The sequence below is a fragment of the Paramormyrops kingsleyae genome, chromosome 11 (genome assembly GCF_048594095.1).
Source record: "Paramormyrops kingsleyae isolate MSU_618 chromosome 11, PKINGS_0.4, whole genome shotgun sequence".
NCBI lineage: Eukaryota > Metazoa > Chordata > Actinopteri > Osteoglossiformes > Mormyridae > Paramormyrops > Paramormyrops kingsleyae.
This window is the reverse complement of record NC_132807.1, coordinates 11,944,846-12,051,406: the sequence shown is the minus strand read 5'-3', so window position 1 is coordinate 12,051,406 and position 106,561 is coordinate 11,944,846. Positions and strand designations below refer to the sequence as shown.

At 42.6% G+C, this 106,561-nt stretch overlaps 3 protein-coding genes across 8 annotated transcripts; 1 reads left to right on the top strand and 2 right to left on the bottom strand.

The window, feature by feature from the left end:
* Positions 1-8,085: 8,085 nt before the first annotated feature.
* On the bottom strand, positions 8,086-46,103 carry LOC111841061 (dual specificity protein phosphatase 8-like). 4 transcript variants are annotated; one of them, XM_023806553.2, is made up of 7 exons: positions 46,078-46,103; positions 39,746-40,055; positions 33,775-33,913; positions 12,376-12,542; positions 11,666-11,825; positions 11,342-11,465; positions 8,086-11,106 (listed from the first exon to the last, which is right to left on the bottom strand). In XM_023806553.2, the coding sequence occupies exons 1-7, from the start codon at positions 46,086-46,088 to the stop codon at positions 10,017-10,019; spliced, it is 2,001 nt and encodes a 666-aa protein (XP_023662321.2). In that variant the 5' UTR covers positions 46,089-46,103; the 3' UTR covers positions 8,086-10,016. The 4 variants fall into 4 exon arrangements, with proteins under 4 accessions (XP_023662321.2, XP_023662329.2, XP_023662338.2 ...); XM_023806561.2 differs by lacking the exon at positions 46,078-46,103 and adding an exon at positions 45,736-46,046; XM_023806570.2 differs by lacking the exon at positions 46,078-46,103 and adding an exon at positions 45,268-45,360.
* A 3,003-nt stretch (positions 46,104-49,106) lies between these two features.
* On the bottom strand, positions 49,107-71,357 carry ptpn5 (protein tyrosine phosphatase non-receptor type 5). 3 transcript variants are annotated; one of them, XR_002837312.2, is made up of 15 exons: positions 70,678-71,073; positions 66,902-67,004; positions 58,983-59,195; positions 58,529-58,648; positions 58,312-58,398; positions 57,943-58,181; positions 57,659-57,845; positions 56,987-57,071; positions 56,714-56,793; positions 56,359-56,496; positions 54,228-54,338; positions 53,695-53,855; positions 52,806-52,919; positions 52,193-52,691; positions 49,107-52,088 (listed from the first exon to the last, which is right to left on the bottom strand). XR_002837312.2 is itself a non-coding variant. In XM_023804682.2 (15 exons), the coding sequence occupies exons 4-15, from the start codon at positions 59,151-59,153 to the stop codon at positions 52,598-52,600; spliced, it is 1,587 nt and encodes a 528-aa protein (XP_023660450.2). In that variant the 5' UTR covers positions 59,154-59,195; positions 66,902-67,004; positions 70,678-71,006; positions 71,308-71,357; the 3' UTR covers positions 49,107-52,597. The 3 variants fall into 3 exon arrangements, 2 of the variants coding, with proteins under 2 accessions (XP_023660450.2, XP_023660440.2); XM_023804682.2 differs by adding an exon at positions 71,308-71,357 and having other exon boundaries at positions 49,107-52,691; positions 70,678-71,006; XM_023804672.2 differs by having other exon boundaries at positions 49,107-52,691.
* Positions 71,358-74,410: 3,053 nt separating this feature from the next.
* Positions 74,411-105,858, top strand: ptprja (protein tyrosine phosphatase receptor type Ja). The gene is given in 30 exon segments (XM_072718051.1): positions 74,411-74,757; positions 85,882-85,900; positions 87,737-87,832; positions 88,442-88,699; positions 89,857-90,117; positions 90,286-90,558; positions 93,228-93,491; positions 93,576-93,651; positions 93,653-93,819; positions 93,911-94,165; positions 94,685-94,939; positions 95,106-95,366; positions 95,496-95,762; positions 95,968-96,231; positions 97,216-97,485; positions 98,169-98,432; positions 98,850-99,119; positions 99,315-99,461; positions 99,552-99,759; positions 99,881-99,999; positions 100,109-100,193; positions 100,277-100,345; positions 101,129-101,216; positions 101,337-101,427; positions 101,558-101,631; positions 101,771-101,905; positions 101,983-102,099; positions 102,214-102,374; positions 102,720-102,855; positions 102,999-105,858. Coding segments are annotated over 30 exon segments (5,175 nt in total). The 5' UTR covers positions 74,411-74,688; the 3' UTR covers positions 103,155-105,858.
* The last annotated feature ends 703 nt before the right edge of the window (positions 105,859-106,561 follow it).

Genomic DNA, 106,561 nt, shown 5'->3' with positions numbered 1-106,561 from the left:
ACTAATGCCTTTGACATGAATAAGTATCAGTTTGCTAAAGAGAAATAGCCAGTGACAATGAGAAAGTGAGAAATGAGTATCATTCAGAATTGTGGCAATCAGGAGCATACTCTTGATAATGTTAAGTATCTTTCATGAAATATGCCAAAAGCAATCGAGAAAAAAATGTAATGCTGTATGGTACCATTTCTCAGTTGTTTTGGAGCATTTCTGAAATTAACATTTTCAAAACAACAAGCATTATCTCCACATCATAATGTCACTTCTGCACAGCAGAATGTCATGTATCATTGATGATTGTGCCACACTTGTTGTTTTGCAAATGTTAATTGTTAATTGTCATTTAAGAAATCCAGCAAAGCAATCAAAAAATTGTAATCCATTCCCAAATTATGTTGTTTGCATAAATACATTACCCAGTTGCTTACAAATATTTTCCTTTAAAAGCAGATAGATAGATAGATAGATAGATAGATAGATGCATTCTGTAAATACAAATATATCAGACTTAAACAGCAGAAGTTTCTAATGAGCCATGGCTGATATCATCATATGACATTTGAACTGCAGATATATTATTCAGCTCCAAAACACAGAGCTGGGAATGCTCACGGGTATTTCAGCATAATTGCAAGCCGCACTTTCAGTTCAGAGACGTCCTGTACTCAGATTTTGAGACAAGTGTTACACTCATTGTTTCATTTGAATGTTCTTTGTTGTCCTAATGAAATTCTTGCATTAATGTCTAACATTCACAGATTGCATCAGGCTAATTGTAAGAGGCACATTTTGTAGAATAATTAAATGGCTAGGGTTAAAACTTTTGTAAGGTGCATGAACTGATAACTGATATTTGTGTCCATGTGTCTCATGGAGAGCAAGATGGGAAGATAAAGAGAAGCATACCAGTGTAGCTGTACTCATACTTGTGCAAGTGGGAAATACAGGATCATTTAATTTCAATCAATACTTAACTGCATCTTTTCTAACGCACCAAGGGTTGTACTTCAAACGCGCATGCTCAGATTTCAATTAAAAACATGTAAAACCATTGATCGACACTAGGCGGAGCTGTGAATACACAAACCAAACAGTTATGGGGCCTCATTTATGAAACTGAGTAAATTTCAGAATGGAAGTATGCATATGCAGTATAAATACACAAAAAATGGTGTAAGCAAAAAAGTTTTTTTTGAACTTCTCAAATTTGGCATATGCACATTTGAAGCTGCTTTTTTCCGTAGGCCTACGCAACCTCCAGGCAAAAAGACATTACCTGCTGAGATGCTGTACGGATCTTTTTCCTACATTAAGTGTTCCTCATTAAGCAGAAAATGTACATTATGAACAATAATGTATTGTTTAAACATGGAGATCATTTTGAATAATAGTTTGTTAAGATGAATAATGTTTAGTGTTTGTATTTGAGGCAGTTTTCCTTGTAGGGGCCAGCAGGAAGTTGGGACCTGTCCTGTGACTGGAGAACATTCAGCCTAAGTGCAGAGCATTTAACCAGGATGAACACGTACATTTCCTGAGCCCCATCTTGGCACTAACAGACAACCCAAAATCAGTATAAACACATGTGTTCCAAGATGGAATGCCGGACCCAGCTCAGCCTATTCTGAGAGATGACCTCATTGCCAAAGTACTCAGTTTCACCCATTCACAGACCCTGTCTCCTTTTTCCGTTGCTTCCTGTCATTTTCTTGAAACTTCTATGTGGCAAGAAAGGGAGAAGCAATTGTGTTTAGTTTCAAGCTAAGTTAAAATGTTTCGCTGAGCAACGTTAAATAACTCCTGCTCTTCAGCAGCTTCATTGGTTTCCTGTCAGATATCATATTAATTTCAAGATTTTGCTATTAACCTGTAAAGTCCTTCATATTATGGCTCCTGCCTCCTGTCTTTGGGACTCACTCCCTCTTGATATTTGAAGTACTGACTGTTTCTCTACATTCAAATATCAGCTCACAACTCATCTTTTTAAACTTGCTTTTTCACTTTAATTTTTTAAACTTTATTTAGATAGCCTTTAATTTAATTGATTATGATGAATTTGAATGTATTAATACACATACAGAAGTTTGCATATTGTGTGGATTGTCTTTTTTTGTAAGGTATTTGAGGTAAATGTATTATTATTATGATTTATTTTGATAGATAGATAGATAGATAGATAGATGATAGATAGAGAGATATTTTATTAATCCAGAAGGAAATCTTAAAATAATGTTTTAGAAATTCTCAAACCTTTCTTGACATGACATAGAAATAATTCAATAAAACCAATCTAACAGTGTAAATTTCCTCAGGGGGATCCTGGCCACAGCATGATGACTAATTAGCCAGAGCAGCATTAAGGGCAGCACTAAGGGCAGCACTAAGGGCAGCATTAAGGGCAGCATTAAGGGCAGCACTAAGGGCAGCACTAAGGGCAGCATTAAGGGCAGCATTAAGGGCAGCACTAAGGGCAGCACTAAGGGCAGCACTAAGGGCAGCATTAAGGGCAGCACTAAGGGCAGCATTGAGGGCAGCACTGAGGGCAGCACTGAGGGCAGCACTGAGGGCAGCACTAAGGGCAGCATTAAGGGCAGCACTAAGTGCAGCACTAAGGGCAGCATTAAGGGCAGCACTAAGGGCAGCACTAAGGGCAGCATTAAGGGCAGCACTAAGGGCAGCACTAAGGGCAGCACTAAGGGCAGCACTAAGGGCAGCATTAAGGGCAGCACTAAGGGCAGCACTAAGGGCAGCATTAAGGGCAGCACTGAGGGCAGCATTAAGGGCAGCATTAAGGGCAGCACTAAGGGCAGCACTAAGGGCAGCATTAAGGGCAGCACTGAGGGCAGCACTAAGGGCAGCATTAAGGGCAGCACTGAGGGCAGCACTAAGGGCAGCATTAAGGGCAGCACTAAGGGCAGCACTAAGGGCAGCATTAAGGGCAGCACTGAGGGCAGCACTAAGGGCAGCACTAAGGGGTGCTAAGGATGCCCGCATAGGTATGTCAGATACTCTTCTAGGTTTCCAGCTTCTGAGATACCCCGACTTCACTTGCGCGCTGACGGTACCTTCCGAGAAAAAGGGAAATTGGCCGGCAGAGCCCCTAGAAGTACCCGCATCCTCTGCACAGAACGGCTGCCCAATTTGCGTGCTGGCTTCTGAGGTGGCGCTGACTTGCCAGTCAGTTTCACTCTGTCTCAGACTGGAGTACCTAACTTTCGTGACGTGGGGGGAGGAGAACGGTGTCGAGGGCGCTCTTAGGTTAGCATGATGTGACCAAAAAAGAAAAACTGTACGTGAATTTTCAAGAGAAGAAGACCAAAATTTCAAAGTAAAGGCTTTTTTTTCAATTATGATTAATTATATATACAAGCGTGCTGTACTTTGAAGAACCCATTTCATAAGATGTTTTTTCTTCTTCTTCTTCTTCCTCTATAGATATATACATATACATAGTTATTATTATTATTGCAGGTTCCCTCTGTGTCCTCGTGTGGTTTGCTCCCTGTACTCCAGTACACAGTCCAAAAACATGTTAATATTAATTGGTGTTGCCGCTGTGCGTGTGATTGGTGTGTGCGCCTGCGATGGCTTGGCACCCCGTCCTGGGTCATTCCCTGCCTTGTGCCTGTAGCTTCTGGGATGGGCCCCAGACCCCTGTGACACTGCATAGGATAAGCGGGTGTAGAAGATGGATACCGTGTAAACGTGGTGTGTGCGCCTGCGATGGCTTGGCACCCCGTCCTGGGTCATTCCCTGCCTTGTGCCTGTAGCTTCTGGGATGGGCCCCAGACCCCTGTGACACTGCATAGGATAAGCGGGTGTAGAAGATGGATGGACGGCTGAATGGATGGACAAAAAAGACGAATTCCTCACAAAAAACACAACATGCCAAATTACATTAAGAAACAACAAAGCTGGGTATGACCTTGGTGTACTTCCCATCCCCTTTCCTCAGCAGCAAATGCAGTCCTGCAGACACTGTGTTATTGGATATGCATCTGTCTGCAGGAGATGCCATCACCTTGGCAGAAATAGACAAGGCTATCGAACAGCAGGGCCCCACAATCGCTAATAATCTGCCCTCTGCTCTCTGTCTGTCTGACTCAATGGCTACAGTGTAAAATTTCATATGTACAGTGCTACAATACAAATATTTAAATTGTATAAATGAAACTGATTTACTGTTTATATGGTTAAAATGGTTATTGATGTATGTAATATACAGTACATAACATATCCCAGTTAGGCATAGGTAAGAGCTGCCGTTCAATCTTTAAAACAAAAAAACAAAAAGAGTATGGCATTAAAGAAAAAATGAGTGGCTTCCGTGAGATAGGAATGACTTGAATTTCTCAACGTGGGTGTTCATTCTAATTGTTGACGAGCAATTTCAGAATCTAACAGTAGGTGGCAGCATTAAACCCCTCAGTTTAGAGTCCTGCCATTCATAAAAGCCTGCGGGAAAATCATTCTAGCAGAATTTCCGTCTTAACGTGCAGGATTAGTCATGCTTATAATTTACCATCATAATCATCAAAGTCCGGTTTCCTGAGCATATACAGACATCCTGCCAGCCCTGGAGCTACCACTCCATGGATACAGCATCAGCACAGACCAGCTGATCATCAAAAGCAGTCCCAACAGAACATTTAAAAGAAGACTATGATTCCACTCTGAAGATCACCTCTGGTGACACCCAAATGCATAATGCTGGATTATATAATTAGGTATACTGAAGTGTGACCTGCAGCCCTGCAGACAAAAATTACTCTATAAAAGTAACTGATGTTAAGTTGCTATAAATGTGTATCGTGTTATCTGTATTGGGAAGGGTACCATATAGAATTGAACTGAACTGAAATGAAATAATTATGAATAATTCTTCACGTTGCTCCAAATAAACAGTTTGCCTACATTAATAAATTATGCTTCTTACTTCCTCTGCCTTGCTTGCTATGCTGGTGAAGGTAACTTTACAAATGAAAGTAAGATTGAAATATGTGCCATCTGCAGCACTACATAAACTTGCCCAGCATGCCCAGCGGTTTAGTTCCAGAGGGATTACCTGCTTTTGGCTGGCACCTTTTCTGGCAGTGCCGCACCCTCACGTCCATATTTATAGCTCCTCTGATTTCCCTTTTTGCCATCAAACGCAAAGCAGGCTGGGCCCATTGGCAGGGCTCAGGTTATGCGAGTTCAGGAGGATGAAATGGAGGGAAAAAAAAGAGACAGAGAGAAAAACTGTTTAATTTTAAAGCAGCATTAGTCACTCACTTCAAGCAAGTGGAAAAGTGAGGAACGCAGCATTGACGTAACAATCCTAACAGTTTCCATTTATAAGCTTCGCGCAGAGCAGCCAGGTGGACACACGGCCTGCGCACGTCTGCTAGCAATCAGCTACTCTGCCGCTGCGTCTCCTTGGGCCAGATACTTCAGCTCTTCCTCTCTCTCACTGTCTCTCTTTCTCCACACACACACACAAACACACATGTTGGCATACCTATTTAACAGGGGACCTTCCATTCATTTCCACGGGATAACCCTAAGCCCAACAATGACAACCATAACCCCTACTCAGCCCTATCCTTAATCATAAGTAAAAAAAACGAAGTCTTCTGGCATTTTTGGCTTTTTGATTGCAGTCACAGATTTTTATTAAATTGAATTACCTCTTCTGGGGACTGAAAAAATTGGGACCGGAAAAATGGTCCCCACAAAGTCAAAATAACTGGTTTTTATCACAATGCCAGGACATTTGGTCCCCACAATGTAATATATACATGACCCACGACCCCTCCCCCCACACACACTTATAGTCAAATTTAGCTTATTCAAAATATGCACTATACAGCTAAATCAATTCTGTAGTGCTTTAGAGATGAATTTAGACTGAGGTACTTTTCAGGTAAAGGACATTCATTCCTGTAACATCATCTTAGCTATCAGATTCTTGTTTTTTCCAGGAGTCTTATGACTTGCATCATCGCTCAGTCTGCAGTCATTGAGCTAGCCAGAATGGCATTGAGTTATGTCTTTTTCCTTTTAATCCTATTACTGCACGGTGTCCTCTTACGCTGAAAACGCAGACACTTTTGAAGGGTGTGCTTTTCCAGTCTCTTAGTAGAAAACATAGCTTGTGCATTTAGCTTGACAGTGCTGTCCTTGTAAGAGATGACAAGGACTGTGATCAGTTTTAAAGAAACTTCAAAGTTAAGTCTAGAATAACATTATCTTCCACTGATGTGAACTTCTTCAAACATTCTGAAAATAACCATTAAACACAACTGTTATGCTAATTATTGTCAGAGTTCTGGGAATAGTTTGGTAGTCATTGAACTCATAAAGCCTCGTAAAGCAGCATGAGTACTAATTTAGATAAAATACCAAGAAAAGTTTTCTTCCAGGTCCTTTCATCCCACCACTTATGGTCAGAAATGAATCATAATCACTGTCAGCTACTCAGACTTTACAGCATATTGAGTAGGAGGAGGGTCCTAATCATCGTGATCTGGGTACACAGGAAACCCCACAATGATCCACAATACTTTGTGTAACATTACTCACCTCTGAGACAACCTAATAATAGTTCATGTGCACATAAACACATCTACCATCTACTTACACATAATGTTCTGTGATAGGGGATCCTGGTGCTTAATCACTTCTGGAGAGTTGTGAGCATCTCTCATTGATGTGCATGACAGGCTGATTATGACGGTGAATTTCATATAGGAAGCAATGGGTCTTTAGTAGGTTCGGTAGTTTAATGGTCATATTTAATACTTTATCACATAAGCACACATTTTCATGTGTACTTCTTATTAAGTACTACTGGTACTTTCAACCTAGAAAGAACACTCTAAAATTGGAATGATTTTTTTCTGAACTTCTTGAATGCAATAAAATACATCCAGAAATTCTGCCCTAAGAACATAAGAAATTTACAAACGAGACGAGGCCATTCGGCCCATCAAGCTCATTTGGAGAGAACTTAACTAATAGCTCAGAGTTGTTAAAATCTTATATAGCTCTGGAACGAGCTCTGTATAGTGACCAAAAGAATAAACGTGCAGACACAAATGGCAGAAATTAGTTTTCTCTGCAAGTCTCAGCCTTAGAGATAGGGTGAGGAGCTTGGACATTCGGAAGGAGTCAAAGTAGAGCCGCTGCACCTCCACATAGGAGGAACCAGCTGAGGTGGTTTGGGCATCTATGTAGGATGCCTCCTAGACGGCTCCCTGGGGAGGTGCTTCAGGCATGTCTAACCAGGAGGAGGCCCCTGAGCAGACCAAGGAGAGATTATATCTCTTGGCTGGCATGGGAACGCCTTGGTATTCCCCCAGAGAAGCTGGCTTGTGAGAGGATAGTTTGGGCATCCTTGCTTAGACTGCAGCCCCCGTGACTCAACCCTGGATAAGCGATGGAGAATGAAAGAATGATAAAAAGGACTTTGATTGCACCAACAAAAGAGTCTCGAAAAACTTGCGTGCGAGATCACCACGGATCTACAATTAAGCCAGGAAAAAAGAATAAGGGTGATTTAAAAAAACAGTCATAGAGCAGTTGAGTTGGCTTAAACAGCATGCAGCCATTCATGCATGAAATTCTGACCAGGATGAGTGGATGAAAAACTGGATTTGGTCTTTACAGGGCAGGAGTTCCCTTGATCCAGAAGGAGACGTCACTTTTGTCTGAGCGCTGCAATCGTCAAAGCCACATGGACTCACCCCATGCCATTTGCTATTACTAGTTTTCTTATATTTGGAATTCAGCAACATACAGGTTTTTTTTATGACCCAGTCTGGGATCAAATGGACGTAATTTAACTATATTTCCTATATACAAATTTGACTACATATGTTTTCTACACAACATATGTGATCACCATTATTAAAGTTTAGAAGGGCTCTCAAGATCTCAATGTTGAATAATGAGTGACAATGTGAATTGTTTTCATATAACTCAAATGCAGAATGTTCATTGGTAAATCATCACGCTAAACTCATTATAACGAAGATCATCCACCCGACATTCATCCATCCATAGGGACCTGCAAATTATCCACATAAAAAAGAGACAAGAGGCTTTTTGCTTGAGTTTTTGTTTCATTTTCACAAAACAGGTACAAGGGAAGGAAAAGCCTTTCAGTTTAACCTGAGGTATTTTGCATCAAGCAGCCAAAGGTATCAGAATTTTCTTTTAAAATTACATTGCAATTTACAACAAGATAAAAATCAATAATGACAATTTATTATAATCAAGACAATCTGCATCATTTCATTACATAGGTTATAAATAATAATTATAATAATGGTAACAACAATGTTTTTCAAAATACTTAGAAAAGAAAAGAAAAAAGAAAAAGGAAAAATGACACACAGTCAATCAAAGTCTGAATTTTCAGCAGCACAAACAGAAGGTCAAAGGTCGTCATTTGAAAATGCAACCAGGATCAAAAATAAATTTATATACACTGCAACTTGAGTAACTGCATTCACTTTAGTAATGATAAAATCCTTTCCTCGTGCATTTTCATAAAGAAAGAATAATGAAAGGGATAATAAGGCCAAAATGGGGGCTGATTTTATTCTGTATCAAAATACTCTATCTACGGCAGAGCTGAACACGAGTGAGTAACGTAGCATCGCTTGCTGGAAGCCGCTCTGTGGAGCAGGGATCCAAGGTGTTCTATAGCATCGTATTGCACCGACAACAGGGCTAAAAGACACCACAGCATGTTCTGATTAAAATGTGCTGTCAGGGTCCATTCAAGATTTCAGGTTCATTTTAAAGATGCATGGGAAAGTTACACAGATCAGAACCAGAGCATCGCTGCTTTAGGGGCGTTTTAGTTCCCCTAAAACATCCTTTAGCCCCCAGAATAAATGTGCACTAATTAGCTTAAATAATGTGCTCTAATTCATTTTCATTAAAATCCATAAATCTCTCATAACGCTCTAAGGTCACATGTATAAGGTTTGTCATTCATCCTTAATCTGAATCTCCCAGAAGAAAATGCATGCTTTGAAGATTAGGTGAGAAGGGGTACGTGTATCAGTTATTTCCATTGGGATTTTTGTTTTAGGGATATTGCTAGAAGTTATCTAAATCCCTAAAGTCCATCTTGGTTACACAGAGAAAAAGGAATCAAAAAAATAATTAAAAGTATTGCTTGAGTTGAGTTTGTATATTTCTGGTTTCAAAAACACCCGAAATAAACCGTCATGATTTCACCATATTTATATAGTTTTTCTCGCTGACTGAACAAATAAAGTAAATTAAAATGAATTATCAAGAAAGGCGCATTAACAGCGCTGTGACACACACGCACACATGCACTCTCTCACTACACGCGTGTGACCTCACCACCTACAAGGTCACAGGGTTATTTCCCAGCATGCTCAGCGCTCACAAGCACATCACAGGTGCCCTCCAAGCCACCGGTGGCATTGTCAGTTCTGCGGCGCGGCCGCCCACCGGGCATTGCTGGAAGAATCCGTCGCGTTCGCATTTATTAAATGCATATGCGCTCTATGTGTGTTTTGCCACATGCTCGCTGCCATTTAGCTAGCTTGCGGCCTGCCCAGCACAGAGTCCTTCATTTACGTTCTGTCCCCAGCCAGGCTCACCCGTGTCAACGTGACATGTGTCACTGCCTGACACAACCAGTTACACAATGAAAGCCAGATCAAAGCTTCCTTCACGGTCCTGCAGAAGGGGGTCCCCCTTTGCTCTGAGGGAAGCATGCGGATTTCCCTGCAGAAGGCGAGCGATCTGTAGGGGGTGCGATTTACAGTATGCATCAGTGACAGCCAGTGTCATTGTCATTTTAGGCTTCTGCACACTTGTGCTAAGAGACAAAGCAGGAACGCCGCTCTTTCAGATTCCTTCGAGCCAAAAATGCTAACAAAACTAACAAAAAATAGAACTATGTTATAAATAAACCCATTTGCTCCTCTCCCTCCCCACCCCATCCCCCTCCACAAGAAGACAGTTCTTGTCCATAGGCTGGTATGTCAGGACACCTCGATGATCTCCATACTGCCCGAGAAGCTGGACTGCTTGCTGATCTTGGCGAGCTCCTCGCAGGTGCCGGCCTCAGCCATGCCGTCCTCAAACTCCATCTGGCAGCTGCGACGTTTGAACTGTTTGTCGGAGGCGCCGCCGGGGGTGTCCTCGTGCCAGCTGGCCCGGGAATCCCGCCGCTGGCCCGGCTTCTCGCGCAGGCACACTGGCTCGCGGCCGCCGGGGAGTCCGCTGCAGCTAAAGGCTACGTAGGCCGAGCTGCTCCCGAAACGCACGCTGCTCCCCCCAGCCGGTGAGTCAGTGCCCAGATACCACGGGCCGTCTCCCGTGGGCGTGTCTGGGGTGGTGGCTTGTGCCGGGTCCCTGTGCTTGGTCCACATTTGGCCGGAGCCCAAGCCGGGGAGGCTGAGGAGCAGTGAGGCCTTCAGGTTCCTGCCCAGGCCAGGGCTCTTCTGGGGGGCCTCGCCTCGGCCGACGCTCAGGCTCAGCGTCTGTGTCGACGAGCTGCCCATGCTGCCCTCGCTTTCGCCTTTCCATTTCTGCCGCGTCCAGGATTCCCCGCTGCTTGTCGATTCCAGCAGGGCTGGACTGTCCGTCACTGGGGAGAATGGACAGGTGCCGTTGAGGCTGCCCGGACTGTCCAGCTTGCAGAGCTTGGGCACATTCTTTGCATCCACGAGCTCGCTGTCCACGCTGGAGGCATCTCTGGGCCCGGGGCTCGGGTTATAGGCAGAGTGGATGTTCAGGGAGAAAGAGCGCTTCAGGAGGCTGGTGTCCAGGATGTGCTCTGACGACAAGTGCAGGCCATTGAGGCCCTGCTGGAGCGAGGCAGGGCTAGAAGCTTTGGGCTCCATCTCCTGGACCCTAGGCTCCGCGTCATGGAGTCTGCTCTCCAGAAGAGTGCTCCTGCCACTGCCTTCCTGGGGCTTACGCTCACGGTCCTCCTCGAGCTGATCGATCAAGTTCTTCCCGGGGACTGAGGACAAGGCCTTCAAGAGCTTCAGGCCCTTCTCAAACTCCAGCAGCTGACCCAGAAAGTTGAAGTTTGGTGATATTGAGGGCCTCCTGTCCTTCACAAACCTTCAAGATAGAGAATCAGAGAGTAGAATTAAGATTTTGATTCAAAATCACAGCACTTGGGCACACAATCAAACTAGCTGCTACAAGCACATTTAATAGTTTTAACACTGCAATTCGCAAATCAATTAAAAATATTACATTACTTGAAAAGGTTATATACAATACATAAATCGTTTATAAGAAGCAAAAGCTCTAAAACAAGGAATTTTGGCTAAGCAATCATGGAAGAAGTTACCTGTAAGCATCATCTGATGACAGGCCCATTGTTTTCATAATATAAGCAATGGCGATTGTAGCCGACCGGGAAATTCCCGCCAGACAATGGACAATGACTCGACCGTTGGACACTTTGGCTTTGTCTACAAAGACAAAGAGACAAAAATGATCAAAAAAAGAGAAAGCAGACAAGAGAATGCCCTAATGGGAACTAATTTTTAGTAGCATGAGTCAAACCATTTAAAAACAGCAGTTTATAAGCGAGCTGGATACCGGACACAGAAAGCAGAAGAAGCAGTGAGCAGGTTTCCACAGACACGGAGGCGATGGAGATTCTCCTTACCGATGAAGTCGTTGGTCTTCTCCAGCCAGGGCAGGAGCTTCTCACAGTAGCTGTCGTTGACGGGGACCCGCAGGAAGTGGCTCTCACAGATGAAGTCGGGCTTTGGGCAGGTGTTACTGGCATTCAGCACATAGGTGATACCGTTCTGAGCCATCAGGTCCTGGAAGCAGGGACACCTCTGTTACGATTCTCACCCTTTAAATGAGGCATAAACCCTCCTAACCTCAAAGCTTCTTCTCCAGCGTACTCGTACTGGACGGCAAGCAAAAGCGGTAAAAACAGTCAAATAAAGAGACAGTCAATAGGCCTGAACTCAGTCATTCATTATGCAATATGATAGGATTTTTAGTCAATTTAAGGATTTTAAAAGGCAAAAGGCTCAATTTTCTTTTGTTCATTCTACGAAATGAAGCATTGTTTTTCCATGCAAGGCAACTAATTATAATTTTTGTAAAAGGCACTTTTTCCTCATTCCACTGATGTGAAATCACACAGCAACTGTACACCCAAAGGTGTGTAGCAAGGCACAGTCATACACTGACAAAACTCCTTGAAATAAACCTCTTCTTCATTGCTACTAATTGCATGTGTCCGAACAACAGACTGCAGAGTAAAACCAGCTGTAAATGATTAATCACACATGGGATATTTTGACTGGGCAAACAGGCAAGACACAGCGCCCATAAACCCTTGCCTAGGTCCCCCCTCACCTTGTTGAGGACGTCTTTTTGTGAGCCCAGGTAGAGGTGGGGCAGGATGCGCGTGGGACCCACGTTGGCTACCGGAAGGCAGGGCTGAGAAAGGCTCATGGGAAGGATGGTAGTGGGTTTGCCCTCGCAGAGGCCGGGGAAGCAGGAGGAGAAGGCCGCAAAACCCCCTGCAGAGCAGGTGCAGAAAAGCAGCGTTAATCCCAGAGGACATGGGAAACTAGAGATAGCATTCATATGCAAACATTGCTAGTAAAACTATCAAGTGTCTGTTTCTTCTTAGAATAATCTATCAATAACTGATGACAGGAAAAAAAAGCCCGGCTTGCAAAAGTTTAAATTCCATTGCAGGTCGGGGCACATAGCTGGGGCTCCAGTTGACAGATGTAAATGTCATATCACCAAAAGTCCCCCAGGGAAATCCTGATCGGGCTTAAGCCACGTAATGGTACAGAAATACACTGGAAGCAATGAGGTGAGGGAGCGGCAGTCATTTAAGGGTTATTGTCAGGTTAGGTAATTTTACAAACGAGTCATCGGGTGACTCACTGGTGCTATTTGCATGCAGCTGAATTCTGGGAACGTGAGCGCGATTTCAACCAGAAAGGCAAACACTGCGCTGACACGAAAGGGCTTCCTCAAGCAAAGTCCTCAGCACCTCTAAGCAGATAAGATCCATTTCTGTGAAATGTGCCCTGTGCTATAAAAAATTAATTTGTGCACAATCACTATTCCAGATCTTATTCAATGATGTAAGCGAATAAAGTCATAGATAAAAGCAAGCACGTTTTACAAAAAAACACTAAAGTCACTTCTAAGAATTTAACGGCAGGTGTGACATCTTTGGGAGAAACGACAAAACGGGGAAATCCACAGAGACTTGGACTGATGGGTCACACAGAATTTCATTTGAGGCCCTTGGCCTGGGGTCCGGGGCCCCACTTCCTGAGAGCCACTCCCACGGGGGCCTGCAAATGCTCAGAAGACAGCTGCTGCAGGCATTACGGAAGCCAGCTCTCTGGCTGACATTCGATATAAACAGTGGTTTTAATAATTACTTACCTCAGTGTTTTGAATTACTCAGGTTTGTTTGCCTTGGTTACAAGCTTTTTTTTAACCCCAATTAAGCTTAAAGACATTTTAAGACCTAGTCTTCTACTTTGTTAAGCCCTCTAAACAACAATGGCTATGTGTAAGAGTAAACAGGTATTTGAAAACACTACCTCATCAGTGGCTATTTAGTAAGGCAGGTGCACAAACAGAGAGGCTGTGATACCCATGAGGTCATACCTACTAGCCCTGTGGCTGAGTAAGTCTGTTTGCATAATGAATACCACTGACAACGACAACCAGTCAATGATGCAAATCATGTTATTTTTACATAAAACAGAAAGATATTCAGAATAAGCCCAAACCTACAGCTCAGTGGGATGTGCTGAGAAATGTACAGTACAATTGTTAATATTTTTTTTACAGAACTCTGACATTTGCTTTTCACTACCCAGCCTTTTAAGACTTCAATAAACATGAATAAACATACTCGACTAAGATGGTAAAACCGGTTTTTAGGTAGAGTTACAGCACTGTCCTACGGGCTCCTAGTGCTATTCCGGTGACTGGCCCTTTAAGAGCAGTAAACCTTGCCCATTCCCAGCTATTAATGGCAGCTGCCATAGGGCATGACATCATCTCTCAACATTACTGGTCGACAGGCAGGATCTTGCCTTGTCGGTTTTGGACGAGGGCGATCGTGTCCCCACGCACATGCTGACATACAGGTTCTTTGGCTGCACCCTCCCCTGGACCTGCCCTGAGCCAGGGCCTCGCTTCCCACACCACTCCGATCCATTTCAGCACTGCACTTCAAACTGTCTTTTTTTAGACACAGTCAATGGCGGTTTACAGGGATTTAAGTCGATTACATCCACAACGGGCTTCTATCCCTACTGTGATGATTACTTGACGGTGATGTCACACAATTCAAGAAAAGCTCCGGGGGAAGCTGGGAAAGCCGTGAGCTCTTAAGGTTCAGTGAGACCCAGGAGCCCCACAGTAACCGTATAGAGAGGAGAGCAAATGCAGAAACATACAGGATGATCTGCCCGTCATCTCGCTCCTAAATACTGCTCCTGTATGATACCAGAACCCCAACAGGGTGACATAAAGCCAGTCTCCTGTGTGCACGTGTGTGTGTGTGTGTGAGTTTGCATGTTCTCATGTGTCATGCGAGTGTCTGGGTAGTCTGGTTTTCCTGTGCAGACCAAAGACATGCAATTAGGCTAAATTGCATCTCTAAATTCCCCAGAGTGTATAAAATTGTGTGTGGTGCCTGAGATGCAGTGGCATCCCATTCCGGTTATATCCCATGCTGGGATGCGGATAATAACTGTGTGATTTAAAAAAAACAAACAAAAACAAAATCGCAAAAAACTGAAATGGAACTTACATGAGCTTATGCATGGAGTAATTAAGTCATCGAGTGGAAATATTCCACAAAGCTGTAGCCAGGACTGTACAGTGGCTAAATAAAGAACAACCTATGTTGTGGGTAGGGGGGAAGGGGGAGGGGGAATGGGCAAACAAACATCGACACACATCACGCAGCTAGTCTAAACCGGGAAGATATCTGGCTGAACTATCACAGTGTTAATCCTTTACAAATGCAATTTATCTTCATGCAACAGCATACAAATGCTATTAGTCATTATGGAAGAGAATCGTAAGCCTTAATAACAAGATGAGGTTTACTTTACAAGAGTCCTGGAAGTCTGTTTAGGAATCCAAAAATAGTGCCTAGTTTACTGCAAGACATTTGGGCAAATATAGAAGTTCATCATCCTGTCTGGCTGAAAAGAACCCAAATTCTACAAATTCATACAATATTTTGTCAACACTCAGCCTTAATTGGTAACGCTGCACGTCCACCTCTTTCCCCTGGGCTGGGTACTCTCTCAGTGCCAGAACAGTACTTCTGTCATAGCCGCACAATGGAGCCTCAGTCATTGGACTTGGAGCTGTACATCACATGACCTCCATATGAATAGTCACCATGGAAACAAGAGGCATGGCTGTCACTTCTACCAGTGGCAGAATGTGGCATCCCACCCAAGAAAAGCAGTGTAAAGGACCGCTCCAGCAGAAGTAAGAGTTCTGCACGGTGGAAACAAGGGACATAAGCCAAGGCTTGAGCCCCATGCTTCCCCACAATGCACACGACCACCTCCCTGCAGACAGACATACGTCACTGCAAAGTCCCCCCTGTCTTGCACGCCACGTGTGGTCTGCAGCGAGCGTCTGCATGGTCACACTGAATGACACTTCTACACAATGACGTTTATAAAACCAGCAGCCGGCAGTTAAGACGGCCTCACAAAGCTGCCATGAGGAACAGAAAAGGTCCGATTCAGTTCCTGCCCTGATTCTAACCTCAAGTGTGACTGTGCTTATTTTGAGGGCAGCAAAGGGGTGAAAGCCAAGGGAAAGGAGGTCACTGTGCCGCGGAAGCGGACTTCCTGTTTCCAGCACTTATGAAAGAGCTCTGTAGGCTGCGGCCCCTGGGGCAGAGCCACTCCCTTTAACTCCCTCCCCAGCGCTGCCAAGGAAAACAGTCCTGGACAATGAATGAAAGACTTCAGGGACAGTCTGTGAGAGGCCCATTAATGCTTTAGATCACTCCGGCACACATTTAGGTCATCTCAAAACAGCCAATCAAAATGCAGCCTGCTTCTTCAATAAACAATGCACCGGAACCATCACCAGTAGGATCCTATAGCGCCCAGGCACGCCCCACAACTCCACTCTTTACTGCTCTGTATGAGCTCCTCAGTGGAAAGAGGCACATGTCATAATAGCATTTTCATCTGTTGTTGCCAAATAAATACCATTTTAAATGCTAAATGTGTCATCATTAAAGGAAGTTAATTCCACCTAAATGAAGAAAAACAACTGCACAGTGAGATTTTAATTTTCACTGCATTCACCCATTTTGACAATGATCCTAGATACTAGATAAACTGTGCAAACCTTACAGTGCTTCAACAATGAGCACCTTTCTAATAATGTGCCACCTCACACTCTCACTGCTGACAATGCTCTGAATGCATGGAAATACATTTCACACCAACACACATCACAAACAAATTTATCCACATATCAGTATAAATGTATTGAAATACTAGTTTCAATTATTATTTAAATTATTCAGTGATTATATTTTCCCTAAAGACACTGACTGTAATGCAGTATGTCATTGTCTCTTCAAGAGAAAACACTTAATGTTACTTAAAATGGGTGTTCTTAACCCTGCAGGGGGCGCTATTGTAAAAAAGAAAGACTCCGCAGATCAATTTCTCCATAACAATGACAGATGAGGATCGCTAATATTTTTCATGAAAAGCAAAGCACAACGAGCTGCTGTTTGTAGAACAAGCTGGACCCCAGTAAGGCTCTTTGCCTCCTCCCCTATTCCACTGCAAAAGGACATTTCTGTGCTGCACTTATCCTCCAGTCAGCCACTGCATGATTATAATATGATAATTATAATAAAATACTTTTTATCCCTGGAAATTGACACAACAGCCATAACCAACAGAGGGGCCACGACGAGAGTCAAACGTAACGCAGGTGCAAATGCTTAAACTCTCAGACTCCCTCCAAATACTGCACTGCTCTCCTAGGGAGCTTTATTAGGAGGTAGGAGACCAATCTCCCCCCCCCCGACCAACACGGTTTCTGATCTCTCAGCCCGGTTGGTGTGATTTTCTCAGGGATGCGGCTGATTGCTCGCTGGGTGCTCCTCAGAGCCATCAGGACCAAACGCAGAGGAGCTGTGCAGGTCAGCTGGGGGTGACTGGTGACACGGGAGAGGGCGGCATGGCATCAGTGCCCGTGGCAGGGCACGGTTACAGGCATCTCCATCGAAACGGCTGCCACTGTTTCCTCACGCACTGCTGCTCATGCGGGCTGCAGTGCCCATCACAGATCGACAAATGACAATAAATGGGAGACTCAACACCCCCCCCCCCCCCCCCGCCTGCCACACGAACCTCGCAGCTCCCGACCCTCCTTCATCCTCCGCACCCGGATCTTGAGCTTCATCTCGCTCTCGTGCATCTCCTGCCAGAAGCGTCCCTCGCCGGTGGGGGCGATGACCATGTCCACCGGCATCCACACACAGTGCACCCCCCACTCACAAAAAGACAAAAAAAAAACCCTCCAAAAAAAGGGGGGAAAAGACCTTCCACTTCGTGAAAGATGCAACAAAAAAAGGACCTCTGCAATGTGCCCCCCCCCCCCCGCAGCGGTGAGGCGATTCGGGCCGGAGCTGCACTGCCTCGGCGTCTCCCTCGCACTCCGGCTACGGTGGCTCCCTATTGTCTCCCAGCTCCTCTCTCTCTCACACACCTCCTGGCCCCTCCCTCTGTGCTGTGCACTCAGAGCTGTGCTCCCTTTCAGCGCTCAGCGAGTGAATGAGCTCATTTGCCGTGAGCAGCCCCTGTCTCTCTCTCTCTCTCTCTCGCTCTCGCTCACTCTCAGTCCTAGCTAATGCGTCAGGCATGTAACCGCATTCCTTACTCACCACACAAATATGTGGCCACCTTCGGGGCCTGCCTGCAGGCTGACAGACTGGCAGATGAGGCTCCTACGCTAACCCAGTGAAGGAGGCCCAGCGAGGAATCGACACAGAGCACAGTGTTCCTGTTCACGCTGGGTTATCGTCTTCTAGCCGGTTAGCAGCCTCTTTTCTCCAGTTCTCTGATGCAGCCTGCAGTTCTGTGACACTGGCCATCCCTGCTGCTCTCTGTTACACCGCAACATATATGGTTTGAGTCCCACTCAGAAGCCTAATGACACTGCAAGCCAGACTGCAATAATGTCTCTCAGCCTCTGGGGGCAGTGCTCCTTCCCCATGATGCCACTGCATCTTCTGTGCCTGTCGGATCACTTTCGGTCAGGCAGCGCGATCTTATTCACACTTGAATTCCCCTTCGACTTCCTAATAACAGCTTCCTGGATCTCCAGAAAAGTCCAAGTGCCCCGAAGCAGCCTGTGCCACACAGTTGTGACCCCCTGTGGCTGCACAGTGCCTGGGCTGAAGGCTGTGCAGGTTGGAGCTGCAGGGGATGAAGATGTCATGTCTCACTGCAGCCAGGGGAAGAGGATCTTTCCAGATGCAGGTGCCCTGAGATGCTGGGGAGCAGGAAGCCATACTGGGGGCATGCAAGTCACCGGGGAGCACTATGGTAAGGAACAGCGGCACTGTTCGGGTCGCCGCATGCCATGCACACAGACCCACGACCTCCAAGAGCCACTGAAGGTTTACGGTGCTTCAGGAAAGTTTAGAAAAAAATTTCCTGTCGTAGCAGGAATTCCTGTGGCTTTATGTCAGGTAATCAGCAAAACAATGCATTTAACACTCCCCGGAGCCGGAGGAAGTCAGAGGCAGATTTTTCGGTGGTGAGGTACATGGGTTACAAGATCAACAGGATCTGACTCTTCAATGCAGAGCTGCCCAGGAGGAGTCAAACCTCAGCAGCGCCAAGAAGCATCCCCTGTTCCCTGCACCTCACAGCATTATTTGGACGCTCCGCAGTAACCGAAAGTAGGAAATGACATGGAGGCAGCTGCAGGAACGCCGCTGCACCCCCCCCCCCCACCCCCGCCATTTCACAGCCCAGCCAGACTGTGATACACGGAGGCAGAGGAGTGAGATCAGATAATCACAGGCAAAGCGTAACCTTGGCCTCACACGTAACCTTGGCCTCACACATAACCTTTACAAGGATCTTTAATGGCTGTTAAGCTCAACTTTCGCATAATTAGTTCTGCTGCAAACGTAGGAACTTTTATTAATGCTGACCTGGGCAAAAGCCAGCCTGCGGCCGGTGTGATCATTAAAAAGAAAAGAAAAAAAACGTGTAAAGTTTTATGTTCAAACTTCCAAATGCAACTGCTACTTCCAAAAATATTGCAAAGCTCAGATTTGGACCTCCACAGCAAAGAACAGCACATTTAATTACATTTATTGATGTCGGATGGGTGTAGATCACAAAGCTAATCTTTAATTGCAATACTTATGAACTGTGGTCAAGGAAGGTAACCAATATTCAGTCAGTCCGCTATTATTCATCTGTTCCACAGAGGGCCCCCATAGAGCAGCTAGACCAAGGGCATACTGACAGATTACAGTGTGATAATGCATCTGAATAATAAGCGGGATTCATTTTAATTTCCTGCTGGCTCTTCTGAATGGACTTTATTACTACAATAATTACAATTACGAGGCCAATCAGAAATGTCACCGGCAGCATTAGCACATCCTGCTGGCCACACTGCTGCACTGCACCGTTTTCTGGCCGCCTCCCCACAGCCCTTTTCAAGGTTGTTCCTGGGAGGCCCCCCGAGACTCGGTGTAATCCGATAGACAGACTCTGAGATCCTGGGCGAAGCAGCATGAGCTAGAATTCCAGCTCTAATTAGAGGCTGTGAGGTGTGGGGGGGGGGGGGGGGCGTCTCACATCATTTAAATTATCTGGCGCGGCCATGTGTCAGCGGGAGCCGTAAATAGGTACAAGCGTCACTGCGCCTTCTGCTTCTATTTCTACACGGGCAGCCGCTGGGCCGCCTCGCCGTGTATACAAACAAAACCACAACCAGCCGGCAGTCACCAGCAACTTAGCGTGGCTCAACGGGGCTGGTGAGCGCCGGCCAGAACGCTGAGCTGCCGCGGAGGAGTGCACCAAGCACAGGTTGATCCTCCCGGGCAGAGATGAGGTGCTGCTGATGCAGGCAGACAAAAAGACCAAAATACGTATGAACATCAGGTGTTGTCCAGTTCCAGATCTCCAGGCCTATAGGATAACCCCAGAGCACGAAGCTAAGGTGTATCGCTTCAAGTTACCCATCCAAGTAGCCTTATATGTACTGCCACATCCCTAATGAGCCGCCCTGTTTTGGACAGGAGTACATTTCAGTCGTGAACTGGAATCCATTACAACATGGTTTATTTGTGGGGGGCCGGGGGGGTCAGTGAGGCTAGAGACCAAAGAGGAGGTCCCGGATTTCAAATTCTGTCAGCTCACATGTAAAATGAACTGAAGATTGCAGCACATCACCTGCAAAGCTCTGAAGGAGACCCTGAGGTTCCTCAGCATGCACCAATATGAAAGGGCTTTAATGGGGATGGACATGCATTAAGACCAGCTGTTCTGACCTCTGAATGGTGGCGTTTGGGACTGCTACTCTGAGAGGGGGGTGAAAACAAAGGCAGTAAACCAGACTAGGATGCATCCTGGGTCTGTTACTACCCAAGACACCGGTGTGCAGTCCCATGAGAAAACAGACAGAGCGGTGCAAACAGTATCTAGAAAATACTGGGAAAAGTTGGAGCAGTTAGTCTTCTACTTGTTAGTAAAAAAACAAAAACAGCACCAACAACAAACAGACGAAAGCATGCAAACCAATTCCTGAGGAGGCGGGTCTACGGCTGCCTCTGGGTGCTAATGGCTCATTGCTGGGCGTTCCGAGACTCTAACACTCCCTTTAGGACAGTAAGCGGTGGCACAACCAAAATATGTCAAGTAGAAGCCTATGTGACACAAATAATACAAACATTTCTTTGGCACAGGCAGTTATAACAAGAAATAAAATGACCCAAAGTTCCTTCAGTGTGCTGAATAACCTCAATAACGATAATCTAATGTATGAATCACAGCCTAATGTCTCCTTCAGAATCCACAGTTCCATCCTGGACCTTAAAATCTGACTTTGAAGTACCTGTACCTACTACTGAAATCTACATAACAGCAATAACTGTATCACAACAGTAGTAAAAGTGAAAAAAATGCCAATGCCTTGTGGGAAGGGTATACAGTATACTACAAAAATGTTGACAATATGGTGACAAAAGCATTGACAGAAATTCTATTTATCTCCAATAGCCAAACTCAATGAGTTTGCTTCATATTCACCCAGCTGTAGATGGGCCAGCAGCGACATCCCCGGAAAGCTTTGCGGAGACGCCGTTGTTGTACAGTAGAGCGTCACGCCCCTGCTGCTACAGCCGGCCTGCTTCACTGAGCCTACTGAGGCATGGGGCCTCTTTCACACGCTATGTCCAATAGAGCCTCCTAATCTGGGTGTCAAATGATTCCAAGAGCTATCCGTTGGATCATTTGGGTCTGTGTAGTACATCTGTCAAGGTTGAATTAATGGAGTATAGAGGCTGGGGGGGGGGGTCAGTGGGGGTAGCTGATTGAACCCTTGTGTTCTGGCACTGGGGTCAGAGGTAGTGAACAGGTGGTTCTGGGATTCATTCCCCACATGGTGAGATGTGGAGCAGTAAGAAGCCGGGGGGAATGGACCTAGCCCTGAATGGACATGGTACTTGACACCGTTGTCATGGCATCAAAGCAAGAAATGCTACTGCCCCATCGGGAGCTGCAGGGGGTGGGAGAGGGCATGGCAAGAAAAGGAGAGGGGGCTGGTGGAGGTTAAGAACAAGCTTGGGGGGGGGGGTGATTTACAGCCGGCTAAAACTGGACTGAGAAGTGTCATATCTCTCTTGTTACTGTTGTTGTCAAGGCGTTGGTAACAAGCAACTAATATGTACTTACATCAGTGATGTAATGCAGGCGCCATGCACAGCTGACATACCTTGGGCATGATGTCATTGCTCTGGATCCCTGTGCAAACAGGTATCATGTGACACCCACTGAGTGCCGTCCCTGTGCGCTGTCATACGGATAGCAGGACTACATGGTTGTTGTGTACAGTACAGGCCTACGATTCAAGCCCTGTAGTTCTGATCTATATGCGTGTGGCTCTGTGCTTGTGGTTAGAAGGTTGCCGGTTCAAATCTCGTGGCTGTCAGAGTGATGTCACTTATAGGCCCTTGAATAAGACCCATGACCCCAATTATTCCACGGACACTGGCTGCTCTTCGATCCTCACTTGTATGTCACTATGGACAAAATCTCCTACTATATAAATGTAAATTCTAACCGGGAAACACTTACTGTTTCTTTGATATCTTTTAATAACCACGTGTTAAGGTGTTAATTGACTATATAAATCCCTGACATTCACTGGCCACAGTGCATGCGAGGGTCACTGCACCTCCTCAGCTGACGGTTCCATGTTTATGTCCAGGAGCCTTGCTGCAGTCATCAAAGCCCATTGAAAGGACTCAACTGTCACAGCCCTAACGAACTCGCATGCGCTCACAAAGCGCAGGATTGTGCTGCTCCAGGACGCGATCGGTGGAGAATGAGCTCATGGCCTCAAAGCTATATGACTCACTGATCACACAGCAGACAAGTCACCCGAAATTCCCCACACTGGGGCCCCGCCTTCCTGTCGCAGCCCAGAGCACAGCAGAGCAGAACAGGTGTGGTCCATGCAAACCGTTTTCCCCTCCGCACCTAAATAAAGATGAAAATCTCACAGCTACAGGCTCACAGAGAGCTAAAACGCCGCTATCAGAAGCTTACTGCTCTGCAAAGGCTTTGGATCTTCTCCCCTTTACTTACGCATCATTCAAATCAAAATGAACCAGGCAGTGGCAGTGACAACCCAAATAATTATGACCATGAAAACTATTACAAAATCTTTTACGACACATTTTTAAAAGGAGAACCCTGTTAGTCGGTCCTTTAAACTCAAGTTTGAGATAAGCAGATCACCGTCTCAAGGTCCGTGCCCAGAGCAGCACTTTGTACCTATGGTAGAACTAATTTTCAAGTACAAAATAGACTCATTTTGTTTTCCAAGCACTTCATGACGCAGAAACGATACAACAGTCAAGAAACAACTGCCCATTCACCAGATGTTTCCATGAGTCTTTCAGGTGCTCTTGGAGCATTTAACTTGTGCCTGGATCCTTATGGTAAAGTGTGCTACCCGGCATAGCGATTAGGCTGGAGGCAGAGACCCCAAGATCAGGGCACCTGTGAAAACAGGTTTGGGATGTACAAGCACAAGACAGCTACTAAATAAAGAGAATGATGTCAAACAGTGAGCAAAGAGAGAACGTGTGATAGATAAAAGGGGGTTTTCAGCCAGCCTGGACACTTAGCGCCACCGCTGACCATTACACAGCCTGCCACTGATGTCATTGTGACCTTTCTACTTGCCAGGTTTATGTCCGGTCGAATAACGTAAGAACAGCAAACACGCAGCCAGTCATTGGGGGCTTTCCTTCAACTGAAACAAATATGAAAGACCTCTCTCAGAGGAGACACACCTAAGGGTGGATAATAAATGTGTCCCAGGCAGGGACGACCTCAGGGAATAACGGCTTTAAAATTCTACAAGGGCAACTTGCTGCTATGAAGGTTTTAAGGAGCACCATCAGGCTGCTTCCAAGGCAAGGTCTTTCCACAGAGTGCAGACTGGCCTCTCCTCTGCAGTTACCACGAGTGAGACCCTAGAGACCAGCCATAGGGCTACTGGGGCACTGGGGCAGTGTGGAAGCCAAAAGGCAACACAGCACACCCATGGAGCTCAACCTGTCTTCCTTAGTGTCAGAATAACCACTGAAGTCGCCATAAAAACAAGGTGAAAGTAAGAAAACAGGCCACTGGAGGACTGGAGCCTATTGCAGGAAGAACGAGCTGATTTGTTCAGTTCAACAGCTTATAAAAACTGTCTGAATCTGAAGCAGATCAAAATAAATCTAAAAAGAGGAATACATATGAACCTTTACTCTCACTTCCACCTGGAATTTCCGTTCCGTTCTTTTTCAAAACCGTTGGAAACGTGGGCAGGAATCTCAAAAGGCATCAAACGAGAACCAACCCAGCACCGGCTCTGTGTTGGTAGAAACGAAGCATAAGAGTTCCGGGGCCCCAGGCTGTGGCAAGCAGGTTGTCTAAGAGTGCCGGGGCGCCATGAGACAGGAATGGGGCTCCCTCCACCGGAGTCTGCAGATGCATCTCTGGAAATGGTGTCCAGTGACATGATCTCCAAGGCTTGCCTGCAAGGCGGCCACCCGCACGCCTCAGAACTCAAACCAGGCCCCATGAATCCTGCCAAGAAATCCGACCCTCACACCCTGCTGAGATAGCCAGGGATCAATTAAGAAAAATGAAAAATAAAGATTCCTGCTGTGCTTATGAGCAGTTCCTGGTTTTAATAGCTAAGCGGGTGTACTGTGAAATTACTAAAAAGAAAAAAAATAATTACAAAGCGAGGGATTCTGCCTCAATCAATATTAATTAATCCCTTTAGGGTATAAAATCCCAAAATATAATTATCAGTCGGCATTGCCTATTTGCACTGTATATCAAACACTACAACAGGCGCGCAGTGGGGAACCTGGCAAGGAGAAATGTGAGTGTCCAGCCCATAACGTCGAAACACCTTGTAAGGTACAGAGAGGCCCATCATATCCCACAGGGCAAGAAACACAAGCACTGTGTCTGTGAGCCCGTCTGCTTCTCCCCACCCTTACATCACTCTTCGGAAAAGCTGACAGCCTCCCTCTCCTCATCTCATCCTGCACCAGGCCCGTTTCCTGAGGTCAAGCGAGGCGTCCTGATCCCAGACCAGCAATGACTGCCTGCTTGGATAGCTAGTGTGAAGACAGGGAGGCAGGATGCTGAGCAGTGAGCAGGCAGACCAGCTTCACAGCAGCAGATGAAGTAAACCTCCATGAGCTTTTGTCCCACTTTGTGACCATAATGACCTGAAAAGCAGTGATGTCACCGAGCTGGAAGCACCGCGGGAAAGGAGTCACCCGCCGAGTTACACAACAGGGCATGACCTCGTCACTTCAAGCTTTTAAATAAGTGCTTCACAGCGCCACACATTATATTTAGTCAAGTTGCACTGGAAGAATAAAAACAAAACACTAGAAGAAGAAAAAAAAGCGAGGAGAGTAAAAATTCCGGCAACAACATTGAAAAGCTGAGGGCGAAAGAGAGAGATTCAGCTTCTGTCTGAAAACCTCTGAAGACATGTGCAGTGTGTGACTAACCTAATCCTAACCCTAACCCAACTCTAACCCTAACCCACAAACACGCTGTCGCTTTTTCCATGACGGCCGGCATCTCTGCGTGGCATCACGTGACTCTCGCTTTTTAAGAACGGTGCTGCTTTTCCCGTTCACACGGGAGGACAAGCGCATTTATTCCTAGGCAGGCTAATGAACCAAGAAGTAGCGGGTACAGAGGAGATGTGGTGAGGCAGGCTGGGAGAATGCAGGGCAGGTGGGAAGTCACCACATAAGGGACAGCGTGTTTACACCACAAGGAATGCGCGGGGAGTGGGGGGCCTTCGGAAGCCAAGGAAGGGAGGGGGTTTTGTCAAAGGCTAGTTTGCATCTGTTTACAGAACTACAGAACTTATGTGTCCGGTGGGGGGAAGGGGGGAATATGGGAACTGTCTGGAATACTTGAAATGATGAGAATGACTGGCCATTGTTCACTGCAGAGGGGTATAGCGACAGACTGGAAGGCCAAATTTAGCCTGCCATCAGAGATGGGAAATGTCAAGTCTTTATCGAGGAAGGAGTGTTTGGCTGCATCGGCGAATGTGAACGACAGCGGAGGGGGAAGGAGGTGCATGAAGACTTTCCTCCTGATCCCTAACCATGCTTCAGCTGCAACACACTACAATACTACACTGTTGCTAGCAGGCAGCAAAGATGCTAAGAGACACGTCTCTTAAATCAGAACTTTTGCAGGTTAAAATCCACAACCTTTATTAAAGGTGCATCATCTAACATGCTGCAAGGAAGGCTCACTATATTAAACAGGAAAAATATAACAATAAGAGGTGTCACTTTACATTAAAGTATCTAAATAAAAACATTTCATATACATGCTAAAAACGATTCTTTCTTGACATAAAGAATAAAAATACATCTATGTTTTAGCATAGGGCACAGGGCTGGGGTACATCCTGGACAGGATGCCAGTCCAGCTCAGGGCACAAGGCTGGGGTACATCCTGGATGATATGCCAGTCCATCACAGGGCATAAGACTGGGGTACACCCTGGATAGGATGCCAGTCCCTTGCAAGGTACAGAAACACATAATTATATTCTATGGACATCTAAAAGACACCAACTGGCCTAAATGCATGTTTTTGGGAGGAATAACATGTGACAGAGGGACAGCATGCAAACTGCAGACAGATCACAGGTTTGTGAGGTCACTGCCTCCCCATCAAATAAGGCTGCCTTTCGCCGGGGTGGGCTGCTTTATTTTGCTGCTGCTGTCCCGGGAGGCTGCTGGGGGCTGCAGTTATTGTTTATTATTGTCTCATTAGAGGAAACAGGAGAGCCAAGCGAGTCAGAGATGGCCGGCGTCCTGACGCTGCCTTCGGTGCAGCTGTCAGGCAGAATCTCACTTCCATTTTAAGACGGTATGTTAACCGTGTTTGTGTTGCCCCAGTAACAGTCGCACGAGCAACAAAGTGAGGATAGCACACATGCGCCGCTAATTCCCAGAGATCCCGTTCTATTTCCAGTTCCCAAATGTGGGGGGGGAGGCTATAGTTTTTCAGCCTCTGGCAGCTGGGCAAGGTTTCCGCTCCATGTCCTGAAGTCACTCCTGAATCCATCCCCCCGCCAACCCCTGTTATACTGAGGCTCTTCATCTGCACAGCAAACAGTTTTCATGAGATAAACTGAATCTGTCATGGGGGGGAATTTTCAGAACATTCAGGGGCCTTAAAACTATGACTCTCCCCTCTGACTCACAGTAAAAACACAGGCTCAGCACGCGGACTCGATGGCAATCGCGGTGCGCCTGTCACGTTATGCTGGAATGTTCCCAGTCGTGACACACAGAGCTTTTGGGCCAAAGCCCTCACTGAATCCTCAGTGATGTATGATATCACTGCCTGACACTACATCGCGTTACTGCCACTGCACCGTCGGCTGGGGGCCTCAGCGCAGGACGCCACGCTTTGCAGCAGCCACCCGCAAAAACGTGGCACTAGTGGTGGACAGGCTATGGCTGCCAAGCTAGGGATTGGCCAGGATGGACGGGTGCGTGGCCCCTTTAAGACAGCCGAGGTTAGAGAACAGTCAGCGCTGCTTTGCTGAGAGCACGCGGAATGCGGAGGGATCACGTCATGCAGGAGGCATCTGGCACTGGTCGCCCGGCCCTATTTTCATCTCTTTAAAAGAAAAAGGGAGAGAATGACACAGGGCCGTAAGACACAGGGCCGTAAGACACAGGGCGGGACGCAGGTTTGAGCGTCTTGATGCACAACGCTGCATGACTCCTATTCAGGGTTTAAAGGTGTCCAGGAACAGAGCAGCTGCTGTGTGAGAGTGTCCAAAAAGTAACCCATTCAGAGCAGAGAGGAGATAGAGAACAGCACGCGCCAGTCAGAATATTCAGAAATTCACACATAGCCCATAGTGTAGAGCACCTCTAAGGGCTGCCTGATCTCGCCTCAGTCAGTCAAGGAATCATTGCTTATCGAAAAACACTTAAAGATAGAAAGAGGAAATTAAAGTGAGAGAGTGACTCACTAACAGTCAGCCAAGAGTTCAGTAGTGTGCATAAACATACAAGCAAACTATAGTTAGTAAGGGATATGCAAGCGATCCATAAAAAAGGGAAGAAAAATCAGGAAGCTGTGTAGCTCGTCTATTTGTGGCACTGTTTTTGTAGAGGGAAAAACAGAGGCATTCTTCCCTATCACACACCTAGTCTGAAGCTGACATCAGCCTGGGCTAAATAAATCAGGGCTTTCAAGACACAATATGACCTAATTAGGCAGACAGTGTGCATTTACTGAAAGCCTGAATTTGAAATCGCTCCATTAATCTGATTTCAATGACCTTCTTTCTTAAGCTGTTGCTTTTCCCCACAAGCAGGAGCAAGCAGCCACGATTCCTGACTTTTGGGAAACGGAGTGCCTCTCCTGCCAGGAAAATGTTCAGATTCAACAGATAAAATGACTCTTCTCCAAGGCATTACTTATTTCGGAAAAAGACTGCAAGGACCTCCAGGCCTACACCTCCCAGAATGCACGACTCCTTCAACACTAAATCTCCCTGGACAAGACGCCCCTTGTCCTCATGAGGGTGCGAACCCAGGGGCAGCCGTCCAGCTCGGTGACGCAAGTCTCTGTGTAAATATAAGTATAAGTGGCCAGGGGTGGTAACAGATTTCAAAGCAGCTAACCTGTGTATTTATAAAACACATCCCTCTCTGTCTTTGCTCAGCCCCTGGGATTATTTTGAAAGGAAGGGGAGAGCCAAGCCATGGGGGGGGGGGGCAAAGAGGGCCAACCTCCATCGCTGAAGGCTCCACGAAGCACCGGAGGGTGCTGGGAGATCTGAGAGGCCAGAAGCTCCATGGAGGACCGGTGCCTGGAAAGGCTGCATGGATAAAGCCCCCCGCCTGCCCACCTTGATGGTCTCCAGACCCCAGCTTCTGAGGGCTCAGTGCCAGTGACCAGTTTATATACAGGGGAAGCGGACCTTTCATACACCAAAAACCTGTCCAGTTTATACATAGACGACTGCTTGCGTGCGTTTCTGCAGCAATAGTGAAATGACATATACAAATATACAATGACAAAATTGTACACTTAGATGAGAATAGTGTGTGTGTGGATGATCTTTTCAGTGACCACATCAGGCTCTGATGCTCTTGTTGATAATATTTGGTTACTGTGAAAGACATCTCTCAATTAATATTTGTTTTATTAAAAAAACTATGTGTTAACAATTGATACATATTTATACAACAATTGAATATATAATTTATTTCTTTGAAATACTATTTTGCAGTATATGGATGGATATTTTATGATACAAGGCTTGTACAGGCAGTGCCAAACAAGTGTTGTAAAAGAGGGAGGTAAGATAGTTAAGGAATTCAGCAGCTGAAGCAATAAGAAATGACCAGAAACATTAGTTTTGCGTGGTGCTGCTTTGTAAGGACAGAGCAATGTGCTCAGAGACCAACAGGTTGTAAAGACTCACTCAGAGCAATGTATAGACAGAAAAGTCAGAGCAATGTATAGACAGAAAAGTCAGAGCAATGTATAGACAGAAAAGTCAGAGCAATGTATAGACAGAAAAGTCAGAGCAATGTATAGACAATATGTTCAGACCAACAGCACATAAGGACCACTATGCGATTACAGATCCTGCTGTACTCCTGGTGACAGTAAGAGGGCCCATTTAAAGCCAACACTGAGAATCCAGTCTGTAGGACAAAGATAAAGATGCTTTATTGTCATTGTAAGTACAATGAGATTTAGTTTGGAATGCGCCAGCAGATGCATAGTAAACTTACAAATAAATAGAATCCGAGGCATAAAATAGAATCCGGGCAACAGAAACCTCGCCAGTCTGCATCATGATATTACAGTATTTACATTCACAATTATACCATCGTAATGGTTTTGATACTGCTGACATGAAACAACACGGCAAATCAGGCTTAAAGCTTGACAGATTTTTCCAGAGTGTTTCATTTCCTGCTCACTAAAGCAGTGTGTAATTGTGGTCAGCGGGATGCTGACCCGGCTGGCAGCATGGGGCCCAGGGATGGGCAGCTACAGCAGCGCAGGGTGTCTGACACAACCGCAAACCAGCACTAATGCGGGCCAGCCACTCAGGGCATCCCGCTAAAGCACAGAATCCCAATTTCGGCACAAAACACTGACAGACGGTAAAAGCTGTGGATTACTAAAAGCCCCAGTTTCCATTTTTGTCATACTTCATATATAAAACACCGCATTAGCAGCAATTATTGAGGTATTGCTGGGTGCTGACATTTGAAGAACAACTGTCATGACATTAGTAACACTCTAAATCCTAGCTAGAGCATGGTTTGACTACGTTTAACTTTTTCATCCGTTTTTAGGAAGGCTATGAAACTTCTACTGAGAAAAGATTATTAAAAGCTTATCCAAATAAACATAGTCCATACATGCTCTGCGATGGACTGGCACCCTGTCCAGGGACTAACTTGCCTTTGTGCCCAATGGTTCCTGGGATAGACTTTAGGCTCATCAAGACTCTCACTGGATATCCGGAATGGAAGGATGGCTAAATGTAGCGCATCGACATCATGCAAATGTTTATTTTTACAACAGTAAAGCTTTCAATTTTAGGTATCTACCTTAAAGCACCCAGAATCAGCCCTTGTTGTAATATCTGCCCTATTACTGTTTTACAGGTCAGCCCCCCAGGACTGCATAAGATCAGGGAAAGTCTCCACCCCACATACAGTACATCATTCTTGGGTGTTTTCTTCTTGTAATCTGCTGTTGCTAAAAGGACCTTGACCCCCGGTTGCGTTTCATTTTGCTGGCCATGAAGAAACTTCTTTGATGAAGCCATGCGGTCCAGCGCCACAGATCCATCCTTGGAAGCCAACCGAGGCCCCACGTTCAGCTTCAGATGCTACAGCACAGTACCCACACAGCCTGCTGGTCTTTCATTTACATTTATTTAGCAGGCATACAAGCCAGGATCACACAGCATCCCTGGAGCACCCCAAAGAAAGCTGAAAACAACAGCTTATGGACTTGCACATATGACAGATTGACTGGAGCATCTCTAAGCAACAGTTTATGCTGGGAGCAAGGGAAGAATACAAAGGACTCTGTTGACCTACTCCGGCAATTGATAAACGCATGCGGAAAGTATCTCTATGAGGCAAAGCTGTCTCTTTAAAAGATTAACGCTCAGATTAACTTCGATAAGAATGAAACTAGATGTGATTCTATCCAAATCATTAGAAATGCGTGAGAGGAAAGCATCACCCCAACGTAAAGTCAGGCAGCCTGGGTTGGGGGGCAGGCAGCACGAGGTGGGGGGCAGGCAGTCCGAGGTGGGGGGGCAGGCAGTCCGAGGTGGGGGGGCAGGCAGTCCGAGGTGGGGGGGCAGGCCCCAGGGCAGCCAGCACACTGAAACACTAGGGATTTACTTGGTAACTCAGCATCTAGCAAAACAACAACTAACCTTCTGATTTCACTGAAGCTCATTCTACCAATAATAGGGTACATTTCACCTTATGCAGGTTTTATGCTTAATGTTTGCATTTAGCAAAACAGAAATTCAAATGATTTCAAAAGATTGTAGCAAGGGACAGATGAAATTCCTGACCCTTTTCTGAATAAGTGTTTCTTATCTCTCTAAAGTTAAATTTAAATGTACAAGTTTTTAAATTGGTTTACACTGAGCCAAACAGTCACACTTATACCATATTAAAAAATGGAGACTTAGAGTTTTTCTGCTGATTATTTCTGAGGATTTCATGGAATGATCCATCTCTTTTAATCAAAATGCCTCATATTGTGCTATGTACAGAGGAGAGAATGTCATGGTGAAACTAGATGATGTCACAGCCTCAAGGGAATTGATAGGATGATGTCACTGATGCTCACTTGTGCAATGCTTGTTAACAGGGGCACCAAGGGTAACATACTCATGTTCATATGCTTCAACACTGGCTGACTCATTCTTTTTAACTCCTTTCTTTCAAACATATCTGAATAATCAAAGAGTCGATAGGTCCACCATGACTCACACATGATAATAGAGAGGAAGGTTACAACTGATCATGGTTAAGAAGCATGACACCTTCCCAGAATCCTTTTTCATTGTGACGTGTAGCACATGGTTAGAAGAAACACTGGCACACACAATCACACAAAGTTTATCACCAACACACACGCTGATAGACACCCATGCACACACCTTATCGTGTATGGACACACACACTCGTTGGCCAGCATTGCCCCAGCATTGCCCCAGCATTGTCCCATTATTGGCCATCCATCACTGCCCAAGCATTGCCCCAAAATAGGCCTAGCATTTCCCTACTATTGCTGCATTATTGTCCCAGAATTAGCCCAGCATTGCCATAGCATTGGTCCAGTATTACCCCATTAATGTCCCAGAATTAGCCCAGCATTGGTCCAGTACTACCCCATTATTGTCCCAGCATCACCCCAGCATTGGTCCAGTACTACCCCATTATTGTCCCAGAATTAGTCCAGCATTGCCATAGCATTGGTTCAGTACTACCCCATTATTGTCCCAGCATCACCCCAGCATTGGTCCAGTACTACCCCATTATTGTCCCAGAATTAGTCCAGCATTGCCATAGCATTGGTTCAGTACTACCCCATTATTGCATTAGTCCAGCACTGCCTCATTATTGCCATAGCATTAGCCCAGCATTGCCCTAGCACTGGCCCAGCCCTTGTAAGTGCCTCTCAGCCCTCTGTTTCTGTTTGTGCTGGAATCCAATGACTTCACTCCAGCGTGACTACCTCTGCTCTCATTTGGTGAGCACGCCACCAGACACATCCCTTAGCCCCCTCCCCCATTTCCTCATTACTCAGTGCACACACTCATGCAAACACGAACAACACAGAGAGCCGTACTGGGCCTCACGCCAGCGTGGTCATGCTCCTGCGCATGCATGCCCTGGCCATCGCCGCTGGCTAAACGAGTGACACACACACACCGTCACAGCATTAAACACACAACCTGCACAGGTAACACAGTGGCCCTGTTGTGCAGGGCATCACAGCTACTTGCAAGAGGATTACACAAACCATTACTTCACACAAGCTGTAATCCTCACTTGAGCGTGACGTCATACCCCAATCATAAGCCCCGCCAAGGGCTGCTCTGTTCCTCTCCCAGCACAGAGCACAATCAGTAAATAAACAAGCAGACAAAGGATCGCTCTTATCTATGGGGAAAATCTACCCTCTTTGGTATTCTACATTCCTTTTACGTCAGCCTCTGGGAACCACTCCTACCAGCAGGCCTGCCCTTTATCTTTTCTTTTGAAATGGGGGGAGAACAGGCCTTGCTCTTCAAATGTGGGGAGACTGCAGCGTGTGCTCAGGGAGCCCTAAATAGTTTCATCCTGACACATTTTCTCACAGGCCAAGACATCCCCATTTGGCCACTGCTCTCTTCCAGGGAGGATAATTGCTGCTCTCTGATTCTTGTTTGGCATCTTACATCATCAGTGCAGCCTCTGGCTTTTGTATAAATCTCCAGCTGTACAGCGTTATTACTGCCTTACCCACTTATCTCCTAAGCTGCATGGGGTAACAGGAATAATTGAAGTCAAGGATCATTGATTTTTATTCAGTCATTCAAAAGAACACAGCATTTAGAGTATAACTGAGAAATAAATAATAATACTGTAAAGGGAAAATGTTACTCTGCGTGCTCAGTCTTACAGCAAAATCCTGGCAGAGCATTTTAATTTAATGTGGTGTTCAGCTGAGCCTTACCACGGACAACAAAGATGACGACTTGAGCGACACCTGCTGGTCAAAAAACATAATGACACCTACACCACAGCCAGATGTTTCTCCACTGCTTCGGTTTAAGAAGACACTAATGCTACAAAGGAGTGTAACTTCTGTGTGGAGTTTGGCATAGGACCTACCTGTGAGCAGGGACACCCTGTGGAAGCTGCCCTCCAGCTTGCCCAGGAGAATGTAGACAAAGCTGTCATTGGTGAGCACGCTGGTGTCCTGGGTGCTCTGGTCGTACACCACCACTTCCTGCTTCCTGCCCAGGTCCAGCTGTGCAGATATATCAAAGGGTAACAGTCACCATATCAATGCCAAAAACAAAATAAGAAGAATGTAATAAGTATTTCTCTATCATTTTGCTGATATTTCTTATGCACGCGTAACGACTTTTACTATGCATGATGAAAAGTCACAGATGCAGAAGCATTAAATTCCCTGATCTTTGCTGTGATATAAAAGCAAGACAAATGAACTGAAACTCCTGCGGGTTCTGGGTGACCATTTTCAGAAAGCTTGTGACACCTAAGCCAGGACAGGGTCAGAGCGAGCGACGCCGGGACCCTTCCCGGGACAGGGTCAGGGCGAGCGGGACCGGGTCCCTTCCCGGGACAGGATCAGGGCGAGCGGGACCGGGTCCCTTCCCGGGACAGGATCAGGGCGAGCGGGACCGGGACCCTTCCCGGGACAGGATCAGGGCGAGCGGGACCGGGTCCCTTCCCGGGACAGGATCAGGGCGAGTGGCACCAGGTTCCTTCCCGGGACAGGATCAGGGTGAGCGGGACCGGGTCCCTTCCCGGGACAGGATCAGGGCGAGCGGCACCGGGTCCCTTTCCGGGACAGGATCAGGGCGAGCGGGACCGGGACAGTAGCATGGTTAGTGGCACCAGGATTTTTTCTGGAACAGGAGCACGGTGAGTGGAACTGGAACCCATCCCAGGAGGAAGTTTCTTTCTATTGGAGCTTCAGAAGATGAATGACTCTTTGTTGATGAGATTGTTGCCATCACAGACTGTGAGTGTGTACAGCATGAACGCTGGTGCAAAGGCTGAAGGTCATCAAGCAAGCGTGTGATATGTCAATTCTCTGATGAATGGCTCACAGTTAGCATGTTTAGTGACGGGCATCATTAAACAACATATCCTGTTCTAACTTGTATATGATGTTATTACACAAAAGGTCGTCCTTTGTGTATAAAAAAAAATCAGAATGGCAAAAAGAAAAATATCCTCATTTGACAGACAATACAGAATTTCCATCCATCCATCCATCCATCTGTGAAGCGCCTAGTTGACTCCTGTGTGTCACAGAGATCCACAGCAGTTGCTCCACGACACAGGAGGGGGGGGGGGGGTGTCACTCAGCCCTCACATGCAGACAGACAGATTGCAGACCACCTCCTAAGTGCTACTGTCCCCCTTCCCACCTGAGATACAAAGGTATGAATGTGCTACCATTTGCCAAATTAATGTGCATCCAGAGTATATAAAAGCGATGGGGAGGGGAATAAGGTTCCACATGCTATGCCCATGCATGTAGCACTGCTGGCGCTAACGGCTAAGCAAAAAGCCCGATGGCTGGGCAGCCCTGAGTTGGCTCCGTTCACCCGCCTGGTAGGGCTCGTCTCGCCCCCACGATCCTCCTCTGCTCTGGCCCGGGGCCCCGTGGCTGACGTCAGGCCCTTTCTGGGACAGCTAAGGTCAGAGGCCTGCTACACATTACAGAGTCTGCCTCTGGCCAGGTAGGCCGAGTGACATAATCGCACAAACGAGCGGCGCCGCCCACAGCGGCCTGGCCTCGGCTGCAGTTAAAGGGCCGGTAGCACCTCCGCGGAGGCGGTTACTGCGCCCATAAACAGCCGGCTCATAAACCATTAGCTGCGAGTCAGGCGGGGCAGGGGCAAAGCGAGCAGAAGGAAAGCTGCTGGCTGGATCCAGACACACTTTGCTTTTGCAGTCACCCACTGCGTGGCTGTTCTCAGATCCAGACATCACCCCGCTCCTGCCCCCAGCCCCCTGCCAACAGGGTCTCTCTCCTTTTCGCTCCCGGGCTCCCGGCTGCCTCCACCCGTCAGGCAACTTGTTCGGCCCCGACAGCATTACGGCAAAACCTTGCAACCACGGTGTGACCTCTGGCTATAAGGTAGCACCTTTAGCGCCGGGAAGGTCCAGCAGAGCAGGGATCTGCGTTCACCTGCTTCCTGGGCAGCTAAGTTAGAAAAAGCCAATAACCTACTGAGTATTAAACACCAACCTTCCAGCACAGAAAACCACATTCAGGTGTTTTTTATTTGGATGTTTTAGTGCGTGCATTTGTTTGATTACACACCATTTTATTCTCTCCTCCCTCTCTCAGTAAGTGTGGGCAGCCGTCTCACCTTGGGACCCCCGTCGTTTTCTCCACCCGCCAGTGCGACATTCTAAACTGAGGGATCTGTGTCTCTCTCTCTCCGCCACTGTCCTCTGTATCACACACTGCTTGCACCGTGGACCATGTTTATATATGTAAGAGCATCCTTGGGCGACTGTGCCGGCAAGGGCAGTCCATAAATAAACTGAATCGAACTGAATCAAGCACGTTCCTATCAGGGCTGTTCGCTTAGGGGAAACTAAACCCCGAGTGCAGCATCCTTCCATTACGGCCCACACTGGGGATTTGAGCTGTGTACAGTGTTCAGGTACACGCTGCAGGTGCAGACAGTGCAGTGCGTCTGCACAGCATGCTTGCCCTGCATGCTGGAGGTAAGACGAGAAAGCCGGTTTCAGGATTGCTTGAATATTTAAGCAAAGGACACACTGCCAAGGACACACTGCAAAGGACACACGGAAACGAGCAGGACATTAATGCAGCTGCTACATGGAAAATGCTGGAATGCCCCCCTCCCCCCCACCCTGCAGCTGGTGGCCTCAGTCCAGCTCATAAGCACACAGCCACATGTGGGAATGAGCTCACTTACGGCTGGGGCAGCTCAGGTAGGCAGTGCTGGGTGCGGCAGCCCGGCTCAGTGGGGGTAAGGGTCACAGTCACGGCTGCCTACTAAGGAGCAGGAGGGCAGGAGGCGCACAAACAAGCCCCCACTGACTCCTGCGGCAAGAGGGGGGGGGCGTGAGGAGGCACAAGGGAGGAGTGCAAATGACACACAGATCTAATGTTCTAATTTTAACACTTATTATATTTCTTTGCTGTCACATAACTTTTATCACGGTTTGTTCAGTTTGATGACCGAATTGCTATTTCTGTCTAACAGTAATGCACTTTGAACAAATATTCATTGACCAGAACTGAATGAAAGGGAGAGAGAAGCAAAAAGAACCTGCAGGCACACATGCCATATACTGTACAGTTCAACGTGTTTTTATATAGCACCTTCCACAGCACAGTTCCCCCAAGGCTTACAAAGTATTAGTTCCACTCCCACAGGTCCCATCCAGTGATGTATCCCCTGCAGTCACCACCCTCATTTCGCAGCTCGTCATCACAGTGCTTGCCATCTGAATGCTGCTCTGGAGCCTTAATTCACAATTAGGAAGAAACAACCTCAGTGCACAGCATGGATTACATGGGCTGATGTCTGATGCCAGTCCATTTGTTTCTGTTCTTTGTGTTGCACGTTTGGTCGTGGAGGAACAATGTTCCATTTTCACTGTGTATATGGCTGAAATATAAAAAAAAACCCACTTGACAAAGAGCACAGCTGGTGTATAACTCACACGGCCTTATGGAACATAAACGGCCGCTCCTCCAAAGTCTCTTCCTGCCACAGGATACTGTGTGCATTTACAGTAGAAACACTCTCTTCATAATGACCTGGAGGCAATATGCTAGCTAACTGCCAGAAAGCCATTGCTACAGTAAGTGCTTCACATTCACAATCAGGCCCATCCTCAGCCGCTGCTGCAGACGTAGCCTTCTGTGACACTGCTGAAGCATCTGCAGACAAGTTACTTCAACTGGCTGAAAAAAATGTCTAGCTGGGATTAGGGTCCTTGATCAGAGAGCTATAATAATGTTAACCAAAAGCAAGGCCATGAGGACTACTGTTTACTACAGAATAACTGCATTCATTCTATCCATCCGTTTTCCTTAACTGCCTATCTAGCACAGCGCTGCAGTGAGCCTGGAGGCTATCCAGGGGCACAGGGCAGGAGGCAGGGAATTCAGAGGCAGCTGGAGCTGATTATGAATTCAATATGAACTTTATAGCGCAAAGCAACTGGGAGGCTCGCACCAGTACCCTGCAGCCGCTTCACACGTGCCGCATGTGCATGCTGCCAGCGGCTACACAAAAGAGGGTGATGTCATGCTTACCCAATCACAAAGAATCCTCCTCTAGCCCAAACCGCCACCGAATACCGCCAGCCTAATTAAGCCTTTCACTAATCGCAGGCATTATCCTGTATGGCAGGGAGGTAATGAGAGGGAGTCAGCTGGAGACAGGCCCAGGGAGGGGAGGGGAGAAGGGGGAATGAGGAGCGCGATCCGGGGGAGCTTCGCGGGGCTATATCACACGCAGATGGGCCGGCGCTGCCAAACATGACTCAAGAAAGCTCCTGGAAATGTAGCCGTCCATCGGCACAGCACGACGGGGCATGAAAGCAGAGCAGAGCCCTCTGTGTGATGCAGAAATCTGCCCGCATCACACAGGGAAACCAACAGAATTTATCAGAATTTATATATTATATATATATAAAATCCAACAAATATGACTTTCATCTGTTACCTCCTCCGCAGCAAACTGCACCCTGACTGCGGCTTTCCTGCATGTACTGGAGTAACCGGGCAAAGATATGAATGAAATGCATTAAGGTGGCTTGGTTTGTCTTTCTTCATGTTAAATTTCATGCTACGTTACCATAGGAACAGAAGATGCTGTGAGGCTCCCAGTAAGATCAGGATAACCGAGAACTATTCAGAGACCTTTTATCAAAAATGCTCACAGTACATCTTCGAGAGTCCCGCGTCTTTACGATACTGAAGGGACCATGTTCACTCATCACCCGGAGAGCAAGACTCAGCACCAGCCACTCATGATCACACAGAGCAAGCGGCACATGGGTCAGCTGAGGGTAAAACAGGCGTCACTCCATAGTCACAGGTAAGGGTAACTGCACAGGTCTTACTGTGTAAGGGTAACTGCACAGGTCTTACTGTGTAAGGGTAACTGCACAGGTCTTACTGTGTAAGGGTAACTGCACAGGTCTTACTGTGTAAGGGTAACTGCACAGGTCTTACTGTGTAATGAGCTTCGACCTTTGGAACACTCCATGTAAACAGGCACAGTCTAAATGCCGCTACTTCCACAGTACATGGACATAGTCTGAAAACCATAAACAGGAAAAACCTTAGCAAAAAACATAATTAAAACAGTTTAAGGCGCAATCTGGTTCTGGAATTTTAAACTTACTATTTCTGAACAATTATTCTATTGTCCTTATCCAGATTTCCATTGTGGATCAGCTGTTCTTACTCAGCCGACAGGATCAGCTAATAAAACGTCAGACAGTGGCCATGGCAAAAGCACAGCGATTAAGGGCCCTACCAGTCTTACTTCTTTGGCCACAGTAGTTTAAATAATAATAATAATAATAATAATAATAATAATAATAATAATAACGACATCGTGTTTTGGAAGTTCACAGTTTGATGCAAAGTCAGAAACTGTATTGGTTTCAATGCAGCTGGCCAATGAATGGCCCACTCCAGGCCAGTGTGCGCTTAGGCAGATCAATGCAGGACCTACAGGCAGAATGAAGTGAACAGGACTCCTTTCCAGCGCTCACTACAGCCTGTAAAACGTGACAGAGGCCTGTGTGATGTTACATACATCCGAAGTGGCATATGCTAGTCTTTGCCATGTCGGAGCCGTGATCAGTGCTCTGCCAATGGAGCAGGGGGTCTTTCTAAATAGGGGGGACTGCACTGCACCTTGCCAGTGTCTAACAAAGTCTGTCCCACTGTTTCATATTAAGCCATCCTACTGACAAACATCAAAGAGCTGGAGCCTAACTTCCTTCATACTGGTATTCATTGTGGAGAGCAGTGGGGGGAACAGCATGCAGTGGTAGAGGGCAAGGTTGGGGGGGGGGGCTCGTCCTGGGCCTTTACCTTCACCTTGGCCCCAGGCTGTAGGAGCTCCCCGACCGACACTTTGTCTTGCTGCAGGCGCCTCTTGACCAGCTTGGAGCAGCAGATGTTGATGGAGCTGAGCACGTGCGAGGCGTTGTACTCAGAGAAGGTGCGGCAGTCGATGAGCAGCATGCGGCCCAGGCCCTGCTGCAGGAGCCGGGCCAGCTGCTGGGCATCTATCATCCGGCGCTGCTGCCTTCCCGTCGCCGCTGGCACGGATCCAGGAAGCACCAGGGCGCGTGGCACGGAAGACGGCCGCAGACACTGAGCCGGGCCATCCATGGCTTCTCTGGACAGGACAGCAGAGAGAAGGTTTCCCACAGAAATGATCACACGCCTCAGACTCAGTTATTGTAACATTAAGAGGTATATGACTGATCCTGACCATGATACGGGAAGATTGATGGGAAGGTGGTGGACGGACTATTTTTAAGGATTACAAAAAAAAAGGCTTGTCAAATTCACTCTCTTGGCACCATGATGAGTTAATGAACAGGACCGTAAACGTAAATAAGGCTTTCATGAAGACAGTAAAACAAAAGGCTGCAAAATTGTAAATTACAGCAAGTATAATGCATGTATGTACCAGCAGTAGTTATAAGACATAAAATAAAAAAAGTCTCTGAAAGTCTCCTAGGCATAATTCCCTGCAGCCATCAAAGTTTATGTAATTATCTGCTTAATAGCGTTCATAATTCTCCTGTTATCTTTAAAGTGAAACAAGAAAGCTTCATTTAACCAGCGGAACACACCAGAATCTCATATCCTGATAGCAATGTCGCAGCTGCACCTCATCTTTATGGATTTTTTTTCTAATAACCAGCTGCGGTACGAATAGGACAAAAATCCGCAAATAAAAAGGAGCAAAGGTCACAAACGTAACACAATCCACAAATAGAGAGGAAGTGATCCACAAATGTACAACACCCGTTTTAGATGTACAGATCGCTCTGTATTTTTGTGGATATAATTTTATACAAATAAAAATACATACTTGTGAACAGTGATATATTTGTGATTTTTTTTTTTCTTACAGATCAGCCCCATAATGAATTGAAAAAAAATCCGCAAATGAATAGGAGGGAAGTAACAAATGTAACGTGATCCAGAAATATGCAAAACCCTTTTCACGTGTACAAATGTGGATATGGTGTTACACAACAGAAATAAAAGTACATATTTGAATTTTGGATAGTGATGTATTTGTGATTTTGAGATTCTACAGAACAGTTGCGGTATACGGGGAAAAAAAAACATTTTTTGAAATAGTTTTGCACTCCCTTGCAATACTTTTCTGTTACTAATTACTGTATTGTGTCCATTTAAAGTACACAAGATAGAAATAATGGACTTAAGTATAAACCTATACAACACAGACATGTCCAGTTAAATGTGCTTTAAGCATTAAACTATATGGGGGACAATGCACACTATGTAATTTTCATATCTGTGTTATTAATCATATTTATTAACCCCCACCCAGTCCTAACCTTAACTATGAGTAACCAAAAGAAATACAAGACTTTTGGCATTTTTACTTTTTTAATTCCATTCACAGATCTTTGAAGGGACCTGAAAAATGGTCCCCGCAATGTCAAAGAAACAGGTTTTTATTACATTGTGGGGGACATTTGGTCCTCACAATGTAATATAATCCTAATCCACAAATACACACACACACACACACATTAGGTATTTATATCTCTGTGGGGACCATCCATTCATTTCTATGGGCAAAACTCTCATCCTCTAATCCCAACAATGACAACCCCTACCCAGCCATAAGTAACCTAACAAAATACAAACCTTTTGGCATTTTTAGTTTTTTTGATTGCAGTCACAGATTTTTATAAAACTGAATTTCCCCTTGTGGGGACCAAAGAAATGCAGCCGGTTACAGACGCTGAACCCCCAGATGCCTGCAGAGGCCACTCTTTCTCCCTGCATCCCAGTGATGCTGATGGATGCTCAAATAAAACCAATCATTTCATAGGCTTGGTGGCCTGGAGAGGGCCAGTGTATATGAGAAACTGGCAGTGCTGGCTGGCATCCAGCTAGCACCTAAAATGTTACAGAAGATACAAAAAAAGTGGAGGACTGTGACGGAAATAATTAGCCATGCAGGATCCAGCCACTGCTGAGTTCTTGACTCTGTTACTCTGGTTCTGTGACCAAAAGCACAATTTCAGAGAACAGTGATCAGATTTATTGCATCTCGCAATAAAGACATTTCTATCCACTTGCTGTCTGTCTTTCATAATTAACGCACACTTTTACGAAATTAAACCGCTAGTCATGGACTAAAAGAAAACACAAGATCTGTATTAAAAAGACTACTCATAACAACATAAAATGCAAAACAAACCTCAAAACAAAGTTTGTTTTTTTAGAGAATAAAGTACCGATTGAATCGTCTCCTTCAGAAACTGTTGTTTTTAACCATATCGGTGTGTGGGTGGATCGTGGGCAAGGATATTTTTTTAAAAGTTAATGTCTTCATGGACGCATTTTCATTAATTTTCCCTAACAAATACAAAAAAACAATAATAATAATTAAAAAAAAACGTGCAAACACATGTGAGAGATGAAGAATCAGACGCTGCTGGGTTGCCCTGTTGGGGTTGTGTCCATGTCATTATCCGGTGTCCATATCATAATGGGGCATGTGGAAATACTATATGCTTTCATAAACAGTCATCAGGCAGCTTTTCTAAGCTGGGAACAGAGTGAAAATGCATGGAACATGACAAAAATAAAGAGATATTGTACAAGCGTTGGAGCAGTCAGCTGGGACAGCTGCATTCATTCAGTATGACCTGTGACCCTTCACCCCTGCTGTGCCCTCCTCCCGGCTAGATGATGTAATGCCAGAGGGAGCTCAGCTCTGGATATTCCAGCAAGCTTTGTATCCAAAGCTCCCAGCTAGAAAGTGCAGAATGTGTGGTGGACCGGATTAACAGAAAGAACGTTGAAAATTCAGTTGAAATTCCCCTTAATTATCACAAGCTTGTTTGAGCCATTGTATACTAAATATTTCTTAAATACAAATTGATACAGAGTACCTCATCATGAGTAAAAATGATAATATTTTATGCACAATGAATGAAATTACCGTTGAAGGTCAATAACAGCCGTTTTAAACACAGAGAGTGACTGATAATAATCCCGCGTACTATCAGACAGTCTGCCCATTCATGCCCTATCCACCAATTAACTTATTCGGCAACTTATGTGTCATTCACACATGCCCCTCTTTACAGATTTCTTGTTACAGATGCACCGCTGCAAAGGTCTCAGCACACTTACGACACAAACGTGAGCATTCTGCAAGTACTGTGTCATGCACAAAACCCACCTGTCCCAAATCCAGCTGATTATAAAGAAAATGACCTAGTTAAGAAACCTCTGTGAAGAACAGCTGCACGCAGACACATGCCATCACAGAAACAAGCTGCTGTTGCTCACAATGTCACGGCGCTGCATTCGCCGGCACCCCTGCCTCCCCAAACACACAACCTGGCCATGCAGAAAATGAATTATCTTCAATATTTCTCAAGAATCACCCCTATTTCGAATCCCAAAAAAGGTAAATAAGAAAATAATTTAAAAAAAAACACCAAATCCTGACCTTGGCAATTATGCAGTCATGCACTCTTGTGAAAGAAGCCTAGCTAGGGGAGTGTTTGTGTTTTAGCTCAAATGCAGTTAAGCCCAGGCTGCAAGCTTTTAAAATGCTTTTCTCCTAATGAACATGGGGGGGACTGACTACATATAAAAAATTTTAAAAATTGCCCATTTAACCATTGTCCCTCCGCAGGATGCTGACAGCATCCATTGAACAATCTTTCATTCATGGCTACTGGGGCCTGTGCAAAAGAATTATTGTCACCAAACTTGTGCACAGTGAGACTTTTTTTAAACTGGCAGTACCAGTAATAATAGGGAAACTCTACACAGCAAATACTCCTTTTGCAAAGCAACTAGCCGGTAGTCCTCTCTCTGATATTTTGTGCCAGTTAAAAGTCGATAGAAACCAATGAAGAAACAGCTTCTTTGTTTCCTGCAACATTGCTAAGAAGAAGAAAAAAAGAATTCAGAAAAATGCTAAAAACTCACCCCTACGCGAAAATTCTTCCAGCATGCTCTCAAGAACCAAAAGATAACCTCCTTTTTAGAAGACAAATAATGACCTCACTATAGGCGAGAAAAGGGGAAGCGATGGAAACAAACACTTACTGGGAGATGACAGGGAAAGATTAGCAGCAGTGCATTTAATAACCACCTTCAAACACTGAGTACATCTGGTCTTTGGCCAAGTGCTAGTTTCCAAATTAATAAAAGATAAAAAGTGATGAGAAATGAACAATTAAGACATGGCAGGTAATAAGATTAATCATAGCATACTATGACAAATCCCCTGTTTTGTCTATGTACTGGTACCCCATTTGACACTATAAAGTCTTCTCTATCTAGCGTGCATAATATACATGTGGGTGTTGTGTAAAGACCAAAGGAACAGCAACTTACTAATAAAAATGGGGAAAAAAACAATTTAAATATACAGCGGCCCAGCAGCCTACTGTTATTTCAAAGTGTATGACATTACATTTATTATTTTGGGAGAAGTGGATTTATTCAGTAAATACACTATCCAAATATTTATATGTATAATGTAAATCATGAAATCCCACATTTCACAAGTAAAAAGTTACCAAGCATAAGAGTATGCAAAAAAGGGCAACCTTTTAAGTACCTTAAAGAAAATGTGCTGAGCAGTTGCTCAAAGTCTCCTTATCGCTTCTCCCTGCCTTGCAAAATCTTTTTCAAATGCTTTAATTTTTTTTTTTTTAGCTTTTTTGAGTCACACAAACTACCACAAGTAAAACTGCATGAAGAAATATACGCACAATAGATTATAAGAAATTCCTCTAAGGATGTGCATTTCTTTACATCCATCTATATCAAATTAAATGCTGCATTATGACAGGTATAACTGCTTGGCAATCCAACTACTGTACACTGACCATGCATCCGCTGGGTGTGTTCCCCTGCAGGGGTACTAATAAAACACATAACAAGCAAAATAGAGTACTTTAATTCCTACTGGCGCTGAGATGTTTCTAAGCAATCAACGGCTAAACAAAAAAAAAACAATTATAAAATACATTAAAGGTTCTGGAGTGCAGTATCTGCAACAAACAACATTCCCTTTATTCTTTTAATTAGACTCGTCTCATTACTGAAATTGCTCTAAGGAAAAATACGGAAATAAGTGTCGACAGAATCGCGCAAATAAGTAAATGGCTGCTCTCTCATGACCGACATAAAATAACGATTACAATAATAAAACGATTCAAAGACAGAGGTAATGCAATATGCGGCAGAAAAACCAAGGTCGGCAATTTTCTAAAAAGCAAAACAACGGACCATGTTCGTTTCCCACCTGTCATTCTGAATCAGAGTAGGACAGTTCAGTTTGATTTTATAAGGTAATGCGTTACCTGATCAGATTAACCGTGCATTAATGAGTCGTAAAATTGTTTAAAATGCGCTATTTCACTGCCGCATCGTTTAAATCGTATGCCAGGTGAGGATGGCACACGTAAAGCGACAAAAGTATGACGTGAAAAGGTGACGGGGAGATGATTATTCAAAAATGGCTAACAGCAATTGCAACATACCTTTAATTAAGAGATGAGAGAAAACGTGGTACAGCTAGCGGACTGAAAATACTGGCATCAGTAAGCACCACCGGTTTTCGGTGTTTTATTGGAAATACAACAGACCGGGATCACTCCTCGTCCTCTCAAAAGTACATGATTGCAGCATGGTTAAGTAGGTATCCGAAACATACAGGCATGAACACTACCGACAAGGACTGGAAATAGGGTTCTGCATGTAATTTATTACACTGCATAGTACAGGAAGATATACAGGCTTTAAAATGGCAGATGCACAAATAAACTCACCTCCTTCTTCACAGTGTCTTGTTGTCTGTCTCGCTATTTTCCATTTGTGCGACAGCGCACCTCACTGCTCGGGATTAGACTGTTTACAAATCGTGGACATTAAAGACCGGGGAGGGAATAGGCAGGGCGGCAGCGCTCGGCTGAACTACGCTTATTGTAGCATTAATGTAAATTTTGTCATACTGGACTAAAGTAAATGCACACATAATTGGCAACTCGTTTCGCTCATACATGGGACACTGATTGTTAACTGAGATGTGAAAGATAACCTTCCCATAATAGCCGTGAGTTAGTAATTAAGGAAAACAGAAGGTGCACTTTGGCACTAAAAAATGAACTTACGATGAAGTCATGATTCCGAGGGGAAAAAAACACCACTGACGTCACTTTCGTCCAATCGGAGCCCGCGATTCGAGGCCAAGGTAACGTCACCCTTCTGATCCAGAAGATTAAAGGCCGCTGCTGCTTTTAAAGGGAACCTGCAATACGACATTTGAGTAGACTGATGTAACAGGACTCTGTTTCTGATAAACAACATTTCTGCAACAAGCACGCCTCTAATTTATGTCCCCTAGATAGTTCCCAGTCGTATAATTCAATACACTCTAGGCAAATTCCCAATTTGAATCATATAGTTTATTTTCAGTATAATGGTCCTGGCAAAAAAGACACAATGATGTTTTACCAAAATGAGTGTACTGTAACCTACTCACAGACTGAGAATTGCTCGTGTCTAATTAAGCCGAGATTCCAGAAATGTAGTTTACTATGGATTTCCTAAGGACTATTTGAAGTGCCCTGTAAGTCCTTCACTAGTTAGGCCCAGTTTGACAATGACTGCTTCTGACCAATTTGATTTATTTTTATCCAAAAGCAAAACTAATTCTTATATCTTTAGCAAGTAGCAACTTAAATGCAACCTAAACAGTAATATATTTTTTATTTTTAACTAGTGTGTTTGTCTTTACAGCAGAGATATTCAGATTTTGTTTACAATACAGGTTTTTGATCACTATGCAGTCTGCGGCCGGCCCTATCAGCAGTATGGCAGGTAAGCGCTGTTCTAAAGCACTTCAAAATGCCCTGCAAAATTTATGTCTAGCACCCAGACCGGTCAGTCCTATAGTCGGCATGGGTGGCCGAGGGCACTAGCTGGTTTTCACATAGGCCGCCAATTTCACTTCTGTGCTATGTGCACAAGTCAAACTTAGTTTATTTGTCCCCTAGAAGTGCTCTGGCCCTCTGTGGTGCCAATTGTATGTATGTTAATATTTTTGTTGTAGTATTATGCCATGAAATACTTTCCTCAAAACTTTTACAATGGAATTAACTGAATTGGTTATAAAGCAAAGATTTATCATTATATATGACCTAATGAAAATATTTCATTAAAAAAATATACTGAAAGGCCAGTAATTGAATATGTTTATTTTCAATAAAAGCATGTTTACTTCTGCAATATATAAAATGTTTTTAACATTACAGAATACTTCTGGTTTTTAAATATTAAATGTGCTGGTTGTTCAGTTTAAAAGTGAACGCTAGATGGCGACTTAGTATGGCAACTGAAACCAGTGGTTTTGAAATGCAGTCCTGATGAGGGCGCTGTAAATTTAAATATGCAACATATTTAAACGCATAAACAAGCACCAAACCGCTATGGAGAGCATTATAGGTACAGCGGTGTAAGATTGTCTTGACCTGATTTATGTACACATCCTAGGCAATAATCAGATTTCTATTTAGTTTAATAAGCATTTCTCAGATATATGTGTATGTATATTTAACAAATGTGAACTATTGTTTTCAAACGTTTAACATAACAAAATATTCATTTGGCTCACAGAACCTTGACATCAGTTACTGATACTTTTATTCACTGTGAATAACTTTGCATGTTCATATCTAAAAAAAAGCAGGCCAGGAAGTCTTTTTCAGTTGAGATAGTTGTTTTGAAAGAGTCGAAACAACTCACGAACATTTAGAAATATGCTATTCTACTTCAAACATACTCAAAGCAAATGGATTGATTCTAACTGCCGTACCCGGTGTCAGCATTTCAAAGCTGAGTACTACGCAAATGTCATCACAAGTAACAAGTACACAAGTACATTTAATTAAGTCTGCTTTTATTATGATGAAAAACACTATATATATATATATATATATATAGATATAGATATAAACACATTTCTAAAAGAAAATAACTGAAGTTAGGACTTGCCATAAAACCATAGAACAAAAGTCTTTTTCTTGTCAACAATATAATTGCTAATCTCATTACCTTTTTTAAGCCTTAATCCCACATCCATGTATTGTATGATGCAAACTGTCTCAGCACATTTTGTTTTAAATCTACAAAATAAATTAGAGAACATACAATATTTATTTGTATAGCTGCCTCTGGATATGAAAATTAATAATTACTTGTGATTTTCTTAACTGCTTCTAAGCAAGTGGGCAACCGTCTGTGGTCCATTTTCAGTCCTTAAAATTAAAACAATGTAAAAAAAAAAAAAAGGACTTCAGATGTGATGTTAGATTCATACTAATTCTGGAACTAAATTTTTTATGACTTAAGCAAGATGTATCTAATTTAAAATAATAGAAGCTTGTTGTAACATGGGGGCCCAGTGGGTGCCGCTATCGTCTCACCCCTCCAGAGTTGGGGGTTTTTGCTGTGGTTTGGTTTGGGGAGAGTTTGCATGTTCCCCCTGTTCAGGCTTCCACTGGTTTCTTCCCGCAGTCCAGTGACAGGCATTTAGGCTAATGGGGGTCTCTCAAGTGCCTGTGGTTAGTGTGTGTATGTGACCTGTGGGCTTCTACTGCCTGGTCCCCTCGGCTGCCTGGGACAGGCGCCTGGATGGATGGATGGATGGACGGATGGATGTAACTAAAAAGTAAAATATTTGAAAACAAGTGAACTATTTTTGATTTTGTTGTAATTGTAAAAAATGAGAATTTTTGATTTTCAAAAAAAAAGCATACATATCTTTAGTCTCAGGTAATTTTTGCCATTCTCCATGTTTCCATGGTGATTTTTTTATAAGAAGGATAAGAATGAGAATGGCAAGAGATAGACAACACATATATGAAAGATGCAAAAAAGCCAAGAAATATATGACAAGTTCTCTTATCAAGAAGGTAAATATACAAGCATGCAATGCAGGCATATTGTGGTTGGGAGTGATATTTCACAAGCCTTAAACAGATATGCGAGCCATGAAAGAGCCAAACAGCCCAGGCTGTGTCCCTGCAGTGTCTCACCATAACATAATGATACAGTATCAGCAGTCACTCAAACATCCTCTGCTTCTAGGACTATACCCGATTTTTCAAAATACACTTGAATGATAAATCATGGCACAAGCTTGAAAAAAGCAGGATGATCAGTTTATTAATTATTGTTTCTCTTTCTGCATGCAAGTCCTTAAAATCAATACAATTAATTTTGGGACTGTGTAACAAATGGAAGGGCAGTTCGGTTGGGATGGCTATTAACACCTGCTAGAGTTCCATGCTGTCGTGGGGTCATACATGTATATACTTTAAATATACCACTGTTACTATCCTACATCCATCATTCATAATCACAAAGCCTAAAGTTAGAGTATTTCAAAGAGTAATGTGCCCTTTAGCCATATAAAAGTATGATACAGACAAGAAGGAATGCATCATGTGTTTGTTTCTGAAGGTCCATAACAGCCAACTGTTTGCTTATTCGGAACGGTCACTAAAACATGTTTTTTGAAGGTGATCCCATCTTGCTGCAATCATTAAAAACAGATAACATTGTTGTTTAGCTGGACAAGGTAGACAATTTTCACTGAGACATACTACTATTAATTTTGAAACTTTTTCAGAACTAAAACTTCAAAATGGTGGTACTCCCTTTTTCACTGCTGTTATACAAAACTTCTGGAGCAGGTAACTCATTACAACGACATGACTATGTTATTACAGCTGTACTATTGACAACCCTTTTATGAGGAACTAATTCTGCAAATATTACAGCATTGACCAGATACTAATACTGAAAACTATATGCTTTTGGGCTTTTACAGGATTTTGCCAGGATCTTAAGATCTTTACTGACTTACCATTAGCAAGTAATGTTTTAAAAGTGAAGCTGAAACTTCACAGAAGTCTCATGTTTCCATTCGTGAATCAATCCAACTGCCTGGTACAGTATGTGTGCTTGATAAATGGCATATAGAACAGAGTGCATTTCAGCAGTGAGAGATAGAAGATGGAGGCGCTGGAGGAAAGGGGCTGTGTGGCTGAAGGAGGAGGGAGAATGAGGAGGCTGTGGGCAGGGCGAAGCCCCCACAGTCAGCGCAGATGGGCAGCACAGATGGAGGCTCCTAGCAGGGAGTGGGGGCACTGATGAGAACGATGCAGCAGGCTGGGCTGCAGGGCTGGACATCGGCATGGGGGGGTGAGGAGTGACCATTTCCATTGCGAGCGTGACTCATCCTGATCAGACCATCTGCAGGCAGCGGAGAGCTTCAGACTCCGCTTTCCCGGTCCTGCTAATGGCCCGCGTTCCGTTCGTCAGTGACCAGCAAGGCCATGCTTCCTATTAGCTCTCTGTGACTCTTTCTTCATATTTTTATAGACATCATCTTCTCATGCACTATACAGACTTGAAATTCCTGTAACATTGTCACTCGCACGGGACATTGGACCTGGATTGTAAAATTAGTGCACTCTCTTGCTTTTGCAAAACTCACAGCAATGGTCATTCATGTCTCAACACTCTTAATCTATTTATTCATTTTTTGTGATTTTCACAAAGCAGTTATGAGGCTTTCTTAACCCTTTATAATATACATTAAAAGGTTTATTCATTATATGCAAATCCCTGTCTACAATTTAATCTTGGTGGCTAAGATGAAATTAAATGTTATTACTATCCCTTATTAAAAATAATGTACAGAGATGTATTATTATTATTCTTATTATTATTATTATTATTTTGCATTTATTTCACTCCAAATGGAAATTTGCCTTAATCAGGTAGTAATCTGTATTTATGAAAATGGTCAATAACTCACATGAATGTGTGTATGCAGAGCAGCAACACAAAGCACGAGATGTTTATGAGAAAGCAACTGTACAAACAGGCAAGTACAAATGTCACTGTTTACTTCTGATTATTAATTATGGGCACAAGAAATTGTAACTGCCTGCTTGAGCATGTACCTACAACATCTTTTTTTTTTTGCCGTATAATACACGTCCTACAGAAAACTAAATGGATTGATAGACGGATGTAAATTAGCCTCTATAGACAAAGGAGAGCTGGACGCACAGCATGATTTACCTACCAAATATGTCACTTGTTGACATGTATGACTATCAAAGAGTTGACAAGTAAGATCATATATACATGGTTAACAGTAGCTAGATATACAGTATACCGGCATTTTCATCACTTAGAAAACTTAAGATGCAGCATCTTGGGTATTCAAGAGTCCAGTGGAACATCCACAAAACAATATACATATATTAATACATACAGTCCAATACACACACAATTTATTTACTGCTGTCAAATTTGATTGGGCTGTTGTGAATAAGCAATTCAAACCTCGACACGTCCACACCAGTTGAGCTGCCTTGTATTTTCAATGGAATACAATGTGGAGTCACATGATTGGCTGGCCAATAAACACAGTTTCACCCCAGAGCTTGCAATTGACACACGATGGGAGAGCCTCTCCCTCCCATGTCAAGCAGGCCCGGGCAGTGCTGGGCCTGCGAGAAGGACGCTAGAATTGACAGTGACGAAACTTTGTACATCTCTGGTAGAACAGAGCAAATCAGACGGACGTAGAATAAGGCCATTGTGTAAAAGAGATGTGCTGAATTAACCAGCCCACTATCACTTCATACATTTTAAGCTGTCCAGTCATAGCTCACCATCAACAGCTGGTGAAATGGGAACCCTAGCTACCAAATGCAGGATACATTCAATGGGAGAAGGGGGCATTCAAGAACTCAGCTGGTCCTTAAATCCCAGGCTGGCAGGTTGGGTCCCTGGGCTTTGGGCTCCCAGTAACAGGTGTTCCTCATAGGCCGTGCTCTTCCTTTACTTGTGCTGCACAAAGGAAGCTGAAAGACCTCGGCAGTTAACCCAGAAATTCACAGGTAAACACTCAGACAAACACACATCCACTCATACTTAGATGTATTCCATAGGGTTCTTCATGCAGTTAAAGAAATACTTTAACAAAATACTTTGTTTTGCACAAGCTGTTGTTGGCTCTGCGGTTCTGCTTTGACCTGACGACAGACCACCTGTATTCTTCACCCTGATGACTCTTGATGATCTACTCCTGTAGCAACGTCTACAGAATAAGGTCAAGACAAATATTGTCATTTTTGCTATCAGTCCCAGATCAGGTATAATTTATATGGTGGAATACAAGCTTTGTAAGAAAAAACATCTCACCAATCCGATTTATAAGAACATGGTAAAAAAAAAAAATACGGGTTGAAATTTCAATGCAGTATTGACAGTTACAAGCCCATTCTGAAACTCGTTACTACTCCAGGCTGGAAGTATCTTGCTGTGTTGTGCTTGAACAAAGACATCTTAAACCAAGAAACCCCAGAAGACTCCACAGTGGTGGTTGTGTACAGAAAAGAGATTCTCTAGCATTTCTGAGAACACTGTGGGCAGCAGAGCAGTTTGAGATCTGTTCCTTCCTCAGACCTGTGCCAATGGTCTCTGAAGGCCTCTTGGGGTTGTGTTGAAATGTAGTGAAATCTGAAGTTGCTGTAAGATGAGTTGTTGTGCTAGCAGGGTAGCTGCTGTTTTTATGGAGGTTTGTTCTGGAAGGTGGGAATACATTCACTATTCCTCCACAGGACACGATAGCTGCTTTTCATAGAGACTAAGGACATGGTGCACAAACTGGTACTGTTCGGAAGTCTGGATCATGCCACCTCTGGAGGAGAAAAAAGCTCATTTCAGGTACTGGGCAGACAGATAGCATGAGGTGAATTAGTTCACATGTCCATTTAGGCCTGCCAGATCGGGGGGGCGGGGGGGGGGGGGTTACCTATCCAGGCGTAGCTGGCAGGTCGTCTTCAATATGTCCACCACTCCCTCGTTCTTCAGCTGTTTGCTGAGGATGGAGGTGGCGATGAAGCAGCCTGTTCGGCCGATCCCTGCACTGTGGAGGTAGACGGAGCACAGGCTGAGATGACAGAGCTGCAGTCCAGCTTCCAGCTCATTTAACTAAATGATGACCGGGTGGGGGTAAAAAAAGAAAGGATTGAGGATGCTGATTCTCCATTTCCTGGGGGGTCCTGGATACTTCCACAGGCCCAAACAATTACCAAACTTAAGGTAAAACAGAGAACATTGGATGTGATAAGATCTGACTGTCTCCTTAGAACAGGAGTCAGAACACTGATGCTACTGTCAGATGAGTCACCATTGTTTTTTCTCTCTCTCTCTCTCTCGCTCTCTCTCTCTCTCTCTCTCTCTCTCACACACACACACACACACACACACACACACACACTACCTATTCAAATGCACTGCATATGTGTCAGAGCGCCTTGGTGCTCCAGAGCGAGCGAGAAGGCGTCCACCAGTCCAATGATCCACCCACACCACACTGCGGACTGCCAGCCAGTGCCAGACTCTTTCTCAATCTCACTGCTCTATACTTGTGGGTAATATTATCCGGTAGTTAAAAACATTAACGGCGCTCTCTGTCTTAATTTTTTGCGAACCTTTTTGTCCTGTTCTCTGAAGTCATCAGTTGCATAAGTGCATGTATTAATTTTTAAAGTAGCAGTGATAATCTCAAAGACATATTCCGACATTTCTTCCAGTGAAAAAGAGAGAACATCTGACTGTGAAGTACAAATGACCAAGTTCAATAAAGATCATGTAGAAATTGCATAAATGAATTATAATGTTTCTATTACATTTTATACCTGCAATGAACAATAACAGGGCCACTTCTGGGTGGGGCCTGTTGTCGTGCTTCCTCTACTTCCTGTACAAGCTCCAGCAGGGGCGGGGCCTTGTCTGGAGTCTTCTGGTCTGGCCATGATGTGTACCAGTATTGTCTGAGGCTGCGTTTCTCGCCGCCGCACTGCCTCATATGCAGCAGTACATGAATACAAAGGGGTGCAGTTTCAAACCAAAGTAAGAAATGCAGACGCAAAGAGGAATGTACTGAATCATCACACTTTTCAATGTCCTGCTAATGACCTTTGGTTTCCTGTTGGATAAGCAATGTGCAATTCCTCACAAAATGTGCAATCAACACATACATTTAATTAGCCTTATTTTTGGATGTTGTTGCTGATTTACACCTCTGTCAGCCAAAGTTACAGAATTGTACTAGAACAATGTTTCCCGAAAGAGTGAATACGTCACATCTGACATGCCTTAGTCTTCCTTTATTACAATCATAGCTGCTGGTTGCTTGACCTCTTTCTGGTCCATTAGATGCTTTACTGACCTGTAAAGTGAAGATCCTCAAGCTGTAGTCATCTGCCTGGATCAGCTGGTCAACAGTGATCTCAATCCCCTCGTATGTCACACGCTCCTCTGGCCAATATTCTGCACATTTCTGTGACAAACAATGTCCAGGACCAAGAAAATATAAACTCCACTGAAGTAGCTTAAAATATGAAACCTTAAGAAACACATTCATCAAGGACACTGAAGACGCTGAAGCTTGCTGCTCTCAGATACGGTATCATGTTTGTCGTGAAACTGTAGGGTCTCACACACTAGATTTCATTGTACAGATGACAAATGTTTTTTTTTTCATCAATTTTTCAATGCAATGTAGCCAGAAGGGTTGCCACCTTTGATTTGTGAAAAACCAGAACACTCAGACATTTTTTTTTCGGGGCGGGATTAAACCATATTTGCAAACATATGATGTCAATGTTTGCAGGACTCCCTATTGCCTCTCTTACCCATATTTCTCCTGACGTAGATGTATTTGCACTCACTTTGGATCCCTTTGTCTGCTCCTGTCCCTTTCTACGTTAAATACAGTTTTTTTGCTTTGATGAGTAAGTATATATTACTTAATTATAATCTATTATAAAACCTAACCCTAATGTCCAAAGTTACACTCCCTTTTGCAATTAAAATATTATTAGACATATAATAATAAATTGTAAACAACCTTTTGTTGTTTTTTTTAAACAATGAATTAAACTCCAAGCATGATAATTTAAAAGTCTGATGAAAGTTCTACTTTGACCAAAAGTTGCAATGATTAGGTTTTGCATTTGCGTAATATAAAATTCTGGTGCTACTTTTTTTTTGCATGGTTCTTCAACGCTGTTTTTCCTTCATATTTAACTGAAATTTTGGCTGAACACAAAACAAGAGTGGCAGGAAACAGGGAAGAGGGTATTCCACAAAGCAGTATTTTTTCTTTAGCCAGGTAACTTCCTAACCTCCTATTCGACGGTTTTCACGTTTGGCTTAAGTTATCCAGCTAAATGGGAAATTCTGCTTTGTTGAACCCCGAAGTCTCCTTGGTTGTGCCTTATCCATTCACAAAAGTTTTCTCTTTTCGCCCCCTCTGAGTTGTAAATTGCTTTTTCTTTGACACTGGTGGCTTGTCCGATATTGTTTTATAGCCCTCGTCCCTGTCACAAAACCGGCAAAATAAATAGGTTTTTTTTTCTAGCTAGCAATTTAAGTCACAGTTGGGTTGTGGATGTGGATGCGCACAGCAAAACCGACAGCCCGCGCAGTTGCTAGGTAACAAGGTAAGCTTCGTATTTCTGCTACCAATCAAACAAAGATATAGACATGGCCAGTCGGATTGGATGTATTAACATAACCAGCAAGAAAAAAAGAATAGCAGTAGAAGGGAGTCAAGTGAGGTTTTATTCAAAACTGCAAAATTCTAAATTAGAATTTTTGTTAAAAAAAAAAACCACCAAGACAATTCGTGTCCCGGGAAAAAATATTCATTTTCCTGGGACAGTTGCTCAAAAAAGAGAACAATCCCATTAAAACCGGAACAGGTGGCAGCCCAAGTAGCCAGTAATATCATCAATACTACAATCAACTGTAGTCACAGTCAAGTGTAGCCTGTTTTCAAAGTTTTTCCAAAAATAAACATCTAGTAGGGATACAGGAAACAGAAATACATCTCGTGCTGCTTTCCATTTACCTTGGAAGTCGGAAGTCGACACCCGAGTTAACCGCCAGGTTAGCCTTTTTTAGCCTTTAGCAATTCCAGTTCTAGTCAGGTTCGTTGTTAGCAAAGCCAGTTTATAACAAGACCTTACACGGTCACATTTTCCGCATACAAACGCACAGCAGCATGTCCACAGATAGTGCTTGGACAGTACTGTGTGTACGACCGATTAATGAGTTACAAATAAGACAGAAATATAGTATAAACAGTTAGCTTTTTTGCTGTTGATGCATGGAGCAGCCGTCTTGAATTCTGAGGTCAGGGTTGCAGAGGTTCCTCTGACTTTTCAAGTCAATCAAATTCTGACTTCCCAGTTCAAATGGAGTGCAGCATAAGCCAGCTTTGATGGGCCCTATCCAGAAACAGAGCAGCCTGTCAAAGTCAGGGAGCCAATGATCAGTCTGCAAAGGGGTCCCACCTCATTCTTCTCCTCAATGTTGGTGATCATGACAATGAGGGGTGATCGTTCCTGCCACACCATTCTCCAGAAGTCACTGATGGTGTTCACCGTGGGGCCCTGGGTGGCAATGTAGGCCTTCTCTTCACCTCCATAACCCTGAAAGTCAGAACATGAGGTGCATGAGCTCTGAATGTTCTCCTGCTATAAATATAGACTGGATGCTTACGCATCTGCTGAGATTCATTGTTCTTTCATTAACCAACCTGACCCTGGGTCAGGCACATGACCCAGCACATCCACCCATCCTCCAACTGCTTATGCAGGAGTGGGTCACAGGGAAGACTCAACGCCACAAAAGTCAAGCAACACATACCCTCATGTAATTAGCGTTGATGTAGGTGCTGAGGAAATCATCAGGGTCTGTTGCTTTAAGGCAAACTCTGCTGTGTGTATCTGAAACGCGGCAAACACTAGTAAGTGTGGGATTAAAACATGCTCACATTTCACTGCCGTAATGACCTGCACCTCTGCACAGTGCTGATTCTGTGCCTGTCTCCACACTGCAAAGCTCAGCGCAACACTATGCTATGCAAGAGCAAGGCAGTGAACAAGTAGGATTTTTGCCTCTGGCAGCAGAAATGCTCACTTGGGAGTATGGTCTTGTATCGATTCTTCCTGACTACACCGGGAATGTTGTATTCCTTGGGGTCCACAAAGTTCATTGGAGTTTCCTGTCAATAGTAAAAGAATATCTGTGCTATCATATTGTCATTTAAGCAATAAATCACGGGGAATATTATTCCAAAGGGTATATATTTGCATGCCAAATCAGCAATCACCTATAAAAGTCTGGCCTCTGTAATGTCTACTACCCAGAAAGCCAACCATCTATGGGTGGTTCACCTGCTGAGAAACAGATCTATCACCCACCTGCTTCAGGGACTGATTCTTGCCCCAAGCCAGCATCTGTCCACCTACTGTACTGCATTTCCATTGTACTGCACACTACTGTTAATATACTACTTTTCTGCACTTCAACAACATTAAATACAGTACTCTTGTCAATTTGCACTTCCCCATAATGCATTTCCTTTTTATTACTTATTTACTGTATTGTAAATACAGTAAATTTGTAAATATTGTAAAATTGGAACATATTTGGCATTGTCTTGTCGTGCACTGTCTTGTCCTCTATTGCATTGCTGTCTGTCCTATTGTCCCCCATGCACCTGTCCCTTCCCCTGCAGCTGTGGTGCAAGAATTTCACCGTGTTCCACTGAACACGTGAGAGACAATAAAACCTGTAGTGCACACGCACAAAGAACTCGGCCTGCAGCGCCGCGTCATCTAGGGCCCTCTTCTGAAGCTCCACCGCCATGAGCACATTGGATGCCTTCTGCAGATACTCCTGTGTCGACTGTTCCCGTGGTGACAGCATCGCGGCGTAGGGTTCAGTGGAGCCAGGAGTGCACATGTCCAGAGTGAGAGACACATTGGAGCCCCTCCTGAAAGCACATGGGGCACAGGGTGTGGGTCACGCTGAGGACAGAATCTCAAAGGCATGTTGGTAGGAATGACCATGTTCCGCACGTGGCGTCACACCTTTCCTGGAGTCCCACTGACTTGACGGTCAGTGTAGCCGGGTCACTTTCAGGTTTGATGTCCATGCAGTAGTCAAAGACAGGGGTCTCGGGCACCGGGTCGGCACTGAAGACGTCCTCCTGCTGTGGGTCGGTCCACTCCGAGTATGTGAAAGACGGCTGCCGACTCATGGATTGACGCCGGTCATCTGGGAAGACCGGGATGCTGCTGGGCACCAGGGCTCCGAGACAGTAGAGGACCTATGGAGGTGTCTCATCAGGAGGGAATATAGCACACAGCTTACAGGATAGGGGGTCGCTGAACAGGATAGCAGTTACTGAAGATGCACACGCTGGGCTAAGTAAAATCCACTCAACTTAAAAAACATACCCCAATACCCAGGATGACAATGCCGATGAAAAGGGTAGCCAGCAGGGGGCACAAGCTTTCCATTCTCCAGAGTTCCTTCTGTATGATCTAACATGCATTACAGGGGAGATATCCACCAACAATTCAGAAGAGACCTAAGGATTAGGTACAATGCTATTTCAGATCCTACTGTCATTTTACTATGTGGTGCTCATATGGATTATTGGGAAATGCAAACCTCTTCCTCCAGTGAGCTTTGTGTCCCAATTGCTGATAATAAGTACTGCATGAGGTCCAACACTTTATGTGCTGCAGGGAAAGCTCCATATCCATTGAGCATATAGAGGATCCACACTCCCTATGTGAATTGGCAGACAGACAAACGTCACGCACACAATGACATACCACAGGCAAGCAGGATGTGCATATATGAGATAGACAGTCATGTGATTTTACTATTATTGCAAAAGTTCAAGTGGAATTGTAAATCAAGACTTTGAGCAGCAATCTCTGATTGATAAAGGTAGCAGTCAAATATAATCATCATTGTTATGGGCCATGTTATAAAGAAAGTCTGGAAGCATAGACCCAGAGGATCGTGCAGAAAATAATTATGAACCAGCTTTGCTTGAGCATTGTTATGTGCCTGTGTGTGTAGAGGGCTATTGCCATCGTGAGATAAATCTCCCTACCATGATCTGCGTGAAGATGCAGAGACTGAGCAGGCAGCCGACCGCCACTGCTGTCTTCCAGCACTTCTCCCACCACATGCCGTTAGCCTGCTGCAAGGCACTATGGGAGGGTACCTTCTCTGGCCTTTGCTGTCCCTTTAGGTTCAGGGGGGTGGGACCTGGCAGAGCCATCACAGCTGGCGGTGAGAAACCCGCTCCTCAATACAGCAGTACCTGAAGGCAGAGACAGTGTATCCATCTATCGATTTATCTGTCCATCCATCATCCAACCATTCATCCATCCATACATCCATCCCTCTATTTATTCATCCATCTATTTATCATCCATACGTCCATCATTTGTTTTCCAAAATCTGTTTACCTGACTAAGGTTGCACTGAGTGCTACTATGTGTTTCACCATTATCCAAAATTCAGGAACAATGTCAGAGTTCTAAGATGAACAGACTCAGATTGTAAATCGGTATAAACAGGTTGTGTAAATCATCAAGGTAAAACAGGGACACCATAAGCTGGAGTGACAAATTGTTGTAATAATGTTTTAGTAATGATGTCATTGGTTTCTTCAATGGCACAAAATTATGCGCATTTGATAACCATTGAATGGTTTTGTTGGGCATGCTGGAAATTCTGACATTTGTGGTTTAAAGGAGAGTATAGGCCCAGAGGAGCTGACAGCTGGTCAGGTTATTACAGGCTATAATAAATTATTATTATTATTATTATTAGAAACTGTCCTTATCCAAAGACACAGCTTTGCTTTAATCTATTAGTTTAGTCTATTTAAAAACCTATTTATATAACTGCACAGTTATTTATGTAGCTAGAACTTTACTTTTTAAGGGCACAGTGAATACTTTCAGGATATTAACCAGCATTGTGTTGTTCACAGACCTCCATTGCTTGCTACGTTTTCATCTGGAAATAAAAGCAGGGGCTAAACATGGCTAAGGGTCCTTCAGCTGACCTTTCTGGAGGACAGTAGCCTTCTGAGTACCCGGAGTGTATCTCAAGGGGGTTAGATAATCGATGACTTGTCTCTACATGCTGCCAGTGGAGAAGAGGTTTCTCCTGGCCTAGCCAATGCACCTTCTCCTGGACCATGGAAACTTCTTGATCATACCTCACTTCCAAAAGGATGTTTACAGGAGGGCACAAACGTAACAGAAGCTGCGAGGGTCTGTATCGATAAATCAGTCACACTCACTACTTTGTCATTAGATAAATATAAATATCTTTGTGTTACGATATTTTGCATCACATTGAAGAATCATATTAGGATGAAGTCATTCGCATTGTTGTTTAATATATTCAGTGTCCATATTCCTTTCCTGCATGGATTATGTGGATGCTGATGTTGACACCTCCTGTGAAATGCTGATGTTAAGCAATACATGTGGTACATAAAAAAAGTTCAGTTAAATTACATGCAGCTAAACACCTTGTATCCATCCATCTATCCATCCATCCATCATTCAAGACCTCTTTTCCAGTAGCTTGGAATAATCCTTAACTAGTGTTGGGCGGTATACCGGTTCATACCGAAAACTGTTTTTTATTATTGTTATGATGTGATTTTTTTCTTATACCGCAATACCGGTTTAAATAGCCTACACAACATTCAGAAAGTGGCACAGCTGGAAATTGTTTAAGGGGGGGACCTTTTTCACTGCTGCACCGCTAAAAATGTACTGCGAAAGATCAGAAACAGAAGATATAGCTGAGCTTGAGTTGAAAATGAGACACTGGGGTTGTCAAAAAAATCGATTCTCAGATACTAATCGATATTAAAAATTACTATCTGATTAGATGTTCATTTTCACCATTATTGATACCAACAGTGCGGTTTTCACCTAATTCGCCCATTCGCGCTGGTTAACAAAAAATATTAGTGATGTGCCATACTACAAGATTTGGTATCGATCCGATACCAAGTAAATGCAAGGCAAGTATCGCCGATACAATACCGTTATCGATACTTTTTAATAATTAAGGTGGATGCATCATCAAATTGCTTGATTTTTTATAAATTAGTTAAAGCCCAGGACAGAATTTGGGCAAAGTTTATATTTGCTATCTCTGCTGTTTAATTATTGCGAGCATGGCTCAGTGACCCGCTATTGCAATACTTTATTATAAAAATTATAGTGTGTGCCTGTGCGCGCGCATGCAAGTGAGCCCGTTTGCTTGCCTGGCGCCTCTGAGTCAAGTGACATCTGGCTGCGGCAATTGAGAGCAGCAGCGAATTCAGGAGAGAAACTGAAGTATCGATCTCATTTAACTGGTATTGATCAATATCAATGCCAACATTACGGATATTATTGATACTTGGATCGATCCGCCCACCACTAACACACATACCGAGTTGGCCGAACATGGCATATGCTGCAATTGAAGGCTCTTTGCAAGCTGCTTTAGTAAAAAAAAGAAAACGCAAAAGTGCCATTTGGATGTATTTTGCAGACGAGCATGGAAAGGCTAAGGAATGTCGATAAGCCTCTATGCAAACAGTGCTACAAAGTTGTGGCGACGATGTCCAGTAGCACGTCAAACCTGGCGAAGCATCTTAAAGACCGACATCCCAGTCTTCATGAGAAATTTCATGAGGTCAGTAAAGCTGCCGTTCCAGCAATACTGAACTATTAAACACTTATCAAAAATGTTAACTTGGCCGGCGCACACCTTAACATTAGCCGTTTATCTTTAAGCAGCTAGCCAACAAACACATTAGGCGAATGTTATCATTAAGGTAGCGGATAGGCGCAATGTCTAATAATAAAATAATATAGTTAATGTGGGAACAATGCAAAAACGTTAAAACAAAAATGTGTCCTGTGAAATCCTGTAAAATGTGGTAAACACCCAGTCATACTTAAAAAAAAATATATACCGTCGTATACTGTGAAACCTATATATCTTTGAAAAATACCGTGATATCAATTTTTGGTCATAACACCAAGCTCCTGGGTCATACCGCCCAGATCCTTACCAACAGGTTGATGAATAAGACATTCCCAGCTGATCATCACACCTTCCACCCCCCCTCCCAAAAAAAAAAAAAATTAATCTACCAAAGGGAAATTGCAAAGATGCATTACATGGGTATATTCTTTGTTTTTTAAAGTATGATGTCGTTTAAAAAGACGCTTGAACACCCAGTCATTGCTTCCCAGGAGAATCTGCAAGCCCACCCTGCCACCTCTAAGGGCATTGTCACCCTTGCCGATCGCTGCTCTTGGACACCGGGCTGTGTAGGTAATAGACGACCGGCCGGAGCCTTCGGTCTCAGCGGTGAATCACTCCTCATGGCTGCTCTCGGCTTTTCTGAGGGAAACACTGACTCATCCTCCCTACCCTGCACTTTGCCTCTTTCTCCCTTTTTTTAATTAATATTATTTATCTGTTCCCCAGCTCCGGAAATTGGGCCGAGCAGAGACCTGCATTCAGGCGGCCAGCTGGAGGCCCTCGAGTGGCTCGTCTCTCCAGGACCCTTTGTGCTGCGCCGCGGCGCCGCTGGGGAAGAGTGTGCGGCAGGCGCTCTCTATGTTGCCACGGACACATGGGCCCCAGACTGACATTCACCACGCCCACGCGTAATTGCTCTCAACCCCGTTTCAATCATGGCGCTATTCAAAGCCCGTCCCCTTTCTTGCCCTTTGTCCTTCACGGCACCTAACATGCGTGTGCTGGCGTGTGCATATGGACGCGTGCACTAGCGTTCAGCGCGTTTCCTTCAGCATCCTTGTTTTCATTTGAGGTGCAAATTGCAAAACGTTTGTTGACCATGTATTGCACCCAAATGGCTTACCCTCAACTAAAGTATTAAATCAGATATGCTTTAATAAATAACACAGTACTCTAGCTTTCTCTAGTCTTTATTTAGAATTGAATTTTGCTCATCGTACTGTAATAAACACACAAAAGTCCGCATTGTCACAGGCGTAGAAAAACATGGCGTTCAAATATTACTTTTACATTGAAACAGACGCCTTGAGATTTCTGTAAACTGAGCTATCTATGCATTTTTGTCAGTAAAGTTTTGCTTTAAGCCTTAGTCTGGTACCCACTTCTGGCATTAGATCTAATTGGTGTTCCATAAATTGTATTAAAGAACACAAATACAGCTTTAAAATACAGCATCAGTCAAAAGTCTGAATTCGCCTACTAAAAATCATTGGTGACAGATGACTTGACCCCCACGATCTTCCTGACCTAAACCCTTTAGAGCTGGTTTGGGGTGAGTTGGATCATTGAGTAAGAGCAAGGTAGTCAACTTATGGCCAGAACTTATGGAAGCTCCTTCAGTACTGTTGGAGAAGCATTCCAGGGGGCTACATCTAGGAGCTGTTTGAAAGAATGCCCAGGGCCTGCAATGCTGCCATTGAAGCAAAACAGGGCTTTTTTGAAGAGGCTAAAATTTGAGAAAATTTTGAGATGCTGATCACTTCTCCTGGTTGTTGTAATATATTATATGTATTAATTCATTGCCTTGAGGCCTTTTACTATAATGTGAATAACATGGTTAAAATATATCAAATGCTTTAAAAGCAGGTGTGTCCAGACTTTTGACTAGTACTGTCATGGACTTGAGCAGAGAAGGTATGAGAAGGTATGAGGACAAGGCATGGAGCAGACAGGAAGAGAATGAGGATGACCCACTAGCGGCTCACAAGAACACGTGGGTTTATTAAACAAAATTGAACATACTAAGAACACTACAAAATAAAAATGGACCACGAGGGGTCAAAACTAAAAGGGATAAACAAAGACTAATAACAAAAGGGTCAGGGCAACAAGTAGCAGGCAGAGTGCAAATAATAGAACCATCAACATCAATGACTCCAGGGGGGGGTTTTTTGTATGTGGATTACTCGTTTAGCCGGATGTAATTGTTGACAATTTGGCATGATCCTGGATCTGTTGGTTTCCAAAGTCTTGCTCGGTGTGTTGTCATAGCAGCATATCCAAATCCTCAAACCTGCTTGGAGCAGGTTTGTTCTACATAAACAAACACACACTTAATCGGTGTTTGTGCATGGAAATCCATTCAGTCATGGCCTCGCCAGTCATGGATGAGCGACCAATTGCAATCGGTGCACAAATAAGAAGGGAATTTCAAATTTAGAGGGTTTTGTGCGATCCGCAGGATGATATTCTTTTCAAAAGATACCGTTTCAGCCAAGATGGAATATTATATTTTAAATATTTATTAGCTTCGTATAGTAGAAGTCCAACGGGCTCTCACAGCCATTCAGACAATGTGCATTGCCTTGAGATATTTTGCAAGTGGCACTTTTTTGTATACTGTAGGTGATGCGGAAAATATATCAAAGAGTACAGTTTGCCAGGCGATTCGCAAAGTCTGTTTGGGCCTGAAATATTTCCTTCGGGTTTTCATTGTTTTTCCCGGACACCCGCAGGCAATTAAAGAGGCGTTTTATGCCATTGCAGGTAATGTACAGTATACGCAATAAAATTACAGTTCTATAAAGAATTTAAAAATCATACTAATATTATCATTACCCAGAATTTCCAAAGGTTTTGTCTGCCTTCTACATATGTGAGGCATGTAACGATGAATCGCAAATCGGTTAAAAATCGATGTAAATGTATGACAATTTAAACCGGCTGATGTGGAAAATGAATTGCTACTTTAGGAGTACTTCACAGTACTTTAACAGAAAAACTGGTGTAATATTACATTTGATTTCACGACGTCAGTTTGACGTCAGATGTCACTGCATATTCAAATTGACGTCGAGAAAAGCATAGACAAGACAAAAACTGCGTGCAAACACTGTAAACAACTGATAACACACACAAATAACACAATGAACATGTTTTAGAATGTCCACCGGCACCACAGTGAGCTGAACGAAGATTATTACCAAACCATGCTAAAAAGCTGCACGTGCAAGCCTTAGTTTATTAGATTTTTTTTTTTATTTGGGTTTTTTTAAAACAGTATTTTATTCAATTTCAGTTGCACTGTTAAGAAAATGACACATTTTGCACAGTTTAGAAAGATAAATAAAGGAATATTTTTGAATAAATTTGTCTGCAGCTCATTCTGTTATTTCTGTGAGAAAATTGTATTGTGAGAATCATGAATCGTATCGAATCATCAGTTGAGTGTATTGTTACATCCCTAATATATATATATATGAATGAAATGTCGTGTTTACCAGTTTGAAGTATATTTTTGTTCTTCACTTTAACTTAATTGTTCCTATGTCCTGCATAATTGTGCTTGTATTTGATCTGTAATTATGACAATAAGATAGTAATGAAACATTGGAAACGTAATTCTACATTCAAGTGATAAATACAAGAACTAAAAACTACTTATACATTTGTCGGACACTTTTTGCCAGCCGTCTTTCATGGTTTGGGCTGCTTTTGATGTGTTTCCTTTAGTACATATTAAATCTTTGAATTCATATTACCCCTCTAATAAAAGGTCCTGCTCGGATTGCGTGAAAAATTCCCCCCTGTTTTTTGACATTTTGCGGAAGCCAATGAGAGACTTGCTGATCAAGTTTTCTAGACTCGATATATATGGGCTTTTCAAGCAGCGTGGGCGCATGCAATCATCTCGGATCAATGGATCCAGCTAGACTAATCTACTACACAGCTGTGTTTGAAAAACCAACTTATCCTGGATTATTTTCACCGGCATTAACTCATCCAAGATGAGGCATCTGATCTCGGATGATTTAAGCGATGTACGGAAAATACCCCCCAGGAGGAACAGAACAGGATCAGGAACTTAAATACAAAAGGTTAACAAGGATAATACAGGACAGGTGAAAACAATTAACCAAGCGGAGAGGGTGCAGGACGACGAGCAATCAGGGTAGAACACACAAGGACTGGCACAAGAAAACAGGCAACAGGTGGAACTAATGATTAACTCAAGAAACTAAACAGGGATACTAAGAACTGACAAAGAAGGAAAACAGGATCTAACACGGAGGAATAAGAAAGACAGGTAAAACACAACCAAGGCACAAAGCAAGAAACCAAAACAGAAAACAAACCACAAAATGAAACCAATGCAACACAAGGGAACAAAATACAAAAACACAGGAGGCGGGATGTGAACACACAACAGAGCCATATGGCCATCTGGGGAGCAGGGAAAACACACTGAAGACTTGGACAAACGGGCGCTGACCCTGACTAGCACTGTACTTCAGTCCTAGTCTCGTGGAAAGATAGAACAATTAAAGTAAAATAATTCTTAATATAATTGACTTTCATAATGTAACACCTAACAAATTTACAGGTTTTAATTAGCTACTCATGAGAGTAAGTTAATAACATCATCTTTTCCTAAGTACTGTATTCTGTTTATTTTACTCTATTTTACTTTTGATACATTACAAATGACACTGTACACTGTTTCATTTTGTTGCTTTTTGCATTTTTCTTATTTTTTATCATTTGCAGATGTCAGACACACTGGGCTCATTGAACTGTATTCAAACTGCAGACTTAGTATGAAATTTCAATAGACACCGTTTTTTGGAAAGCCAATAATTAAGTTTTGAAAATTTTCCAGTTCCTCTTTAACAACTTCTAGATCCATCCAATACAGGGTCACAGCCAGTCTGGAGCCCATCCCAGGATGGTGTGAGACACTGTAAACCCTGAAAAAGATGCCAGTTGGCTCACTGGACACACGCACGCACACAAGCATTGTTCAAAGACATAAACGTAGTTAATCTTTTAAAATTTCTGTGAGGTACCTGAGGGAAACCCATGAAAGAACAGTAATAATGTGCCGACACTGACTTTGGAGCAGCTGTTACACATCCCTCCAGCAGCCGTTACACATCCCCCCCACCCACCGTTGCTTTGATCCCACTGTAATCCTGAAACGTCACCTTTGGCAGCACTTTCCTCCCTTACACCTACCTTTTAGAACCTCTATGACGGCAAGCAGTGATGATCACATGATGAAACCAGGCAAAGACTCGCCAGTTGGTGGACTTCCAGTGTGCTCTGCCACTAACCAGACCTGGGCAGAGAGGGCAGAAGATGAGAGAAGGATAATACCTACACCCCCCCCCCCACACACACACACACACATCAGCCCCCTTTTATTTCCAAAATACAAAGACAAAAAATACAGAAACAAAAATACTTGCTTCAAAATTAAACTGGTCTCACACCGAATGAATTAATCCAGCATAGTCTTGCAAGACTCCCAAAGCCCTGAAGCAACTGCCTCTTTTCTGCAGAAGCGCATTTGGTACGTGACACCAGAGAATGATTTTAAGCCTAAATCATTATTCTCAATCTGTCCTTTTCCAACGTACCAAGCACACAAGATGAGAAATGTGTAGGTAAAGCACCCTTATATCAACACTGCAAAAAAACCCAAAAAAGCCCTAATTATAAATTGAAGCGGACAAAAGCGTGACGTGGATGAGGCTGCAGCTCCATGAGCATTTTGAATGGAGGACAGATTACTGGCCAACAATAGACGAGGGGGACCGGTGACTGTGGAGAAGCTCTGAATCTATGACGTGAGTGAAGCTGGCGTTTCAGTAACCATGGAAACAAGCACACTCAGCCACCAATGTAGACATATACACCAGCGTGCTGTTTTACATCAGCGTGAGCTACTCTCCACGGCAAAGGTAGAATGAAAAGGTGTCTTTAGTACTGCCGGTTGGAAACCATAGCGACAAGGCCGTGAAGCCGCACGTCAACATAGCCTGGATGCCAGTGGGTTATATTATGACAAAATATATATTATCAGCTGATCTAGAGACTGCACCTTCAGCTGGGTCATTTCCCCTGTTTTCCATAAAATATTTATTCATTCCTTACACTGACAGTCATTTAAAGGATTCGGGCTATGCAAAGTTTTATCAAACATCGGAAGGGTGTATAATGCTTGAGAATCAGGGATTGATTGGCGTTTACTTAGAGAGCCAGATTGTTTCAGCGCGCTTTGATGGTGACAGCAGTGCCGTTTCACAGCACGCTCAGCCTGATACATCTTTTATTTAGCTCTGTGAATGCATAATTACATGGTTTTTGCAGGGATTCTCCCAATAAACTTGACAGCGCAGTCAATAATGTAATGCAATACACTGTGTTTATGCAACATCAGAACATGGAGCAGACCAATATTTTTGGTCATTATTTCAATTATATACACAATTTAGTAAATTAGACACCATAATCTTTTGCCAGTGTCTAGGTATTAATTCACCCTGTATTATCCCAGTTGACTGCACTTAGTTAGTATCTGGTTATACAATGTGCATATGCATTGTGCTTCCAGTCTGGAATGTCTGGTCGTACATGTCAGTCCTGCAGTTGGAGGACGAGAGAAGCAGAGCTTTCTGCTACCAAGTAGTGGTTCTGCTGCTCATTGCTGCCCAGAATCTCCCAGGGTAACAGTATGGAGGGAGAGTAGGCGATCATGCCTCAGGGTAGCACAGTCTCCCTGCCAGCTCACCCAGATGCCCTCCAAGGCATATTCTGAAGGCTGAAAACCAGGGTCTCTCACCTCAACAGCATCATGCCACCAAATTACAACCATTTCCTCTGGGAGGGGCCGAGGGTTTTGTGAGGTTCAGCCAAACATAAACCCTAAACTCAAGCCTTGACAAGCTGGTAAATTCTACTTGCTTAGCAGGTTTTGTTGAAGTTTTGACCTGGATTAATGTAAATGCCAAACATGGCACAAAAAACACCAAGTGTTGCACTATACTGGGAAGAGCTAGGGATTATTTGCCTTCATAAAATGTAAAAATAAACAAAAACATGTTCATTTAATGGGAGATTCATAATAATTCATTGCTGCAGACTGATATGCATGGTGCCAATTTTCACAAAACTTGCACCCAGAATGAGAAACTCTCACAGCACCAAATGGGATCATCCTGCAGGTGTGATGGTGATAGAGCCTCGCCATTCCCCACCTGCAATAGGGGAGAGATTGTGGCTATCGGCTTGGCGACCTAGAGGCACTGCAGGCAGAGCACAGAGCAGGCAGTGCTGGGCCACTGTGTGAAATACAAACCACACAGCAGCGCTGGCTATGGCTATAGTGCTCAGATCCCCACCTGTGCCTCCATGATCAATAAATGACTTCATTTCAGCAACATCATTCCCAGATTATCTTCCCACCTTTTTATCCCATAACCACACACAGAAATTCTGCCTTTCACTGTAGGTCTCATGTTAAACTGCACGTCACTCCTTTCACTGCACGTCACATGTTAAAATTTAGCCTGAGCCACTAAAACTTTACATCACTGTACGGTTTAGTGAAAGGGTTTGTAATGTTTCTGAAATCCTACTGTTTAATACTCAGTGTCTCGAGTGTACCTTAAAGAGTTACCCTTCCTTCCTCTCTCCAGTCCAGTAAATCTGCATGTTTTTCCAAAGACTTGTTTGAACAGATTGGGGTTGTTGCATGAACTTCTGTGTGAATCTGCAGTGGGATCTATTTGATGCAAGGTACTATGCTTATTTTGTCGCTGTTTACCAATTTGTTGTTTTGCTGCCATGAAAGCAAATAATCTGAAGGAAGCGCTTTTCCTGAACATGTCCTGTCCTAATCCCAGCTGTAGCAATAACAGAAATAATTAAACAGTTTTATAAGCAATAAAAAAAACTTTCACTGCAAACTGCCACATTCAGATCTTATGCCTTATGCACTGACAAAATGTTAAACTTCTCCACAAGGCATCCGTGCAATGAATAAAACATTTGCGCATTAATCTGTTTCCCGCCAGTCTCAATTTTTATTGTATAATCAAAATGAATAATTAAATTCATCAGTCACTAGCAGATCTATCACTTGCTAAACCATTAGTCTGTTTTTTTCCCTCTGGAAAAATTTGGCTTCTTTAACATTATATGGTTACTTCAAATGCTTTAAGTATACACAGCACATACCGATATAATACATACACATATAGTATATGTTTATATAGAGGACAAGCTCAGTAGTATACAGCCAGTGGGTAGGCTGTTCCCAGCTGAGGCATCTGATATCATAGAGCAATATTAGACTGCAAACAAATAAAGAAAATTAAATTTGAGTCAAATAGCATATACTGAAGTAAATGTCACATGGCAAACCTTGAAATGTAAAGTATACCTTTATAGAAAAAGAGAATGAATTAATAATAATAATTTAAAAAATCATCCACAATGGACTGTTACATTTCTAGATGGTTCCACCCTCTCCGGTGCAGTTGGCCAAATAAAAACCATTAGTTGCGGGTGTCTAGAGCAGAAGGGTCTCTCTCCCATACAGCCGCACTTGGATGAGCATCATGAAAAGCTGAATGAACATCGGCACGGCAAGCTGATGTACGCGGCCGAGGACAAGAGAGGACAGGCCAGGAGCTGCGTAAACGCTGCCCCCCCCGGAGAGCTGCCTCTGTTTATTGCGATGCATCATTCGCGTGCAGCAGGTGAGATGTAAGTGTGCGACCTGAGTTAGCTGCGGAACCATCTGCGGGTGCGCACGCGGCAGCAGGAGCAGACTGCACGCAGACGGCCAGACGGAGCTGCACAGACGATAGACTAGAGCATCACTGGACCGGACTGCTATCGGAGGATGGGGGGCGGGGGGTCCCAGGTGCCTTCCCCTGACCTCCCCAGATGCCCCCTAAACAAATGGATGATGGTGGGCCAGCGAGGACATGGCGCCTGCTTACCTCTGCACACGGAGGAGCGAGCGGGAGCAGCGGCAGCGGCAGCAGAGGAGATTCCTGCAGCATCATTAGTATTCACATCACAGAGAGCGGCGCTGAGCGGGCAGCCAGCCCTGGGAGCGGCGCAGGAGTCAGCCTTCCCTCCTGACGCACGGTCAGGTCAGGACCGTGCCCCCCCCGGCCCGGCACACACCCCTCCAGCACCTCTCGCTCCTGCCCTCGGCCAGCAGTACAGGCAGCTTCACCTGCTCCTTCTGTTATCCCTGCCAAGCGTCACTCCGTCTCGGGGAGGCTGGATCCCAAGGCCGCCTCGGGCTCGCCGAGTCTCTGTCCTGTTGCCACGGCAATGGGGGGAGAGCAAATGAGTAAGAGAGGCGAGATGGGGAGCACACTCCTGGAATCACGTTGCATCTCGGAGTAAACCCCCCCTTCAAGCACCCCCCCCCCCATCAAGCCCCGCCCCCAGTACCAATCTGCTGCGGTCTTTTTGTCCACCTCTCTGATTAAATTATATGTGCTCTGTTCTTTCCTCTCCATCATTCTCTTCCACGTTCTCTTTCTTTCATTCTCTCTATCCATTCTCTTTTAATATCAATGATTTGAATGATGGAAACCATATGAAAGCTCTCTCACCCTCCCTCATTTTTTCGTGCTTCTCTGTACCTGCTGTCCTGCTCTCATTCTCTCTCTCTCTCTTTCCCTCTCTCTCTCTCTCTCTCTCCCCCCCCCCCCCCCCCAGACACATGTGAATAGAATAGAAAAGAGGGTGAAACATGAATGAAAAATACATGAACACAGTGCTGTCCCGGATGTGTCCTTTCCACACAGCCCCTAATGCAAACGCGCACACATGCACTTTTTCTCCCCAGAGTGCAGGATTATCTGTTCGCATTTACTGCTCAGTAAGTAAGATTGTGTTACAGTTAGAATCCCTGTATGCCAGCGAAAACGCCTCAGATTTTGGTATCAAAGCCCCTGTACTGTCCCGCTGAGGCTGACTCTCAGCACACATGCAGCGTTTAGCAGGAGTAAATGCTGTTAAATTCTCCCTCAACACAACATTTTGTGCCTATAAATGAATTAATTACAGCTACCTCCTAACATCAGCAACCCAGCCTAACCACGTTAGCAACAAGATTTAGTGTGAAATTGGTACAGGGGGAAGCCTTCATCATGTTCTCACATTTCAAAGTGAACTACACTTATCAACTAGCTGCCTGACATATACATTAAAATGTAAATGTTACTGTGACCACTCGTAGAGACGCGGTGTGTCATACTTTGCTTAAAGTAGAATAGTTTCTTGATTGCAACAAACACTGCAGAAATCTCCTCAGACTGTTCTGTCTAGCTGCATTTGTTGCTAAACTGCTTCAAACACCATGCAAAATGTGGGAACTTCTTAAAATATTTTTTATGCATTAATAAGCATGTCTTAAGCAGTATATGTAACTAACATATGAGAAGAATTTGAGATACCTCCATAACTAAACATTATAAATGAATTAATTTGGGGAAAGTCACAATTTCTTACAAGTGAATGAGTTCAGCACAAAAAGAATGAATATAAACAAGACTATACTCGTGTTCATGAAATATAAAATTATTTCTAAAATAATTTCTTCCTATTAACACACCAAAATATCATTGAGGGTATGAGGCAAGGCTATTTAACATACGTCTGTCTTTAGCACCCCCAAGTGGCAGACATTGAGAACAGTCACCAAGAGTCCAATCAATCTGAGGGTCTACAGTGCAAGATGCTACATAAAACAAAAAACACTAAGCAACAATACTTTCAGCAAACTTTTGTCTGCATGATATTTGATCACAAATATTGAGCAAAAAGAAGACCATTGAATTTCAGGCTGCAAAACCCCCTATCAGTAGTGTAATTATGGTGTATATCCTTCATTCCATTTTGGTATACATATTTATATTTCCTTCTTTCAAAAAGCTGTTATGGAAGATGGGTAGGTAAGTGTACGGATCTCCTTTAGAATACAAACTTTTTTCCCTCTGTGAACACTGCCACACACATGCCAAATGTGTGTTTGTTTCTAATGTCCCGTTTATCTCGTTTCACATACGGAAAAGGCACCCATATCTAATGGCTCAGCGATAATGAGGCTTTTGCAGTAGTTCCACCCGCACCCTAGAGATCCACCAGAAAAGAGTCCCACGCCCAGGGCCACAACAAACTGTGTCTCTCCATTAATGGCTGGAATTATGTTATGGGGGTAGGTCGGGGGTTCTGGACTGCTTAGGAAATCTGCATAAACAAAACCACAGCACAACATTAAAGAGAGCAACAGAGCAAAGTGGTGCCCCAATTCAAAGTTCTTCCCCTCTGTGCTTGCTGAAGTTTATCCAGCATAAAGGGGTCAATGGCAGGGCAGGATCTTAAAAATAAGATTTTGTGGCAGAAAACAGAAGAGCTGATGACAATCATGACAGAAATCGAAGCAGAGCCATTGACATTCCAGCAGATGTAGGAAGGACAGATAAGAAGCAGGAGTCACCCATCTGGCTTAGGCAGCTAAACACACTGTACGGGAAAAGGGATGGTGTGCAAAGAATGATAGAAGACCATATTTTAGAAGTGGGGGGTGTGATGTTCACCTCTGCCAACAATGCAAAACAGAGCAGTGATGGTGCAAGGCCAGTACCACCCAAACAGGGGCATTTGACTTTAGAAGAGAAAAATGAACTGAGTTATCTGCATTAATTTTTTTCCTGCCTCTGGTTCAGAGAGTTTAATTCAAAATGAAGAGCTAATTTCCAAAACTTACTCAGTGAGACCACTAATAACCAAAAGTCAGGCTTCCTCCTATGTTACAGTGTTGAAAACCAAAACCCACAATCCAGAGGTAAGCCAGTGAAGAACTTTTTTTTAATTTCCAAAACTCACGAAGTTCACAGACATTTTCTCTAAAACATACTCCAAGGAATCATAAAAGTTAAGTTCAAATTCAGCATTACTAATTTGCAAAGCAGTTCAGTGGCTATTATTATCCTGTACATTGTACAAACAAGTGTCTTTGCAGTAACCTATTCGGGTATGAAGTCAACTTCCTGTCTGCTGCTCATATCATTTGTGACCAAATTTTGCCTTTGTCACTACAGCAAACAGCAGACTTCCACTCTAGCAACATGTGTGGTTACATCAAAGAACACATTTCAGCAACAATAGAAACAAAGTCAGTAATGTTTTGCATGGTTAGATTAAATTATTTTTAACCTGAACTTCTTTTCCACACAGATTCAATCTTTGTTCCAGAAACAGACACTACATTTGCTCATTAGTTAGTTTCAGGCACTCATGCTACTGGAACTAAAGTATTTATTTTTCTGGGTAATTAAATCACCAGCTTTGCTTGCTTCAGTTTACTTTTTCCCAAAATAACACCCACGATTAGATCCTGTCCTTCTAGGCTAATGATATTGCAAAGACTGGTCTTACATTTTTTCCATATTCACTCATGAAGCAAACAGTTCTTTCAATATAAATTTAACTACACTTTTCAAATTTAGCCTATACTGTATGTGCTGGTCCCAATACAGTCTGCTTTTCGTTTTTAATTCATACTACGTAAGTCAAAGCATCTCTGTAAAGTGGAAAACAATTAAAGTAGACACTGAAACGCTCTTTTTCCATTGTGCACTTATTGGAGCTTATCTAGAAAGTGGTTTGCAACCTCACTTCCTTTTTAGCAATGCAAGTATGCGGGTTCATTTAAGAAGGACTCCGTAGATGCACGGCTATAACTTATATCCGGATTTTCGTTTTCAACTTCTCAATACCGGTCTTCCAGTCACGATCGCTCCACCCACAGAAAACCAAAACTGTTATCGTCTATCCCTTAATGAAACTGTCTCCGTAACGGTGCGGACCTGCCACAAGCACAGCTTGCAGGACAGCGACAGAAAGTAAGAAAAAGAGGGACAGGAGGAAGCAAACGCGTTTAGTACAATGCCAACACAAAACAAGTAAGCCGTGACCTTCAGGCAAAAATGTTGGGCATCACGAAGTTAAGAAGTGTCTCGCTGAAGGGATTGTTTGTAATCTCTGTGCTTTTAAAGGTAAGTGTTCACATTTAACTTAGCTGTGTGATGTACAAACTCTTCACGCATGTCAGATTTCGATGCACCTGTTACATCAGACATGACCTGATTGCATATTACTTGTTTTACAGTGAAGTTTTATGATTCAGTTCAGCATTCAGGATGACTTAAGTGCCTTTGAAATTGCGAAATACCGTTGCGATGAATGAGAGTCACCTTATGATGCTGCGGTTGTCATTATGTAGCATTTTTTTCGGGAACACTGATGAATCTTATTGAAACTGTGGCGAACAAATATTAATGTGATATACGGATTTCTTTGTAGCTTTTACCATAAAATAAAATAAAATTAACCAATTCAATACACTTGGAAGGCCTACGCTGTAATTGTATAAGAACTTATCCATCCATTTTCTAACCGTTTGTCTAGCACATGGTCGCGAATATAGTTAATTCAGCAAGCAATATCTGTTATAAAAGCAAGCGTGTTTAGTGGAAGCATGTGGAAAAATGGTACTTGAGAGCAGGTATTTTAGATTCACTAAATTATTATGCAAATAAAAGAGTTACATAGAGAATATCATATGAGCAGTCCCCCAGGTGCGCCCCCCCCCCCACTTTTCCATTGGTTCAGGGTGATGTCAATCATAGAAATAAACACCTGAAATAAACAATTATTATTATTATTATTTTCTTGAGCAGTTCATGATGGCAGTCATCTCCTCCCCTCCTCACACACACATTTTTCTGTTAGCTGTGATCATTTATATTGCGTTTTAGGTTTTAATCATAACCACTCAGTGATATCAACAACTTATTAAAAAGGGGATTTTGATGTTCTCATTATAATTGATACTTGAGATGCTTAAGGTTATCGTAATGAAATGTGAAAATGAACTCGGTGCTTCTTTTCTATGCATTTGCATGGTATCAGACAATAAGTCGGCCATCAACAAATGACAGCTGTTTGAAGTTGTAAGTTTCTTTTTATTATGCGTGTTTGTGTGGCATGTGCATGAGATACAGTAATATCTGCGATCAGCAAGTATGTTTTCCACTCTGGACAGAGTATTATAAATTAGATTTTATGTAATTTATATTATCCGTATTTTTTTTTACCAGGTCATATTCTGAATAGTGTTTTGAATGTCTGTAAGCTGTATTGGTCTATCTAAAAACTCTCTGTGTTATTTACATGCAGAGAGGAGGTTTTCATAAAAAAAAGAGGAAAATGGCGGGTATGTACAGTAAATGAGTGACTGACGGTAATGGCACCTTCTCAGTCCGTAACTGCAGCTCCAGCAAAGGAGCATCTCTCCAGTTCATGCAGCATTTGGAGGCTTTTACAGATGACTGGTCAAAAAACATGAAACCCCAGAAAGCTTTTTATTTTTCTTTAGGATTTCAAATGTATAAGGTTTAATGTTTTGAATTATTCAGAAAATGATGAGTAAGGCTTTTAACCTGGGTTCTAAGGAAAATATAAATGTGAAAGATCTGATTTGGAAAGAGAAAAATATATCTGATATGTAAAGAATATGGTGTGTTAACACTTAGAGATGGTATCATATACGCCCACACTGCACTGGAAGACATACCCCCACACTGCACTGGAACACATACCCCCACACTGCACTGGAACACATACCCCCACACGGCACTGGAACACATACCCCCACACGGCACTGGAACACATACCCCCACACTGCACTGGAACACATACCCCCACACTGCACTGGAACACATACCCCCACACGGCACTGGACCATATACCTCCACACTGCACTGGGTCATATGTCCCCACACTGCACTATTTACTGTAAGTGCCTGCCTTTGTTCATTTCCTAAGTGAGTCATTGTGAATGTTACTGACTGTTTGTTCCTCTGATCTACTGTCCAGTCTATAGTTTTGCTTTGTTTCTTAGTTGTGCTTTTTATTGTTTTAGTTAATCCAGTACGAGGTCTATTCCCTGTTTGTGTTCTGACCTCTTGTGGTCCTTTTGTCTTGTAGTTCTACCCTGTGTCCAGTTTCTTTAATAAACCCTTTTTTGTCTTGGAATGGCAAGTGGATTGTCACCTTCCTTTCCCCGCCTGCACCATGCCCCGCATCTGTAACACTTAATAATGTTAAATTCTGAGTGAATTGCAAGCTTGGATCTGCTTGACAATGGTACAGGAGGGAAGGAAACTGTGCGATACGTTTGTGTGGATACCGATTAAACGTTACTGCCATGAGTGAGATGATGTGTATCCAACAGCTATTAGATAGTTTTGCAAGTAAAATAAATAATGCAGCAACTTGCTATCTTACGTATTGTGCAAAATCAACTGCTGGCATTGAATTATGTAGACAGATGGAAGTAGAAATATAGAAAAATGAGATAGGGTAACTTTGGTGAATATGATTATCACTAATTATTATTTATTTCAATTCTGGATGTATTTATGCATTTTGTGGAAGTGGAAGGGCTTGAAGTAACCTCTGACCTTTCATGTGTCCCATGTGTCAGTTTAAAAGATATTGGGATCTGAAATTAGCCCCGCAGACAGTATCTGACCTTCGAATTTGCATGTGGTTATTTTATTGTCACCTTGTTTCTGCTCTTTGATTACACGATTGGTGCATGACAAATAAAGAATTCTCGATTTAGTTCTTTTAGGTTTCTGAATTGCAGATAAAATCAGGGTTGGGGGCATTCTGGAATGCATTCATAAATTCCAATACAAATCTGTACATGGAATTGAATTTGAATTTCAGGGAGATTTAAATTCCTACTGCAGATCCTTTTCCTGATTTGGATTGGAATTGATGAATGCATTCCAGAATGACTCCAGCCCTGGATGAAATGATCCACCAGTGATGAACAGAAGTATGAAATCATCCTAGCTGAATGTACTGTGGACAGGGGCCTCGGAGGGGCATGCATAGTATCGGCAAGTGCAGGGGGGCCATAAATTCAGAAAATTACATGTAAAATGTGCTTGAGGGCCCAAGGTGACATATTGTCAGGGGGCCAAGAATTTTTAGGTAAGCACATGGCTGCAGAGAAAGGAGAACTTGAAACACTGAGCTGAATGTATCTGCTGTAATGTGAAGTAAACCATGCTGGGACAGGGGGCTGCTCTCCGTAATACTGCCTTGCCCCCCTTTCCTGTTATTAGAGCAGCACCTGGGTAGCAGGCCTAAAACAGGCACTGCTTCATTTCTTAGCTGCTGACACTGAGACATGCAAAAAAACACCGGCCACTGAAACATGGAAACATGCAAAATACAACAGCCACTTGCCAATTTTTGATTTTTTTTTTTTTCTTTTTTAGTGTGTCATGAAAAATCTTTCTTACTCCCTCTTGTCAGTACAGCTACTGGATCAAGTGCTTGAAAACTGATTGAAAATCGGGAGTGCTTGCACTGGTTCAGTACAGTCAGGTTTGCAGACATTGTAAACATCTATGGGTTGATGCAGAAACATTCGCTGATTGATTTGACCCCTCCCCGTCCTTACAGAGCCTCATTTTACCGTGGTACAACCTATTTCCAACAATAAGGGAAACGGGGCAAAGTTTGTTTTTTTTACCCATTAACAAATATCATCTTATATCTCAGAAAACATTTCCCTCAAAAGGACAAAATGTGGGGGGCGATTTATTTTTTGATTATATTTACACTGCCATTCAGACGTTTGCAAACATTCAGAGCTTTTTATGTTTTATTACATTGTAAGCACAATAAACAGAATAAAAAGTTCCAGAATGGAAGTTCATTCAGAAAAGATGTTAAACAAATGAAAGGACCGCATATATAAAAAACCAGATAAAAGTTTTTCAAGACTATAACTGAACAAATTGATTTTGTTAATTAAAGACTCAAGGTTCAGTACTGTGCTAAAGTCCTCCCCTAAAGTTATTCCAGTATTTACAGTAATCACCAAACATACCCATGCATTGTTTGACTAGCACACCTTGTTTGGCTAGTCAATATCTCATCCAGTAATTTAACTAATCAAATCAAATAATTAATTGAGTTGATGGTGAAATTTAACAAATGGCCGTGTTTTTCTAGCCTTCTGGCAAGATATGAGTAACTTGTAAAACAGAAGAAATTCTTGATAGTTTTTATTGTAACTGTTAATTTGCATATTTTTTTTCAGAGAAAGATACACTCACTACCCTGATAAATAACTTTAAATATTTTCTTTGACTGTTTTACAACGTTTGCATAGTACAGTCACTTTTCCATATCTGCGAAATTGCCAATTGTGGTTTTGGTTGTACCTGAGTTGCCCATCAACAATTACATGGGAATATTTTTGAAACTTGCTGAATGATCACAGAAACCTGCAGACAATGCATAAGTGAAAAACAATTGCCGAAAATGATTTGGGTCACATAAAATCAAATATAAATGTTAGTGTTGTTGAATATTTTTAGTGTAAGTGCATACTATATCGTTAGTATTAAAAAATGTTTTTGGTAAAAATAACAAAGAACGGTGGAATCTGCACGTCTTAGCTTGGCCTCTGCCCTCCATCTTCGTCTCAGCAGCCAGCCTCACTTGCAGGTTCGCTGTCTTTACAGCTGTGCAATCTTGCATTTCTCACAGGAACTATTAAACTTTTCGGTGCCATTGATTTTGCATTTTCAATATTGTGCCCAATTATTATTAGCAAATTCTCATATCCACGGGGATTATGGACAGAACATGCAAATGGGAGACTGTGCTGTATTTTTAAGTTAATTGAATCAATGCAAAATAAGTGCTGAAACTGAGCTGAACTAGTCTGCTGTACAGCCTTCCCAGCTCAGTATGCTTAGGGTCAGATCTTTCTACATGCCACTTTCAGCTTCATGCCATCTTCCTCTTTTTTAAGTAGTACACATTGGGCATTTACGAAGAATACCATACAGTTTAGATACTATAATATGGGCTGTTTACTTTAAAAGCTTATGATTAGCAATGTATTTTCTCTGAGATGACCTTTATGTGGGATCACTTTTTTTCATCAAATGCCACCTTTCACACATACTGTAGTAACCTTTACCCCTATTTTCCGTAGCTGACTTTGAGATGGTTTTCAGTGAAATGATAGTGTCTTTGAATCACGCTGCCTCTGAAACAAACAGAAATACAGGCTGGTGCATACTCACTCAGTTGGGTCAGACAGCCATTCATTTAGGTCAGTCACCTTTCTGGCCCCAGCCTTAAATGGACCTTCCAAGACTTATCACTCATCTGTCAGTCTTTATATAATCTTGTTCAGAATGTCAGTACCTCATGAGAATCCTGCTCCATCTGCACTTAGAGTCATGGAGTCGTTTCATTGAGGAAACTTTCTTTCTTATGAATTTTGTTAAGGGATTGTAACGGATCATGATGGATCGTGAAGTGCATGTCAGCTTGATTGCTAATCATGCAATGGATGCTGTCCCAGGAGAGGATTCTGCTTCGCACAAGTGTTCCAAAAAATGCAGACCAGTCAATGCAGGCGAAACCAGCTGATAGGGCATTAATAGGAGAGAATGTATCTTCTTTCGGAACAAGGAAACAGCTTGTTTTTCCTCATTCTGTCAAATATAACCTGCTGCCTTGTGTTGTAAAAATCCATATTAGGTATGCATCTTTGGTAAAATGGGGGAGGTGGGAGATCCTCTTCAAAACATGCTTTAAATTCATAATTTGTGCTGTTATCAGTGATGATAAATCAGCAGCTTTTGCATGTGGCACGGAGAGTGTTTTACTGCCGCTAAACATTGTGAATGATGGTATCTTTTTCCCAGGCAGTCTTACAGCTATCTGTTTTACTTTAGTATAGCCCTAAAATATGGGTTATGTGATAATGATTCATGTATTTTCACTTTATCAAGCAGGATGTTTTACTTGGTTTATAATAAGTCTGTCTTGTGCGACAGAATAACACAATTCAACACATTAGTAATCATAAGTAAAGAATATCATTCATTGTACTTTGTTAGCTTTTTCAAGATGAATGTGAAGATGAAGGATCTGTAGATATTGTCATTACATTTTTTATATTCATTTTGCAAAAAATAAGGGATAATTGTTATTAATACGTGTTTCCACAATTATAAGCACAATGTAAGTTTTAGCTGATAGAACAGGCTAGTTAATTCACTTGATTCTATGCTTTACAAACATTGCTGTAGCTTTTGGTAGTTTGTTGTGTGTTTTACAGCAGTGTTTCACCACAAAATACGTTTCCTGTTGGTGAAATTATTTAAGAAGGCAGTCGCATTTGGCCTTGAGCTTATACTACATACTACCTTTTTCCATTGCAGAAATTCATTTTAAGTACCAGCATGAGCCGCCACCTTAAAGTGTCCTTTTGCAGACCTGGGGCGTATGTTGATGTTACCTTTGATCAAACAGAAGCAGGGAGAACTCAGGGCAAGCATATTGATTCTGTGTATTGATTTCATAAACAAGGCATCCCAGTCCAATGGAAAACAAAACGTTCTTCAGAAAGTCTATATGTCAGGAACTTGGGCATGTCCACATGCAGGTGCTACAGAGAAGCAAAGTTCTCACTAAGTGATTTTTTTTCCTGTGTGAGTTCTGGTGTATCATCATTCATCATCACTGAAATGAACATTAGTTGTGTTTTTTTTTCTCTGTAGTAGTTGAGCGCTGGCCCAGTGTGGTGTCCTGATACAATCGATGGAAATGATTATAACTCTTCCTATCAGTAATGGTCAGTTAGGTGCCAGTTAAAAATGGTGTGTCAAAATTTTAACTGGCGATTTTTTTAAGCTTCAGTTCTGTACTGGCATCCTCAAAAGGGGAAGCTATGGTTCTTAATAGTCCAGCTAGGGCAGCAGTCACTCTGTAGACAGAGCTGAGGCTTCACCTCTACAGGTTCAGGGCTTTGGGAGTCCTTTCCCTGGCCATGTGTGTGTGGCATTCCCCCCCTGTTTGGGTCAGCAGGTTGGGCCTCGGTACTTGTGATTGGATAATTGGTGCTTCGAGTTCCATGCTCAGCAGAATGGTCACATCGCTGTTGCACCATGTGTTTGGCTCTGCAGTCGTTTGGCCTTCACTCTCCACTTCACTACTTGTAACTGTGCTGACTGAGCAGTGCAAAATGTCCTCACCACTTCGAACTCAGCTGGCTATAATATATAAATCAGAGAAAATATAACAATTTTACGAAGACCCAGGAAGGCGTGATGACGATTTACTAGAAAAAGTATGTGAAAGAATTAGGAATCCCAATAAACTTTGAAGCCTACATCCAATCTCGGACACTGAAGAAAACTCCAGAAAACATACCATTTGACCGGAGACGTACTCTTGTCATAGAAAATGACTTTGAAGACGATTATGCAGGTAAGACATCACAGAAGCGCGTGACAGACTGCCTCATTCACATATAATTAAAGAAATCTCTAAATGAAAAATAATAATATTAACCCAAAAATAAATGATTTATATTTATGAAAGTATTATCATAATATGTTAAGACATGCGTCTATCATTCTGAGAGGAGCCGCGGGCTCGTGCTCAAGGAGCCGCATGTGTCTCGCGAGCCACAGGTTACCGACCCCTGGCCTAGTCTGTGTGTGATAGACTCTGATAGACTCTGTGGTACCTGTTCTGGATATATGGTATGAAAATCAATGGATGGATGGATCGAAGATGGTTGATTGTATCATTCAAGCTGGAGATCAGACTTCATAGATGCTAGCATTACACAGCAAGCAGTTTTTTTAGTATATATTGACCTGGGGGTCACGTCCCTAGGGAAAGCTTGAAGATGGCCTTATATCACATGAGAAGGACACTTGGTAACAGGCAAGGCATCATCTGCAGCCTGGGAAAGCTGGGGCAGAGACATGGGACTTGCAGATCCTTACGAGGCAGAGAGAGACAGGTAGGTGACGGTGGCACGCAGCTGCCCTCAGCCTCTACCACTCGCATGCAAATGCAAGTCTCTGCTCTGAGCTTTTTTTTTTTTCTTTTGCTCGACCTCTGCAGCCACAGAGAATGACAACTGAGCATGAAGCGTGACCGACTGTACAATTATAGCAGATACACATCGGCGATTAGTGTAAAACCCAGCTGGAGCTGAAGAGAAGCAGTGCAAACATCACCTTTGATTTCCATAGTGCTTCAGTAGCTCTGGTGTTCTGAAGATACCCACAGAGGCCGGGGCAAAGTCATGGGCAGGGTTTTTGATGGGGGGGGGGAATAGGGTTTGGATGTGGTAATGTTACATCCAAAACTGTGCTCAAATAATGTGCTTTGTGTCATGTTTAATGTGTAGTGGATTTATGATCATATAGCAACCCTGTGGTTATCCTGGGTTATTCACTGTCTAAAACAGGCAGGTATAGAGAATGGGTGGGTGGATGGATGGATGGATGAATGGTTTTATTTACCATTAAAAAGGCACGACCTAAAACAGTAAAACGTTCTGTTTTCTGTGTATTTCTGTTCACCTCCTTTCACAATAAAACACAGGATTTTTTCATCTCCCACATCAACTCTGTACTCTTATTGAGCACGTGTGATGTGACGATCTTGCTGGCCACACAGAGTGCTCTTTCTCTGAAATTATTTCATTTAGTGGAACTGGAGACAATAGCAGGACTGACTGCTCTCCGTGTGGGAGGGACAGTGCAGACTGCGCACGGTGACGGCTGCAGCTGCTGGCCTGAACCAGTCAGGGAAGGAGACGTCTCACCATTTACAGCCACTGAATGCTCAGCCTTCAACTGCGTATGTCTCCATTGGATCAGAGGGGTTCTGTAAGTGGGTGGGGAGGGGGGAGGATTGCCTTTAAATTCATATTATTGCTTCTGTTTATCATAAAACCAACCATACGTGGTCAGTGGGCTGGCTTTTTCCCATCCATCACAGTATGCATGTTTGGCTCACTTCAGACCTGTGGTGTGGGCTGTTCGTGATTGATTCATCATTCATTATTTTTTTGTTTATTACAGTGCTGGAAAGTACAAAGAGACATGCAGCTTGGCTCCAGAGTTCTAAACATCATATTCCACACATCATATTGTGTAGAAGAGACCTAGTAACACTTTACTTAAGGCCATGTTTTTAGTTATTTATAAACACATTCATAATGCATTATAATGCATTCATAAAGCATTATAAACATGGCTATGAATATGCAAAAAAGGCATAACATCGCCATGTTTATTATGCATTAGGAATACTTTATGAAGCTCTCAATTATAATGCACTATAGACACCTTTATAATACAGTACAAAGCATCCATAATGCTTATACTGACCACTATAATGCATTATGAAAGCATCTATAGTGCAGTAAAGATGAGAGCTTTATAATAAGCATTCATAATGCATAATGCACAATGCAATACCGTATTCTACCTTTTGATAAATTTTATAGCCATGTATATACTGGTTTATGAATGCATTATTTGTTATGAATATGTTTAAAAGCTGCTAAAAACATGGCCTTAAGTAAAATGTTACTTTAGACACTGCAAATAATATTATGTCAGCTATTTACTGTATATACATGCCAATAATTCAATGAATGACTGTACAGACATGCTTTGCAAAGGAACAGCAGCATCGCAGTGGCTCAGCTGGTCATGCTGTTGAGCCTCACGCTGAGGGTTGTGGGTTTGAATGTGCTGACTTCCCATTCAATGCGATGGGCCACGTTTCATAACCCCCAGCTCTCAAGTTCACTGTAATGTTTAAATGGTCATGGAAGGTTAAGGATAAGAAGGAAGCAGCAGAATCTATTTTGATGATACGGTTAAGAGGAAATTAACTAGTAAAATTTTGAACTGCTGTAAATCAGCAGAATTTGTACTTAGTTGTTAAAGTACATTTTTTCCTCTCCTCCAAATGTGACCCTTAATAGCTCTTTTGGGAGTTTCCCAGTTTATACATTGACCTCGTTTTCATTGTTTCCTTTGCCTTTCATGCTATCATTTCTGTGCCAGTCTGTTGTGGAGAAAAACGTATATATGCGGTGCTCAGGGCTGGAAATTAAGCTTGTCACTCACCTGAGGCAAGTTACTTAGTAAGACAAAAGGGCAAGTTCAAAACACTGAACACTGGCAGCGACGGCATAGGAACTGGGGGGGGGACAGCACGTTGTGTCCCCCCTTAATATTTAATTTGGATTCATTCATCCCCTCTGATAAACAGACCTTTGTATTTAAATTATTTAGTTGTCCCCCCACCTCCCAGTATCAAACTGTCTCCTGCACTAGTGCCTGGTGGTGTTGCTTCCATTACTGTTAGCTTAGTCTTAGTTTGTTTAAACCCACCACAGGCCTGGATTGACCAACGATTACAAAGTACTGGAATAATAATGAAAATAAGGCTCCCAACTTGTTTTGGGCTAGTAACTTAGACAAAGGGCAAGTACAAGAAGCTGAACAGCATCTCACTGAGGTAGCACAACTGGCTATAGCAAAAATTAAGTTCCACCCATAATAATGGATATTATATTTATAGTAGCTATATGTAGCTAATACACATAATACTATATTGTCTCAATACAATGCCTAAGATAGGCTTGTGGTCTTATATCTGAAATGTTCTGTTAAATTTATGGCAAAAATTTGACATTTGGTGGAGAATCTCTTGGTTGGTCAAACTGGCAATGTCCCTGCGTCAAGGGCTGGTTTTTGATGATGAAAACTGTCCTTGAATATCTTATTTGAGATGAGAAATCCTAATTTCTTTGGCAAAAGTGCCTAAAGTATCGCAACAAGGATTTTCATTCTGTAGCAATTACTTTACAATGGGTAATAATGACAATCAGATTGTTGTGTGTGAATTATATTGTTATAATGAATGAAGTTCATCCCTGTCTGATGAAGCACTCTTTTGATCAATAGACCATTAAGCACTTTTAAGTTAGACCCTGGCTTCCCGTTTGTCTCCCTTGTGGAACTTTGGGTTGGGGGGTGAATATAAAACACATTATCTTTGTTGTTTTTGTTTATCTTTTTTTTCCTCTTCACTTCTAAACTTGTGTAAAAATGTAAATATATATTTTAACACTGAAGGCCAGTTATTACTAATACTGTACAAACAAAACTCACATCTTCTAGTAGAAGTTAATTATTGCTATTATTTTATTATTTGATATTAATTCATTTGCTGTCTTTTTTTCCTAGATCTCATATATGGAAGGCTGTAAGTGAATCTCAAACAATTCTCTCTTCTTGTCTAAATATATGTTTGTACTTTTGTATTTAAAAATGTTTTAAATATTCTTCATTTCAGAATATGTACAATTTTCCTCTTGTTTTTTTTTGTTTAGATAACAGAGATTGGGGTATATTACTAGTGCAGTCATAATATTTAAAAAGTGAAAGTATTGTGGTGTGTTTTGAATGAAATTCTTCAATTTGCAAAATTGTGAAAAACGAACACGACCAATTTAAAATCGATGAAATGTCCCCACAAAGTAATACATACATGACCCACACACACTTAAAATACAAAATCTCTTCTTGAACCTCCTGTTTCACACACACAGGGCCTGATGTGATCAGCAACCTCACTGATACCCAAACCAGCAATCTTTGAATTACAAGTGCACTTCCCTAACCATTAGGTCACCACTGCCCCTACAGGGGTGCTGCTGTGTGCGTGTGCACAAGCTATGAGGCTCACCAGCACGTTCTAATATGATCATAATGTGTGAATTTCCCACTTTGCCGAACCGGGACAAACTCAAAGAAACTGTTTTTTGGCTTGATGCTTAAAAATAGGAGCCATGTCTACAATAGGCAATGCCTAGTTCACCAGTCAATTATCACTGTTACACAGGCGCAGTGGCTACAAAAATGCCTAAGTTTAGCTGATAGAAATTAATCTTGTCCTTAGCCAGATTTTTCATATATGACAAACCACAATACGCCACTGCCTGAACATGCCTGTTGAAATTACCCAGAATGCCACTAGCAGGCCAGCAAGTTAATTCACATGTTCTAGAGTTCAGTGCTGCTGTTTTCTAATTGCTCTATTTTTCTGTCGTAAAATAACATTCAGTGAGTAATATCTGATATATTTTACTACATACTTTACCTTAAGGAAATTTGCACCAGAGCAGCTTCTTTCCTTGGGCTACTGGTCATGGGAAAACAAAGTTCACACGAGCAAACTGGGCCCAGCAGGATGTGTCATGTCATTTACGTGCATCTAGACAAAACCAGTGATAGGCTGTATTTAATAGTATGTAAGCCTAGTGATGAATGTTCTTTAAATGACAGAAAATAAATAAGTAAAATTACATATTTTATTAAATATTTTATATACATAAAATACAATCTCTCAAAATATTTTGTTGTAAATTACATCTTATTTTTTTCGTCCAGCACAATACAAATGAAAATACTCAAAAGTAACTGAATACATATTTTAAATACATTGAATTGAAATACTGCTCATGTCTGATAAACTTCAATATGCAAGTGGGGTGTGCAGGAGGTAAAGGATTCTAAAGGGTTCTAAAGGGTTCTATTTCCAATACACCCAGTCTGTTACTACAATAACAGTTTTAATGAAATATATTTGCAGAATAATTTTGGTCAGTCGTTTAGTGTCTGATATTGTTTGTTATTTTTAATACACAAAAAGTACAAAAATCTGTTTATAATGTTTGATGTTTAACCATTGAAACCATTAATAGCATAGAATCAAATTTCTAGAATTTCTGGAATTCACAGAATTTCCACCAAACTCAAGCTCAGTAGATTTTTTTCTTTTTTTGAACAGTGTATTACTTTTCTAAACATGTGGTGACATTTGGGAAGTCTAAATAATCAAGCAACCATATCCTCAATTTATTTTAAGAAACAGTGACATGTGGCTTGTAAACATAGTCTTTATTTTCTACAAAAAATGTCTAATTGTCATAATAACCCATATACCATGCCACCTTCAGAACTGGAAAATACCTAGTCCCATTTTGGGTGTTTTAATGGAAATGGTTTCTCTCATAATGCAATTTTTTTCTTGATCCAGCATCGCCAGATGCGATCAGTAATACCACTGTTACTGACTTCACAACATCCTCCGTGTCTATTACCTGGAGTGTCCCTCAAAAAGAAGTTGGAGCAGGTAATCTTCAGGAAGCATTCATTAACATAATGAATCTAACAGCTGGAATACAGTACACATTCACAATCACTGCAGTTGGTGTGGATAACAGCACAAATGGAGCAGCTGTTCGTAAAGTTCAATTCACAAGAATGTCCTTGTAATAAAATGTCATACTGAAGTAAATATACTGCATGGAGTGTAAACACAGAAGGAATGTACATAAGTGATTTAGTGGGGATCCTTTTTTTTTGCATTGGTGTTTGTCAGTGCTTCTTTTCTTGAAGTTGAAGGCTAGTATCAGGAAGTTGCTTTTGGCCAGTGTTTCTCAAACTAGTCCTCAGTGACCCCCAGACATTCCACATTCTAGCTCCCACCCTGACCTCTACTGAGTGCTGGGAGGGAGCAAAAATGTGGATGTATGGGGGTCCCGCAAGGACCAGGTTGACAAACACTGCAAAGTATTTTTAATCATTTTGGGATGTAATAAAATTTTGCATGGAGATCTTGTTTTGAATGATCAATGAGATAGATGTTGAATAGAGCGAAGTGACCCACAGCTAACCCATTTCGATGATGTAGAACCCAGTCATTTGTTTCTCATTGCACCATGTTCTCTTACACGGGCAGGGCCTGTTGTGGTGGGTAATCTTTCTGTAACTCAAATCACAACATCATCTGTGTCTCTGCGCTGGAGCCCATCACCTGAAAACACCACGTCTTACCTAGCTGAGTGGAAAGAGGGCACCACATGCAAGAATAAATCGACAAAATCATCATCCATCGATATAACAGATCTGACTCCTGGAACTCAGTACACATTTACAGTAATCCCGATTTTTGGTGATAATCTGAAAGGTGCCTCTGTTAATTGTTCTCAATTTACAAGTAAGTCATGGTTACAAATCATCAGTAATTATGAAGGAATGCCAATATTGTACCAACAGTTACGTAATAGCTATGAACAACTTTACCTGACTGGACGAAAAGATAATTGAAAAATCTGGTTTCAAGGTGTTTTTAAGACACAGAGAACCTTTATGTAGTTGATTAAATGTAGATATGCATTTATATTATAAATGTAACATCACAATTAAGAAATAAATTGGTTTGGTAAAGTAGATCTCGCTAGCTGTTAGCTCCCATCCATTATCAGGAAACAATGGGACAAATCAGTTCTTGTTACTGCTCGCTATCCACTCTTTCTCTTACTAAATTGGGGAAAAAATACAAATTTGAAAAATTCAAAAGTGGTATTAATCTTTATTTGCCTTTATATTGCTGATGGATTGTGATGTCTGTGTCCATTATTAAAATTATTTTCAAAACAATATAGCATAAGTGGGGTACATAAAATATTCAGACCTCATTTACTCAGATCCACCCTGCCCCATCCCAGAATATGGTAAAGAAATGTACCAAGCTGAAATCTCCATTCCCTCTTTCCTCCAATCCCCACTCTTACACTCAGAGGGCCTGATGTGATCAGGAACCTCAATGTTACCCAACCCACAACGTCCTCCGTGTCTCTGAGCTGGAGTGACCTTCAGGGAAGCCACTCCTTTCATAGAGTAGAGTAGGATGTTGGCGGTATAACTGACAATAAGACTACAAATCAGACATAGTAGCACTGGCTTCTGGAACTCAGTATATATTTAGAGTTCTAGCGATCGCTGCAGATAGTAAAACTGAAGGAGCTGCTGTGAGTATGGCACAGTATGCAAGTGAGTATTTTATCTTTTGAAATGATGCATCTTTCAGCCATGGAATTGGCAGTTCTACATTACGCAGATCATAAACCTGTTATATGTAAAGCTCAGGATTAATACTGAAAAAGTAGGAGCAATTCTTGCAGAGGTTTCTAAATATAGCTTATTTTCTGAAAACAGTCCATTGAAATCGATATGTTGCCTATTTTGGCACAACAGCGGTATGTTCAGAAACAAAAGACAAAGTTATTTCTGCTGTCCCAGTGTGTGCTTACCCATTTAGGGTTTCTTCTACGTCAGTGCCATGAACATGACTCCAACCTTTCACCCCTACAGAGCCTGGACAACCTGAGAACATCTCAGCTGTAAATCAGCAGAACAATGGTCTGCGTGTCTTATGGAGCTCACCTCCTGGAACCGTGATGGAGTATGAAGTGACAGTCACAAACTGCGAAAATAACTTTACAAGGATTTCCACTACACAAAAAAATTATACAGACCTGCAGGAATTGGAAGCTGGAGTAATGTACAATCTCAGTGTGACCTCCATCATTGGGCCATTCAAAAATACATCTGATATCGTCCAAGTTGCTACTAGTAAATAATACTAAACCTGTCTTTCCATATAGCCTAACAAACATTGCTTTTCATTTTACAATTATATCCTTGGTTGCATGTTTCATTGCAAAAAAATATATTTTGCATATCTCCTACTCTTTGGAAACGTTTCAATTTGATTATTTCATGTGTGTTTCTGAATCACAGGACCAAACCCACCCGGAGCTATAAAAATAGTAGAGAAAACCAACAACTCCATTTCACTTTCCTGGGACGTGCCGGTTATGGAAGCAGCTGCAGAAGCTAAGTACAGTGTAGCGTTCACATCCAGCCTGAATTCATCCACCCAGATCATGCTGGTGTCACAGAATCAGGTTAAATGTTCAGGACTGACTTCAGGAACACTGTACTACATCTCAGTGGGAACTGTGGGACCGCAGGACCTAAGGAGCCCGAATGTCTCCCGAAATGAGTACACATGTAAGTTAACACTCTGTAATGATTAAGGGCTCATATCAGCTTTAGAGCTGATCAGTCAGGCAGGCCTGCATGTGTTTTTTTTTGTGTATGTTGGCAATTATATTCATTTCTAACTTCTGTTATCAATCTTCTTCAATTTCCAGTAGTGTCCAGTAATATCTTGCTCAGTGTTCTGTCCTTTATCTCACTTTCATAGTTTTGCTCTTTAACTAACAGTGATTAAATAACAGTGCAACTAATATCCTGCACTGTAAAACAACACACACATGTGATTGTATGTTGATATATTGATATATACACACACACATAACCAGTTTTTGCACACAATGAAGTTTTCTATATTTGCATGCTACTAACTTAACATTCACTAAAATACTCAAGACTATTTGCTAACAAATAAATACATTTCTAGTATGTTCTCCATTTGAGTACCTTTATTAGCAAGAAAATGTCATATCTTTGATTTGTCAAAGTAATTTCTTCTAGCAGTTCAAATTCAAGGCATTCTTTGTACAAGGGACATTAAATACTGCTCTGTTTCATGGGATGAAACCGTTAACTAGGGCATTTAAGTTAAATAGAATTTGACTCTCCCATCACCATGCAACCAGTTAATAGGATGTCAGGCATGCAAAAAAATATATTATTCATACATGCATATATCTTTATATACAGCTCTGGAAAAAAATGAGACCACAGCATATTATTTTGTTTCACTCTGCTTTTTTCCACTCATTTCTCAATTTATGGGTATGTGTTTGTGAAAAACATGTATTTTTTTGCAAACCACAGCCTGGTTCCTCTCTGTTTCTCATTAATGAAGGGCTCCTTCCTTGCTTTATGGGACTTCAGTTCTGCTTCTAGGAGCTTGATATGAACTGTCCTAGCAGTGCACTTCACACCTGCACTTAATGTTTCTCATTCCTTTTGAAGGTCACTTGAGGTCATCCTCTGATTCATGAGAAACTGTTGGATAAGTTGTTGGTCACCTCTGGCATTAGAAAGTCACTTCCGCCCTTTACCTGGCTGCTTTCTATTTGTTTGCAGTGTCTCCAGCTTCACTCTTTGTGTGCTGCTGTCTTAGAAGTTTTGTACCTGGAAGCAACCTGCTGCTCAGCGTAGCTTCTGCCATCAGAAGCAGGATTAACCCACGTTTTAAAAATGCTGTGTGTGTGTGTGTGTGTGAATAAATTTACAATGTATATTAATTTATATAAATTAAGAATATAAACTAATTATGTAAAAATTATGGTAAATAATAAAGGGGAAAAATCTTTTCAATTGAATATTCAGGAAGAATGTTAGTGTTGCTTTTAAGGTGCTCCAGTGGGTACCACTCGTTCATCATATCTCTAAGGTTGGAGATTCAAGTCCTGTCCCTGCTCTGTGTATCTTGGGAGTTTCCTCAATGACTTTTAGTTTCCTGCCATAGTCCAAAGAGAAGCAGCTATGCTAAAATTAGCATTATGGCTTTGTCGACAGTGTGTCATATTGAGGTATTGGCATCCTGAAGAGGTCCTTCCCTATATCATACAGACCCTCCCCTACCTAGTTCCCTATGCCATACAGGCCCTCCCCTACCTAGTTCCCTATGCCATACAGGCCCTCCCCTACCTAGTTCCCTATGCCATACAGGCCCTCCCCTACCTAGTTCCCTATGCCATACAGGCCCTCCCCTACCTAGTTCCCTATGCCATACAGGCCCTCCCCTACCTAGTTCCCTATGCCATACAGGCCCTCCCCTACCTAGTTCCCTATGCCGTACAGGCCCTCCCCTACCTAGTTCCCTATGCTGTACAGGCCCTCCCCTACCTAGTTCCCTATGCCGTACAGGCCCTCCCCTACCTAGTTCCCTATGCCATACAGGCCCTCCCCTACCTAGTTCCCTATGCCATACAGGCCCTCCCCTACTTAGTTCCCTATGCCATACAGGCCCTCCCCTACCTAGTTCCCTATGCCATACAGGCCCTCCCCTACCTAGTTCCCTATGCCATACAGGCCCTCCCCTACCTAGTTCCCTATGCTGTACAGGCCCTCCCCTACCTAGTTCCCTATGCCATACAGGCCCTCCCCTACCTAGTTCTCTATGCTGTACAGGCCCTCCCCTACCTAGTGCCCTATGCTGTACAGGCCCTCCCCTACCTAGTTCCCTATGCCATACAGGCCCTCCCCTACCTAGTTCCCTATGCTGTACAGGCCCTCCCCTACCTAGTGCCCTATGCTGTACAGGCCCTCCCCTACCTAGTTCCCTATGCTGTACAGACCCTCCCCTACCTAGTTCCCTATGCCATACAGGCCCTCCCCTACCTAGTGCCCTATGCTGTACAGGCCCTCCCCTACCTAGTGCCCTATGCTGTACAGGCCCTCCCCTACCTAGTGCCCTATGCTGTACAGGCCCTCCCCTACCTAGTTCCCTATGCCATACAGGCCCTCCCCTACCTAGTTCCCTATGCTGTACAGGCCCTCCCCTACCTAGTTCCCTATGCCATACAGGCCCTCCCCTACCTAGTGCCCTATGCTGTACAGGCCCTCCCCTACCTAGTTCCCTATGCCATACAGGCTCTCCCCTACCAGAGGACATAGTTAGCAGCCAGGCTTTGGATAATTGGTTAGAAGGTGGACAATGATGTTCTTATAAATGCTGTCTGTCATTGATTTCCTTCTGATAGTGCCCAATGCAGTGCAAAACCTCAAAGTCAGCACGAAATCTATCAGTTCTGTGATGCTTGAATGGGAGAGCCCTGTTGGTGTCCAGTCATATTTTGCATACAGAGTCAATATCAACTCAAACGGCTCTGTAAGAAGTCAAATAACATCAATGAACCAAACCAACATCACAGACCTCAAGCCAGGCACTAAGTACAACTGCTCTGTTACTACGCTTGTCGTAAATGACACATATGGCACCCCCTTATTCACGTTTTGCCAGACAAGTAAGTAACACAGCCTTTACGATACATTTCATTGTGCCTCTGTGAAAATAAAATTATAATTTGGTAACTTTTCTTCTGCTACAGAACCCATGCCAGTTTACAATCTTTCAGCTATAGCTGTTAACACCACGGCTGTGAGTTTAATGTGGTCCAGTTCAGATTAGATTTACCTATTATCTCATCTTCAACCCACGGGACCAGACTATGATCCAGACAAACAAGAGCATCAACATCTCAGACCTCACACCTGGCACCAATTACACTATTGGGGTTAAAGCAGTTGTGAATGGGGTTGGGTCTGATCCAACCACTGTCTCTATTTTCACAAGTATTGTTACCATATTATTATACATATTTTGACCTTTCTAAAGCCATGTCAGTGTTTTTTAATGGCCATTGCCATCTTTCTTACTTTTTAGAACCAGAGAAGGCAAAGAACGTAACAGTTATCGGAACAACAACCAGTCTGACCATGATGTGGGACAGGCCTGAAGGAACTGTGACATCCTACATCATTGACATCTACAATGGAAGCTCACTAGCGGCCAGTCAGACAGTATTTAACAATTCGGCTGTATTTGCTAACCTGAAGCCAGGGACGCTCTACAGCGTCACACTCAACACGCTCAGTGGACCTTTACAAGGGGAACCACAGATGATTAATTGTTCAACCTGTGAGTTGCTGAGCCGTCATTCAATCTCTGCAGTATCAGTAGCATTTGCCATATTTTTTTGGATTCCTGGGGAGTTTTGGTAGATTTTAATATTTACAACTTGACCATTCCTTGATTAAAAGGTCAAGAGCTCCTTTATAATCACTGCAACTTCGTACTGGATATCAGTATAGGAGATGGACTGATGGATGGATGTGTAGAAGAATAGATAATCTGATTGTAACGTGTCAGACTGTAAATGCAAGAATAACTGCAGACTCAAAATAGCATATGAATTTTCTGTATGTGCTACACATTTGGGATTTTGCCTGTTTGAGTGCTAGGCATTATATTATATTATATTATTATATTATATTATATTATATTATATTATATTATATATACAACAAAGGCAATGCTCAAGCTTTCTTAATATACCCATTTTTTTGCTATATGATGTGTGAGTGCATTGTATTTTTCATGCTGTTTTTGAAATCCAGATAATCCTGTAAACTTCATTATATTAACATATTACTATAGATCCCAATCCACCCAGTTTCATCAAAGCTGAAGGTGCAACGACAAGTTCCATTAACATCAGCTGGGGCAGGCCCTCTGACATGGACGGGGACCAGTATACATATATTGTTTCCTACCAGGGCAATGAAATTGCCTCCAATGACACCTGTTTCATGCTGGGAAATCTGACATCAGGGACGCACTACAATATCTCTGTGCTAACGGTTGGACCAATGAGCTACAAGAGCAAGCCACAGACTGTGTTAAGCTGTACAAGTGAGTGTCACAGGCTAGACACTTGTTTTATGGTTATTGCTGATTAGTGTGCAATATTCTCACTGTAATTACTTAACTGTAACAAGGGTAGCCAATTAGATATTTAACATTTGTATGGGCTTACAATATGGAAGAAATTAAAAGTTCTATTATTTCTTCCTCCAAGGAGTCAGCTCTGTGAAAAAGCTGCAAGCAACAGAGATTACAACTTCTAATGTGACACTGGTTTGGGAGTCTCCCAATTCTGGGAAGAGTTATGAGTACTTTGTAGCAACAAAGTCCCTAACCCAAGTGACCAACTTCACTGTGAACAGAACAGATGCCAGCATCAGAAGCCTTCAGTCTGGTAGCAATTATACGTTTGATGTCACAGTTACGCTGCAGGGTGTTTGTGAATCTGCTGCCGAATCCATCTCGCTATTCACAAGTGAGTTTATTGAAATACTCTGCATTTTCCAGCAGTAATAGATTAAATTCATAGTAGTACTTTTCAGCTTTTTGAATTCAATAAATTGTCAAAATGTATGCCAACATCAGAATTAAACTTGTTTTTCAGGACCATATCCCATTGTTGACTTGAAGTCTGAGGCAATTAATGAATCGGTGGTGTATTTGAACTGGACCAGACCACAGGAATACCAAGACAGCTACACTTACACAGTTCAGATTTCGGGGTGCACGTCTAATACGAAGAATCAGTCAGTGCAGCAAGAACAGGCCTACATTTATGATCTGATTCCAGGGACCAACTGCTTCCTCCTTATTTACAGCAGGGCGTCAAATGGCATTGAAGGATGGCCACTCTCCACATCTCAATACACAAGTATGCATCTTCTCCCTTTATTTGTTTGTTACTGGTCTGAAAACACAGGATCACACTAGATGCCTGCTTTGAATTTTTCCAGCCTATGAGTCAAGGCCTTGAGGGGAATTTTACGTTTTCTTTCACTTCCTGCTCAGCAGAGAGCACGCCTGAGTGTCTTTCCATGATGTATGTCTTCATTTCAGTTATTCTTTATCACACACAGAGCCTGAAAAGGTATTGCCAGCGGTGTCAAATGGACATAAAAATGATTCCATTAATGTGACCTGGGGTCCTACAAGGGGCAACATAGAGAAATATGTGGTCACCCTATATAATCCTCAAGGACCAAACTCGATGCAGGAACTAAACAACACTGCTCAATCCTATCTGTTCGTTAACCTGAAAGCAGGACGTATGTACACAGTCACAGTGAGAACAAGCAGTGGGCCCTTTGCAGAGGAATCACTGGCAGTGTCAGTCGCAACCTGTAAGTATCCAGCAGTGATCTGCAGTGTCCATCAGTCATTTGGAGACACCAGACATTGATTTCTGAGCATAGAAATGGTCAAAGATTTATTGGTAACACTTCACTTGAAGGGGCGCAAATAATATAATATTAAGCTATTACTTAGGTATTAATTAACCACAAACTAAGTCTTTTGTTGCATTCCATTTGAACTTGGAATTCGGAATTTTTGAGATCCTAGTTGGATCTCAGAAATTGGTTGTACAGACAGTACTGTCCAACCACTATCTGTGGACATGTAAAATACAGAGTAATGTACTGATATCAACTAATAATGCTAACAATGGCTAACACCGTACCTGGCTAGAACTGGGGCATGTTTCATAAAGCAAGATTTCCTGCTTAGCTGGATAATTGTCAGATTTAATGTAGTCTGGGCTAAATGTAAGTGAACAAAGACGAAGGCCATTTAAACTGGGGTACCATAAATCTGACAAGTTTTCCGGCTAAGCAAGAAATCCAGCTGTTATTGCTAAATGGCTCTCTAATTTTTTGCACTGGAATGCAGTTAGCTCGAGTGGGACGTCATTCCTAGCTCCCACTTCCATCCTCCAAGGTAAATGGAACGCAGCACTACATGCTGATCTCATGCTTATCTCAAGCAGTCACTGTATTTGTTACTGTATCTGTTAATTCTGCCAGCCTTTGTGAACAACTGAAGGAACTGCTGAAGGAACAAGTAACGATTAACATAAGTGTTATACTGATATACCGATCTCATGTTTCTTCATTGTTAATAAATCGACACATCTTTTATCTCAAGTAGACACGAGTATTTGTTCATGATTTACCAAATATTTGTGCCCCCTCAAGTAAAGTGTCACTAAATGAATGCTTCTAATTTCTTATAAATATTAAGTGTCAGAGTTAATATTCAAAATACATTAGTAGCAGGCATTTACTCCAACAGATATCATTGCTGAAATGACATTGTTACTCTTACAGATCCAAACAAACCTGGAGATATCACAATAGCAGACAAGAATACTAGCTCAATTGCTTTAGCATGGAGCAGTCCGCTGGACAGTGACGGTTCTACTAACTATTACATGGTGAAATATCAGTCTGCTGTGTACAACCACACAATTAAAACCATTACAAGCAGCAGTGTCCTGAACGGACTGGCTTCCGGAACCTCGTACAATATCTCTGTGGCTACTGTAGGACCAGAGGAGCTCGAGAGTGCACCAGTTACGGTGGACTTGGTCACAACCAGTACGTGTTCATTGGTAACTCAGAGAACAGTAGAATAAATCCAGAAAGCTGGATGCATCATATTTATAAATTATTTTTATTTATTTATTTTTTTTTGGGGGGGGGGGGGCTGACTTCTGTTATTGTGCTTTTTAAATATCAAAAGTTTTATTCAATCCAATGTAACAATTCCACATTTTCTGGTCTCATATTAGATTAGGGATATATTGCAGGGTTTAGCAGACCCAGACATTGCAGTGGCAGGGATGAGATGAGGCGAGATGATTTCAAACAAGATGGTCCTTCAACTGGAGCCCTTAAAGGGACTGCACACAAATAACAACCACACTCCAACACATATACTGTAACAGCGAAGCACATGGAGGTCTGATACTGGACTGTAAGGCACACACACAGTAACTATTACACAGGGGGCACGGAGACACGCGAGTAACTGGCACAGATCAGGGCACAAACAGGCAAACACACTTACATACACAGCACAAGTATCTACAAGAGCAAATACACACAGGGGCTATTTACACTCCTCACAAGCATATCGGCAAATGCAAATGGCCCCCGTTACGCGAGGAAATCTCACTATAATCTCAGCCATCTTAATTTTATCTATTGATTGTAAAAGATATATAAAATGAGACAGGGAGGTAATCACTCTTTTATAATAATTTTCTTGGTTTAAATAGGACCAGAGAAAGTTCAATCACTGGAAATACAGTCTGTGTTTCTTGAAGAGGTCATGCTCAAATGGAGTCCCCCGTCTGATTTTAAAAATGGGTACTACTACGGAGTGATTACAAGCCGCACAGATTATGTGATCAACAAAACAACGCCCAATAAGACTTATAAGGCAGTCGATCTATTGCCTGGAACTGAGTATAATTTCAGTGTAATGACGCTGACACTGGATGGGACAGAGTCCTCACATGCAATGGTGTCCTCCTGTACAGGTGAGTGCCCTCCTTGTTTTAGCAAAGTTAGCGAAATGGGTGATTCACATTCTTGGGATATACACAAAGTATCCATGAAATGTGAGCTTCAAAGTCCATATAGCTTTCTTGAAGCAATAACGTTTCATTGTTAATGCCGGCCTTCCAATGCAGCTTGGTGGTTGATTGGTAGTTCTGTTGCCCCTTACCATCAGGAATGTGGGTTCTTGCCCTTAACAGTGTGTGATTTTGTACGTTGTCTACAGTATGTTGTATGGGGGGCCAGCTGGGGTCTCCTTTGTGAGTGAATGTGTGCCCTGCTGTGGTCTGGAATCTGCTCCTAGCTTTGGTCCAGGCTCCCCATAAATCTTAAGCAGGCATAAGTCATGGATGGATGTTCATTTTCTATTAGTTTGCTGTTATTCCCGTATTTCACAGATGCAGCTCCAGTCACAAACATCAGCTGTCAGGGCCCAGACCTCACTCCGGCTCTCACAGTGCAGTGGAGCAGTCCCAAAGGCTTAAACAAAGGCTTTGAAATAAACATAACAGATAAACCCAAGGAGACTCTTCCACCTTGTACTTCCGAATGTGTGCACACCCTAAAAAATCTGTCTTACAACACAAAGTACACGGTGAACATCCTAACTCGTGGGTGTGGGAATAGCAGCCCCATCACAGCTTTATCCTGTAAGACAGGAATCACAGGTATGCACTCATTTATTCAAACTTCGTATCCCTGTAAGGAAAAACTGATTACATTATTTTACCCATGAAAGTGCATCTCTGTAAGTTGCGCGACATTTCCTTATATGAATGTGATACATTTCTGCCTTCATCAGCTTGCAAGTTATATGATGTAGGTGTTCTCAAACTTTGACTATTCTTTTTTTTTTTCCCAAGTTCCATTGATACCAGATATAAAGGGCTATATCGAAGTTACTGATGTGGAGCATGATCGATTTACTTTGAAACTGAACCCTGGGCTCTTTAGTGACAGTGAAGGACCCATTGTCAGTTATGGTGTACTTGTTACATCTAGTGTGAGCAGTACGTTTTAAGTTTAAGTCATTTATTTTATTAATATATTAATCCTTCATTTTTATTCCTAAGTGATACCATGTCATTTCTTTGCTTCAGGTATTATTGGTGGAAACTCATCCTCTTTTAAAAAGTACCTAAGCAACACATATGAAGCCTGGAATACTGGAAATGAAGCAGCTTATCTAGCGACCCTTAAAGGAGACAAGGAAACATATCAAGGAGGCATAACTTCAATTGTCATCGGTGACAACACCGAATGGGGGACATATATTAATGGGCCACTTAAACCCAAGGGAAGCTACAGGTAAATATGATCATATCTTACCATAGTATACAAAATAAAATCTAGTGAGTATAGGGAGGACGATTGCCAGATAAAGAACAGCAATAACCCAACACTGAAACAATCTCACTATGCTTTACAGGTTTGCCATCGTTATGTTTACTCGACTGGAGAAAAATGGTGAATTTATAGATATTTCAAAATCCTATGTCTCAATATCACCTTTTTATGAGACAGAAATAAATCTTCCAGAAAATCCAGGTACAGAGTGCAAGTCATTGTCTTGCTCTACTGTATGTTACATAAACCCCAACTTTAATATCAAAGTGCCTCTACTACAACTTGAACTAATCTCACTCTCTTTTCTCAGTTGTTGTCACATCCATAGTTATGTCTATAGTATCTATACTCCTACTTATCAGCATTTTTATCATTGGTGCAGTTTCATTTAAAAGGTAAAGGCACATTATTTATTCACATCCATTGCAATCACAAATTATAAAGAATTAATAAATACAATTTATCGTTTTTTGGGCAGACGTAAGAGACCAGAACCTTCAGAAGTCCCCATTCTTTCAATGAGGTGATGTAATGTTTATCCAGCACTGTGTTTTTCTCATAATATTTCCTAAATCATTGTATATTTTTTCAGTGGGTACATTTATCAAAATATATAGATACATCTTACATCAGCTGCTAGATATCTGTTAAAGTTGTCTTCTCAATGGTTAGATAATAGTTATGCTGCATAAATCTGTCAACCATTGTACACAAAAATATATTTTGTTTTAATGGACATGCAAAAATTTAATATGCACTATTAACATATTTGTTAATTATTTTCTTTTCAGTGAAAAAGCGTAAGTAAAAATCAATTTATTGTTGACCCATGCATTTGTGTGCATATTATTATCGTATTATATTGGTGCCGCTCCACTCCTGCAGAGCCAGTGCATGGAGATGGCATTTTCTCTCTGTGTCACATGGCACAAATTAGGTGAACTGGCATTTCTAAAATGCGCATACTGCCCCCTGAAGGCAAAACACTGTAACTATGCTAAACTCAGAAAAGGGGCATTTGTAGTTTTTTGACTGTCCACTCATATCTGTAATAGGCAAAATCAAGCATAGCTGAAATAAGGTATTTTGTCCAAGATTTTGGTCATAACGGTATTCTGGTAAAATATGCAATTATGTTGTTTTGCCCTTGTGTGCTAACATAGTGTGTCAGTGTGTGTCCACTGTGATGGGCTGTCACCCCAGCTAGGGTGCCCCCCCCACCTTGTGCTGCCTGGGATAGGCTTTAGGTCCTACAGAAATCCTACATTATGTAAGCAGTTGGATGATGGATGGATGGATGGATTAATGCACCTTGTCTTTGATCTTGCAGTAGTGTTCCCATTAAAGTGGAGGATTTTAAAGATTACTTCAGAAAGCAACAAACAAATTCTAACTGTGGATTTGCAAAAGAATTTGAGGTAATTTGATTGTGCTTACAAAATATTTTATTTCAAATCTAAATCAGTAGTTTCTTCTAACAAGAGGTGAAGATGCAGCAAAAATGTATACCTCTGTCCTCTTCTCCCATTGGCTTGCAGAACCTGAAATCTGTGGGCATATCTCAAGCTAAGAGCAGCGGCTTGGCTCTGGAGAACAAAGGGAAGAACCGATACAACAATGTCCTGCCGTGTGAGTCAGCTTCTCTATAATTGCAGTTTCTTTCCACCTCCTGTTGTTGTACAGTTTGCTAACAGGCACATGCATTATATTTGGAACTGCTTGAAAAAAAAATATATTTTTTATTAATTCCCATTTGTAGATGATTCTTCAAGAGTAAAGCTGTCCATCCAAGGATCGCCATTTGATGATTACATCAACGCCAACTATATTCCAGTATGTATTACTACAGAATTAAAGTTAGTTATGGCCACCAGAGGAGATTTTCTTTATTCATTATATTCTTTATTTATTTATTATTCCCCATGACAGGCTAGGTTTATCATCATTGTTGTTTGTTTATATTTTCTCACAGGGGTACAATTCCAGGAAGGAGTTCATTGCAGCACAGGGTCCATTAGCCAGTACTGTGAATGAGTTCTGGAGGATGATCTGGGAGAAAAATGTGAGCACGCTGGTGATGCTGACTAGGTGCAATGAGCAGGGCCGGGTGAGTTGCATTGGGAGGGGGGGGGTCACAGGCATTATTACATCACAGAGACTCAAACCAATACGCAATTTCCTTAGGTAAAATGTGAGGAGTACTGGCCTTCAGGAACCAAGCATTTCAGCAATATAACTGTGACATCAACATCTGAAATAGTTCTAGATGACTGGACAATAAGAGACTTCACTGTCAAGAATGTAAGTATTAAGGCTGCTAACATTATTGGTAATGGGTATGTATTTGGTTTGCTTTCAGTAATTCTCCAGTAATTAATTACCCTCAACCCCCCCGACCTCCCCTCTCGCTTTCAGGTGAAAACTGCAGAAAAACGACCTCTGCGGCAATTCCACTTCACAGCCTGGCCGGACCACGGCGTCCCAGGGACCACGGAGCTGCTGATCACCTTCAGGCACCTCGTGAGAGACCACATGGACCAGTTCTCGCGCAATTCCCCCTCCGTGGTGCACTGCAGGTGAGGCTGAGCCCAGCGGGGCATGTCCGCCCTTGGCACCACTCTCACTCTCGTCACTGCGATGGCAGTGATTGTCACAGTACTCTGATTCTGTGTTAAGTGCTCTGGGAAAAGCAGAATCTAAAAAGGCACTATCTAAGAATAAACTGAATTGAATTCTCAAAGATTTCATGGCTCCCCCAGGTCCTATTCATTTCTTACGGATGCCACCCAAAACTAGGCCCTTTCTGTTACCAAGACCAGGAAGTTCCATAGTCTAACCCATTCTTCTCATTCATTCATGCACAAGAATAGGTTATATATGCATGTGCCACAGAATGTTGCAAATGTTTTCTCGGGTGACAGTGCGGGAGTGGGACGAACTGGAACCTTCATCGCCATTGACCGCCTGATCTTCCAAATCGAGCGGGACAACGAGGTGGATGTGCATGGAATTGTCCATGATCTCCGCATGCACCGGCCACTCATGGTCCAGACTGAGGTAAGCCCAGCTAATGGCCTGCCTGCGTATTTTAAAATGGTTACATATGCTTGCAGGTTGATAGCAGGTATTCTCTTTATGGATTTCATGGTCAAAACCGATATGTAGCCACATTTAACCCTGAGTCTGCTTTATCTTTTCAGGATCAGTACGTGTTCTTAAATCAGTGTGCCATGGACATCATCAGATCAAGAAGTGGAACCAATGTAGACTTGATATATGAGAACACAGCTGCAATCTCTATTTATGAGAACTTTCAGCCTATGAAAAAATCGAAAAATGGTTACCACCGTACTTAGGAAAATCTTTGTTCATCTTTCTAATGCTGGATCTATGTTCTTGTTGTTTATTTATAGAAAGTGCCTGTCATTTTCACATACAGCTGAGGAAAAAATTAAGAGACCACAGCTGAAACAGTTTTGTTTCGCTCATTTCTCAATTTATGGGTATGTGTTTGTGAATAATATGCATTTTTTTTGCAAACCGCAGCCTGGTTCTTCTCTGTTTCTCATTGATGAAGGGCTCCTTCCTTGCTTTATGGGACTTCAGTCCTGCTTCTAGGAGCCTGACATGAGCTGTCCTAGCAGTGCACTTCACACCTGCACTTAATGTCGTATAAGTTAACGGTCATCTCTGGCATTAGAAGGTCATTTCCACCCTTTACCTGACTGGCTTCTGCTCGTTCCCAGTGTCTCCTGCTTCACTTTGTTCTTGTGTGCTGCTGTCTTAGAAATTTTGAACCTGGAAGCAACCTGCTGCTCAGCATAGCCTTCTGCCAGCAGGATTAAACCAGGATTTAAAAATGCAGATTTATTTCAAAATACAAAGGGGTCTCTTAATTTTTTCCACGACTGTATGTAGAGGGTGATGACAGCCCTGCAGACAAGAAATTCCTGATTTATAAAAATAATAATAGTTACTTTAGTTGCTTGTTGTACATAGATGTACAGTACATAGTACTAAAAATGGCTTATGGTCTAAGATGTGCAATATCTGAACATTACAACATATACTGAAAAAAATGGGAAAAAAAAACATTAGCAAAATTTTACTTGCAAAATAAATTGAACTCAGGACTCAGAACTTTGATGTTTCATTTCAGTTGAATGTTTTGCCTCTGTTTAATAGAAAAATAATACTGTAAAGTAGTTTAATCCACTCTTTCTCATATACTTGTCACGTCCTGCATGCCTGATCTTCCTGCCTCCTCTCTAACTTGTCCATGGTGAGCCACGCCTGTTGCTTGTTACCCCCGTTAGTCCTCGTATTTAAGTACCTGTTTGTCCTATCAACCCCAGTCTGGTCATAAATGTTGCTCCTCCTGTCTCCCTGTGTTCTTCCCGGTACCAGTCCTACCATTTTGGCCCCTCATGGTCCTGTTGGTTTCCTAACCCCTGTTCAGTTCTGTTCAGTTTTGACTTGATTAAAATCCCATTTTGTTCACATAAATGCCTGCCTTTCAATCCTTCATCCTGTGCTTCATGAGAGTAATGCATAGTGATAATTTTTTTCGAGTTCAAGGCTATTTGCATTTGTGAGTCTCAAGCTTATGAAATATATTATGAAGTAACAAAATAATCAGGGTTTGTAAATGTTTTGTAAATATAAATTTGGGAGGAGCTCAAATGGTCTTTTTTCATTAAATAAGAGGGACTTTTGCATTTTTGTATCTCATAAACGAATATAACGGTGACCAGAATACTCAGCTTTAATTGTGCTTTGGTTAAGCTTCATGGTCAACGCCTTACACAAGTGACAACATTGTAACTGTGATTATTTTAAATGTGTTTTTATCACAAGTTTGCCTGGCTATATTTATGCAGACAACCCTTGTAAAAATCTGAGTGGTTGTTTCAGTTCAAAATCGTTTAATGGCCTTATGGAAGTTTTTGGCTATATCGTTGTGAGAATAGAAAATTATTACCATTACATTTGTATATGTTATGTATGGAAATGTGCACTGAGATTCCTGACTACTCTTCCTAAACCTTATTATGCAAAAGCTATCAGCACTGTGTATGTTTTTTAGCAATAGTCTGCTTAAATTACGAGGCAGACTGTGAATGTGAAGGTATGCTAAAATCTATCTCATATTGGCCAGTAGATTTATAATTTTCCTGGAAAATGTGCAGTAGTTTTAGGTCAATAGTTAAGAACATTGTTTAAAATGAAACTGTGGTTAAAACTGAAGTGCAAAGTATATAACATCAGTGGACAAACTGTTATAGATCTAGATACTGGAATTTAAACAACAGTGTCATGATATGTTAGTGCTGGAAAACAAATATTTTAAAAGAAATCCATTATTCTTTTATGGTTTTATCTGTAAATTTTGCATTTGTCCAGTTATATGTTGAATTGGTATAATAGAAAATTAAATTAATTGGAAAAGTGTCCTGAAATGGTTAATTGTCAGGATCGGTCCCATGAGTTTTGACACCAATTGGCCAGCAGGTGTTGCTGGTCAACCTGTTAATGTTTGTTGGTTTTGTGTTCTCCCACTTCAGTAATAGTTTCGGTATTTCAGTCACAATTCCTTGTTTTTGCTCCTTGTTCCTTGTTCATTTGGTTGTCCTAGTTTTGGTTTTCCATAGTGTTTGGTCCTTTTTTTCTGTTAATTGACCTTTCTGTGCCTGTTAATTGTAACTACCCCACCTGTTCCTTATTGCCCTGTGCTCTTAATGATCAATTGATTTGTAATGGTTCTCACCTGCCCCCAGTCTAGGCTTTTTAGTAATGTATTTAAGTGCCTGTTCTTGTACTGTTCCTTGTTGGTTCATTGTGGTTGTTTCCTTGTGTAGCTATGTGTTTGTTAATTGTTGCATGATAGTTATTCCCTGTTAGTTATTATAGTTTTCCAATGTTCATCCTTGCCTTTAGTTCCTGGTGTTGCTCCCTCCCTTAATTTATGTTTTTCCTGTTTTGTTTTGACCCCTCGTGGTCCTTATGTTTTATGGTTTTCCCTTTTTGCTTGTTTAGTTAAATAAACCCTGATTTATTGAAGCTGCTGTGTGGATTGTCCTTCCTCCGTCATGGCACATCATAACAATTAATAGTAATACCATGTCACACTATTGGATAAATGGTTAGAAAATGGATGGATGGATGGATAATCCAGTTATGGAGTCATGGTACTGTGCTTCAAGAATTAGTTATAAAACCATTGAAAACAAGGACCTGATTAATGATTAAATTTGAAATATTTACTGTAACAATTTACCAATGATGTTAGTAAATTTTTGCCAATAGTCCCCAAAGCCATGGGTTATTTAACTATGTACCCCATTTCTATTTATGGATCCTACACAAAGCACCACAGCTATGTAGTCCTAAGGCATAGGCATTGTTCTACTGTAAAAGCTGTGTCTTCCTTTTTTCTTACTGCTTCTGATAGATTCTTCCTTGTTATAAATATTCTTTGGCAAATTAATTTTCATGTCAATTTGATTTATGTAGAACTATATTCATAACTGTATATTGTAATGAATTTCCTTTATGTTTGACAACAGTATATATGCATCGTTTTTTTTTTTTTGGTTTTTTTTTTACATGGGTGGTATGTTGGCTCAGTAAGTATCACACCCCATTGAATACTGAGGTTTGAATCCCCCCCCCCTCCACCCTGTGTGTGGAGTTTACATGCACCCTTCCACCTCCGTCACATGGGCTTGCTACAGGTACTCTGGTTTAGACCCATAGTGAAAGA

Bases quoted from the DNA above. Each gene is read 5' to 3' on its own strand.
- ptpn5 (XM_023804682.2), bottom strand. From the start codon at position 59,153: ATGGCTCTGCCAGGTCCCACCCCCCTGAACCTAAAGGGACAGCAAAGG. The intron at 57,072-57,658 runs GTGCGTGTGCAC...TACTATTGACAG, and splicing joins CGCTGCAGGCCGAGTTCTTT to GAAACTCCAATGAACTTTGT. The intron at 54,339-56,358 runs GTGGGACCCCTT...TGTTTGTCACAG, and splicing joins ACATTGAGGAGAAGAATGAG to AAATGTGCAGAATATTGGCC.
- LOC111841061 (XM_023806553.2), bottom strand. The intron at 11,826-12,375 runs GTGAGGGGGGAC...CCCTGCTTCCAG, and splicing joins AAAAAGACGTCCTCAACAAG to GACCTGATGGCTCAGAACGG. The intron at 11,107-11,341 runs GTAACTTCTTCC...TCTATCTTGAAG, and splicing joins TCATCAGATGATGCTTACAG to GTTTGTGAAGGACAGGAGGC.